This window comes from Bos indicus x Bos taurus, unplaced genomic scaffold (genome assembly GCF_003369695.1).
Source record: "Bos indicus x Bos taurus breed Angus x Brahman F1 hybrid unplaced genomic scaffold, Bos_hybrid_MaternalHap_v2.0 SuperScaffold_100136, whole genome shotgun sequence".
Classification (NCBI taxonomy): Eukaryota; Metazoa; Chordata; class Mammalia; order Artiodactyla; family Bovidae; genus Bos; species Bos indicus x Bos taurus.
Window position 1 is genome coordinate 1 of NW_020867068.1, and position 112,201 is coordinate 112,201.

The window sequence follows — 112,201 nt, forward strand, 5'->3', positions numbered from 1 at the left end:
AGACAAAAACCATACAAGTAGTTATAACAAGATAAATAATAGCACAATCTGTACCCTAATGATTTCAGTCCCAAACAAAAACAACCTTCTACTAAAGTATATAAAGAGCAGCTACTGCTGGGCAGTGGCGGGGGTGGGGATTCAAAAGCTTTACAGACAAGTAAAAACTAAGAGAATTCCACACCACCAAACCAGCTTTACAACAAATGCTAAACTAAAGGAACTTCTCTAGAGGGAGAGAGACCAGCAACTTAAACAATTTTGTGTTAATACATATATCAGATCAGATCAGATCAGTCACTCAGTCATGTCTGACTCTTTGCAAGCCCATGAATTGCAGCATACCAGGCCTCCCTGTCCATCACCAACTCCTGGAGTTCACTCAGACTCACGTCCATCGAGTCAGTGATGCCATCCAGCCATCTCATCCTCTGTCGTCACCTTCTCCTGCCCCCAATCCCTCCCAGCATCAGAGTCTTTCCAATGAGTCAACACTTCGCATGAGGTGGCCAAAGTACTGGAGTTTCAGCTTTAGCATCATTCCTTCCAAAGAAATCCCAGGGCTGATCTCCTTCAGAATGGACTGGTTGGATCTCCTTGCAGTCCAAGGGACTCTCAAGAATCTTCTCCAACACCACAGTTCAAAAGCATCAATTCTTCAGCGCTCAGCCTTCTTCACAGACCAACTCTCACATCCATACATGACCACTGGAAAAACCATGGCCTTGACTAGACGAACCTTTGTTGGTAAAGTAATGTCTCTGCTTTTGAATATGCTATCTAGGTTGGTCATAACTTTCCTTCCAAGGACTAAGCGTCTTTTATTTTATTTTTAATTAATTTATTTTAATTTTTAAACTTTACATAATTGTATTTTAATTTCATGGCTGCAGTCACAATCTGTAGTGATTTTGGAGCCCAGAAAAATAAAGTCTGACACTGTTTCCACTGTTTCCCCATCTATTTCCCATGAAGTGATAGGACTGGATGCCATGATCTTCATTTTCTGAATATTGAGCTTTAAGCCAACTTTTTCACTTTCATCAAGAGGCTTTTTAGATCCTCTTCACTTTCTGCCATAAGGGTGGTGTTATCTGCTATATCAAAACCTCATAAGAATAGCAAATATCAAAACCACAATATATAAACACACACAAAAAAAGAAAGAAGCAACTAAAATACAACACAAAAGCTGGTCATCAAACTACAAGAGAAAAAAGAGGAAGGGAATAAGAAAGACCAACAAAAAGAAACACAAAACAATTAAAAAATGTCAATAGGAAATACATATTGATAATTACCTTAAATGTGAATGAATTAAATACGCCAACCAAAAAACAAAGACTGGGTGAATGGATTAATAAACAGGACCCATATATATGCTGTCTACAAGAGACTCACTTCAGACCTAAGAACACTTATAGACTGAAAGTGAGGGGATGAAAAAAAAGAATAACCCATGCTACTAGAATCAGAAGAAGTTAGAAGTAGCAATAGTCATATCACATAAAATAGACTTTAAAAATAGACTGTTACAAGAGCAAGAAGAATACTACATAATGATTAACCAAAGAAGAAGATATATAATTGTAACATATATGCACCCAACATAGGAGTATCTCAATATTTAAGGCAAATGATAATAGCCATAAGAGGGGAAATCAACAGTAACACAAAAAATAATGGGAGACTTTTAAAATCCCTACTTATACCAATGGAAAAATCATCCAGACAGAAATTTAATAAAAGAAACACAAGTCTTTAATAATGACACCTTAGACGCAGAAGATATAATCAATTGTTGATACAACATTGCCTCCCGTAGTGTTGGTCATCTGATGTAACAGCTGACTCACTGGAAATAGTTCCTGATGCTGGGAGAGTGTGAGGGAGAAGGAGAGAAGGCATCAAGGATGAATGGCTGGATGGCATCATCGATGCAATGGACATGAACTTGGGCAAAACCTTTGGGAGATGGTGATGGACAGGGAAGCCTGGTGTGCTGAAGTCCATGGGGTCACAAAGAGTCGGACACAACTGGGTGATTGAACAACAACAAAGACATTCCATCTGAAAGCAACAGAATACATTTCTTCTCAAGTGCACATGGAACATTCTCCAGGATAGATCATATTTTGGGCCAGCAAATCAATCCCAGTAAACTTAAGAAAACTGAAATCCTATCAAGCATTTCTTTTTAAAACCACATTATGAAGATTATGTTAGAGGGAGGACTAGATTGGGAGTCTGGGACTGACATGTACACCAGTGCTATATTTAAAGTAGATAATCAACTAGGACCTACTAAATGGCATAAGGAACTCTAATCAATATTCTGCAATAACTTAAAAGGGAAAAGAATTTTAAAAAGAATAGATACATGTATACATGTTAATATATAACTGAATCACTTTGCTGTACACCTAAAATCACCACATCACTGTTAATCAACTATATTCTAATATAAAATAAAAAAATTTTAATAAATCAATTATAGGGAAAAAACTATAAAAGTCAACGAGCACATGGAGGCTAAAAAACATGCTACTGAGCAACCAATGGATCACTGATGAAAGCAAAGAAGTAATTTAAAAAATACTTAGAGACTAATGACAATGAAAACTCAGTGATTCCAAAACTTACAGAACTCAGCAAAAGCAATTTTAAGAAGGGAAGTTTATAGCAATACTATTGTACCTCAGGAAACAAGGGAAAAAAAAAAAAGTCTCAAACAATCTAACCGTACTACTAAAGCAACTAGAGAAAGAACAAATAAAACCTAAAATTAGTAGAGGAAAAGAAATCATAAGATCAGAGCTGACATAAGTGAAATAGAGATAGAGAAAATAAAAGCAAAAAATGATAAAACTAAAAGCTTTTTCTTTGAGGAGATAAAACAAAATTGATAAACCTTTAGGCAGACTCATCAAGAAAAAAAGGAGAGGACTCAAATCAATAAAATTAGAAATGAAAAAAAAAAGTGACAACTGTCACCATAGGAAATACAAAGGATCATAGGAGACTACTCCAAGCAACAATGTGCCAATTAAAATGAACAATCTGGCAGAAATAGACAAATTCTTAGAAAGCTACAACCTTCCAAGATTGAATCAGAAAGAAACAGCAAATATGGACAGGATTTCCCTGGTTGGTCCAGTGGTTATGAATCTGCTTGCCAATGCATGGGACACAGGTTTTATTCCTGGTGTGGAAGATCCCACATGCTGTGGGGCAACTAAAACCCATGCTCCACAACCACTGAGCTCTCACTTTAGAGCCCTCATGCCCAAGAGCCCATGCTCTGCACCAAGAGAAGCCATCACAATGAGAAGCCAGCCCCAGTGCAATATAAGAATAGCCCCAGGCTCATTGAAACTAGAGAAAGTCCCGCATGTAACAATGAAGACCCAGGACATCCAATAAATAAATAAATTTTTTAAAAAGAAAATATGGATAATCTGGTGGCAGACCTAAGATGGCAGAGGAATAGGATGGAGAAACCACTCCCCACCCCTATCCCCCCCCCCCCCACCACACACACACATTCATCGAAACATCGTTTGAGCGCTGAGCAAAATTCCAACAAAACAACTTCTGAATGCTGGCGGAGGAACTTCAGGCACCCCAGAAAGGCAGCCCATTCTCTTTGAAAGGAGTAGGACAAAATATAAAAGATAAAAATGGAGACAAAAGAGTTAGGGATGGAGACCTGTCCCAGGGAGGGAGTTCGTAAGGAGGAGAAGTTTCCAAACACCAGGGAACTGTTTCACCATTTGGTTTTGTGGGGAGTTTTGGAATCTTAGAGGGCAACATAACCTGGAGGAAAAAAAATTTAAAAACAAAGACTACACGCCTCACTGCAACTCCCATTGGAGAAGTAGCCTGGATGCTCATGTCTGCCAGCAGTGAGCGGGGGCTGAACAGGGAGGCGTGGGCTGCCTGCTTAGGGTAAGGACTGGGCCTGAATGCCCTGCAGACAATCTGAGGGAGCTGGACATGAGATAGCAACCCAAACTGTGGGATAGCCAGAGAGAGAGAAAAAAGAGAGAGAGAGAGAAAGAGAGACCTTTCCCACGAAAAGCTCTAAGGCACAACCTGACCTGCTCACAGAACAAAGGATTGACAGAATACCAGAGGAGAGCTAGCCGGCTGTGGATCTGCCCCTCCTTCCAAGGGAAGCAGAGAAGTAGGCAGGCGACAGCAAGAGCCAGAAGACCAGAGGCAATCTCGGCCCCAGAGATGGCATCCTCCACCAAACTGTGAGCAGGCTCCCAGTTGCTAAACAAGTCTTCCTGGGATCCTGGGCAGTTGATATCTGCCAGGAGGGTCGCAGTCAGAGATAAGCTCCCCAGAGGAGACACATGGCATACCTGAGATGGTTCTCTCTCTGCGCACCCAGGAAACCAAGCAGCTGGGACTGGGGAGGTGATAAGGTCCACGGTACACCTAGGAGAGCATGCTCACCAAGCACCTGGTTGCCTGAGCTGCTCGGACCAGGGAACGGCACAAAACACAGGCCCAACCAAGTCTGTGCCTTTGTGGAGTACCAGAGAACCTGAACTTGCGCGGCTTAGTCCTGGGAACTGCACACAACCAAGGGCCCGCTTTAGACAGTTCCCCTGCAGAGCAACCTAGAGCCTGAGCAGTGAAGACCAGGAAAGCACACACACGCTGTGAGTGGGGCAAACCCAGTGTGGCCCAGACACTGCGAGTACTCCCCACACATGCCAGTAATATTTGTTTGCAGTGTTCCTCCATCCTCACAGCACAACTGAACAATGAGCCTAAATAAGTGACCACCTTCGTCCCCTTGTGTCAGGGCAGAAAATAGACACTGAAGAAACTTGCAAACAGAGGAAGCCAAATAAACAAAGAAGAGGGAACCACTCTGGAAGTGACAGGTGCAACAGATTAAAACCCTGTGGTTAGCACTGACTACATTGGAAGAGGTCTGTAGATCTTGAGAAGAAATATAAGCTGGAACAAGGAACTATCTGAAACTGAGTTGACCCCCACATAGCCCTCAACAGCTCCAGAGAAATTTCTAGGTATATTTTACTATTATCATTTTTAATTTTGTAAATTTTTTTTTATTTTTAAGTTCTTTATTACTCCTTTAATTTTCATTTTTATAAACTACTATTACCTTGCCAAAAAAAACCCTATTTTTAAAGCTAATTTCATATTTTTTAAATAATTTTGGTGATTTTTTTTAATATTGTGTTTTTGAGAGTCTAACCTCTACTCTAGATTTTTTATCTTTGCATTTGGTATTTGTTATCAACTTTATACCTTTAAGAATCCAATTTTCAGTACCCATTTTTACTTATGAGTATGATTACTGGCTTGATTGCTCTCTCCCCCCTTTGACTCTACTTTTTCTCCCCCAAGTCACCTCTATCTTCTCCCTCCCCCTTCTCTTCTCTACCCAACTCTCTGAATCTCTTTGGGTGTTCCAGGCTGTGGAGAACACTTAGATAACTGATTACTGGCTAGATCTGTCTCTCTCTTTTTGATTCCCCCTCTTTGCCTCCTGGGCACCTCTATCTCCTTCTCCTTCTTCTCTTCTCTTCTCTATGTAACTCCATGAAACTCTCTGAGTGTTCCAGACTGTGGAGAGCACATAGGAAATTGATTACTGGCTAGATTGCTCTCTCTCCTTTTGATTACTCCTCTTCTCCTCCTGGTCACCTCTATCTCCCTCCTCCTTCTTCTCTTTCCATGTAACTCTGTAAACTTCTCTGGGTGTCCCTCACTGTGGAGAATCTTTTCAGCATTAACCTAGATGTTTCCTCAATAGTGCTGTAAGGATGAAGAAGTCTTGAAGCTACTATAAGAATCAGACTAAAAGTCAGAGGCAGGAGGCTTAAACCCAAAACTTGAGAACACCAGAAAACTGACTTCAGGGAATATTAATCAACTAGAGCTCATCCAAAAGCCTCCATCCTTACACTGAAACCAAGCTCCACCCAAAAGCCAACAAGTTTCAGAGGAAAACATACCAAGCTAATTCTCCAGTAATGCAGGAACATAATTCTGAGCATTAAAACACAGGCAGCCCAAAGTCACACCAAACCCATAGACACCTCAAAACTCACTACTGGACACTTCATTGCACTCCAGAGAGAAGAGATCCAGCTCCACCCACCAGAACACATATGCAAGCCTCCCTAACCAGGAAAACTTGACAAGACACTTGTCCAAACCCATCCACAGGGAGGAACCTCCATAATAAAGAGGAAACACAAACTTCCAGCATACAGAAAGGCCACCCCAAACAGAGCAATCTAAACAAAATGAAAAAACAGAGAAATACTCAGCAGGTAAAGGAACATGATAAATGCCCACCAAACCAAGCAAAAGAGGAGGAGATAGGGAGTCTACCTGAAAAAGAATTCAGAATAATGATAGTAAAGACAATCCAAAATCTTGAAAACAAAATGGAGTTACAGATAAATAGTCTAGAGACAAGGATTGAGAAGATGTAGAAATGTTTTACAAGGACCTTGAAGAATAAAAAAGAGTCAATCAATAATGAATAATGTAATAACTGAGGTCTAAAACACTCTGGAGGTAACCAACAGTATAATAACTGAGGCAGAAGATAGGATAAGTGAGGTGGAAGATAGAATGGTGGAAATAAATGAAGCAGAGAAGAAAAAAGAATTAAAAGAAATGAGGACAACCTCAGAGACCTCTTGGAAAATGTTAAACACCCCAACATTCAAAACATAGGAGCCCCAGAATAAGAAGACAAAGAAATACCATGAGAAAATACTTAAGGAGATAATAGTTGAAAACTTCACGAAAATGGGGAAGGAAATACCTACCCAAATCCAAGAAATCCAGAGTCCTAAACAGGATAAACCCAAGATGAAACACCCAAAGACATATATTAATCAAATTAGCAAAGATCAAACACAAAGAACAAATATTAAAAGCAGCAAGGGAAAAACAACAAATAACACACAAGGGGATTCCCATAAGGATAACAGCTCATCTTTCAATATAAAACCTTCAGGCCAAAAGGGAATGGCAGGACATACTTAAAGTGATGAAAGAGAAAATCCTACCATCCAGATTACTGTACCCAGCAAGGATCTCATTCAAATATGAAGGAGAAATCAAAACCTTTACAGACAAGCAAAAGCTGAGAGAATTCAGCACCACTGAAACAGAACTTCAACAAATGCTAAAGGTTCTTCTCTTGACAGGAAACACAGACAAGGTGTATAAACCTGAACCCAAAACAACAAAATAATTGGCAATGGCATTATCAGTTCAGTTCAGTCATTCAGTCGTGTCCGAATCTTTGCAACCCCATGAATTGTAGCATGCCAGGCCTCCCTGTCCATCACCAATTCCCAGAGTTTACTAAAACTCATGTCCATCAATTTGGTGATGACATCCAGCCATCCCATCCTCTGTCATCCCCTTCTCCTCCTGCCCCCAATCCCTCACAGCCTCAGAGCCTTTTCCAGTGAGTCAACACTTTGCATGAGGTGGCCAAAGTATTGGAGTTTCATCTTTAGCATCAGTCCTTCCAATGAACACCCAGGACTGATCTTTAGAATGGACTGGTTGGATCTCCTTACAGTCCAAGGGACTCTCAAGAGTCTTCTCCAACACCACAGTTTCAAAGTATCAATTCTTTGGCACTCAACTTTCTTCACAGTCCAACTCTCACATCCATACATGACCACTAGAAAAACCATAGCCTTGAATAGACAGACCTTTGTTGGCAAAGTAATGTCTTTGCTTTTGAATATGCTATCTAGGTTGGTCATAACTTTCCTTCCAAGGAGTAAACGTCTTTTAATTTCATGGCTGCAATCACCATCTGCAGTGATTTTGGAGCCCAAAAATATAAAGTCTGACACTATTTCCACTGTTTCCCCATCTATTTCCCATGAAGTGATGGGACCAGATGCCATGATCTTCGTTTTTCTGAATGTTGGGCTTTAGGCCAACATTTTCACTCTCTTCTTTCATTTTCATCAAGAGGCTCTTTAGCTTCGCTTCAATTTCTGCCATAAGGGTTGTGTCATCCGCATATCTAAGGTTATTGATATTTCTCCCAGCATTCTTGACTCCAGCTTGTGCTTCTTCCAGCCCAGCGGTTTTTGTGATGTACTTTGCATATAAGTTCAATAAGCAGGGTGACAATATACAGCCTTGATGTACTCCTTTTCCTATTTGGAACCAGTCTGTTGTTCCATGTACACTTCTAGCTGTTGCTTCCTGACCTGCATATAGGTTTATCAAGAGGCAGGTCAGGTGGTCTGGTATTCCCATCTCTTTCAGAATTTTCCACAGTTTATTGTGATCCACACAAAGGTTTTCACATAGTCAATAAAGCAGAAATAGATGTTTTTCTGGAACTCTCTTGCTTTTTAAATGATCCAGCAAATGTTGACAATTTGATTTCTGATCCCTCTGCCTTTTCTAAAACCAGCTTGAACATCTGGAAGTTCATGGTTCACATATTGCTGAAGCCTGGCTTAGAGAATTTTGAGCATTACTTTACTACTTATCAATAATTACCTAAAATGTAAATGGGTTGAATGCCCCAACCAAAAGACAAAGACTGGCTGACTGTATATAAAAACAAGCCTCCTATATATGCACTCTACCAGAGACCCACGTCAAAACAAGGGACACATATAGACTGAAAGTGAAAGTCCAGGAAAAGATACTTCACACAAATGGAGACCAAAAAAAAGCAGGAGTAGCAATACACATATCAGATAAAATAGACTTTAAAGTAAAGGCTGTGAAAAGAGACAAAAAAGGACATTACATAATGATCAAAGGAACAATCCAAGAAGAAGATGTAACAATTTTAAATATATATGCACACAACATAGGAGCACTGTGATATGTAAGGCAAATGCTAGCAGGTATGAAAGGGGAAATTATCAGTAACACAATAATAGTGAGAGACTTTAATACCCCCACTCACACCTATGGATAGACCAACTGAACAGAAAATTAGCAAGGAAACACAAACTTTAAATGATACAATGGACCAGTTAGACCTAATTGATAACTATAGGACTGATGCTGCTGCTGCTAAGTCACATCAGTTGTGTCCCCATGGTCACTTCACTTTGCAACCCCATGGACTGCAGCCTACCAGGCTCCTCCATCTATGGGATCTTCCAGGCAAGAGTACTGGAGTGGGGTGCCATTACCTTCTCCAATATATAGGACATTTCACCCCAAAAATGAATTTCACCTTTTTCTTGAGTGCACACGGAACCTTCTCCAAGATATATCACATCCTGGGCCATAAATCTTGCCTTGGTAAATTCAAAAAAATTGAAATCATTCCAAGCATCTTTTCCAATCACAATGCGTTAAGATTAGATGTCAACTACAGGGGAAAAAAGACTATTAAACATACATACATATGGAGGCTAAACAACACGCTTCTGAATAACCAACATATCACAGAAGAAATTAAAAAAAGAAATTAAAATATGCATAGAAACGAATGAAAATGAAACACAACAACCCAAAACCTATGGGATTCAGTAAAAGCAGTATTAAGCAGAATGTTCATAGCAATACAAGTTACCTCAAGAAACAAGGGACAAATCAAAGAAATAACCTAACTCTACACCTAAAGCAACTAAAAAAATGAGAAATTAAGAACCCCAGGTTTAGTAGAAGGAAAGAAATCACAAAAATCAGGACAGGAATAAATGAAAAAGAAACAAAGGAGACTGTATCAAAAATCAACAAAGCTAAAACCTGGTTCTTTGAGAAGATAAATAAAATAGACAAACCATGAGCCAGACTCATCAAAAAAAAAAATAAAGGGGGGGGTTAGAATTAAATCAACAAAATTAGACATGAAAATGGAAAAATACAACAGACAACACAGAAATATGAAGGATCATAAGAGACTGCTGTCAGCAGCAATATGCCAATAAAATGGACAACTTTGAAGAAATGGATAAATTCTTTAAAAAGTATAACTTTCCAAAAATGAACCAGGAAGAAACAGAAAATCTTAACAGACCCAACACAAACATGAAAATTGAAACTGTAATCAGAAATCTTCCAGCAAACAAAAGCCCAGGACCAAATGGCTGCATAGCTGAATTCTACCAAAAATTTAGAGAAGAGCTAACACCTATCCTGCTCAAACTCTTTCAGAAAATAACAGAGTAAGGTAAACTTCCAAACTCATTCTGTGCGGCCACCATGACCCTAATATCAAAACCAGACAAAGATGACACAATAAAAGAAAACTACAGGCCAATATCACTGGTGAACATAGATGCAAAAATCCTTAACAAGATTCTGGCAAACAGAATCCAACAACATATTTAGAAGATCATACATCATGACCAAATGGGCTTTATTCCAGGGATGCAAAGATTCTTCAATATTCACAAATCAATCAATGTGATATACAAATTGAAAGATAAAAACCATATGATTATCTCAATAGATGCAGAGAAAGCCTTTGACAAAATTCAACTTCCATTTATGATAAACATTCTCCAGAAATCAGGCATAGAAGGAACATACTTCAACATAATAAAAGCCATATATGATAAACTCACAGCAAACATTATCCACAATGGTGAAAACTGAAAGCATTTCCCCTAAAGTCAGGAACAAGACAAGGGTGCTCACTCTCACCACTACTATTCAACATAGTTTTGGGAGTTTTAGTCACAGCAATCAGAGAAGAAAAATAAATAAAAGGAATCCAGATTGGAAAAGAAGAAGTAAAACTCACTGTTTGCAGATGGCATGATCCTCTACATAGAAAACACTAGAGACACCACCAGAAAATTACTAATCAATGCATATAGTAAAGTTGCAGGATATAAAATTAAAACACAGAAATCCCTTGCATTCCTATACACTAACAATGAGAAAAAAGAAAGAGAAATTAAGGAAACAACTCCATTCATCATTGCAACAAAAAGAATAAAATACTTAGGAATAAATCTACCTAAAGAAACAAAAGACTTATATATCAGTTCAGTTCAGTCACTCAGTGGTGTCTGACTCTTTGAGACCCCATGAAATCGCAGCACGCCAGGCCTCCCTGTCCATCACCAACTCCCGGAGTTCACCCAAACTCATGTCCATCGAGGTGGTGATGCCATCCAGCCATCTCATCCTCTGTTGTCTCCTTCTCCTCCTGCCCCCAATCCCTCCCAGCATCAGGGTCTTTTCCAGTGACTCAACTCTTTGCACGAGGTGGCCAAAGTACTGGAGTTTCAGCTTTAGCATCATTACTTCCAAAGAACACCCAGAACTGATCTCCTTTAGGATGGACTGGTTGGATCTCCTTGCAGTCCAAGGGACTCTCAAGAGTCTTCTCCAACACCACAGTTCAAAAGCATCAATTCTTTGGCGCTCAGCTTTCTTCACAGTCCAACTCTCTCATCCATACATGACTACTCGAAAAACCATAGCCTTGACTAGATGGACTTTTGTTGGCAAAGTAATGTCTCTGCTTTTTAATATGCTATCTAGGTTGATCATAACTTTCCTTCCAAGGAGTAAGCCTCTTTTAATTTCATGGCTGCAATCACCATCTGCAGTGATTTTGGATCAATGCAACAAAATAGAGGAAAACAACAGAATGGGAAAGACCTATATATAGAAAACTATAAAAACTGATGAAAGAAATCAAAGATGACACAAATAGATGGAGAAATACACCATGTTAATAGATTGGAAGAATCAATATAGTGAAAATGAGTATACTACCCAAAGCAATCTAGATTCAATGCAGTCTCTATCAAGCTACCAACAGTATTTTTCAGAGCACTAACTAAAACAAATAATTTTATGATTTTTGTAGAAATACAACAAACCTCGAATAGCCAAAGCAATCTTCAGAAAGAGGAATGGAACTGGAGGAATCAACCTGCCTGACTTCAGACTATACAACAAAGCTACAGTCATCAAGACAGTATTATACTGGCACAAAGACAAAAATATAGATCAATAGAACAATATAGAAAGCCCAGATATAAATCACACACCTATGAACAACTTATCTTTGACAAATGAGGCAAGAATATACAATGGAGAAAAGATAATCTCTTTAACAAGTGGTGCTGGGAAAACTGGTCAACCACTTGTAAAAGAATGAAACTAGAACACTAACACCACACACAAAAATAAACTCAAAATGGATTAAAGATCTAAATGTAAGACTAGAAACTATAAAACTCCTAGAGGAAAACATAGGCAGAGCACTCTCTGATATAAATCACCCATCTCCCAGAGTAATGGAAATAAAAGCAAAAATAAACAAATGGGACCTAATTAAACTTAAAAGTTTTGCACAATGAAGGAAACTATAGCAAGGTTAAGAAACAGCCTTCAGAATGGGAGAAAATAATAGCACATGAAACAACTGACAAAGAATTAATCTCAAAAATATACAAGCAGCTCCTGTCTCTCAATTCCAGAAAAAAAAAGAACCAATCAAAAACTGGGCCAAAGAACTAAACAGACATTTCTCCAAAGAAGACATACAGACAGCTTACAAACATATGAAAAAATGCTCAACATCACACATTATCAGAGAAATTCAAATCAAAACCACAATGAGGTACCATCTCACACTGGTCAGAATGGCTTCTATCAAAAAGTCTACAAATAATAAATGCTGGAAAGGGTGTGGATAAAAGGGAACCCTCTTACACTGTTGGTGGGAATGCAAACTAATACAGCCACTATGGAAAACAGTGTGGAGAGTCCTTAAAAACTGGAAGTAGAACTGCCATACGACCCAGCAATCCCACTGCTGGGCATACAAACCAAGGAAACCAAAACTGAAAGAGACACGTGTACCCCAGTGTCCATCGCAGCACAGTTTACAATAGCCAGGACATGGAAGCAACCTAGATGTCCATTGGCAGACAAATGGATAAGAAAGCCATGGTACATATACACAATGAATATTACTCAGCTATTAAAAAGAATACATTTGAATCCATTTCAGTGAGGTGGATGAAACTGGAGACTATTATACAGAGTGAAGTAAGTCAGAAAGAAAACACCAATACAATATATTAATGCATATATTTGGAATTTAGGAAGATGGTAACAATGACCCTATATGCGAAACAGCAAAAGAGACACAGATGTAAAGAATAGACTTTTGGGCTCTGTGGGAGAAGGTGAGGGTGGGATAATTTGAGATAATATAATTGAAACATGTATATTATCATATGTGAAATAGATTGCCAGTCCAGGTTCAATGCAAGAGACAGGGTGCTCAGGGCTGGTGTACTGGGATGACCTTGAGAGATGGAATAGGGAGGTAGGTGGGAGGGGATTTCAGGATGGAGAACACATGTATACCCATGGCTGATTCATGTCAATGTATGGCAATAACCACTACAATATTGTAAAGTAATTAGCCTCCAATTAAAATATTTTTTTTAAAAAATAAAAATAAAAAGGGCCATAATTCAAATAAATAAATAAATACAGTTTATAAAAATGAGAAAGAAAATCTGGAAAGATTGACTACAAGTACTGAGTTAGTGATTTTAAAAGTTTCCAACAAACTGAAGTCCAGCACCAGATGACTTCACAGATGAACTCTATCAAACATTTAGAGAGGAGTTAACACCTATCCTTCTCTAATTATTCAAGAAATTGCAGAGGATGGAAAACTCCCAAGATCATTTTATGAGGCCACCATCACCCTGATACCTAAAACCAGACAAAGATACCATAAAAAAGAGGCAAAAATTAAAGGTTAATATCACTGGTGAACATGGATGCAAAAATCCTCAGCAAAACCAATACAATATTGTAAAGTAATTAGCCTCTAATTAAAATAAATAAATTTAAATTAAAAAAAATATTCAGCAAAATATTAGCAAATTGAGTCCAACAATTCATTAAAAGTGTTGCACAGCATGATCAATTAGGATTATCCCAGAGATGTAAAGATTTTTCAATATATGTAAATCAGTCAATGTGATACATAATATTAAGGATCTGAAAGATAAAAACTTATGGTCATCTCTATAGATGCAGAAAATGCTTTTGACAAAATTCAATACCAATTTATGATTAAAAAAGAAACATCTCTCGAAAGTGGGCATAAAGGAAATATATCTCAGCATAATAAAGGCCACATACAACAAACACATAGCAAACATCATTCTTAGCAGTGAAAAAATGAAAGCATTTCCTCAGAAGACCAGGAATAAGAAAAAGATGTCCACTCTTTCCAATTTCGTTCAACATAGTTTTGTAAATCCTAGTCATGACAATTAGAGAAAAAAGGAAATAAAAGGAATAAAAATTGAAAAAGTAAAGCTGTCACTGTTTGCTGATGACATGATCCTATACATAGAAAATCCTAAGATGCTATCAGAAAAGTACCAGCGCTCATCAATGAATTTGGTAAAGTTGCAGAATAAAAATTAATACATAGAATCCATGATCTTGGTTTTTGAAATGTTGAGTTTTAAGCCAGCTTTTTCACTCTCCTCTTTCACTTTTATCAAGAGGCTCTTTAGTTCTTCTTCATTTTCTGCCATAAGGGTGGTGTCATCTACATAGCTGAGGTCATTGATATTTCTCCTGCCAATCTTGATTCCAGCTTGTGCTTCTTCCAGCCCAGCGTTTCTCATGATGTACTCTGCATATAAGTTAAGCAAGCTGGGTGACAATATACAGTCTTGATGTACTCCTTTCTTGATTTGGAACCAGTCTGTTGTTCCATGTACAGTTCTAACTGTTGCCTCCTGACATGCATACAGATTTTTCAGGAGGCAGGTCAGGTGGTCTGGAATTCCCATCTCTTTCAGAATTTTCCAGAGTTTGTTGTGATCCACACAGTCAAAGGCTTTGGCATAGTCAATAAAGCAGAAGTATATGTGTTTCTGGAACTCTTTTGCTTTTTCAATGATCCAACGAATGTTGGCAATTTGATCTCTGGTTCCTCTGCCTTTTCTAAATCCAGCTTGAATATCTCGAATTTCAAGATGAAGCCTGGCTTGGAGAATTTTGAGCATTACTTTGCTAGTGTGTGCTGCTGCTGCTAAGTCGCTTCAGTCGTGTCCAACACTGTGCGACCCCATAGATGGCAGCCTACCAGGCTCCCCTGTCCCTGGGATTCTCCAGGCAGTAACACTGGAGTGGGTTGCCATTTCATGAACGTGAAAGTGAAGTCGCTCTGTCCTGTCTGTTAGTGACCCCATTGACTGCAGCCTATCAGGCTCCTCCGTCCAGGGGATTTTCCAGGAGAGAGTACTGGAGTGGGTTGCCATTGCCTTCTCTTGCTAGTCTGTGAGATGAGTGAAATTGCATGGTAGTTTGAACATTCTTTGGCATTGCCTTTCTTTGGGATTGAAATGAAACCTGACCTTTTCCAGTGCTGTGGCCACTGCTGAGCTTTCCAGATTTGCTGGCATATTGAGGCAGCACTTTCACAGCATCATCTTTTAGGATTTGAAACAGTTCAACTGGAATTCCATCACTTCCACTAGCTTTGTTCGTAGTGATGCTTCCTAAGGCCCACTTGACTTTGCATTCCTGGATGTCTGGCTCTAGGCAAGTGATCACACCATTGTGATTATCTGGGTTATGGAAATCTTTTTTTGTATAGTTCTTCTGTGTATTCTTGCCACCTCTTAATATATTCTGCTTCTGTTAGGTTCATAACATTTCTGAACCTTTATTGTGTCCATCTTTGCTTGAAATGTTCCCTTGGTATCTCTAATTTTCTTGAAGAAATCTCTAGTCTTTCCCATTGTATTGTTTCCCTATATTTCTTTGCATACTTAGTGAAGGCAAAGAACAATATTGCTTATATTTGGAATCTAAAAAAAAAAAAATTATACAAATGCACCTATTTTCAAAACAGAATTAGGGTAATTAATGTAGAAAACAAGCTTACAGTGACCAGGAGGGATAAACTGGGAGATTGTTATTGACATGCACACAGTACTATATACAAAATAGTTAACTAGTAAGAACCTACTGTTAGGGAACTCAGTACTCTCTAATGACCTGTATGGAAACAGAATCTAAAAATGAGTGGATATATGTATATATATTACTGATGCACTTTACTGTACAGCAGAAAATAACACAACATTGTAGATCAGCTATATTCCAATAAAAATTAATTCAAAAATTTTTAAAAATAGTAGCCACCGCTGCTATTTCTTGAGTCCTATGATCTATGTTTTCATTTCTAATCTGAGGCCCTTTCTAAGGGGCAGCTCATCACTGTTTCAAGATAAGAGAAACACCTGAAGTAACTTTAAATCTTGTTTTCCTTTTTTTTTTTTTTTTCCTAAATCCTGTATCATCTGAATGAATTGATCATCAACCATATTCAGAAGAAAATGACATTGTTCATCAACATAGGGGAAAGAATTTAAGTCATGTATTATAAGTCCTCTCTGAAGGGCTCAAAGGAGCAGTTTCTTAGGATTTAATAAAGACTTCAATATCAGAAACAAAGGGCTTACTGCATTAGAATCCAGTTGTATTTCTTTACAAGTAACAACATATCCCTTTCTATTCCCTTTGAGTTTTATTCTTAACAAGAAAAAAAAGGGAAAGAAAATAAGGTAACCAAAAAATCTTAAAGAGACAGCTCTGGTTTACTTTCTTCAATCTACTGGGGGTGGGGGGGAACTGAGGGAGGGATTTCCCTGATTGTCAGTGGCTAAGACTCCATGCTCCCAATGCAGGGGGCCCAGGTACAAGCCCTGGCCAGGGAACAAGATCCCATATGACACAACTAAGAGTTCACATGTCACAACTAAAGATTTATTTATAAATAAACTAACATTAGAAGAAAATTCATGGAATGGAAATACCAAAAGAGCAGACTAAGCTTTCAGGATGGGGAACATGTGTGCACCCTTGGCAGATTCATGTTGATGTATGGCAAAACCAATACAATATTGTAAAGTAACTAGCCTCCAATTAAAATAAATAAATTTATATTAAAAATAAAATAAAATGGGGAGGGAGGAGGGAGGAGGGTTCAGGATGGGGAACACGTGTATACCTGTGGCGGATTCATGTTGATATATGGCAAAACCAATACAATATTGTAAAGTTAAATAATAAAATTAAATGTAAAAATAAAAAAATAAAGACTCAATATATGACTCAGTAAAAAAAGATAAATAAAAATAAAATAAATTAAAAAAATAAAAACACTCAGCTTTTGCTTTAATTAAAAAAAAAAAAACCTATTAAATGTAAAAAAATGACTCTGTTTTACCATGATAAAGACATTGTTGATCTGTGCCAACCAGTGTGTTACAGTTATAAATATTGTTTTTGCCTGGAATCCCTCTTCAATTGAAAACATTTTCTTTGTGTCAATAGTATAAAGAGCTATTGGTTCAGAGTAACATCCAAAGAGGTTCTGAAATCCATTCCAGATGCTTTCAGATAAACAGCTACTCCTTAAATATAATCTCACCTTGGTGCTCTTTCTGGGGAACATATTTAACTACTTCAGATCCTGAGGACAAAAGGATGCATGCACTTCAGCTACCTGTTGTGTTTAAGAAAATTGTCTAGGAAGTGTTTTCATTTTTTGGCTTATTCCTGAAATTCTGAACACAAATTGAGGAGTCTCTTCTTAAGAATACAGTATTTATCTTTGAAAGTTCCCCCAGGACTCTAGGACTGATGGTCTATTTTACCACTCCCCTGCCTCTGGTTACTATGCAGGTCTTTTCTACTCTCCCATCTCCTGCAATTCTGATCTGCTCATAGTGGGATCAACAGTTACAGGATGAGTCTGGGAGAGAGAAACCACTCTGGAAGCTCGCTGCTGCTCCCAGGATCACAGGAGGCAGGCATCCAGGGAAGATGGTGTGGGCCTGATTCACTTGAGTGGGGAAGCTCAAAGAAACATCACTGGGCTCCTCCTCTTCAGAGTCTGCTCTCAGCTTCCGAGGTTCCCTAAATCAGGGTGTTGAGACAATCATCACTGCTTCCTACTCATTCATGGGTAAAAGGGAAGTAAACTTTATGCACTTAGACAAATAAGTTCAAGTAACCAAACCAACAGACTTTCTCCATCTCTGTAGTCAGCAAGACATTGTAAAGAGAAAAGGCTCTTGGCTGGGGAGGAGTGAGATTTTGAATATCTTCTCCTGATACTTAATAGCCCATGATATATGTAAATAAACCCATTTCTAAATTGATACAGTCCTTCAAATGAGGGACACAGCACTAGGAGAAATATATTCTGGCTTTGTTTTACATTTATTCACTTTTGTAATGGTCTGAGAATTCTTCTAAGTGGGATAGTAGAAAAAATGGGGAAAATTACCACAAGAACATCATTCAGTTCAACAAATATTTGTTCAAAAAATATTTGTTTGGAGTCAGAGAGTCCTAAGTCCTGATTCTATTGCTTATTAGCTATTTGACTCAGTTTAAGTTATTAATCTCCCCAAGACTCAATTCCCTTACTGGAAAATGGGGCCAATCTTGCGGAGCTGAGTGAGAATATAGAACAATTAAATTCCTGGTGTGATGCTAACATGGACCAGGAGCCCAGCCCAACAGGAGACAATGAGGGGTGGTGTTTGACAAACTGCAGGTACAGCCAGTGGATCAGGAAATAATTTTGTGCCTCATGACCATCATTTCCTATTTTATACAAACTAGAATAGAATGGATATAATAATCAGAATACAGAGTAAGAGTAATATTGTTTTTTGAAAATTTTGTTCCCTTGTATGTGTGTGAGTGTGTGTGTGTACATGAAATCATGATACAAAGCAAGTTCTACTGAGGATTACAAACAAGAGCGAGTTGAAGTCAAGTCCACAGCAGAGTGATTAGCTGCTTGGGCTCTGGAATCTCCCTACGTTAAATTTGAATCCTGGCTCTGCTGTATACTTGGTAAGAGAGTTAAGTTTCAGTGCGTCAGTTTTTAAAATTTGCCAAATAAGGATAACCATAGGATTGTTGTAAGGAGTAAGTGGGAGATGGCAGGAAAAGAGACTAAACAAGTTTAGGATTTCACGAATTTTAAGAATTATTATCAACACTTGTGTAACTTGTTAGGGCCTGCAACAAACACTGGAGCAACAGAAATGACAGACATGGGCCCTATCCTCAAGGAGAGGGAAAAAAAAAAAAGTGAGAATGTGGGGAAGGCTGAGAAAAAAGCCAGCGTTCTTTGTTGGGGACCTGGAAAGTATGAATGTGTACAGGGTTGTGGTCAGGAAAGAAGCTTGTGGGAGGGGAACCAGAAATCAAAAGAAAACAAAAAAAGTGATATTCTCTCCTTTTGTTCCTTACAGAAAAGATGTTAGATACATTCTTCTGTTTTGTCTTTCCCTAAAACTCCTATGTCCTAACTTTTTTCCCTTCACGTTTAAATTTATATAAACAATATAGTTTATGCTATAAGCAATAAATGTAAAAGAAAATCACCAAGGACCACAAAAATATAAAAACAAAGAGCAAAGTCCTTCTAGAATGAATTACTCTTTTTACTTAAGTAGAAATAATACCCAAAGGCCAGTGCCCTGATATTTAAGAATAATTTTACTACTGACTGAGTGTTCCTAAGAACTAGGCATGGTCCACAAACATTTTCTCACCCAGTTAAATCTTCACAACAAATCTGTGTGGCAGTAATTCCTAGACCTGTTTTTAAGGATGAAGACTATAAAGCTTGGTAGCTAAGTGACTTCATCAAGTTCTCACATTTGTTTGAGGTCGACCTCCTTTGGGGTGATGCTATGCACTATTTATAATAGCCAAGACATGAAAGCAACCTAAACATCCATGGTCAGATAAATGGATAAAGAAGATGTGGTATATACATACAATGGAAAACTACTCAGCCATAAAAAAAATGAAATACCATTTTCAGCAACAAGGAGGGACCTAGAGATTATCATACTAAGTGAAGAAAGTCAGGAAAAGAAATACAAATATAGTATTATATCACTTATGTGGAGTCTGAAATATGACACAAATGTACTTATTTAAAAAACAGAAACAGACTTAAAGATGTAGAGAACAGAACTATGATTGCCAAGGAGATGGGGCTGGGAAAGGAATGGGTTGGAAGTTTGGGACTAGCAAATGCAAATTATAAAATATAAAATGGATAAACAACAAATTCCTACTGTATAATAAAGGGAAGCATATTCAATATTCTATAATAAGCCATGTGGAAAAGAATATTAAAAAGTATATATATATATATATATATATAAATAACTGAATCACTTTGCTGCACATCAGAAACTAACACAACAATGTGAATCAACTATACTTTAATGAAAAATAAGCAACAACAACAACAACAAAAAAACCCTGGTATCTAATGAAAATATCTGTTAAAAAATATTCTCTATTGGGAGAAAAAGGATCAACTGTTCTATGCAATTTGAAAAATCAATCAAATTAAAAGCACTTAAACTTAGATGTCTTATAAAAAGAACACGTGATAATACTCCAACATGCATACCTGAGGTACAACAGAAATTTTCGTCCTTAAATCGTGAAGTCCAATTTCGTTTGTCCTGATTCCACTAATCCAAATACTACCTGTGGGTTCTGACAGTCTAAAAAGGGTAGAGATGAGGGAACTTTTTCCAGCTCCTGTTCTTCCCACAATACCAACCTAAACAGATTAAGAAGGAATTAAGAATTAACAATAAGCAACAAACCTAATAAGCAATAAGGTTAACCTAATAAACCTAACAAACAATAAGCAACAAAAATTCTGGTTGTTAAAGATGACTATACAGAGTATAATCTGAATGTTCCTAAATCATAGCACTGTTGAGCTTTTAGGCCAAACACTTCATTGCAGAGGGCAATTCATAGGCCTGCCCTGTATACTGTAGGATGTTTAGCTATATATCTAAATTCAACCTACGGGAGGGTAGAAACATCACTTACACTGTGGCAACCAGAACTGTCAGGCATTGACAAAAGTCCCCAGATTGAGACTCCCTTGTCCAAAAAAGAGCTGAAAATAACAACATCAATCTACAGGCAGCAAAAGCCAGCAGTCTCCTTAGTGGACCAAAAAAATTAAGCGTAAATTAACTTTATTACTAGGGATACAGACCTTGAGAAATTATGTCAATAATTTTACAGAGATGGTCAATAACTCATCAGAAGTGTTATACACAAATAACTATTAATTTTCCATGGGTTCTATTATTTAAAAGAATCATTCTTTAATAGAGAAAATGAAATCATTTCCTGATACTAAATATCTCAATTATGTTCTCTCTTGGAAAAAAATACCTTTAAATTTCAAAACACAACCAGTAGCCAGGCAGTATTTAAAAGTCAGAAAAATGGGCTTCTGGTTAAAGATGGCAGAGTAGAAGCATATGCATTCATCTCCTCCTGCGAGGGCATAAAAATTGCAACTTGTTATTGAGTAGCCAATGACAGAAGGACACTAGAATCCACAAAAAAAAAAAAAAAAAAGGATACCTCAATCAAAAGAAAAAGAAGAAACTGCAATGAGATGGTAGGAGACGCCCATTCAAGATAAAACCAAATCCCATACCCACCAGGTGGGCGATCCATAGACTGGAGAACAATAATAGCAAAGAAGTTCTCCCATTTTTGTGAAGGTTCTGAGCCTCACATTAGACTTCCCAGCCTGGGGATCCTACAAAGGGACTGGGAATCTGCAGGGAATCTGACTATGAAGGCCAGTGGGATTTGATTACAAGACTTTCACAGGATTAGGGGAAACAGACTCCAGTCTTGGAAGGCACAGACAAAATCTTACATGCACCAAGACCTAGAGGAAAGGAGCAGTGACCCCACAGAAGACTGAACCAGCCCTCCCTACTAGTGTTGGAGGGTCTCCTGTGGAGACATGGGTCAGCAGTGGGTCACTGATGGGATGGGGGCACTGGCAACAGCAGTCCTGGAAGGTCCCCCTTGGTGTAAGTCCTCTTGACGTCTCCACTAACTCTACCATAGAGCCCAAAGATCCCAGGGCTGGGTCAAGCTAAACAACTATCAGGGAGGGAGCCCAAACTCACCCATCAGTGGATAATTTGATTAAAGTTTTACTGAGCATGGCCCTGCCCACCAGAGCAAGACCCAGTTTTTCCTACCACCAGTTCCTCACATCAGGAAGCTTATACAAGCCTCTTAGCCTTCTCCATCAGAGGGCAGACAGAAGCAAGAACTACTGTAATCCCACAGTGGCTGGAACAAAAATCACATTATAGAAAGTTAATCAGGATGAAAAAGCAGAAAGTTTTGTCCCAAATGAAGGGACAAGATAAAATTCCAGTAAAACAACTAAATGAAGTGGAGATAGGCAACCTTCCAGAAAATGATTTCAGGATAATGATAGTGAAGATGATCCAGGATATCAGGAAAACAATGGAGAAGATGCAAGAAATGTTTACCGACCTAGACCTAGACCTAAAAGACCTATAAGAATGAAAGAACAAACAGAGATGAATAATACACTAGAAGGAATCAGTAGCAGAATAACTGATGCATAAGAATGGATAAATGACCTAGAAAACAGAATGGAGGAAATCACTGCCACAGAACAGAATATAGAAAAAGGAATGAAGGAAAAAAAAAAAAAAATGAAGACAGCCTAAGAGACTCTGCTGCTGCTGCTGCTGCTAAATCACTTCAGTCATGTCCGACTCTGTGTGACCCCATAGACCACAGCCCACCATGCTCCCCCGTCCCTGGGATTCTCCAGGTAAGATAACTGGAGTGAGTTGCCATCTCCCTCTCCAATGCACGAAAGTGAAAAGTGAAAGCAAAGTCGCTCAGTCGTGTCTGACTCCCAGTGACCCCATGGACTGCAGCCTACCAGACTCCCCCATCCATGGGATTCTCCAGGCAAGAGTTACTGGAGTGCTCTGGGACAACATTAAACACACCAAACTCACATTATAGCATTCTGAGGAGAAAAGAGAGAAAGGACCTGAAAAAAATATTTGAAGAAATAGTAGCTGAAAACTTCCCTAACATGGGAAAGGAAATAGTCAATGAAGTCCTAGAAGTACAGAGAGTCCCAGGCAGGATAAACCCAAGAAGGAACACACCAAGACACATAGTGAATCAAACTGACAAAAATTAAAGATAGAGATAAAATATTAAAAGCAACAAGGGAAAAATGGCAAATAACACATAAGGAAATTCCCATAAGGTTATCAGCTGATTTCTCAGTAGAAACTCTACAAGCCAGAATGGAATAGCATGATATATTTAAAGTGATGAAAGGGAAGAACCTAAAACCAAGAATACTCTATCCAGAAAGACTATTCTTCAGATTTGATGGAAAGATCAAACGCTTTACAGAAAAAAAAAAAAAGTTAAGTCACAACAATCCCAAAGAACTTCTTTAGGCAGAAAACACAAGAGAAGGAAAAGACCTACACAAAATAACCCAAAACAATTAAGAAAATGGTAATAAGATCATATGTATCAATAATTATGTTAACCATAAATGGATTAAATGTACCACCAAAATACATAGACTGGCTGGGCAGATGAGAATATGTGCATGTATGCACTTCCACTTACCACATCACACTACTTAACCCTCCAATTTGTATGTAATTATTTTATATTGTTAGGTTAATCATGTTCCCATTATGGTTTGTACTTGTAATTATCTTTTATTTTTTGTCTGGCTATTGATTGTGGAAACTGATAAACATCTTATAGTACTGTGATTTTTGCTTAATAATACAAATAATTGTATCGTGATTGGTCAACAGAAAAGAACAGAATTCTATATCACTAAAGCTATCATTTAATATAAAAACCTGCAATCACTTTTTAAAATCCACATGCATATCAGAATTACCTTGTAATTTTATGAAAAATACAAATGTCCAGATATTGCCTTTCTCCAAAGCTCAAGATGTGTTTCTAATGAGCAGCCATGTTCAAAAGCAACTGGAATATATGATGATGTTTTTACTTTTATCCAGTGTGTTTCTGTTTTTCTATTTCATATTCAGTAGTCATATTTCATTTAGTTTGTTTTCCAATTTCTTTATCTCTCTTTTTCTTTGTTTGATGTTCTTTCACAGGCTTTACCAAGTATAGTTGAAAAGATTTAGTTGTGTGTATATATATAGCGAGAGTATGCATAACATAATATATATATTTTAGAAAGCTCACAAATTTTTGCCTAGCTATAAAAATTATGACACTTTGATTCCACTTGTTTGACATAGTATGCTAGATTTCTAATTTATATTCACTCAAAACTGTGATATACTTCCATGTATTTTGGCATAAAGTATTACTACTAAAAGTCTAGAAAGTTTATTAGCTTAAATTATTTCAAAAAAGTTTTAATGAGGCTTTAAACTTCTAATCCAATTCTGAGAATATAAAGATGTACTATGTTGTAAATAAAAAACAACAACAACAGGAAATTAACATGTGATACAGTACTATTAGCCAAAGTACAGATTTTGTTCAAATCTCACAAAATTTTATGCTAGTATCCATTATTTGTTTTCACACTTTATTCCAGATTCCACATTGTATTTAATTGCATTGAGCAGCTTTAGCTATAAGTAGCAAATTCTGGTAAGTTCTCTTTTCATTTTTATTCTGTTACAAATATTTTCCAATTTTCCTAGTGACAGCATCTTAGATATACCCCTCATTTAAAAGCAGACATTTACCTTCCAAGTACATGGGATTTTTAAAGTATCGTTCATACTAATTTTTCATTTTTATATTACTTTCTCATTTAAATGTTTTCTTCTCTGCAATCACCTTCTGTTTTTTCAATCTTCTAACTTTATTGAGGTTTGCAATGGCTAAGTCAAAGATCTCTCTTGGTAAATGTCACACTGCACTTGAAAATTCTGATATTCATCTCTAACATAATTTCATAGTAATAAAAGAACAGACTCTGTATGATTTCAATACCTTTAGATCATGAAATTTCTACACCTGGTCTTATGTCTCTGGATGTTTCAGTGTCTCCTAGTTTACAGTCTATAGGAACTTGAATAGAAACCGTATCTTTCTGTTGTGTGAAAACTGTATAAATCTTAATTACGTTGAATTGGTTCATAATGCCTTTCAGGTCTACAATATTCTTCTACTTATCTCTACATTCATTCTATTAATTTCTGAGAGTTTGATATTGAAACTCCAACTAAAAATCTTAATTTATCTACTTAAACAATTGTAATATATTGTGCAACAATATGTAACTTTGGTCTGTATTTTCCTAGTCTCCTGTAAAGTGTGATCATATTTTCATAATTTAAAAAATAAAAATAATAAAGAGAAAAATACAGTTATATAACTAAAATGAAAAGACTGTCAAAGAAAAGAGGCAGTAGTCAGTAGACAAAATACACATAATGAGGTCAACAACAAAAACACAAAGAACACTTGCTATTTATATGGGACCATTCATCTGAGCACTTCAAAGGCATTTTACAAACCAATTAATATGTATAATTGCACCTTGGAAAGACACATGTCAAATATCAGTCTAGTTACTAAAACCAAAGCAGAGAGAAATTAAGTGTACCAACCATATGATCAGAGAATCAATATAATGCAGGTGAAATGCTGGTCATGAATTAAACTATATTACAGTAACTAGCTTTTAGTGGTGTGCATCAATCATGAATGCAGAAACTAGCCTTTTTTACCAATGAGCTTGCCCAACTGCAAATTCTCTGGTAGTAGCCTCCTTAGGGATGATTTCATCACCATTTAGACTTCTAAATAAAAGGAAATGAGGGGCATAAGATATGCTCTTAGTCATTTGTAAATTAATTCAGTAAATGAGGACTGATTATTTGGTGGGAACACTACATAGTTTCTCATTTGAACTCCTCCAAAGTTTCAAAGTTTAATATGTAAAATACATAATGGCATTTCAAAAAATAATTATCTTTATAGAGATTAAATGTAAGAAAAGTGGGTTGACTTTACCTACCTTTGTAGCCATATTGTACCTTATGGTAAATTCTAATTTGTATAATTTAGGTAAACCCTCACTGCATACAGGCAGGTTTTAGTGCATATATATGTGACTCACATGTTCTGTATACAAGCAGACTTTGAGGATATTGCAGATTTAGTTCCACACCACCTTAATAAAGTGAGTTATCACAAAATAAGGTGAGTCATACTAATATTTTTTCTCTTGCACATTAAAGTTATGTTTATATACTATATATAAACTATATACTATACTGTAGTCTACTATATCTACTACTACAGGCAGGAATCCCTTAGAAGAAATGGAGTAGCCATCATGGTTAACAAAAGAGTCCAAAATGCAGTACTTGGATGAAATCTCAAAAATGACAGAATGATCTCTGTTCGTTTCCAAGGCAAACCATTCAATATCACAGTAATCCAAGTCTATGTCCCAACCAGTAATGCTGAAGAAGCTGAAGTTGAATGGTTCTATGAAGAACTGAAGAACTGTTAGTTCTATGAAGAACTAACACCCAAAAAAGATGTCCTTTTCATTATAGGGGACTGGAATGCAAAAGTAGGAAGTCAAGAAACACCTGGAGTAACAGGCAAATTTGGCCTTGGAATACGGAATGAAGCAGGGCAAAGACTAATAGAGTTTTGCCAAGAAAATGCACTGGTCATTGCAAACACCCTCTTCCAACAACACAAGAGAAGGCTCTACACATGGGCATCACCAGATGGTCAACACCGAAATCAGAGTGATTATATTCTTTGCAGCCAAAGATGGAGAAGCTCTATACAGTCAACAAAAACAAGACCAGGAGCTGACTGTGGCTCAGATCATGAACTTCTTATTGCCAAATTCAGACTTAAATTGAAGAAAGTAGGGAAAACCACTAGACCATTCAGGTATGACCTAAATCAAATCCCTTATGATTATACAGTGGAAGTCAGAAATAGATTTAAGGGATTAGATCTGATAGACAGAGTGCCTGATGAACTATGGATGGAGGTTCATGACACTGTACAGTAGACAGGGATCAAGACCATGCCCATGGAAAAGAAATGCAAAAAAGCAAAATTGCTGTCTGGGGAAGCCTTACAAATGGCTGTGAAAAGAAGAGAAACCAAAAGCAAAGGAGAAAAGGAAAGATATAAGCATCTGAATGCAGAGTTCCAAAGAATAGCAAGAAGAGATAAGAAAGCCTTCCGCCATGATCAATGCAAAGAAATTGAGGAAAAGAACAGAATAGGAAAGACTAGAGATTGCTTCAAGAAAATTAGAGATACCAAGGGAACATTTCATGCAAAGATGGGTTCGATAACAGACAGAAATGCTATGGACCTAACAGAAGCAGAAGATATTAAGAAGAGGTGGCAAGAATACACAGAAGAACTGTACAAAAAAATATCTTCACGACCCAGATAATCACGATGGTGTGATCACTCACCTAGAGCCAGACATCCTGGAATGTGAAGTCAAGTGGGCCTTAGAAAGCATCACTATCAACAAAGCTAATGGAGGTGATGGAATTCCAGTTGAGCTATTTCATTTCCTGAAAGATGATGCTGTGAAAGTGCTGCACTCAATATGCCAGCAAATTTGGAAAATTCAGCAGTGGCCAAAGGACTGGGAAAAGTCAGTTTTCATTCCAATCCCAAAGAAAGGTGATGCCAAAGAATGCTCAATCTACCGCACAATTGCACTCATCTCACATGCTAGTAAGGTAATGCTCAAAATTCTCCAAGCCAGGCTTCAGCAATACGTGAACCGTGACCTTCCAGATGTTCAAGCTGGTTTTAGAAAAGGCAGAGGAACTAGAGATCAAATTGCCAACATCTGCTGGATCATGGAAAAAGCAAGAGAGTTCCAGAAAAACATCTATTTCTGCTTTATTGACTTGTCAAAGCCTTTGACTGTTTGGATCACAATAAACTGTGGGAAATTCTGAAAGAGATGGGAATACCAGACCACCTGACCTGCCTCTTGAGAAACCTATATGCAGGTCAGGAAGCAACAGTTAGAAGTGGACATGGAACAGACTGGTTCCAAATAGGAAAAGGAGTATGTCAAGGCTGTATATTTGCACCCTGCTTATTTAACTTATATGCAGAGTACATCATGAGAAACCCTGGGCTGGAAGAAGCACAAGCTGGAATCAAGATTGCTGGGAGAAATATCAATAATCTTATATATGCAGATGACACACACCACCCTTATGGCAGAAAGTGAAGAGGAACTAAAAATCCTCTTGATGAAGGTGAAAGTTCAGAGTGAAAAAGTTGGCTTAAAGCTCAACATGCAGAAAACGAAGATCATGGCATCTGGTCCCATCACTTCATGGGAAATAGATGGGGAAACAGTGGAAACAGTGGCAGACTTTATTTTGGGGGGCTCCAAAATCACTGCAGATGGTGACTGCAGCCATGAAATTAAAAGACGCTTACTCCTTGGAAGAAAAGTTATGACCAACCTAGATAGCATATTGAAAAGCAAAGACATTACTTTGCCAACAAAGGTCCGTCTAGTCAAGGCTATGGTTTTCCAGTAGTCATGTATGGATGTGAGAGTTGGACTGTAAAGAAAGCTGAGTGCCGAAGAATTGATGCTTTTGAACTGTGGTGTAGGAGAAGACTCTTGAGAGTCCCTTGGACTGCAAGGAGATCCAACCAGTCCATTTGAAGGAGATCAGCCCTGGGATTTCTTTGGAAGGAATGATGCTAAAGCTGAAACTCCAGTACTTTGGCCACCTCATGCAAAGAGTTGACTCATTGGAAAAGACTCTGATACTGGGAGGGATTGGGGCAGGACGAGAAGGGGACGACAGAGGATGAGATGGCTGGATGGCATCACTGACTCAATGGACGTGAGTCTGAGTGAACTCCGGGAGTTGGTGATGGACAGGGAGGCCTGGCATGCTGCAATTCATGGGGTCGCAAAGAATCAGACATGACTGAGCAACTGAACTGAACTGAACTGTAGTATACTAAGTTTATAAAAATATTATGTCCAAAAAAATATATATGTGCCTTAAATTTCAAATACTTTATTGCTAAAAAGTGCTAACCACCAGAGCCATTAGCAGACTGTAGTAACATTAAAGATCACTGGTGTCCATAACAAATAGTAATGAAAAATTATGAAATATTGGGAGAATTACCAAAATGTTACAAAGAGACACAAAGTGAGCAAATGCGGTAGGAAAAATGGTGCCAATGGACTTGGTTGATACAGGATTGTCACAAATGTTCAACTTGTAAAAAAAAATGTACTGTTTATGAAGCACAATAAAACCAGCTATGTCTAGGACTTCCCTGGTGGCTCAGTGGATTAGAATCCACCTGTCAATTTCAGGGACACAGGTTCGATTTCTGATCCAGGAAGATTCCACTAAGCTAGTACACTGCAACCACTGAGCCCTTGTGCTACAACTACTGAGCCTGAGTGCCTAGAGCCTGTGCTCTGAAACAAGAGAGGCCACAGCAATGAGAAGCCCGTGCACCACAAGAATAGCCCATTCTCACTGCGACTAGGGAAAGCATATGTAAACCAACAATAATAATAATAATGATAAAAAAATCCAGCACAGCCAAAAATAAATAAAACTTAAAAAAAAAAAAAAGTATGCCTGTACTTCTGGCTGTTCTCATATGTAAACTGACACACATCAGGACACAGGTGAGAACTGTGTCTGTGAGAGTGTGTGTATGTTCCCATACTATCAGCTCTACTGAAACTGATCCATCTGTGTAAACTGGAATATTTGCAAACCGGGTAAAAGGGCCACGATATACAGGGGCACCAAGAGCTGCTCTCAATCACAAGACTATGAGCTATAAACTTCAGTGAGGACATTATGAAGAAGACAAGTCAAAGAAAACCCAGCCCAGGCTATTCCTGCAAAGGAGTCATGAAAACTATAGTCTGTGTATTTCCTGGGTTGCAAATGGGTTTTACCAATTTCCTGTGGAGATTATCATGAGTATAAATAAATTTACATTCCTAACACCAAAATCTGGAGAAAATCTTAATTAAGCTGCTTTGTGACTACTATTTTCCATTTTTCCAAGAGCAGGGTTGGTCTCTGACAACCACATGAATTTAAGACATGTGAAGTTAGACATGATCAACTGGATCTCTCTTTAAACATCAAACTCAACATGATTGATACCCAGTGACCACACAAAACCACAAAACAGCCCCTTCCTCCAACTTCCCTAATTTACTCTCATTACTTCTTTGCCAAGCTGATAGACTCATGACAGCCACATTACTTCCAGTTTTCCCTGAGTCTGGAATGGTGCAACCCCTGAATATTCTACTGCAATGTTTCATGACTCAAACTCATTTTTATGCCTACATTCAATACCAGAATGCCAGGCTGCATCATCTTTTTAAAAATAAAATAAACTCTTTTCTTAATAATAATAAGTGCCAGTGCAAATGAACCTGAAAAGCTAATAAATACTACCCATTATCCCAGCACTCTGATAAAACCATTATTAAGATGTTGATATATATATATATATATTTTTTTTTTTTAATCAGGAAATTGTGATAACACATTTATAGGAGACTTGGAAAATATAGAACAAGGTTACATATGTTTCCACTATATAATTATTTTTTAAGTAAATAAATTAAGATTTTTAGCTGGAGTTTCAATATCAAACTCTCAAAAATTAATAGAATGAATATACAGAGAAGCAGAAAGATATAGCTATGGATATCCATAATAGAAGGAATACACAGAGAAACAGAAGGATATAGACCTGAAAAGCACTATGAACCAATTCAACATAATTAAGATTTAAACAGTTTTCACACAACAGTAGGATACAAATTCAAGTTCCCACAGACTGTAAGCTAGGAGACACAGGAGCATATCCAGAGACATAAATCAAGGTGCAAAAGTTTCATGTTCCAAAGGTATTGAAATCATACAGAGTCTGTTCTCTTTTTACTGTGGAATTATGTTAGAGATGAATATCAAAAGATATTTGAAAATAACCCACATATTTTCAAGTGCAGTATGACATTTACCAAGAGAGATCTTTGACTTAGTCATTGTAAACCTCAATAAAGTTGGACTGAAAAAAACACAGAGGGCTACTGCAGACAAGAAAGCATTTAAATGAGAAATCAGTATAAAGATACTATAAATTAAATCTCAAGTATTTGGAAATTAAATGTCCATTTTTAAATGAGTGCATCTAAGAAGCCATAAAAAGGACAATTAAAAAAAATATATTTGTAATAGAATAAAAATGAAAAGAGAATTTACCAGAATTTGTTGTGTGTGTCTAAAGCTGCTCAATGCAATTAAATACAATGTGCAATCTTGAATAAGGCATGAAAATAAATAATGGACAATGGCATAAAATTTTGTGAAAACTGAACAAAATCTTTACTTTAGTTAATAATATGGTATTACTTGTTAATTTTTGTTTTGTTTCATTTTTACAACATAGTATTTCTTTATATTCTCATAATTGGATTAGAAGTTTCAGGCCTCATTCAAAATGCTTTTTAAGTCACTAAGATAATAAATTTTCTAGATGTTTAGCAGTAATATTTTATGTCAAAATACATGGAAGTATATCAAAGTTTTGAGTGAATATAAATTAGAAATCCAGCATTCTATGCATACTAAGTAAAACAAGTGGAATCAAAAGGTCATAATTTTTTTCATCTGGGCAAAAATGCATAAATTTTCTAAAACACATATATTATAAATACTATACATATATGTATACAAAAGCTTTGCAACTATGCTTGAGAAAGAATAATAAAGAGATGGAAAAGTTGGAAATATGAACTAAATATAATGGAAACACTGAATAGAAAATAGAAAAAATGAAAGATACTAGATAAAAGTGAAAGATCATCATATAGTCCAGTTACTTTTAAACATGGCCACTCATTAGAAATACATCAGGAGCTTTGGAGAAAAATAGCAATACCTGGGCATTTGTACTTTTCAAAAAAATTCCAAGATAACCCTATTATGCATCTGGATTTTAAAAGGTGATTACAAGTTTTTCTATTAAATGGTAGCTTTAGTGATATAGAATTCTATGATTTTCTGTTGACGAATGATGATACAATGGTATTAAGTGAACAATAGTTATGTAATTACAATACTAAAATATGTTTATCAGTTTTCACATTGAATAGCTAGACCAAAAAAAAAAAAAAAAGATAATTACAATTGCAAGGCATAATGGAAACATTATTAACCCAACAATATACAATAATTACATACAAATTGGAGGGTTAAGTAGAGTGATGTAGTAAGTGGAAGTGCATACATGCACATATTCTCATTTGCCCAGCTAATCTATGTATTTTGGTTGGTGCATTTAATCCATTTACAGTTAAGGAAATTATCAATATGTATGATCATATTACCATTTTCTTAATTGTTTTGGATTTATTTTGTGTAGGTCTTTTCCTTCTCTTGTGTTTCCTGCCTCCAGAAGTTCCTTAAGCATTTTTTGTAAAGCAGGTTTGATGGTGCTGAATTCTCTCTTTTTTTTTTTTTTTCTGTAAAGCTTTTGATTTCTCCATCAAATCTGAAGGAGAGTCTTGCTGGATAGAGTATACTTGGTTTTAGGTCTTTCCCTTTCATCACTTTAAATATATCAGGCCATTCCATTCTGGCTTATAGAGTTTCTATTGAGAAATCAGCTGATGATTTTATGGGGATTTCCTTGTATGTTATTTATCATTTTTCCCTTATTGCTTTTAATATTTTATCTCTATCTTTAATTTTTGTCAGTTTGATTCACTATGTATCTTGGGTGTTCCTTCTTGGGTTTATCCTGCCTGGGACTCTGCACTTCTAGGACTTTGTTGACTTATTTCCTTTCCCACGTTAGAGAAGTTTTCAGCTATTATTTCTTCAAACTGGGTTTTGGTCTGGTGGGCAGGGCCATGCTCAGTCAACCTGTAATCCAATTATCCACTGATGGGCAGGGTTGGGCTTCCTCCCTGCTCCTTGTTTAGTCTGAGGCAACCAATCCTGTACTCCATGAGGACTTATGCCAAGGAACTCCTTCCAGGACTGCTGTTGCCAGTGCTCCCATCTCCATGGCAGACAATTGCCCACCCATACCTCCACAGGAAACCCTCCAACACTAGCAGGTAGGTCTGGTTCAGCCTGCTTTGGGGTTACTATTTCTTTTCCCTGGATCTTGATGCACACGAGATTTTGTTTGTGCCCCCCAAGAGTGGAGTCTCTGTTTCCCTACTCCTGTGTAAGTCCCACAGGTCCCACTGGTGTTTGAAGACTGATTCTCTGGGGATTTCCAGTCCCTCTGCTAGATCCCCAGGCTGGCAAGTCTGACATGAGGCTCAGAACCTTCACAACAGTGGGGGAACTTCTTTGGTATTATTGTTCTCCAGATTGTGTATTGCCCACCCAGCAGATATGGTATTTGATTTTATCATGTTTACACCCCTCCTACCATCTTTTTGCAGCTTCTTCTTTGACTTTGGACATGGTTATCTTGTTTTGGTGGGTTCCAGCATCCTCCTGCCAGTGGTTGTTCAACAGCTAGTTGAGATTTTGGTGTTCTTGCAGGAGATGAGCATACACCCTTCTACTCCACTATCCTGAACCAGACAAGATGTTGATACATTTTCTTTCTTGTGTGTGTGTGTTCTTTCTTTTTATTATTTTTTTATTTCTGTGTATGTGTTTTTAAAGATGTAAGTTCATATATTTAAACAAAATAAGTTTAATATGAGTATATTGTTATAATCTGTTTTCATTTAGTATTTCATAAAAATATTTATTTAATGGGTACATAATATTACAGTGTATTTTATCATTTATTTAGCAAATCTCATATTGGTGGATATTCAGTCTCTATATTTTATTACATATTATATATTATAGCATATATAATATATATTATTATAAATAACTGTTTATTATCCTTGAAGCTAAATCTTTGGAAACAACCTTCTTTCCTTAAGATAAATTCTTGGATGTAAAACTGCTGAGAATCAGGTATGAACATTTTCAGAAGACGCTGTTAAGTACTGCCAACCTACCCTCCAGAAATACAGTATCATTTTCTATTCTCATCCATTTTCCTGCACATTCACAAACCACATAATTTTGTTTTGATTGACATCAGTTTGATTCCAAAAATGGGAATCAGCTTCCTAGGCACAACAGCTCCTGGCTCCCTGCCCACCACATCTGTCTGCTCAGGTCCACATGCATTCACTTCTCAGATTAAACTACCGAAGGACATCTCTGTGCCTGGCACTCCACCTCAGGAAGTCTCTTCTACAAACCTGTCCCCACTAACTTCTCCATTCTTCCTCTCCATGAATCAGCTTCCTTGGGGTCACTAGGTAGTTATGAGGGTTGAATGTGAAAATGTGTGCTAAACACCTGGTAGTTCATTTCTCTAAATGCTTTGAGGTGCCTAATTCTTCATTCACTGAATCATGGCACAGGGCCTTTGTTTATGCTGATCTCACCTCCCCAAAATGTCTTTTGCATACATTTCTACCTGCTGAAACCCTATCCAAAGGTCACTAAGTGTCTCACATGCCTAATTCCTCAGAAATGCTCTCCCTTGTCCCTCCACATGGCCTTCTCCCAACCCTAACAGATGTTATATCATCTTTTTCTAAATTTCTATACAAATTGTGGCCACCTTCTATTTTATAAGCGCTTCCCCAGTGGCTCAGCAGTAAAGAATCTGCCTGCAATGCGGGAGATGCTGGAGACGTTGATTCAATACCTGAGTTGGGAAGATCCCCTGCAGTAGAGCATGGCAACCCACTCCAGTATTCTTGCCTGGAGAATCCCATGGACAGAGGAGCCTTGCAGGCTACAATCCATAGGTTGTACAGAGTCAGACACAACTGAAGCAACTTAGCACAAGCTATAAAGCTAATATAGCCATTTACTCATTTCTTCAACTGGACTATATATGTTGACAGCAGGATATTTATTGGATTTACCTTTATATTATTTGGATTATCTGTGGTGTTCTGTGCAAAAGAGGCATTCCATAGAGATCTGAGGTTTTTAACTGAAGCTGGAGAAATTTATGTAAAATTGATTACCATATTATTTAGGTATACGATAAGCTAGAAAGAGATACACACATAGCAGGTAAATCCTCTAGCCATAAATACACCTGAAAAGGCCAACCTCTCATTTTCACGGAAGAAACAATTTATACAGTATAAGTGATGAAGGTCATTTTATAGCTCATGAAAACGAAAAGTATCTGTGTTTAAGCATTTACTGTGGGCTGGCCTATATTCCAGGTGCTTTACATGTCTTATCTTGTTTAATTTGTATTAATCTGTGTGTTTGTAAAGTTGCTCATTTTTGTGTCTGACTCTGAAACCCCATGGACTGTAGCCTGCCAGGCTTCTCTCTCTGTGGGATTTTCCAGGCAATAATAGTGGAGTGGGAAGCCATTTCCTTCTCCAGGAGATCTTCCTGACTCAGGAATTGAACTCACGTCTTCTAAGTCCCCCACATTGGCAGGCAGGTTCTTTACCACTGCACCACCTGGGAAGCCCTAATTTATATTAATACAACAACCCTAACGGTTTGGTCCTATCACTTTCACTTTGCAAAAGTAAAGACTGAGGCTTTTAAGATTAGTCTGTCTGAAACAACAGAGCTCATAAGTCACAAGACAGGACTCAAACCCATGTGCACTGGCCTCTTTTCCACCTGCTGGTTTCCTCCTTATCTCCTGGATATCCTGGCACCTTATCATAGCCCTCTGGGTAGCTAGAACAGAGAAAGTGGGGAGAGGTGTAGCTGTAGTTAAAGGAGAAAGCCTACCATATAGATCCTATGGCCAGAGAGTTAAAGCATGACAATGGACATGTGTGTGTATAATGTGGTGGGTGTGTCAAAAAGGATGACATCTCTAAGCAGAGAGGGTACCCGTGGTCAGGTGGGCTGGCTGTCAGCAGGAAGAATCGGCACCCACAGCTGGGCTGGGAGAGAAACCTGCTGCTAAATGGGGCTCGTGGTCCCTGGGCAACAGGCCAAAGAGACCTTGTGCCCTGCTCAGGGCAGCAAGACATTTTTGATCCCATCAGGTAAAGAAAGAGCTGCACATACGCTGCTGCATGGGGTTGTCTCTGACTTCAGGTCCAGGCAGGACTGAATCTGTGGGAAATCCCTCCAGTCCCTACAGGAGGCTGGTGGTGGGGAAGGCGGGAACAGGATGAAAACTGCCTGTGATAAAAACAGACTCCACTAGAAAGGTACAAATAAATGCAATGGAATCACATAGAGTTGAATTATAATGTAAAAGTGCAATTTGTAGAACATAAAAGCAAATAAATCTGTAGGGTAAGTGGCACAGAACTTTCTATAGCCTCATGCTCAGTTACAACATGGGTTTGGTTGATTAACGAGCTCAATTTCAAACTGTCAAAGGACATTTCATGGAAATCATGGATTATCAGTCATGAAAAACTGTCTGTGGGATAGAAAGGGCTTTACTGGGAGTTTCCTGTTCAAATGTGATGCTGAGTCAAGAGGTCTGGGTGGACCTGAGACTACATTTCTAAGAAGCTCCCAGGTGATGTAGGTGCTGCTGGCCCTGGAAACACAGTCTGAGTCTCAGGAAATTAGAAAGCTGGGAGGGGAAGTGGGACAATCTGGAAGTAAGGACAGGGGTTATTGAAAAAATATTAGGTAAAAAATGAGAAAATGTAGGATAGTAATAATTTTCACATTATAACAAGGTCTAGTAAGCATCTGTAAAAATGTATTATCCGAGTAATAGCTTTGAGCAATAAAAAGAATAAATAAATAACAAACCAATCTACCTCTAGAGCTGGAAAATGTTTTACAATGGCCCAGAAAGTACCCTCGAAAATGATCAAATCAATCACAAAATCACCTAAACGAAAAACTTTTAGCCCATGTTAAGAATCTACCTGGAAAGCCTAGAGTGTTTTTTAATATCATTTTGGGTCTTTATTTTTACTTGCTGTTTATTTCATTAATTAGAAACATGCATGGTACCTACTACATTTTCCTGTTGACTCTTAACTTCTGAGAATCGGGACAGTAGAGGATATGATGGAAAGAGAATAGAACCCCACTTCTGCTGGGCTGGCTCATTACCACGTCCTTCCCTGAAGCAGCCTCTCTCAATCAAATCCAACACCAAAGGGGTGTCCCAAAAGGGAGGCAGAAGAGGTCTGTTCTGGTTTAGTCTCTTCTTTAAGACTGCCCTGGTCTCAGCCAAGGGCCTCAAGTTGCGTGTGAAAGGAACATCACCAACAGACCTGGAGGCTGGCAGGTCCAGGTCACAAACCTCTCTGCCATCTCCCACTTGTATCTTTATCTATTCCTTTGACTTTTCTTTCATTGAGTTTCATTGCTTTTATCCCAGGAGAGAAATACTGGGATGTACACAGGTGGAGTGAAATGGCTTCACTACTAGGCTGCCTGAGTATAATCTCCCAACACAGAAATTAAGCTAATGGTGATGCTGTGGTTGGACAATGACACATGTCAAAAGTCATGTTATTGCAATTATTAATTCAGTCTCCAGATTCAGTCTTCCCTCAAACATTTTAGAACCTCAGGTAACTCTATGATTTGAGGGTTTAAGATGATAGAATACAAATATGTTATGTTCCTAACATATACTGCAGAGTTTCTTAGATAATTCATATTTTTGGCTTTGTGGGAAATTTAAGATGAGTGCAAATTAACAGAAATAAATTTACAACCAAAAATATGGTAGAAACATTGCTGTTGTTGTTGTTCAGTTGTTAAGCAAACATCACCTACAGTGCTCTCAGGGACAAGACTGCATCAAAAGTGCAGTGAATGTTTTCCCAGCACAGGAGTCCTCACCTTTCCCCAGGTCGACAATAAAACTGGAAATAGATAAAAGGGAGCTTTTGCCCTGTGACTAACTGAAGCTGCTTCCTGGGTATCATTTGGGCACTAAATTAAATATTTATTCTCCCATGTCACAAGGGTTTCATTCATTAAATTATGGCTATAGTCCACTAGATGAGTCTGTAGTGGAGAGAGCAATTTTAAAGTATTAAACACGCTAGGTAATCAGTTGTTTATGGAATTATCGTCTGTGTGTTGGTTACTGGCTGCTCACACCTGTGTGTTACTCACTCACCCAGCCAGAAGTCCCTTAGCACCCTCTATGTGCTCTGTAGAATGTCACTTTCTGGGGAACAAATATGAAAATAAGATAATCCCTGACCTTAAGAAGCCTCAAGGTTCTGTGTGACACAGACCCAGATTTATAAGTCATGCCACAGGTGCTATCTTTTAAGTGGTAAAATTCACATAACAAAATTGACCAACTTGACAATTTTTAAGTGTACAGTTTAGTGTTAGGCATAGTCACATTGTTGTGCAACCAATCTTCAGAACATTCTATGCTTCATAAAACTGAAATTCTATACTCATTAAACAGTAACTCCTCATTTCCCCTCCCCAGTTCCAGGTGACCACCATTCTACTTTCTGTCTTTATGAATTTGATTACTCTAGGAACCTCATATAAGTGTAATCATACAGTATTTGTTGCGTTTATTTCTGGCTTATTTCATTTAACATAATGTCCTCATGGTTTATCTATAGGTTGGACTTTTCTTCCTTTTTAAAGCTGAACAATATTTCATTGTAAGGCTACACCACATTTGTTTATCCATTCATCTGTTGATGGAATTTGGATGCTTTCAAGTTTTGGCTACCATAATTAATTCTGTTGTGAACACAGATGTGCCATAAATGCTATCTTGAAAAGAATATATAAGATGCTGAAGAAGAATTGAAGGTCTCGCAGAGAAGATGCATTAGAATTAACTCAGAAAATGAAGACATTCATCAGCTAGATGATGGAGGGGACGGGTCTGTGAGGCAGAAGAGCTGTGTGTGCACACTGGAAGCTGGGAGAATGTGGTGCTTTGAGGGGAACCTACACACTACCTGAGTACAAAGAGGGTGTGTAAGTCAGGAGACATACTGGCTAGAGAGGTAGATGGGGGAAGAGCCTCCTACCACCTTGTCTGTTCTGGTTTAGTCTCTTTAAGACTCTGCCCTGGTCTCAGCCAAGAGCCTCAAGCTGAGTATGAAAGGAATATCAACAGACCTGTAGCCTGGCAAGTCCAGGTCACAAGCCTCTCTTATGTCTCCCATGTGGATCTTTCCCTGTTCCTGTGGCTCTGCTTCATTGACTCTGATCAAATTTCTGGACTCTGCCTTTAGCTGGGGCCTCTGGTTCCTTTGGAGAAGGCAATGGCACCCCACTCCAGTACTCTTGCCTGGAAAATCCCATGGACGGAGGAGCCTGGTAGGCTGCAGTCCATTGGGTCGCTAAGAGTCGGACACGACTGAGCGACTTCACTTTCACTTTCACTTTCTGGTTCCTTACACATGATTGAGTCATGATTCTGGGCCTGCTGGTATGGATTTGGGGTTGTGCTATGGTTCCAGCATCATCTTAACACAGACTGGTAAGTAGGGATCAGATCTGTGCTTCAGAAAGAAGCAGTCTGTGGGTGGGATGGGAAAGTGTGGGTTAGCAGAGAGCAAGTCTACAGAAAGAGTCGAGAGACAGAGGAGGAGGCTGCAACTGAAGGGCACCATGGGAGGAAGAGAAGATTTCAGAAGTACAGAAAAGAAAAAATGGAAAGGAATGAGATATTGGTGAGTTAGGGACAAGGAGCCAGGGCTGACTTCCAAGACCCTTCATGAATAATCAGGTGTCACATACAGTGTCCTGGATTAGGTAAAGTCCCGGTTACAGAGCCCAGAGCCCATCAACCACCATGAGGGAACTCAAGACACAGGGAAAGAAAGCCCAGGATCCCCATTCTGTGATCAGTTTCCAAGAAAGATTCACCCACAACATCACTGATCTAACCTGCATTCACAGAGGAAGAAAGAGTCCCCAGACACACTAACAAAGAATAACAGCAGCAGATACAGTGGTAAATCTTTAGCTGGATTTTAAAGAGGTAAACGGCTTAAACAAACCTTTTCTCCTGACTTAATGTCTGGTGACAGGTCCACAAGTACTGGAGGCCCATCTAAGCTGTATGTGAAGTTAATCCTGTCAAAGGTAATCCATCCATTATATGGCCAGCCTGGTGGTGGACGATATTCATATTCCCAGCGTGCTTCTTGCTTGAGGTTTGTATATTCAGTCACCCTTTCTACTGAAATCATCTGAAAGACATGATATCACATGAGTTAGGAACAGAGCATCTTACTTATAGATGCTCAGAAACTGTAAGTGAAATTTCTGCATTTGTATCTATATCTGCTTTTATAATTTTAAGGATGTCTCTGGTCTGCTGTTGCTGCTGCTGCTGCTAAGTCACTTCAGCCGTGTTCGACTCTGTGCCACCCCATAGATGGCAGCCCACCAGGCTCCCTCGTCCCTGGGATTCTCCAGGCAAGAACACTGGAGTGGGTTGCCATTTCTTTCTCCAATGCATGAAAGTGAAAAGTGAAAGTGAAGTCACTCAGTCACTGGTCTAAGCGACCCCAAAAGACAGAAGCAGGAGCTTGATGAAGCCTTTGATGATTTGCAGATTTATTGTCTTTTAACCCTTTCACTTACAGCGACTTCCTTAAACATGTTAAGATTTTACTGATCTACTTTTCACATATGAATCAAAAACAAGCGAATTTTGTCAAAGAAAAGAACACTTAAAGACCAAACAGCAATGTGTGGCTACAGAAGGGCCACCTGTGATAGACAAACATAACTGGATTGTCATCAAACCTCATTTCACATTGTACTCTATTAGGGGAATGAAATGGAAAATGTTTGTTTTTATTGTTTTTCTTCTTTTAGGAGAAGGTATAGATATTCAAAAGAGGAGACAATTTACATATTGACTAAGGCCTCCTAAACAACCATAACTTGATACCTCTGATAGCACATTCCAAGAGGAACACCAGCAAATTTAGATGTTCAACACATACAAGAATAAATGCTAAAATGGGGGGAGGGGAACGAGATCTGTTAACTAAACAAAAAACTCAAAATACTAAATTCTCCATTTACCAAGAATGAAGAGTTATCCATTAAGACACGAAAACAAACAAGCACCTAAGAAATTAGCTAATATCATCTTTAGGATTTCAGAACCTTCCTCCTACAGACATATTTATTACATGTGAAGTTGGCTTGTGATGAATGTAAAACCTGCTGCATACAGGTCTGAGAAAAAGATATATTTTTAATTTTTAATTTTACATTAATTTTAAATAGATGGAGGAACATATAAAAAATTGTTATCTATGATATAAAAATAACAGTTTTAATACATTACATAAGAAGAGATTTTATGCCATTTAATGGCAAGAAAACTTAAAAAGATAAAGAACATTAAGATAAACATCACCAGGTTCTCAACTTCAATGCTTTGCCTGATGCACCACTGGAACATCCCCATGAGTGTGAGGGCAAGAGACAGGACCAGGCCAACCTGCCCAGGAGTCAAATCTAAAAAAGGAAGAAGAAGGGGAATATAATCAATCCTGTTCTTAACCATGAGCCCAGCGCCTCTGTCAATTTACTAAAAAGACTCATTTATATATTTAAACCACTTGCATATAAAGATAATATTACACATAGTTTTACTATTTGTTGATTGAAACCATAATACAGTGAAAAAAAACCCACTAGAATTTAAAAAGACTACAAAATGAGTTTATTAATCCTAACAGGATTGACATTCACTGGACAGTATTATATAGGTGACAAATAATAACATTATTCACATTTCCATCATTATGGTTTCAAGAACATTTATATAATTTCACTTTGTATATCCAAGGCAGCTGCAGTTGAAACTATGGGGCGGGGGGGGTGGGGGGGTGGGGGCGGGGCAGGGAAGACAACTGGTTCTAACAGCCAGTGTTTTTAAATCTAAAATATTATTCTCATTGTCCCGTATTATAGATTTTGATTCAATGCTGTTACCATGGAATGGTTAGAGATGGTGAATTCATGGCATACATGCCAATACCTGCTCATCTGGTACCCACACAGCAGTGAGGACACTGTTCTTTCCTACAGAGAATCTTTCTCATCTCAGTGAACCAGGCACCTGCAACTAATCCAAGTAACCCTAAAACTAACTGGACAAAAGCTTAATGTAATAGTAAACTTGGTTTTCTCCTCCCAACTCATGACACTATCTGGAATGTTCAGAAGGGCAGCTTACCACAGCTCTATAGACCTCAACCCATTCAAAGATAAAGATAAAAGATCTCATTGAAACACAGATGATTTCATATAGTCCACACCATGGAATCATATGCTGAAAACACTTTAATACAATTCATTAGAACCAAACAGTACATATTAGACAAGATGGGAAGAGTTTAATACATGTAAATAAAACTATAAATTATAATGATATGACACATAATTACATTTATACTTACTTTCTGCCAGAATCAGGGACACAAAGGCAACAACAGTGACAAAGATGGCACAGATGACATCCAGATACACAGCGAGCCATCGGGACGTCGTCAAAAGCAGGAACAAGGTCTCTGGATTTTTGAACCATAATACATACAATAAAATGGTAGAAAAATCATGTTAACTGATTCTAATGAGGAAGAGCATTTTGCTCAGCTGAGCTATAGAAGATTTTACACAAGGTAGGACAGCAAAGTTACATATCCAAGTAACCTAAAGAAACCACAAGACAATGTGTGATACACATAGGAATCAATCCAAGGGCTCTGTGGGAAGCATACACTGAAAACTTAAATCCACAGGTTGTCAACAGAAAGATAGTTCTAAGAAAGAAGAGGGAAAATGGCCTCATTGGTGCATTTCCTGCAGTTAAGTTCAGTTCAGTTGCTCAGTTGTGTCCGACTCTTTGCGACCTCATGGATTGCAGTAAGCCAGGCTTCCCTGTCCATCACCAGCTCCTGGAGTTTACCCAAACTCATGTCCATTGAGTTGGTGATGCCATCCACTATTCCTGCAGAGCTGGGCCTCAACCTGAAGATCATCCTCTCAAAGGGTCAACTGTTCCCAGCTCTCTGACAGCAGACAGCACAGCTCACACTCTGATTCCAGCACCTTCTGCTCTCACTACAGGGCCCGGCACGTGTTTATTCTTCGGAGCCAATGTCTAAATGACCATCAGCTAACAGGATCTGCATGTGGCTTTCAAAATGCCATTTTATCTTCAAAATACAGTACAAATTGAAGATATGGGCCAGGATTTTATAGACTTAGAGTAAATTCTGAAATTTCTACCTAGAAAAAACTTCACTGATAGAAAGAATAATACACATCAAGCAGAAAGCAAATCTGATAATCAGGAAATTATTTTTCTCAGTCAGGTCTACCACTTTACATGCCCATGCTCTACAAAGAGAGTCAGCCACTACAGTCTGGGGGCCAAGAATGGCCACCACCTGGTTTTGTGAATAAAGTTTTATTGGAACACAGCCACATTTGCTGCCTGTCTTTGCTCTACAACAGGAAAGTTGAAAAATTACAATAGAGACAGTATAGCATACAAAGCCTACAATATTTTCTGTCTGGATCCTTGCAAAAAAAAAAAAAGTTTGTTGACTCCTACTCTAAAGGAACAGAAGACCAAAGGGCACAGTGATGGAAGCACAATGCAAGTCAATGAAGGTGAAAAAGCAGAAGTGTGACAGGAGAAGAGAGGAATACAGAAGGGATGTTGAGAGGAGGGGTGGGGGAGGCAGGTGTGCAGAGGGGGATGAGGGGTGGCACAGAGAGAGGTGCTGGCCAGCCAGGCCACCCGAGAGGGAGGTCAGGCCTCAGAAGGCAGCACATCCCATCCTTAGAAATCATCTCCAGAAACTTACAGACCTGAGTGCAAATCCTGGTATGCATCAAACAGTTCCTGAAATTTCTGTTCAGCTTTGTATGCCCGGATGGTCCAGAGTCCCCGGAGAGAAGATGTTAAGTGGGAAAACACTGGGCTCCGTGCTGGGGAAGCAGAGACAGACACACCACAGAGAAAGTCAGGGAGGTTGAATGCAAGGAAGCCAATGGTCTCCTGTGCTCTCTGGTCACAGGTTGGGCTAAATGGTATACTTAGGGCTTCCTGGCAGGCTGCCTGGAAGAGGAGGGACAACACCCCTTTAGGAGAGGATCCTCCATGTGACCTTCAAACTCCTGATAATACCAAGCTTCACTTTAACAACCTGGAAATTAAAGATTCTCTTGAACCCATTTTTACCAAATTCAAATTACAGCTAGATTTAGATAAAGAAATTCTTTATTAGCTCATTTATCAAGGTCCTTCTCAAATATGCCTCCCTCCAAATTCGTCCCTGGCATCTCTCCAGCTGGAAATCGTTCACTACTTTTTTCTTAATGTATTAAAATATGATTGATTTACGATAATGTGTTTCAGATACACAGCATAGTGATTCAGTTATTTTATTGATTATATTCCATTATAGATTATTACAAGATATTGAATAAAATTCCCTATGTTTTACAGTATATCCTTGTTTCTTACCAGTCTGATCTATAGTAGTGTATATTTGTTAATTCCATATTCCTCAGTTGCCTTTCCTTGCCTTTCTTTCCCTTATGGTAACTGTAAGTTTGTTTTCTATCTCCTAGTCTGTTTCTGCCTTATATATAGATTCATTTGTATTATTTTTTTTAGATTCTACATATAAGTGATATCATATTTGTCTTTCTCTGTCTGATTTCACTTACAATGTTGCTCTCTAGGTCCATCCATATTGCTGAAAATTGCCAACATTTCATTCTTTTTATGGCTAATTATTACTCACTAATTTTTGAGTCAGTAGCATTCCAAATTTTAATTCTCTGTGAAAGTCCTTACTACACTGAATTTTGATGAACTGCCTGTGTGTTAGATGAGTACCCTAAGGGCTGGGATAGAGTCAATACATCCCCCACACCGGACCAGAGGCAGACATCGGACAGGGGCGAGATGAATAATGTGAGCAGACAGTCTGCCATCTCACAGGGCCTCTCCCTGCACCTGTGCCAGGAGCCTCTGTGCGGGTCATGGAGAACCTGGTACTGCACCACCCTTGTGCCCACAGGACCCAGCAGATGAGGAGTCTTTGAATGGTCTTGATTTCCACTCCAGAGAACCTGATTGATGTTTTTATAACTTCCCTGCTAGAAACTTGAGGTATTTGGAGATCACTGTGGCATGTGACACTCACATCACCCTTTTAGAATCTGACAGTGGCCTTAGTGCCCATTCTCTTTTGAATGATTTCATGTGGGTTAGGGGTCTGGTGTCACATCACTGGTCATTCACTTCCTGCCATCTTCTCTAAGAGCACACTGACCATGAGCACCAGGGTCAGGCTCCTACCCATCAGGGAACAGGTGGGCTTCAGGCTGGGAGGAACAGGGCAGGGAGGACCCCTTTAGGTTCTCATTCCCCACCATGAACAAGGCTGTAACTTGCTGTTGTCAGGGGCATATAGTGAGTCTGTGACCTCTGTTTGGGATGAGTAATAACTTGTGCTATATCAGCAGGAAATACTGACATCACTTTGTTACCTGTGCATATCCTAGAGAAGACCTGTTAATAAAACTTAGAGGTTAAAGGGAAGGTAAGGTCACTTATCTTGTTGGAGGCTACAGAGACTTTAAAAGATGATGGGGAAAAAAATCAAGGGCGGTAAACTCCAAAGTATTTTCAGAATATTTCCATAGTCCAGCATTCAAATACCTGCCTGGGTAACAGTTCAGTCAATACTGAGGTGTACTGGGTGCTACAGGTGTGGATGGTGGGCAGGGTTGGTATACAAATGAGCAAAGACATAGGACTTCCTCTTCTGCGTGTGTCCCTGGTTCCATAAGGCAGGAGGAAGCAGGCTTCCTCCTGTGAGACACTGGGGCTCAGAGAGGGTGAGTTCTGGGCAGTGGGAGGACAGCCTCAGCTAAAGGCCAGCTAACCATCCACTGGGCCCTGGGGCTCTTTCCACCTGGGAAATCTGACCAGAAACCCTGTTTTTTGTTTGTTTGTTTGATTTAATATTGATGCAATATGTTTGTGCATTAATGAAATAAGCTCTGAATTATTTTATCCTCTATGATTACCTGTAAAAGAGAATTATTAATCATAAAATGTATTCCCCATCATTCTAAAGCTAGAAATTTGGATGGAATAATAGACTACATGCTTACTGAATGGAACCCCCACCTGTGTCCTTCAAAGGGGATTATTTTCAGCATCATTTATATGAACAGCCTTGGGAAGAATATACTTCAAACAGTGTGGTACCAACTCAAATACTGGGTGATGATAAAACGCAAACCTGAAAATTACAGGACTTATCTTTTCTAAACAATCCAACCACTCCATCCTAAGGGAAATCAGTCCTGAATATTCATTGGAAGGACTGATTTTAAAGTTGATACTCCAATATTTTGGCCACCTGTTGCAAAGAACTGACTCATTTGAAAAGATCCTGATGCTGGGAAAGGCGGGAGGAGAAGGGGATGACAGAGAATGAGATGGTTGGATGGCATCACCGACTCAATGGACATGAGTTTGAGCAGACTCTGGGAGTTGGTGATGGACAGGGAGGCCTGGCGTGCTGCAGGCCATGGGGTTGCAAAGAGTGGGACACAACTGAGTAACTGAACTGAACAACTGCAACTTAATTGCCATCTTTTAGATATGTGAAAGAATGTATTTTTCAAATGTACCACTTCTGACATATGAGTTTATTTCCTGAGGCTTCCTTTCCTTTTCCTAATATTTTTCTTTCCTTGTAATTTCCAGTAAATTACGGGTAAGAAAAACCCTCTATTTTTCTTCTAAATTAGTTCCAACAAGATGAAACATTTCATTTTTTAGAAAAACATTTATTGAGTGGCTGCTCTGTTAGGAAGTATGTCATGAGTAAGATAGAAACAGTCCCTGTCCTCATGGTGCTCACATTGTGCTCCTTGTGTTAAAGTGCAAAGCAGCAGCTAACCTGCCACCTTAAAGGGCCACAGTGACTCACAGGGGCCATAATATTCAGTCACCTAAGATTAACTTAGTGAGAAATTCCAGAAGACAGAGTCTTCAGAATTTCAGGGGTCTCGTTAATTGTGACATAACTGGAAGTCAGTCTGCATTACCCTCCCAAACCTGAGAGCCCCGGTACTCACTTGTGCATTCCAGGCGTTTCACATTTCGTGACGTCTCTAAGAAATATCGCCGGAGAGCAAAGACGATGATGCCAAGGGGAATCACAGGTATAGCAATCCAAGGAATCACAGCCACCATCACACCCACCACACCAACCACAAGTAGAACTGTCTGAAATAGTGAAAATAAATAAGAGGCCACTTTTTCAAGGAGATTTTTCAAAGAAAAACTACCATTTTGGTTTTTTTAGGTTTAAACTCCTTCCTCGAAAGACATGTAGGAATGGTAGGGAATGTTTTCCTATCCAAAGAAATAAAATAATTGGTAGTCCACATGGTATTTATTGTGTGTGTCAAACACTATAAGAACTTTGTAGGTATCAGCTCTTGTGATACACTCAGTAGCCCTATGAGGCAGGCATTACTACTTTTAACAAATGAGAATATTGAGACTCAGAAAAGGACTTTAATCTCAAACTATCAGGAGATAACATCTGAGTAAGATAGAAACAGTCCCTGTCCTCATGGTGCTCACATTGTGCTCCTTGTGTTAAAATGCAAAGCAGCAGCTAACCTGCCACCTTAAAGGGCCACAGTGACTCACAGGGGCCATAATATTCAGTCACCTAAGATTAACTTAGTGAGAAATTCCAGAAGACAGAGTTACTAGAGATGAGCGAGCAGGTATCACAGGTGAAGATTCCAGAAGCCTCAGCTATACATGTAGGGATAAAGAAATGGTTAATTACACATTCAGTGTCCAGAAAAGTAGGGAAAAAATTCAAATGTTGACCTTTGGATGTAGGAATTCCTCTTTCTTAGTTTTCTATCCATAGTTAACATTTACTGAGTGCTGTGTATAGAGTCACACATTCAATATTTCTTAGGTATTAATTTATTATTCCTCACAATAACCCTATTAAGTAATATTATTATCTCATTTTACAGATGCAAATACTGAGACACAGGGAGAGGAAAAGCAACTTGATTGAGACTGCAAGGCATAAGACCTGGAGAGCCCATGTCATGAGCCATTATGACATTTTATATGTCACAAAAAATACAACCACAACACACAACCAACTTTCCACCATTATGCTAAGTATGTAAAATGTCCATTTCAAAGATTAATCATTATAACAGCAGATACCATTTACCAGATGTTTACTCTATATGCAAGGAACAGTGCTAAGAATTCCATGAACAATTCATTTAATCATCATCTTACCCCATAATGTAATTTTAACTTGGGAAATGACTTTGGTTGAAAATGATAGCTGAAAGAATAGAAACTGAACATTAGATGATGCTGACTTAAGTATACATATTTATTAGGAAAATTATGATATCATGATGTACAGCTTCAGGCAATAGGAATGCAATCAACACTTAGTGTCAGCCTGCTATGAAAAGGAGTCAAATAGGAGGGACATGCAGATCCATACAGTCTGGGCAAAGGCCTCCAAAGTTTAAAATCTCAGTTGGATACACATCCATAGAGATCTGCACAAGGCACAGAGTCCTGGGGAGACACAGGGAAGAATATATGAACACTTTTTTGAGAATTCCAAGAAGAGACTGATAACTGAATTTCATAGGCTAGTTTAACAGAGTGGCATGAATAATTTGCAGGCAGTAAGCACGTTGATAGAAATTATGACCCAAAGGGAACTGGGATGAAAGTGTTGAGATGCCTGTCTGAGTTAACACTGGTTTTCCTGTGGCCTCTCAGCACCAGCACCTGTATCCCATGCTCGCCAGCCCAGGGCCTCCCCACCTTATCACACAGGGCAGCTGGCCCAGGCACATCTCCAAGAGATGGGTTAGGAGGGTAGTGCCTATATCACAGAGACTCGGGTTATCATTTCACAGCTCTTCCAGATCAGGTGGTGAGTGAGCAGATATCACAGGCAAGGATATCTGTGGAAACCTTTCTCAGAGAATCCTCACAACCACCTTGTGAATGAGAAAAGTAAGAGCTATCATTTCTATTTTCAGTTAAGGCATGAGGCTGGGAGAGCAAGTGGTGTCCTAAGTTTTCCCAAGAAGGTATTGTATGTCATGGAGAAAGCCAGAGATGGTTTGTACTCTTGGAATTCCAGAACCATAGCTGCAGGAAGAGGAGCCTGGAAGGAGGAGGAAACTTCCAGGACTGTGACTCTGTGGCCAGGAGCCCTGGTGAACCAAGTTGTATTATCTGGAGGGAGACCCATGTGCTTTTCCTATTTCTCTCATCTGTGCCATGGTATCAATATAAAACTCAGAATGAAGAAGATGGAATTCTGAAAGAATAAATTATAATCATAAATGGGGAAAAATAGGGCTGTCTTATCTCTCTCCTATTAGACCTACAGATGAACAATTTCTTACAACCACTGGTTTAACTGTGCAACCTGCCCTATTACAACCTTCATGTTCATGGGGAGGGGTCCTTCCAGCTCCTTCCATGTCTGGTCTTAAGTAAAGTCACTAGGAGTGTTATCAGTGGTTATCAGGGGGAAAAAAAAAAAAAAACTGCTGAAATGTAATTAGGAAAAAATCCAAATTACACTTTAGCAGATTCACATTATTTGATTGGACAATATTCACCAGTTTCAATAATTTGTTTCTATACAATTAAAAACTAACCCAGCCTGGCAGATAACCTGAGAAACAGAAGTAAGATCAAAATGAAGGGAGTTGTGCCAGTGCTCTTTCCTTGAATACCAATTAAAAATTGGTAATTTGTTCTCAAAAGCTTTCTAGGTTAGGTTAGGTCCTTCAAATCTCATGCCCCTAAATTCTGAAGCAATTCAAATAGACTTTGTCTAAGAGTTTTCTTTCTACATAGGTCATACTATAACCAGTCTCATAGAGGATCAAATATTATATTATGTAAACATATGTATAAAATGTATAGGTTTACATCTATATGTATATTATATACATATGTATATATATGTATATTATATACATACACACACACATTTGTGAATCTTTTAATTATTGCCAGCTCTCTCAAACTCTTTACAAAAGTTGGTAGAAGGCACAAAAAGTCAACACTCTTGAATAGGGAAACAGAAGATTTCATGGGTGCAATAAGCCCATTTCATTTCTTCTTTCCACATTTCTAGGAATTCCAAGGAGCCTAATCCTAGCTACACACACAATTCTCCCCATCTGATTGGATTCCAAGCCCATCTGACGGCTCACCTCACCATGGCCAGTGCTTCTGCACCTCTGTCTCACTATGGCACAGAGACAATGATGTGTATACAAGAAACATGTTGACCAAGAATCAAGTGACTCAAGTCCTTATGCCCCAAGAAATAAGGGGAATCATTATTTTGACATGCTTATAACCAATTTGGAGCACACCATTTGAGAATTCTAGCCAAAGTCTATTATTCTATACGAATAAATGCAAAAATTCTAAAATAAAGCCACTTGAGAGTACACAGTGATTTTCATCAGTCAGAATAATTCTTTAGTTTGCAGAGAATGACAACCTACACCTAGAGCATAAATCCCCATTAGCCAAATATTGCAGTGTCTGAGACAGGGTTTAGGGCTCACTCTCTCAAAAATTAACAAGGATGGTAAGACCCTATACCTACTCTTAATCTTAGGAAAGACTAGAATATACCAACACTTTAAAAGGCTTGTGGTGAGAATTAAATGAGATCATGTATATAAAGTGCTTACCAGTCTATGCATGACAAATAGAATAGAAACTCTAAGTTTGTTATTACCAGGAGTGGATAGGTGATGTATTAATAGATTTAAGGCCCAAAGAACCTTAAGAATCCCATGAACTTGGACTCTTAGAGGCCATTCATGCTAATCACTGGAACAGCCTAGTACTATCCAAGGATGTACCAGAGCAGGTGCTGTTTTTTTTTTTAAATGTGGTGATGATGTCACATGTACCAAAGAGACTGTGGCTTTTCTCTGGTCACAAAGAAAATGGACTCTGAGGTCTATGCTGTTTGAAGATGTACTTTTAAAAACACTATGACCAATAAACTTCATGCCTACTACAGTTTTTGTCCTCTCTGTATTTTCTTCTCAATTCTAGGCCTTCCAAAGACTGATAATCTTAGGAATATGGCAGCAAGTCAACATTTTTTGAGATGCTTATTTTCTCATTCCATATTCTCTGTTTCAAGTTCTGCTTCTTGGTGAGGACTTACTGTTACGAATGTTGAGCATTTGTGGGAGACTAATGAAGAGTGGTGGACCTTTGAATTAACTAAACCAAACAAGATTACTCAATGTTTCTAAAGATACAATTAATTTGACCTTTCCTATTTCATGCACAGTGAACTGGTATATTGATACCAATGGAAGCACAAGAGCTGGGAAGCTGGGATTGGAAATCAGTGAAACCAAAGTTTTCTCTCCTCATTACTGAGAATGTTTTATCCTGAATTCAGACAGCATCTATCCCTGTCCCTCTATAAGTCATGCAGAAATATGCAATTTAAAAAATAAATTAAAAATATGCAATTGATTCTGATTATAAGGGCTAATTAACCATGTGCTAAGCACACAGTGGGCCAGCCAACTTTGGAAAACCAGCCTTGGCCTAGCTTGTAATAGCACAGGAACAGAACTTTTCACAAAATCTTTTCAAAGTAATTAGCAATCACTATCAAGACATGACACTGCTTTACTGAAAGAGTGCTTCTGGGGATAAGTAGCATAGCTAAACCCAACAGGACACCTTAATAAAATAAGCTTGCAGGAAAAAAAAAAAAAAAAAAACAGATTTATCTTTGCAGTAAAAGTACTCTGCCTCTGAGACTCAGCTTACTTCTCACTGGTAACAGTGGAAGCCTTTGCCTATAGGCTGCACTGTGCAGATATTCATTGCTGCATTTCTATGTGTAGCTTTTGATAAATGCATTTCATTTCTAAAATGAACACGTGGAAAGTTGCCACAGCTTGAATGACTGAAAAGCAGACAGAACACAACAAAAAGTGTATTCCAAATGAGCATTCTGAATGAGGAGATGAGAGCCAAGAGGACCCAACACCATTCTTTAGAATCTCAAGTTCACAGACAAAACAACAGCTAGATAGAAAGTATGTATGTGGTATTTCTATCTTTTGTTTTAAAGACACTTTGAAACAGAGCAATTACCACTTGAAAAGAAATACCACTTACAAAAATAGAGACATTTTCTGAGATAACTTTGATACCTTACTCGAATTTCTGGCTTAAAGACTTTGTATCCTCAATCAGATCAGATCAGATCAGATCAGTCGCTCAGTTGTGTCCGACTCTTTGCGACCCCATGAATCGCAGCATGCCAGCCCTCCCTGTCCATCACCAACTCCCGGAGTTCACTCAGACTCACGTCCATCGAGTCAGCAATGCCATCCAGCCATCTCATCCTCTGTCGTCACCTTCTCCTCCTGCCCCCAATCCCTCCCAGCATCAGAGACTTTTCCAATGAGTCAACTCTTTGCACGAGGTGGCCAAAGTACTGGAGTTTCAGCTTTAGCATCATTCCTTCCAAAGTAATCCCAGGGCTGATCTCCTTCAGAATGGACTGGTTAGATCTCCTTGCAGTCCAAGGGACTCTCAAGAATCTTCTCCAACACCACAGTTCAAAAGCATCAATTCTTCGGCGCTCAGCCTTCTTCACAGTCCAACTCTCACATCCATACATGACCACTGGAAAAACCATAGCCTTGACTAGACGGACCTTTGTTGGCAAAAGAATGTCTCTGCTTTTGAATATGCTATCTAGGTTGGTCATAACTTTCCTTCCAAGGAGTAAGCGTCTTTTAATTTCATGGCTGCAGTCACCATCTGTAGTGATTTTGGAGCCCAGAAAAATAAAGTCTGACACTGTTTCCACTGTTTCCCCATCTATCTCCCATGAAGTGGTGGGACCGGATGCCATGATCTTTGTTTTCTGAATGTTGAGCTTTAAGCCAACTTTTTCACTCTCCACTTTCACTTTCATCAAGAGGCTTTTGAGTTCCTCTTCACTTTCTGCCATAAGAGTGGTGTCATCTGCATATCTGAGGTTATTGATATTTCTCCCGGCAATCTTAACTGCTTGTTATTGTCCTTGTTCAACTATTACTTTTCACCTTGTTATTTATTAATCTTTTCTTTGTAAGTAACCACACCTGGCCTTATTAAAAAAAAAATGCAACAAATACTTGTCTTCTGTGGTAATGGGCTTCCCTGGTGGCTCACAAGAAGATCCCCTGGAGAAATAATGGGTAAAAGAAAGCTGAGTGCCAAAGAATTGATGCTTTTGAACTGTGGTATTGGAGAAGACTCTTGAGAGTCTCTTGGACTGCAAGGAGATCCAACCAGTCCATCCTAAAGGAGATCAGTTCTGAATACTCATTGGAAAGTCTGATGCTAAAGTTGAAGCTCCAATGCTTTGGCCACCTGGTGCAAAGAACTGACTCACAGGAAAAGACCCTGATGCTAGGAAAGACTAAAGGCAAGAGGAGAAGGGGATGACCGAGGATGACATGGTTGGATGGCATCACCAACTCCATGGACATGAGTTTGAGCAAGCTCCCGGAGGGGTGATCCACAGGGAAGTCTGGCGTGCTGCAGTCCATGGGGTCACAAAGAGTCAGACACGACTGAGTGACTGAACTGAACTGAACCCACCCTAGTCTTCTTACGTGGAGAATTCCATGGACAGTGGACCCTGGCTGGCTCCAGTTCATGGGGTCTCAAAGAATTAAACACAACAGAAATTAACACTTTCTCTTTTTTTTTTTTGTGGTAATATAACATATAATTTAGTTCCTCTAGGCTATCTTTCCAGAGAAGGCAATGGCACCCCACTCCAGTACTCATGCTTGGAAAATCCCATGGAGGGAGGAGCCTGTTGGGCTGCAGTTCATGGGATCGCTAAGAGTCAGACACCACTGAGCGACTTCACTTTCACTTTTCACTTTCATGTGTTGGAGAAGGAAATGGCAACCCACTTCAGTGTTCTTGCCCAGAGTATCCCAGGGACGGGGGAGCCTGGTGGGCTGCCGTCTATGGGGTTGCACAGAGTCAGACACGACTGAAGTGGCTTAGCAGCAGGCTATCTTTCTGTGAGAGGTGACTATTTCTATATCATGAAACGTGCTCACAGTAAAGGGAATCCATGCTAGACACCTGGAAGGCAGAGGGAGAATCACTTACCCCGCATGTCGCTGCTTCAGACCAACCTTGACATGACTGTGTAGATGAGACACTCCTGTGCCAGGTATTACTCATGCTAACTCAGCCTCCCAATCACTGCCACATCTTTCTCTTATAAACATAATATTTCATTTAAGATAACAGGACACATTGCCTGTCTGAAAGGATCACCATCAGCCCCTAAGAAAAGGCCTTAAGAACAAATAATTTCACAATTTGTATGGAAATACAAAAAACCTTGAATAGCCAAAGCAATCTTGAGAAAGAAGAATGGAACTGGAGAAATCAACCTGCCTGACTTCAGGCTCTACTACAAAGCCACAGTCATCAAGACAGTATGGTACTGGCACAAAGACAGAAAGATAGATCAATGGAACAAAATACAAAGCCCAGAGATAAAGCCATGCACCTATCGACACCTTATCTTTGACAGAGGAGGCAAGAACATGCAATGGAGAAAAGACAATCTCTTTAACAAGTGGTGCTGGGAAAACCGGTCAACCCCTTGTAAAAGAATGAAACTAGAACATTTTCTAACACCATACACAAAAATAAACTCAAAATGGATTAAAGATCTAAACATAAGACCAGAAACTATAAAACTCTTAGAGGATAACATAGGCAAAACACTCTCTGACATAAATCACAGCAGGATCCTCTATGATCCACTTCCCAGGATATTGGAAATAAAAGCAAAAATAAACAAATGGGACCTAAATAAATTAAAAGCTTCTGAACAACAAAAGAAACTATAAGCAAGGTGAAAAGACAGCCTTCAGAATGAGAGAAAAAAATAGCAAATGAAGTAACTGACAAACAACTAATCTCAAAAATATACAAGCAACTCCTACAGCTCAATTCCAGAAAAATAAATGACCCAATCAAAAAATGGGCCAAAGAACTAAATAGACATTTCTCCAAAGAAGACATACAGATGGCTAACAAACACATGAAAAGATGCTCAACATCACTCATTATCAGAGAAATGCAAATCAAAACCACAATGAGGTACCATTTCACGCCAGTCAGAATGGCTGCAATCCAAAAGTCTACAAGCAATAAATGCTGGAAAGGGTGTGGAGAAAAGGGAACCCTCTTACACTGTTGGTGGGAATGCAAACTAGTACAGCCACTATGGAGAACAGTGTGGAAATTCCTTAAAATACTGGAAATAGAACTGCCTTATGACCCAGCAATCCCACTGCTGGGCATACACACCGAGGAAACCAGAATTGAAAGAGACACATGTACCCCAGTGTTCATCGCAGCACTCTTTATAATAGCCAGGACATGGAATCAACTTAGATGTCCATCAGCAGACGAATGGATAAGAAACCTGGGGTATATATACACAATGGAGTATTACTCAGCCATTAAAAAGAATACATTTGAATCAGTTCTAATGAGGTGGATGAAACTGGAGCCTATTATACAGACTGAAGTAAGCCAGAAAGAGAGGGAGAGGGTGGGATGATTTGGGCGAATGGCATTGAAACATGTATAATATCATATGAGAAACGAATCATCAGTCCAGGTTCAATGCAGGATACAGGATGCTTGGGGCTAGTGCACTGGGATGACCCAGAGGGATGGTATGGGGAGGGAGGTGGGAGGGGTTTCAGGATTGGGAACACATGTACACCTGTGGTGGATGCACATTGATGTATGGCAAAACCAATACAATATTGTAAAGTAATTAGCCTCCAATTAAAATAAATAAATTTAAAAAAACTAATTAAAAAAGAAAGAAAGAAACAGACTCTGTGCTCTTCCTGTGAGAACTCTAACAGGACTGTTGTTACCTGGATGAAATCAAGAAATGTCATGGGAAGCAAGTCATCCATATGCCCAGTGTCTTTGGAGAAACGATTCAAAATCCTTCCTGCAAGAACAGGACATGAGAAATTATTTATTCCCCCAGACAAGCCCTTTAAGAGAAACAATTCATGAACAAACCAAAACAATATTTTTTTAAAATTTTATTTTATTTTTAAACTTTACATAATTGTATTAGTTTTGCCAAACATCAAAATGAATCCACCACAGGCATACATGTGTTCCCCATCCTGAACCCTCTTCCCTCCTCCCTCCCCATACCATCCCTCTGGGTCGTCCCAGTGCACTAGCCCCAAGCATCCAGTATCGTGCATCGAACCTGGACTGGCAACTCGTTTCATACATGATATTTTACATGTTTCAGTGCCATTCTCCCAAATCTTCCCACCCTCTCCCTCTCCCACAGAGTCCATAAGATTGTTCTATACATCAGTGTCTCTTTTGCTGTCTTATACACAGGGTTATTGTTACCATCTTTCTAAATTCCATATATATATGTGTTAGTATACTGTATTGGTATTTTTCCTTCTGGCTTACTTCACTCTGTATAATAGGCTCCAGTTTCATCCACCTCATTAGAACTGATTCAAATGTATTCTTTTTAATGGCTGAGTAATACTCCATTGTGTATATGTACCATAGCTTTCTTATCCATTCATCTGCTGATGGATATTTTTAAACTATATGTATTTAATATATTATAGATTCATATGAAATAAGCTAATGTCAATGGTAAAGAAAGAAAATAGGATGATATCTAAAGAGAAACAAAGTTACACCAAATGGCAGTGGGTGGGGTGTGAAATTGAGCTCTGATTTTTAAATGAATGGTGGAAAATCTTGTGGCAGCATCAAGAAGACTTGGTGGATTTGAGAATGTTCTCTATTATTAGATCCATCCTATCTAAAGCTCATTTCAAGTGCTAAGTCAGAAAATAAACACTTGCAAAATACTTCAGTTAATCCCAATTGCTATACTAATTTTGCTTTAGTTATCAAAATTACTTTTGATAAGTGATACTTTTAAAATAAACATTATTATAATCTCTCTGCAATTTTTTCCCAGAAAAAGGTTCACAGCAACTCACATTTTGGAAAACTGTAGATTCCTGTCATTTTCACATTGAGTCTGTAATGGTTATGTCATTATTTTCACAGGTGTACCAGGTGTGACAAGCAGAGACTCATGCTTAAGCATCCAAGATCAGAGGGATGTAGGCAGGAAAATGGCAATATTGTGTAATGACTAAAGATCACTTATCATTATTGATTTTATTCCCCTTCTCAAAATCCACAAAAACAGTATATCCTAAGGGCTGCAAGACTGGAAGATTAGAACTAATTTCTAATGAATATCTTGTCCTTTAATGATCAAATTTAAAGAAATTGAAGCTACACACACTCACACACACACACACGACTTTGGTATAGCAACTCCTGTTACCTAGACCCCTGAATTTCTTTTATAACTGAGACTTTAGGAAGCCAGCCTGCAGTTGAGACATGGGAACCTGACCTGCTCTTCCTGACCTCTGTCAGAGATGATTTCCTCCAGAAGCCTGCACAGCAAGCCATAGCAAGACCGTGAATGAGCAGCAGCTGAGGGCTGAATTTCTGTGGCCTGAATGTGGCTCTTCTGTCCTCCACAGGGCACCTGGCTGCACAGGGTGTGCCCACGCCAAGAGCTGGAGCTGCTGGAATATTTCACCCTTGGTCAGGCCATCACAGCCTGTGTCTCAATTTTCCTGTCTCAGGCCTAGGAAATACAGACTCCAGAAACCGTCTCTCAGTGACACTTTTGCAGGCCCAATGACAACTTCTCTGAGCCTCTAGGAATGCCTGCCCTAGAGGACGAGTCTCGACTAAATGGGCTCATGCAGGTGAAAGAACTCAGTCACGATGCCATGTTAGTTACCAGGTGCTCAACCACCAATGAGATGATGACTCTGAGCCCCAGGTTTTGCAGCATCACGTCCCCTGGGAAAATCCACCAGGAGCTGCGGGAGGGTCTACTTGGTAAAATGCAGATTCTGATTCAGGAGTGCTGGGGGAGCCAGAGAGTTTGCATTCCTCCAAGCTGTCAGGCGATGCCCTATTTCCCAGACCATTTTCCGAGGGGCAAGAAATTGGGTTATTATTTAATTAGTTCTGCTTCAGGAACATTAAAATCAGATGGGAAATTTTTGCACATATTCTTATGAATGTTGTGACCTCTCTGGTCATTTTTAAACTTCTCAAAGTAGCAATTTTGAATAAAGAAAATATATGTCAAAAATGTTAAAGATGTGGTTTAAATGCTTGTAATTTGTTTGAAAATGCAACTTTTAACATTGACAAGATTCGTAAACACTACAAGTATGATTCGGCTTAGAAAGTGTTAAAGCCAGTATTGAAAAATTTTTAAGATGAAGTGAACAGTATGTAAAATCTACCCCTTTACTTTTCACCAGGTGTGTGAACCTTAAAGTCTGAGAGACTAAGGGTTGGCAAAGAGTGCAAAATACAAGAATAAAAACAATGAGGAAAACCATCTCCCCACACAGTGACTACACAAATTGAACCTAATATCATCAAAAACTAAGCACTTATTCATCAATGAGCTAAGTGTAAAAAATGTGAGATGAGAAAATTCAACAGTTTCTTCCTATTCTAAGAAACATTAAGAGAACACACGGTGTTTGCAGAATATTTCCTCTGGCTTTGGGATAGAGTGGGCTTCCTAAGTGGCTCAGTAGCAAAGAATCTGCCTGCCAGTGCAGGGAGAAGCAGGAGACAAGGGTTCAATCCCTGGTTTGGGAAGATCCCCTGGAGGAGTAAATAGCAACCCACTCCAGTATTCTCACCTGAAAAATCCCATGGACAGAGGAGCTTGGTGAGCTACATTCCATGGGGTGGCAAATAGGAGGACACAGCTGAGCGACTGAGCACATTTTAACTGCAGCTGTGATTTCAAGCCCACAGCCTGTAGTAATAAAGTTTTCTCAGAAGTCTCCAAATGAAATATTAAATCCTTATCATGAATTCCCTTCACACACATACCACGACTCTCATCCAAATGACATGAAGCCCCTGATGGAAGATCTCCAGAGATGTAGAGGGAAGAGGGATTCAAATTAACAGGGGAAACCCAACCAATTTTCAGACTGTTCTGTAGACAAGGCTTTCTCACTTTAAACTGAATCTTGTCTTCCTGGAAGACTCACTCTGCCCTTATAACCACACAAGGTGAATCTAATTTCTCTTGATATGACAGCCTTTCAAATACTTGAATGAAATGAATCATATCCTTTCTAGCAACTATTCCTTGATGCCTCAATGATCCTTCATAAGGCATGGTCCTATATTGTCTGCAGTCTCTTGACCAGACCCAGACAGCCAGTCTCAGTTAATGCCTTGTGCCCAAGTCTTGATTACTTTAGGGTAAAGTGGTATCACTGCCTACCCTCATCCTGCATAGCCAGTCACAAAGCTACAACCACAGTAAATTCTAGAGGCCGGATCATGTTTTGGACACATCACTTTCATCTGTACTGAACAGGTAGATTTTGGAGAACAATTGAGCAATATGTGTAAACCCCTCTAAGAGTTCATCCCTTCTGACCCAGAAAGTCCATGTCTGGGATTACATCCCCAGGAGTCGGTAAGTGTATCAATCTGTTGAATGTGGCATACTTATAAAGTCACTAGTAAAAAATAACCCGAACAAGTCTGAAACAAGTCTATAATGTATTAAGCACAATTTTAATTTTTTCTGTCCATTCTTATTTCCCTACACTGTGTATTACTTGTGTAAAAATGTAAAGTAGAGAGGGGAGGAGGGGGAGGAGAAAGAAAGGGGTGATAGGGAGGAGCAGGGGAAGCGAAGAGAGAAAGGCAAAGACAAATGAGAGTAGAGAGGTAACCCCCCTTGAAGACCATGATATCAAAGAACCAATCAGGGTCCTCCTAACTGCTCTGGTTCACAGTTTTCTGTCTTGTCCACAAGACAGAATATCACAAAAGATGCCATTGAATTTGTCAAAATACAAATTCATAGTGATTGTATTTTAAGAACTGAGTCAATACTCTAAGCTGGACTCAGTCACCTCTAGAATTCTGACACCTGACCCACAACTAGGATGCCTCAGCTTACTTATAACCAAATTGAAATTTAAAACTTTGAAGTTTCTACATCCGGTCTTGGTTCCATTTTTTTAAGCAACAGAAATTATATATTTATATATCATAAAATATCAAGGTACATTTTTACTGAGGTATATTTTACATTTCATAAAATTCCCCCTTTTCAGGTGTACAATTCAATGAATTTTAGTAACTTTACTGAGTGAAGCAATCATCACCAAAAATCAGTTATAAGACATTTTTATGCCCCTAATACATAATGGACCATTATGCCATTTACAGTGACTCCCGATTCCCCCTTCCAGCCCCAGGCAACCACTAATCTACTTTCTTTCTCTATAAATTTGCCTCTCCAGGACATAACATCCAAATGGGATTGTACAATATAGAGTCTCTGGGTCTGGCTTCTTTCATTCAGCCTAAGGTGCCTAAGGTTTCTGTAGCTCACCAATGACATAGCATGTGTCTTTTTGGGTGCCATTTTTTTTTTTTTACCAAAGAACTAGTCTTAGTCTCAGCAAAAAAGACTATATCAGGTCACACCACACCTGACCTTGTGAGTAAGAGCAGATGTGTTCTGTGACTCTTCAATATTGCAAACTTCTTTATATATGCCCATGGTTAGCTTCATTAATGGTTCCTGAACCTAACTCTTTTGAAAAGAATCAGCCATTGGTTTGACAGCCCTGCAGAAAGTCAGATACCAGGAGTGCAGTGCCAAGGCCAGGCCTTGAGTCCAATGGAGTGTAGAGGGGCAGGGTGGGGAGAACAATAAAAGACCTACTGTCCTGGTGAGAAGTGGGATCTACATCCATGCAACATATTGGAAAAGAAGCACAGTCTCTCCAAAGAGGCATACCAAACATGCCATGCAAGGGGATGGAGCAAAACTGGTCCAAAGGAAAGTAGAACCTAGAGATGTTCACCAGGCTGAAAAGGATCCCTGTGTATATGAGAGAGCCACTAAGGGAGGTGGCCCAGCATAGACGGCCTGCATCATTCTACATAAACTAATTCAGCTTGGGTGAGCCTGAGAACAGGAGCTCAAGCTATAGAAGTCTGAGAGCTTCATGTTTGCTTTGTTTTTGCTAGAATTAACAAAACTTTATTGCTGTTAGAATAGGTCATCAATATGGTGGCTGCTCAAAGAAGGTTATGAAACTAAAAGAGCAACAGAAATATTAATAGGAAACCACCAGTGGAAAACCATCAAGTAATGGTCCTCCTCTGGCCTTCAGCAGCAAGAGGCCTTTAGGCAATTCATTCAACCTCCACTGAGAGGCAAATCCCTTACCTGTAAAACGGAGATGATAACTTTCACAGGATAAAAGATCATGAAGATAGAAGAGATTATGCATACACAGGTACCATCTAAATGATGAAGCAGCACATGCGAAAGGTGTTATTCTTATTATCCTTTTGGGATTTTAGAGCTTTGAGGTGCATGAAAGATAACCAGGCCTATTCATCCCAAGCTTTATCCTGGGAAGCATCTGAGATTCAACAGAGATGCCTTGGAGAATGAAGCAGAAGAAGTGGAGGAAAAGACACCCCATATGTCTCCTTTATTGCCCATCTCCTCTAAATAGAGCCCTGTACGTTCATCTGGATGTTCACTTAGAGATGGCATTTCAAGAAGGGGTTCTGCAGCAAACAGAAATATTCAAATCCTTTTGTAGACCAAGCTACTGATGATGGAGGAGACAAGGTCCCACCTTGCTCAGGATGATGCAATAGTATTAAGCATACAATATTTTATCATGAGGTGGGTGCTACTGCCAAGCCATCCTGGGATTTCCACCGAGCAGAAAGAGGAGACAAGGAACCTCCCTTCTCAGGGCAATTTCCTGCAATATCATTCATTGCCTCTTATTGTCTCTAGGGATAATGTCCACCTAACCTCCCATCACTCTTGGTTGTATATCCTTATTCTGATGAAAGACTCTTTTCACTCCTCTGTTTACCCACGAAGAAGGTCCTCAGTTCCCACCCACTCTGTCCAGATCTCAACCTTAGCCCTTTCTCCTCCTGAGACTCTTGCTGACAAACATAGCTCCCAGGAATCTGCCACTCACTTGAACTCCTTTATCTTTATTGGACAGGCTTGGAATAACTGCTTTTCTCTCAGGAAACCTCTACAGCCTTGGTCACAGCTAATGGACCAAAGTACCAGTGGTCCTAACCCATGACTAGCCACCAAGTCATTCTGATTTCCCCTCCTGAGAACTATAAGGCCAGGAAAGAAGCAGGAAAGTGGAGCAGAGTCATCACATCCAGCAAAGATAAGAAAACAGGGGTCTTGGGAACAGGCAAGCATCCTGTGACAATGGCTCCAATATCCATGAGGACCCCAGTTCCTAGCTTCAGGAAAGTAAGCATTGCTCCAGCTCCATGAGACACCCATTTCCTTTCCATCAAACCCTCTGCCTTTGAACTAACCTGGGTAGATTCTGGCACTAGCAACCCCAAAGCCTTGACTAGAACAGTCACCACAGGTACAACAAAAGACTGTGTGCTAAAATTAGTTGGGGAAATGAAACATTTGTATAAAGTTAAATTTTATTACTACTTAGAAAGAAACTTTTAATGAGAACCTTTTATGAGGACTACAGAGTTTTGTTACCTTAAAAGCTAGCAGAAATACATCTTTTCTTGAAACTCAGATCTAATATTTTGAGCATCAATGGTCTCATTGTTTGTTTGTTTGTTTTTTTTTCTTTTCCCCGCTTTGGTCTGATTTAACTGTTTTTAAACATGGCAATGTCCTGTGGGGTTACTACTGGTTACCTAAAATGCACTCCAACCCCCACCTAACTACTATTTCCTAAAAATAACTTTATAATACTGTCCTTTCAGCTGATACATTTTGCTGTTGCCAGTATCTGCCTCCACCCTCCATCTTTATGTTTAGAGCTGAGGACTGAGGAGAACTTGCAACAAAGTAGGACCTAAAAAAAGACTCCACAGGCTCTCAGCAAAGCCATAGCAACTCTCATGTTTAAAGACATAGTTTTTCTGACATTGATGAGAAACTGTTTCAGCATCCTTCCAGATTCCACCAGAAGCCTGGGTCTATTCTCAGAACATATCATGGTATAATCTATTTAGTTCTTTAACTACTATCCATGTGTACTAGCCTTGAATTCACATCTAGATTATACACCTTTTGTTAATACGGACCACATTTCACACCAATCTATAACAAAATGCAAACTGCCAGGTGTTAGTGGTCAGATGGCATTTACTAACAATACACCATAAACCCAGTGGCTTTCCAGCCATTTTTGGTCTAAGATGGGAAGCCTTCTGTGCTTACACAAAAATAAAAAACAAATAAGTAAAATTACTATTTTAAAAGTGGCTCTTACTGAAGTGAGACTGTAAGACATGTAACCGACTTAGTGACCATCTTGGTACATGTCAATATGTGGAAAAGTTGGAAAGATTAATTCTGATCACTATGGAGTCTACCAATGCTCTAGTCTTCCCTAGATCTCCCAGGGGTCTGCTTAAAATGTAAATTCTCAAGAGCACGTGTGAAATCTGAGATTCTGGATTGCTAACAACTCTAGGGTGATGCTGATGTTGCTGGTCTAGGCACCACACTTTGAAAAGCAAAGAAGAAACTGAACATTTCTGATAATGTTCCTTTGTCACCCATACCCACCCCTGGGAGCTAAATGATCTTTGTCTTAATTTACCTCTGTGTTTGTTTCCAACACATCTAGTATTTGACAGAGATGTTTTGCAGCTGTGCTTTGAGAGATAGCCAGTGGTCAGCTTCCCTGAACCGGCTCTGACTTGACCACAGGAATGAATGTTCGTGCACAGATGAGACTGAAACTGTCTGAAAGTTAAATTTGTTTCATTATCAGGTTAAGATTTCTACCCAAGGTGGGAATTTTTTCTGAAAGAGATCGGAATACCAGACCACCTGATGTGCCTCTTGAGAAATTTGTATGCAGGTCAGGAAGCAACAGTTAGAACTGGACAGGGAACAACAGACTGGTTCCAAACAGGAAAAGGAGTACGTCAAGGCTGTATATTGTCACCCTGCTTATTTAACTTATATGCAGAGTACATCATGAGAAACACTGGACTGGAAGAAGCACAAGCTGGAATCAAGATTGCCGGGAGAAATATCAATAACCTCAGATATGCAGATGACACCACCCTTATGGCAGAAAGTGAAGAGGAACTAAAAAGCCTCTTGATGAAAGTGAAATTGGAGAGTGAAAAAGTTGGCTTAAAGCTCAACATTCAAAAAATGAAGATCATGGCATCCGGTCCCATCACTTCATGGGAAATAGATGGGGAAACAGTGGAAACAGTGTCAGACTTCATTTTTTGGGGCCCCAAAATCACTGCAGATGGTGACTGCAGCCATGAAATTAAAAGACGCTTACTCCTTGGAAGAAAAGTTATGACCAACCTAGATAGCATATTGAAAAGCAGAGACATTACTTTGCCAACAAAGGTTCGCCTAGTCAAGGCTATGGTTTTTCCTGTGGTCATGTATGGATGTGAGAGTTGGACTGTGAAGAAGGCTGAGCACCGAAGAATTGATGCTTTTGAACTGTGGTGTTGGAGAAGACTCTTGAGAGTCCCTTGGACTGCAAGGAGATCCAACCAGTCCATTGTGAAGGAGATCAGCCCTGGGATTTCTTTGGAAGGAATGATGCTAGAGCTGAAATTCCAGTACTTTGGCCACCTCATGCGAAGAGTTGACTCATTGGAAAAGACTTTGATGCTGGGAGGGATTGGGGGCAGGAGGAGGAGAAAGGGACAACAGAGGATGAGATGGCTGGATGGCATCACTGACTCGATGGACGTGAGTCTGGGTGAACTCCGGGAGTTGGTGATGGACAGGGAGGCCTGGCGTGCTTCAATTCATGGGGTCACACAGAGTCAGACACGACTGAGCAACTGAACTGAACTGAACTGAGGCACAATTCTTGCCATATGCAAAGGAGTGTGGAAGACTGCCCATGTTCCAGATAACCTGGCTGTTCCCAGAAATCTCTGCCCCTTTCCTAGACCCCAGTGACATACCTGCCTCTTATCCCTTAAAGTTCCTCTACTGCCCCCTCCCGTTGGGGAGAAGGTGTGTTTCGAGCAAGAGTTCTCCCTTTATTCCTTAAACAATGAATAAAGTTTCTGTTCTACTATACACAACCAGGTTTCAAAAGTGGCATTTGTGACTCCAGGCAAAGAACCCATTCAGGAGTCACTGACCCAATGGGAATCAGCTATACTCTCTGTCTCAAGAACATTTAAATTGATCTTGTCTTATCTACATGTATAACTATTGCCCTTTTAAATTCCATTCTTTCCTTCCAGGAGCTAACAACCACTTGTCTTCTTTTTATTCACACAAATTAGAATATGGAGAAGGGGCCAACAGAGGATGAGATTATTGGATGGCATCACCAACTCAATGGACATGAGTTTGAGTAAACTTTGGGAGATGGTGAAGGATAGGGAAGGAATGATGCTAAAGCTGAAACTCCAGTACTTTGGCCAGCTCATGCGAAGAGTTGACTCATTGGAAAAGACTTGATGCTGGGAGGGATTGGGGGCAGGAGGAGAAGGGGACGACAGAGGATGAGATGGCTGGATGGCATCACTGACTCGATGGATGTGAGTCTGGGTGAACTCCAGGAGTTGGTGATGGACAGGGAGGCCTGGCGTGCTACGATTCATGGGGTCGCAAAGAGTCGGACACGACTGAGCAACTGAACTGAATTGAACTGAAGGATAGGGAACCCTGGTGTCCTGCAGTTGATGGGGTTGCAAAGAGTCGGACATGACTTAGCAACTAACAATAACAACAATGGACATTGCTAGAACAGAGATTTTGTCTATTTTATTCACTCCTGTTACCCCAGTGCCTGGATGGATGCCTCACTGGAACACGTCAAATAGAAGGCACTTGAGTATTCTGAATGAATCAATAAAACAAGCTCTTCTGCTATAAATAAATCATTTGTCCTCAACTTCTAATTTCTATTGATATTTTGAACAATCTTTCTTTTTTAGCTGGGGGAAAAAAATCTCTTTTTTTTTTCCCCAACTTGGGGAAATTCGTTTCAAAGTAAAGTGTCTGGTTTATCATATTGTCATCAACAAAGCTCATTAATGATTCTCATGAAATAAAGATAGAATCTGGGAAATAGGATAAAGTCTAACCATTTTTTCCCTTTGTGTTTGAGTTTCACATGCTCACAGGATACCATGTGCAGAAACCTTGCACCTGACTCTTCAAACCAGAGTCCCTAGTGGGAAATGGCTTTAAGATGGTGGTGGGGGGCATGTGTAATGACAAGAAATCTGTAAAGCACCCTTGCTTAGGGCTACTTTTAGGGAAGAGAACAAGTACTTTAGAGTGTAAGCTCTTACCTCTCCATTCTTTGACCAAAGAATAAAGATTTCTGCCGGGAGCCGGCATATTGCATATTGAGTGCATATTGCACATTGAGTGCAGCACTTTCCACAGCATCATCTTTCAGGATCTGGAATGGCTCACCTGGAATTCTATCACTGCCGGTAGCCAGTGTGAGGAGCTCCGCCCATGACAAAGGTCATGAGGAAGGAGGCTCGGCACACGCAAAGGCGGGATCGAGCCTCAGGAGTCCCCCTGGAAATTCTCGAGCATTTACCCCCAAAACCAGAGTCTGCCTACTTTCTGCTTTGTGCTTTCACCTACACCTCTGACTTTACGGGGGGCTGTCCCCCACTACCTCTCTCTGAAAAAAGAGTTAGCTTACAGCTCCAGTTAATAATTCCTGGGTGCGACAGTGTTTCAACCTACAAACTCCTTTGGAAGTCTTCTAGCCTGCCTGAATAGGTTTTTTCCGGCCACATGTGATTGTTCAGAGCCTCCCAACTGTGAGAGGCAGGAGATGTTCTAAATTGTCTAAACACAGATTCTTTTGAGTAGTTAAAAGATTGATTAGAAATTGTATTGGTGAAGGGATTTTCACTTATTGGGCCAATGTTTGCTGCTAAGTTTCCATATCCCTTACCTGCTGTGTCCCTGGCAGTGTATTGATTAATATAATTGGTGTAAGTAGTAGCTTTAATGTTTGTAACCTGGGACCCTTGAGTTAATTCTTTTTCTTGTTATAGCCCACCACACCTTTGCTCTGTAGGAATGCAACTTTATCTAATGCTTTTGGAGGGTGGCTCCTGACCAATCACCTTTAGAGAAAAATAAGTTTTCTGAAGAAAGGGTCTTAAAATGTTAACAGGCCTCCGGGCCAGAAGATGATGTAAATCACCTAAGCTTTTGCATATGATAAGTTTGCAGGAAGAAAGCCTGGCTTGCTGCCTGACTCTACCCCTTCCCCCATTATCCTCTATGCATAACTTAAGGTATAAAAACTACTTTGGAAAATAAAGTGCGGGCCTTGTTCACCGAAACTTGGTCTCACCATGTCGTTTCTTTCTCTTACCTTCTGGCTGAATTATTCAGCCTCTTTTCTCCACTGAATTTCCTCACTGAGCTATCCTTATTTCAGCCTCTTTTCTTCACTGAATTTTACTGAGCTATCCTCATTCTATTACTCTTTATATCCTTAATTAACATTTAATTAAGCAATTGTTTCCTGATCTTCGCCTACGCCATCTCTCCTTCGAATACCCTGGATCAGCCGGGGCTGGTCCCCGGCAGATTTCCTCTACTTCTGAACTGAATTCAGGCTCTTTCTTTTGGCACAAACAACACCAGGTCGGGGACTGATTCACCCAGGTTATAAAAACTCAAAATTCATATCAACACATCTACGATACACAGCTATTTTACTAGACACACTGGAAACCTCTATTAAATATCTACTAATAAAGATAAGCCAAGAACATCACAGGCAGGGCTGGTGTTAAGTTGATATGAACAGTGATGGCCAACCAGCCATTGACAGCCTGGGCCCTTCTGATTCGCTACTGCCTGCTCCACTGGATGCTGAATACTTTAAATAGTAAAAGAGTTAGAAAAGTTCCAGGAATTCTCTCTTAGCAAACCATAATTATAGCAAAACATTTAAAGTAACTCCATCTCAAAATTATATTACACAAATTACTGAAGGTTGAATGAACTGATTAACAAATGAACAAATAACTGAAAGAATGAATAGATGGTCTAAAAAAATGCATAATTGACTAGGAGAGTCCAAGGCTTGAGAGCCCCCTCATCCCTGGTCTTTCTCTGTCCTGTAAGAAGGCAAGTCACATTGCCTGTTCCTAAATATGGTAGGAGACTGACCTTGAAGGAGTAGGCACACCTCACACATGACCCCAGGAAACCCCTCTGCTACAGCCACCATAAATGCTTTGTCACGGTGTGTAATTGATATTTTACTTTTCCTAAGTATTGGGTAGGGGTGGGACTGGGAAACTAAACCAAATTAGTTCCTTTACCCGTGGATCACATGCATATGTCACACACGCTATCATATAGGAGTTTGGCTAACAGCTCACTCACTGTCAGGAATGGACAGTGGAGAAATTAACAGGCAGAAAAATCTCTAAGACAGTGTCTCTTAAACACTGCACATCTGATGAAAGCTATGGAGCATGTCTGCTAGAAAATGCTCATGGACTCAGCTTCATGATTTCTGAGGATTCTTAAACCTGAACTACAGGAAGTGGGGTGGCCTCAGAGAGATGTGGGCCAGGTAATAATTGCTGATTCTGAGGGAACAAGACACCACCTGTCACAGGCTCCTCCTGCCCAAGAATGCACAACTATCTCCAAGAAGGGCATTTTTCCTGGCCCAGTGCACCTCAACTATCTTTTAAGGCAAAATGCACAGTCTCCATCTCATATCTCTGGGAAAATTGTAACTGCCAACAGATGAAACCTCTGTCAAACAGCAGAACTCCGAGACATTAGACAGTGTACAGAAACTACTATCACAAAAATCCTCTGAAGTCCTTACAACCTATTTTGACTTTCTTTTTCACTAAATTATTTCTAAGTAAGTTCTGCAGGATGACAGAATCACTGGATTTCAGAGCATCAGGCCTCTCAGATACGACTGAGGTCAAATGTCAAGACTCACTCCCTGCCTGCCTAAAACAGCTACCAGCGGCCAGGTGTTAATGAAGTAAGTGCTCTCTGTCCCCACTCAGGACTCTTGACCAAGAGCTATGCATTTCTTCCTCTCCTTCAATGCCACTATATAACCCAGCCAGCAATTTATTGCATTTAAATGATTCATTTATTAATGCTAATTGGGCAGTATTTATAGGAGAGTTGTATTTGTTCTGTTGTATTCATTATGCCTTCAACAGCTTTAAAAATATAATCTACAGTTGATAAGAACTAACCAAGAATCCTATTTTTGTTCCAGGCTGTTTTAACCATATTTTACCAATGGAGAAGTGCTGAAGTATCAGAATGCCCATCTAATAGAACTGTAGAAGAACTACCTGAAATTAACTGGAGTGAACAAGCACAAAATGTCTCTAAAAATATTTTGTAAATAACACTTGAAGGCTTGACAATCTAAAATTACTTTAGGTCAACTTCAACTTTCACTTGTGAAATTTGCCATTTTTCATGCTATTTGAAAAAGGTGAATACATACAAGCTCTCCATTTTGACCAGTAAAGAATTTTCTAAAATATAGGAAGTTACCACTACTCCTAAGAAGCACATCCACATCCCTGGAATAATTACAATGTTCCATTTAAACAGAACTAACTTTATAAAATTTCCCATGGTCTTTCCTTCATTACATAATAGACTTCTGTAATAAACTTCAGCCATATCATATTCAAAAACAAGTAAACCAGATGTTCAGTGCTTATACACAAAATTAGGCTCTCCTTGTGAAACCAAATTAAAACGAGCTCAGAAATGAAGTTAAGCCCTGATGAAAACAAAAGCAAGCAAATAACAAACATTCTGCAGATTTTGTTTTGTGGCTTGTTAGTCTTACTCATTTATCTATTTTTCTCTTGCATCTGAGAAAACACATATCCTTCCCCATTCCCAACCTTTTTATCAAGTTATCATATTCATTAAGATTTTGTAGGAAAAAAAGAGATTTTTAAAAATCTCTAAAATTTAATCAGGTCCCTTAGTCCAATAAACAATTTAAGTCAACTATTTGCCAGGCATTGCCTTAGGTGCTTTACATACATTAATTCTCACACACACAAAAACATTGGGATTATTATTGTACTTTCATCCCTATTGTACAAGAGTTGAGGCAGAGAGAGGTTAAATTGCTTGACAAAGGTCTATCTGTCAGCATCTGGGCTGGGACTCACATTCAGGAGAGCTGACATCAACGTCTATTTTCCTGACCACAGGGCACCACAGATCCCAAATTACAAGTGGTTCAAAACCACTATTGAAAAATAAAAGAAAACCATTCAATTTACTCTGGGTAAAGTCAATGATCACTTTTTTGTTGTTGGGCAATTTTCAAACTTTAAATTACACATCTCTTTAATGGAATCTAATAATATGGACCTTATACTGGTGTGATGATCTAACACAGAAGAGGTCTCCAAACACACACACACACACATACACACACACACACATACACACACAGATATCCCACATCAATGCTGCTTAAGATAACTGTGCTTTAATCAAGATCTTGATTGTGCCAGTGAAGTGACTGGCACAGTTATTCAGAAGCTCTGTTTCAGCAGAATTAAGACATCACAACATCTCCACCTATATCCCAACTCCCTGTCCATTAATAGTTTAAAACTGTCTACTGATGACAAAGTTCTCTCTCTTCTCTTATATCAAACAAAAAATGGACATAAAAACTAAGGGGAGAGAAAATAAAGCTATATATTTTTTAAATATGCAGTGTTTATCCAAAATATATAAGGTATTCATTGTTTTATCTAAATTTTCAAACCTTAATCTCATCTTAAAAAATTTAGTAACTTGGATATATCAGGAACCAAGAGATGAAACAGGAAGATTAGCTCAATTAGGCATGAAACTCCTATAATGTCTCCTTTATGAAAGGAGATGTGAGTGGTTAGAAGATTTGGCACCAAGTGAAATTAAACTCTCTTCATTAGAGTTTTAGAATTCCCTAATGTAGGAGTGAAATCTACTAACTTGGTCTAAAGACTTAACAATTTCTTAATAAACAAGAGCTCATCTGATTGCATTTTATCTGATAAATCACTGACTAACTGTATTACACAGTTGCTATCTTTTATTTCCTTATGTCTGTCAATAAACATCTATTTAATTTGAATCAAGGAAGAACAATTTTCTAATAACACAAATTTTTCATCATCTTTAAATCAGTGTCTATTTTCCTTCCATTGATAGAACTATGCCAAGACTAACATTTAAAAGTTTATACCAATAATAAATATTTCTGCCTACAGTATCACCCTTTGGTGGAATTAATTAAGCCATATTTGATAATCTTTTCATTTTTATGTCAAATAAAAAGGAGAATATAAGGAAGATTTATGCTATTATAAGGCATAATTTTAAAATGTTATTGACAGTATCATTTTATTCTCTAAAAATAAAGAATAATAAATTTATAGTTCTTCCAAAAGAAGAACATTTTATGAGCCCAGGCAGTTTGACACCAACAAGAGAAAAAAAAGAACATTCTAAAAATAATGACTATATATAAGAAAGAAATTAAACTTCTTTCTTTTAAATTTTTTTTATTGAAGGATAATTGCCTTATATAATTTTGTGGTTTTCTGTCACACATCAACAAGAATCAGCCAGAGGTACAACCATGTCCCCTCCCTCCCAAACCTCCCTCCCATCTCCCTCCCCTTCCCACCCTTCAGCCTGTCACAGAGCCTCTGTTTGAGTTTCCAGAGTCATACAACAAATTTCCACTGGCTATCTATTTTATGTATGGTACTGTAAATTTCCATGTTACTCTCTCCATACATCTCCCCTTCACCCTCTTCCCCTCCCCCCATGTCCATAGGTCTGTTCTCTATGTCTCTTTCTCCTTAATTTCTTTCTAAATATTTAAAGGTAATGAAAAAAATTAATCCATGATTCTGAGAACTTCTCAAAGCTAAATCTATGAAATTATTTATTGTGAGAAAACACATATAAGGACAAATTCAGTTGCACTTTGGTATCTGTTCAAACATCTTTGTGTAGAAGAGAAAGAAATTGATATCTTGTTTTTCTTACAACACCCTCCAAAAAATCTCTATGCATTTTCATTACATGCTTCAATCAGAGTGAAGGATAAGATCAGTCACTGAATCTAAAGAACACTTCTAGAAACATCCATTTGAAGCTCAAAGAGAAATCACTAACTAATTATTGACTTAGCCCAAAATTAGGGACTTGGGCTGAAAATCACACAAGGCTGATACTCTGGTTTCTGTTGTTGTTGTTGTTCAGTTGCCAAGTCCTGTCTGACTCTTTGTGATCCCATGGACGGCAGGACGCCAGCCTTCCCTGTCCCTTATTATCTCTTGGAATTTTCCCAAGTTCATGTCCATTGAATCGGTGATGCCATCCAACCATTTCATCCTCTGTTGCCCTCTTCTTCTGCTGATGTAGTAACAACATGCCACTCTGTAGCACTACTTTCTCCCAACAGTAGACCCAGAGCAGGATTTTCCAATCATGGGGAGCATGGCTAACAAGTTTAAAATAGATTTTACAGGTGTTCAAGAGGTTGAACTAGTTCCCCACATGATACAATCTATTAAAATGCAAATGAAAAAAAGAAATGAAGCGAAAATATTTCCAGAACAGAGAACTTGATTTCATGATAGCTTTCCTCATAATTACAGTATTTTTATAAATTTCCACTCAAAGTGTACTTTGAAGCTTGTCATCTTTTTTCTAGATACTAGAGTTTTCCCCAATAAGGGAGAAATTTCTAACAGATTAATCCTGGTTACCAAGAATGAAAAGAACACTCAACAGATCATAATTGATTTCATTACTTACAGAGAAAAAGTCATTGCTTATGTTTCACCTACTGTCAAAACATTTATAAAACACTTCAAAAAAGCCTGAAGAGAAGTATATGTAGATATTTGTAAAGAGCACCATTAGAAGTGCTGGCTTCCCTCTTCTTTCCCTAACAAATATTTAGAAATAAGCTCCAGCAACTAGACAGTCCCTGATGTGTCAGAACATTTTAGAAATTGGGATGAATTTGCTGTAAGCTTAGAGATTTAGAGATGATGATCTTAAATAATCACGTACTTTATTTCCTAAATTCCTCCTACTCCCACTGATGTGATTTCATTTTGAAAACAATTCATGTCAAAGTTCCAGGAAAACAGTTTTTGTAAATTTTCTGAAACCAAGGGCAACCTTTACAAAACTGAAAAAGATCTACATCATAGGGCTATGCTTGTCAATGTGCATGTGGTATGTATACATGAATTGAGATCTCCAATTGACAGCTATATTAAAATGTGAATCTGTATCTTTTCTATATGGAATCACAGAATATTGACACCATTTGTTTTAAACAAACAGTCCACTGCCAGCAATTATTTATGTTTGTAAATGCCTGGAAAGACAGGGACTGCCAGAGTTTCAGTCAAGATAGCAGAGTAGGATGCGCACTCATCTCTTCCTGCAAGAGCACAAAAATCACAACTAGCTGTTGAACAGCCATTGACAAAAGGATGCTGGAACCCACCAAAAAAAAAAAAAAAATATATATATATATATATATATATACCCCTACATCCAAAGACAAAGAAGCTTCAGCAGGACAGCAGGAGGGGAGTAATCACAAATCAAATCCCATATCAGTGGGGTGGGTGACCCACAAACTGGAGAATGATAATACCAAAGAAGTTTTCCCACTGTGTGAAAGTTCTTTCTGAACCCCACATCAGGTTTCCCAGCCTGGGAATCCAACAAAGGGACTGGGATTTCCCAGGGGATCTGACCTTGAAGACCAACAGGACTTGATTATAAAACTTTCACAAGACTGGGGGAACCAGAGACTCCAGTCTTAGAGAACACAAGCTAACCCTTGTGCATACCAAGACCCAGAGGAAAGGAGCAGTGAGCCCACAGGAGAGTGAACCAAAACTACCTGATAGTGTTGGAGGGTCTCCTAAGGAGATGTGGGCTCACCACAGGGAAGGGGACACTAGCAGCAGCAGTATGGGAAGGTCTCCCTTAGCATAAGCTCTCTTTGAGGCACCATTAACCCTACCAAAGACTCAAGGACTGGGTCGCCTCAGACCAAACTAACAGGGAGGGAACACAACTCCACCCATCAGCAGATAATTGGATTAAAGCTTTACTGAGTAAGGCCCTGCCCACCAAAGCAAGACACAATTTTTCCTACCACCAATCCTTTCCATCAGGAAGCATACACAAGCTTCTTAGTCTATCCATCAGAGGGGCAGACAGAAGAAGCAAAAAGAACCACAGTCCCACAGTGGCTAAAACAAAAACCACATTACAGAAAGTCAATCAGGATGAAAAAGCAGAAAGTTATGTCCCAGATGAAGGGACAAGATAAAACCCCAGAAAAACAAGTAAATGAAGCGGAGATAGGCAACCTTCCAGAAAAAGAATTCAGAATAATGATACTGAAGACAATTCAGGATCTCAGGAAAAGAATGAAGGCAAAGGTTGAGAAGATGCAAGAAATGTTTACCAAAGGCCAAGAAGAACTAAAGAACAAACAAGCAGAGAGGAATAATATACTAGAAGGAATCAAAAGCAGAATAACTGAGGACAAAGAACAGATAATTGACCTGGAGGACAGAATGGTGGAAATCACTGTCACAGAACAGAATATAGAAAATAGAATGAAAGAAATGAAGACAGCCTAAGAGAATATTAAATGTTGTCTGGAACAACATTAAACATACAAACATTTGCCTTATCGGGGTCCCAGAAGGAGAAGAGAGAGAGAGAGAAAGGACCTGAAAATAATATTTGAAGAGATAATAGCTGAAGACTCCTCTAACATGGAAAATGTAATAGTCAATTAAATCCAGGAAGCACAGAGAGTCACACATGGGATAAACCCAAAGAGGAACAAACCAAGACACAGAGTAAACAAACAAACAAAAATTAAAGACAAAAATAAAATATTAAAAGCAACAAGGCAAAAATGACAAATTACATAGAAGTGAACTCCCATCAGTCTATCAGCTGATTTCTCAACAGAAACTCTACAAGGGAATGGTATGATATATTTAAAGCGATGAAAGTGAAGAAACTAAAATCAAGAATACTCCACCCAGCAAGACTCTTGTTTAAGACTTGATGGAGAAATCAAAAGCTATCCAGACAAGCAAAAGTTCAGAGAATTCAGCACCACCAAACCAGCTTCACAATAAATGTTAAAGGAACTTCTGCAGCCAGGAAATTCAAGAGAAGGAAAAGACTTTCACAAAATAAATCCAAAGCAATTAAGACAATGGTAATAGGATCATACATATCAGTAATTACCTTAAATATAAATGGATTAAATGCAGCAATCAAAAGACAAAGACTGGCTGAGCAGGTGAGAACACATGCATGAATGCATTTCCACTTTACCACATCACTCTGTTTGATCCCCCCAAATTGTATGTGATTATTTTATATTGTTAAGTTAATCATGTTCCCTTTATGACTTGCAATTTTAATTATCTTTATTTTTTGTCTGACTATAGATTTATTTGATAAACATCTTTTATTATTGTGATTATGTAACCATTACTCACTTAATACCATTGCATCATGATTCATCAACAAAAAAATAATAGAAATCTGTTATCATGAAAACTACTATTTAATAGAAAAACCTGTAATAACCTTTTAAAATCCAAATGCATATCAGAATTATCTTGGAATTTTTTGAAATATATAAATACCCAGGTATTGCTTTTTTTTCCCCCAGAACTCCAGATGTTTCTAATAAGCAGCTATACTTAAAAACAACTGGACTATATGGTGATCTTTTACTTTTACCTAGCTTGTTTCACTTTTCTACTTCATATTCAGTAAGATCATGGCATCTGGTCCCATCACTTTATGGGAAATAGATGGGGAAACAGAGGAAACAGTGTCAGACTTTATTTTTTCGGGCTCCAAAATCACTGCAGATGGTGACTGCAGCCATGAAATTAAAAGATGCTTACTCCTTGGAAGGAAAGTTATAACCAACCTTTAATTTGCTTTAGCATATTAAAAAGCAGAGACATTACTTTGCCAACAAAGGTCCATCTAGTTAAGGCTATGGTTTTTCCAGTAGTCAGGTATGGATGTGAGAGTTGGACTGTGAAGAAACCTGAGTGCCGAAGAATTGATGCTTTTGAACTGTGGTGTTGGAGAAGACTCTTGAGAGTCCCTTGGACTGCAAGGAGATCCAACCAGTCCATCCTAAAGGAGATCAGTCCTGGGTGTTCATTGGAAGGACTGATGTTGAAGCTGAAACTCCAATACTTTGGCTACCTCATGAGAAGAGCTGACTCATTGGAAAAGACCCTGATGCTAGGAAGGATTGGGGGCAGGAGAAGGGGATGACAGAGGATGAGATGGCTGGATGGCATCACCAACTTGATGGACATGAGTTTGAATAAACTCCTGGAGTTGGTGATGGACAGGGAGGCCTGGCGTGCTGTGGTTCATGGGATCACAAAGAGTCGGACACAACTGAGCAACTGAACTGAACTGAACTGAACTCCATTTCATTTACTTTGTTTTCCATTTCTCCATCTTTTCTTTTTATGTTCTTTCTCAACCCCTTTCATTTACTTTGTTTTCCATTTCTCCATCTTTTCTTTTTATGTTCTTTCTCAACCCCTTATCAAGCACAGTAGAAAAGCTTACGTGTGTGTATATATATATATAAACAATATGTATAATATATGTATTTTAGAAAACTTACAAATTTTTGCCTAACTAAAAAATTTATGACTTTTTGATTCCACTTGTTTGACTTAGTATGAATAGAATGCTAGATTTCTAATTTAAAAAATGCAACAAGTAACAGAGATTTACTGTAGGGCACAGGCAACTATAGTTAATATCCTGCAATAACCTATAATGGAAAATAATTTCAAAAATAATATATATGTATATGTATAACTGAATCACCTTGCTGTGCACCTGAAACATTGTAAGTCAACAATGTTTCAGCAAATATATATATATATATTAAGAAAAAATTAAAAAATAAACACTTCAAAAAATGAAAGAGTTCCAACAGTCTAACACCACAGTATTTGACAATGACATCACACTTGCATGGGTGTCAGGTATTGGGAAATGATCTTACATAATTTTTCCTAATCACTTGCTTTCAGATGGTCTTTTGCAAATTTTTTTCAGCCCAGCAAATTGATATCACTACTTCCTTGTTTCCAAGTTTAACAATGAAATCTTTCTCCCTCTCATTTAGACACATTAACTTTATTTGGGAAAAAATAGTTTTCTAAAGATCTACTTAACAATGGGCCAATCACAATAACCTTTGCATATGATGACTTTAATTGGGGGTACTTTTTTTTTTTTTTTTGCATGCAGCAGAACTAAGGATTTATTTGAAATACCTTATATTATAAACTGAAATAAACTTGGAAAACTACAAAAAAAAATCAATAAGAAGAAATACAGGGATGGTTTGTCCCAATGCTGGGGACCACAGCTTACAACCAGTAGATGATCAGTAAATGCTTGATGAGTGAAAAGGCCCCCTCTTCTCACCTGTTAGAACCTGAGGCCAAGAGAAGTGGCTGGAACAGCTCTTCCAAAGTTCTGTTCCAGCAGAAGCAAGACATCAAACATCTCCACTTACATTCCAACTCCCTTCACAATAATAGTTTTAAAATGTCTACTTATGTTTAAAAATGGCTGAATTCCTCATCATTACTTCTTAATGACCTTTAGTTTGTAAGACAAAACTATTAGGTACCAAATATTTAACCCATAGAAGCACCACCACGATTTGCCTTCAATGCTCATCTAAACCCCAGGGAAATGTATTAGGTGTCTGACAGTTTCATCTCTTTGATTGACAGACACAGAACTTGGAAGCTTGGATAGTCTAATTCTATGAACCACAGCTTCCAAAGTATGAATATATGTCCTTTTCTCTTCTTGTGATCACAAACCAGAAATAAAGTCCACCATAAATAATCTACTGTAAATTTTTACTTTTGACAATAAACTATAGGAAAGAGTTCAACTGAATATACCACTGAAGGAGAAAATAATTGATAGCCCTGAAGCCTTTTGGGCAAAGCAGACCTATCTTTGCAGTATAATATTTATTTGGGCTTCTATTTTCTTGAAGGAATGAGCTCCTGCTAAGAGATAGAGCAAAGGAAGGCAAGACAAGCACCAGTGTGCCAACTGTTCTAAGATTAGTGACTTTGAAGATTTAAACTTGGTCCCAAATCCTTGAATAATAAATAAATCAGCATCTGGAGAAGCCCTTGGGTCTTGAACATGAAGAACCTGGTTAACTGTGGTCAAGAGCACCCAGAGGCTGAAATAACAGAAATCCAGTCCCAATTAATGCTCCCAACTTGATAACTATAGTTTTTACATTAACTGACAAAGTGGAGCAACTTCACAGCCATAATAGTATGGATTCCTCCAAATACTTCCTCACTCCAGCTTCATAATAAGATGAGATCTTTATGGTCCCCTGTAGTTAACCATTCTGTGCTTGCCTCACTGCCTGGACCAAACAATATGTATTGAATACATCTGCACAAGATGCTTCCCTGAATAGTTTGCCTTAATCCTCACAAGATTGTGAAACAGGAAGGGCATGTGCAATTATTCCCATTTCACAAGAGAAGAAGTTCCAAGATAGCATTTCCTTATCATCAGTAAGGTTCACTAGGCACGGACCATGAGCTAAGTGTTATGAATATATTAATCAGCTTAATTCTAACACAGTCAAAAAATGTATCAATAGCATCCCCATTTAGAGATGAGAAAACTGATACAGAGAAATTAAGTAACCAGCACATAAGAATTATATCAATATAACTACAACCTGCTATTACCATTTGTAACTAGCACCAGGACTGAACCCAGGCAGCTGACTTCAGGCAGAGCCACACTTTTAAACCAAGACAGACCACATCCTGCCTTGAGATTTGCCTGCCCAATAGGATCCCTCTGCTTTGGCCTTGGTCACATGGTGAGTTGATGGCCAGGCCAAGACTACTCCTGTCCTCCCTCCAGTCCACATACCTGCCTCAACAAGCCGTGTCAATCATCGCCTACAAAACAAAGCTACCCTGGGCCTCAGAACAAGTCCTACCAACTAAACAGAGTGGAATGTACACTGATGAATTAACTCTTCAGAGAAACCCAGGTCAGGAGGCTCCTTCAGAAGCAAGAGAAGTCAAAGGCCTCAAAGTGGAAGAAACAACCACTGGGAAACCTCCAGAGACACTCATACCAAGAAACTTACTACTGAGAATCCTTGTGCTATGTACCACAAAGGGTCTTATACGTTACCAAGTGTCCACTGTAAAACTATAAAGTTAGTTTCTTTGAAGAAGATGCTTACATTTTATCAATTTTGTATTTAAATGATTTTATTACTATTTTTATATAAACCTCAGTACATGGGCATACGTCAGAGCTCTGTGATCCCAGAAATGGATGGGAAAAGAAAGAAACACAGTCTGTCTCTTGCAGATTCATTGTAAGAAGGTCCTACCTAGACAACAACCTAGCTTAACACATATAACACAGCCAGCTTTTAGAAACTGGTCAACAATATTAAAATATATTTGCATCTAACATATGATATTTTATATGCCACACAACAAACAGGTTCTGAAATCATTCTGCAAAGTGAACATTTATCTTTACATACACAAAAAAATTGGAATAAAAACTTATATGCCCCTATATTCAGATTTTCTCTCATAAGAGAAAAATATCCGTAAAGCTTTTTGTAGAAAATGGATCAATATGCACAGGGATTTTCTTCTAAGTATCTCATCCATTTTCAAATATTAAATGTAATCAGGAACTAAATGCATTAATAAGGCATACTTACTGAGAAACTTGGTGTCTGACTTACCTATTGGATTTCTATCAAAGAACAGCATTGGAGCTCTGAAAATGGACTCCAACATTTTGTTGTGTAAAGTTTGTGAAGAATTAACAAGGACGTAGAATATCAACGTAGATCTTGTGATGCCGAAAAGGATTGTACCTACAGTTAGAACTGAAATAAAGTAACATCACTCAGCACAAGATCTCTGCCTTTCCTTCAATTATGTGAAAGCATGGCAGACAGTTTACAAAGATGTTATATGTTTTATTCTATAAATATGATTTATATATAAATTCACATATAGACTATAGAATAAAAATAAATATAATGAATTTTATAAGAGCTTAATATATTTACTAGATACATTTATAAAAAAGAATATACAAACAAGTATGTTCTCTTATTAGTAGAAACAACATGGGAAAAAAATTAGGTGTAAAATACAATTTCAGATTTCCCTAATCCAATTATAAGTACTAAAAAAACTCAGAAGAAAGAAAATGATAAAGAGTAGTATCTTCCTTTCTTCATATTTTGAATCTGATTATTTACAACATGTCCCAGAATCTAAAATTGAGAAATGCTTTGATAGCACAATGAATTAAAAGGGAATAGGAGAAATGACTTACCATTTCCTTATAAATGGTAAATGTATATGGAAATTTACTTCCATGTAAAGTAACTATTTCCATGCCCAAGCAGCTTTAAAGAGTATGAAAAGACCATATTAAGTTGCAAATGGACAACCTCTTAAATAATTGAATTGCAAGAAAACATGTACTATATTTTAACATGAGATAATTAGTCGAAATGAGCGAGTAATCTCTCACTGTTTTATAAAACAAAGCATTTGGAAATGAACATAATAACCTAAATTTATATTTTATTAATGACATAAATGAGCACCTGCTATGCATGCAAAAATGAAAAGAGCCCTCCTAACATCTCTTGAATTCACAATGCTAAAGAGAGTAGAGAAACCTCTGTAATAAACATTCCATCAAATATTTTGTTTTCCTCTTTAGCTGACACATCACTGTTATTTCAGCTTTGAAAGCCATTCCAATTCCTGAATTCCATCAATAGGCATTTGCCTTAGCCTACTGGGCTTCCTTGGTGCCTGAGACAGTAATGAATCTGCCTGTAATGCATGAGACCTTGGTTCAATCCCTGGGTCGGGAAGATCTCCTGGAGTAGGAAATGGCAACCTACTCCAGTATTCTTGCCTGGAAAATTCCATGGACAGAGGAGCCTGGCAGGCTACAGGCCATGGGGTCACAAAAAGTCAGCCATGACTGAGCTACTAACACACCATCCTTTATGAATATATAACATAAGTCCTTCTTTTTTTCTTTATGTTCCCAAAGTTCATCAATTCAGAAGGTAAACAACTAATGGATTTACATTTCTTAGTAAGTGATCAACGTAATAAATACCAAATTTCTGACAAAGATAACACATTCTACCTCTGTAGAAAGCTTTTCTTTACCCACAGGGTTTCCTGTTGGAATATATAATATTTTAGGTGAGGATTTCCTTTAAAAAATATCTAATGCTAAATATATTCTAAGCATTCCTGTGAAAACAGAGATCTGTGTTAGTATTAGCCAGGCAAGCCAGATGTTAATCAAATAGTTGAGGACACAATAATACTGTGATCTCAAGGTAAGAAAGAGAAGGATTTCTAATTTCTAGACACTGCGTTTCTCCCTGCTTAACTTCTCTCTTAAGCAGTAAAACCCAAGAGATGAGGAGTGTGGTGAAGAGGAGTTTGCATACCTGTGAGGGAATAACACTTTTACTTGGGACACTTGCTGCCAGAGGATTTCATTCAGGATCAATAAAAGCCACAATTTATTCAGAAAGAATTGGAACAATCCAAACAACAGGATGGGAATCCATTTCTAATCCCCTTGCCCATTCATATAATGATGTAAGTTTTAGCTAAAACAACATATTATAACAGACAGTAGCACATATTTCCAGTGGCTGATTTTCTCAATATGCAATTCTGGTTTAACTACCAAAATCCAGTACAGAGCAAATTAAGAATCTTCATGCACTAGAAGAAAGAGTTCTCCTAGTAGATTTTCAAAATCATCATTCTAATTAATTCACGGAGTAAATGCGATTCAGACTCTTCATCTGTTAGGACATTACTGAATTACTCCTGGGAGCTCTAGCTGCTCATACAGGCTCCTAAATACCTCAGACTCTCATGTAACAGACCAGATGATTTACCTGAGTGAACTGTTAAGTACCAATCAGGATCAGGTATCTCAATTACCCTTCCTTTTCCATATTCCATGACATATAGGGTACTCTGTCCATTTGCCCTAAGGAACAGGGAAGAAAAAGAAAAAATATTATGCTCTAGATAGAATTTAGGTAAATAGCAAAAAACCTAATTTTGATTTAGGACATGTGTTTTACAGTGTAAAATGGTTCCCAGCTCACTGGGCCATGAGCCCATGTACCTTATAAAAATTCCATTTAAATCACAACTTTCAGCTCTCAAGATTGTGAGCAACCTGCTAAGGGTGAAATATGGGGAGAGTCTCACTCCACCAGCCAGAACTTTACTTCTTTTTCAGAGAAACTATGTGAGAGTCAGAAGAAGAATCTGAACAAGCCCCACCTATCCCCCCTGCTGTGGGAAAGTGAGGCTTCCTGTAGATTTCACAGCCCTTTGTGTCAGAGGAGTAATCACTCACCAGTATGCAAGCCACCAGTCCTGCAGGACATAGGCAACCTGGAGCAGGAAACAACAGTTACTCACACACTGACATCACTGAGCCTTCACACCCAGCTCACTAGGATGGGAGATAGAAAGGCTCCAGAACATGGAGACTGTCCTTCCCACTCAGGTCTGTACCAAGTCCATACCCTAGATGACCCACAGGTCAGGAGAGGGCAAGCTACATTTTAATATCTTTACAAGACATTCTTTTTCTTCCTAGAATCTCTCTGTTATATATAAACAACACCAGTAAGCCTCACTTATTTTCCTCACAGATTCATTCAATGCAAACCAAAATGGACTGCAAAGCATAATAACAACAGTGTAAAAGTCAGAATTTTTCAAAGAAAAAAGTTTGATAGGAACTGTGATGATCAAGTTTCTGTGTCAGCTTGACCAAGCCAGTCTCTAGTGGTTCAAACAAACACTTGTCTAGATGTTGCTGTGAAGGTGTTTTATGGATGTGGGTTCACGTCATCCTCAGAACTGAAGTAGAGGAGATCACCCTCAACACTGTGGTGGCCCTGTCCAGTCAGTCAAAGGCCTGAAGAGCAAAACCTGAGGCTTCCTGGAGGAGGAAGACACTGCCTCAAGACGGCAGGGTCAACTCCTGTCTGAGATTCCAGCCTGCAGACCTGCCTTTCTGATTTCACATTCACCAGCTAGATCCCACACCCTCATGAGCCAGTTCTCTGAAATAAATCTCTTAATATACATATTAAAATGATAATATTAATAAACAAAATAAATACAGTATCAACAATATATAAATACCAAGAAGAGGGGACAAACCAAAATAAATGTTCTTATTTACCTGAGCTGTGATGTTCACTAGAATAAGGAAAATGATGATAAACCAGTGAGTACCAGCTGTGAAATAATTCTCATAGGTCTTAAAACCAACTCTTCCAACTGAACGGTCCTCCAGTGGTAATGTAACTTGTATATTTTCAGTCTGGGAGGGAAAATAGCAGTGAAAACAAAATTTTAAGTAAGGAATCCCCAAATGTCAAAAGCTTACAATGCCCTCCACTATAAAGCTGTGGGGAAACAGACACATCTCATACACTCGTAGGAGTGCAGGATGGTCCGTTTCCTACAGAACAGGGTATGGGAATGTCTAGCCAAACCACATATGCATTTACCCTTGGGCCCAGCCATCCTACTCTCAGTAATCTATTAGAAATATCATATATGAAACGAGTCGCCAGTTCAGGTTCAATGCATGATACTGGATGCTTGGGGCTGGTGCACGGGACGACCCAGAGGAATGGTACGGGGATGGAAGAGGGAGGAGGGTTCAGAATGGGGAACACGTGTATACCTGTGGCGGATTCATGTTGATGTATGGCAAAACCAATACAATATTTTAAAGTTAAAAATAATAATAATAATAAAATAATAAAAAATAAAATAAAAAAATAGATGAACAACAAAGATGTACTATATAGCCCTGGGAACTCTGCTTAATATTTTTAATAACCTATATGGGAAAAGAACCTGTAATAAAATACATATAAATATATATAATTAAATATATATATGGAAAAAAAAGAAATAAGGACATCATTTGCATGAAATTATTCACTGTTGGGTGGCTTTGCAAAGTCGATCATGACTCTCAGCACAAGCAAAACTACCTGATTCAAGTACAAATGCAGGAGCTTCTTCCAAAATAATATACAAAATAATATGGCACTAACAGATCCCTCTAAATGACATGTATCACTTCCAATGATAAAAACATAAAACATACTTGATGCTCAAAATCCTAGACAAACACAGTAAAATGTGTTCACACAGGAAGTTGAAATAATGTGAGTCTGGACAGCACAGGACAGCATATGACCCAAATCTATTTAGTTCCTGAATTTCAGGGAGTGATTCCTGAGTGTAGAAGGCGAGCAACTAATCTGAATATTTATCGGAATCATCCAGATTCCTGGATATTGTGGGCTTGGATACCAAGGATTACCCGTGTATGTTTTTAAGAGAGAGCTAGTGCTTTTCTTCATTTCTGTCTGTAGGACCTAGAATGCATTATAGAGTCACATGAACCAAAGATGTACTCAACTCTATGCTGAGCACTAGGCATTCAAGGTGAATACGATGTGGCTCTAGGTCTCAAAGGGTAATAAAAAAGGAAGACAAGAACTAACTCTAAAGAGTCTGGCCTACAACAAACGATCTGACAAAGGGGCAAAATATTACTATCAGTCACCTGCAGTGCCAGAATATTCCAACATATAGGAAAAGTAGCTGATTTAATGTGGTCACAGAAAAACTCAATATAAGGGGGTCTTCACATTAAACCTCTGGATGCATAAGAGAAGTCAGGAGCCACCAGAGCAAGTAGGATGTAACTATGCTAAACTGATGAGTTCTCATATCAGTGTGAGCCACAAACAGCTGGAAATTCATAGCAGTGCACCCAAAACTGAGCTCCATAAGATTCTCCATCCCACACCCAAAGGAGAACACCAAGCAGGCTTGCTTCCTTCATGCTCTTCTAATTCTACCAATTCCATGGAATGAGGCTTGGAATCTTAGGATCTTCTTTGGGATAAACAAAGATGTCATGAGAGAAGCAGACTGAAGGTCCATGAGGCCACCAAGAGCAGACAAACCAAAGCAGGTTGCAGGATGAGAAACTTACATCTTGGTCCCCTGGAGCCGCATCTTTCAAGGAGTGTCTGGGAGACAATTGAGACTGAACTGAAGACTCGGAGATCAGAGTGGGAATTCCTGAACCTGGAGATGGTTCAGCCTCCTCATTCTCCTTCTTTAAAAGAATATCTTCAAAATCTATCCCAGGCTTTGGAAACTCAGCAAAAGTCCCCTTTTGCATAATTTTGCCCTAAAATAAAGAATTTGAGAGCAGTTCATTTGCATTTGATAATATTAATCCAATCTACATACTAAATAAGAAGAGTTAACCAGTCTTAAATTATTATTTTCTTAAGAAAATTATCTCTAGGTTTGGAATTCTAGTGAACAAATCTAATTCAGTTCAGTTCAGTCGCTCAGTCATGTCCGACTCTTTGCGATCCCATGGACTACAACATGCTGGGCCTTCCTGTCCACCACCAACTCCCGGAGCTTGCTCAAACTCATGTCTATCAAGTCAGTGATGCTATCCAACCATCTCATCCTCTGTCGTCTCCTTGTCCTGCCTTCAATCTTTTCCAGCATCAGGGTCTTTTCCAATGAGTCAGTTCTTCACATCAGGTGGCCAAAGTATTGGAGTTTCAGCTTCAGCATCAGTCCTTCCAATGAATATTCAGGACTGATTTCCTTCAGGATTGACTGGTTTGATCTCATTGCAGTCCAAGGGACTCTCAAGAGTCTTCTCCAGCACCACAGTTCAAAAGCATCAATTCTTCAGCACTCAGCTTTCCTTATGGTTCAACTCTCACATCCATATATGACTACTGGAAAAACCATAGTTTTGACTAGTTGGACCTTTGTCAGCAAAGTAATGTCTCTGCTTTTTAATATGCTGTCTAGATTGGTCATAGTTTTTCTTCCAAGTTGCGAAATGAGCATGGTGTTCACTGTCAAGCCCTATGCTAGGTGCTGGGGGATATGAAAGGAATGTGTGTTCATGTTTTAAAAATGGAGGCCATTGACATAACTACCATGGGAACTCAAGGAAGCTAAAATTACAGATGTGGGTAGAAGTATCAGAACAGTATTTTTTGACAACACAGAAATTGAGAGAAGCATCATGTAAAAATGCAAACAAACAGTTAATTGAGGAAGATATTCCAGGAAAGAAACTTAAGGCTGACACAGATGTGGCCACAGCACATCTCCAGAGGTAACAGTCTTTTATCAAATCTTCACAGACCATTGTTATAGTATCATGTGCCCCACTGGGAGAAAGACATGTAGGAACCAGCCCTAGACAGAGACCCCATGAGCTTTATCTTCCTGGTCTTTACCACTTCTCCACAAATGCAGGAAGTTCCCAACTGAAAATTCAATATTCCACCTGCCAAAGTATTTAAATAAAGAGGCCATGAGACTGAGGTGGCTCTAAATCCTTGACCTCCTATGCCAGCAAACCAACACCTAAGAACCAATGCACTCATATCTAACAACAACAACAACAAAAAGCAAAAACAAAACTTAAGAACAACCAGTCACAAGCAGTCAACCAGGTATCCTCTACTCAGGCAACTGTTGAAGTTACAGTCAATCTAATCATTTTCTTTGAACACATGTGACGCATCATTGCAGTTTTCCTCCCTTTGTTATTGTTGTTCCGTTGCTCAGTCATGTCCAGTTCTTTGTGACCCCATGGACTGCAGTACACCAGGCTTCCCTGTTCTTCACTTATCTCCCTGAGTTTGCTCAAATTCATGTCCATTGAGTTGATGATGCCATCCAACCATCTCATCCTCATCCCTCTCTTACAAAGTCATATAAAATAATGTGCAGATGTCTTCACTATATTCTGACCCCAGGAAATAAGACTCAGCTCTTTCACTCAGTGTCAAACAAAATATAAGGGAAAAAAATCACTGGATGCAAAACTAAATAGAGGAGGGCATCTCTGGTTAAGGCAGGTCAGATGGAAGAAGGTGCCCCAGGAGCCTAGCTGGGACCTCTCTCACCCTATCTCCTGAGGTGGTCCATTGTGAGCAACTCAATGAACCATTTGGGTACCGTCTATTCTACAGAGTTAGAAAATTATTCAGGATATACTGTGCCTTGTTCCACTTGGGAGGCAAAATTCAAGGGCTTTATTTAATTAAATTATCATTTTCTACATAGTACTTATAAGACACACAAGGAAACAAGTAGTGGTATAAGGATAGCAATTTCACTGAGCAGCCAAGCAGACACTCTGAGAGGTTGAGAGGGCAACCATTCCCTTTCTGCTGTTAGAGAGGAACCAGACAAAGAGTAAGGATGGACCCCAACTGATCCAGGGGTGCTCACATGTGGACAAATAGTTGTTCTGATAGCACTAAAATGGGGGTAGTGTCCTCAAAAGAAGCAATAAGGGACCCTGGTATGGACCTAACAAAAGCAGAAGATATTAAGAAGAAGTGGCAAATACACAGAAGAACTATACAAAAAACATCTTCACAACCAAGATAATCACAATGGTGTGATCACTCACCTAGAGCCAGACATCCTGGAATGTGAAGTCAAGTGGGCCTTAGGAAGCATCTCTATGAACAAAGCTAGTGGAGGTGATGGAATTCCAGTTGAGCTATTTCAAATCCTAAAAGATGATGCTGTGAAAGTGTTGCACTCAATATGTCAGCAAATTTGGAAAACTCAGCAGTGGCCACAGGACTGGAAAAGGTCAGTTTTCATTCCAATCTCAAAGAAAGGCAATGCCAAAGAATGCTCAAACTAGGTACTCATCTCACACACTAGTAAAGTAATGCTCAAAATTCTCCAAGCCAGGCTTCAGCAATATGTGAACCATGAACTTCCAGATGTTCAAGCTGGTTTTAGAAAAGGCAGAGGAACCAGAGATCAAATTGCCAATATCTGCTGGACCATCGAAAAAGCAAGAGAGTTCCAGAAAAACATCCATTTCTGCTTTATTGACTATGCCAAAGCCTTTGACTGTGTGGATCACAATAAACTGTGGAAAATTCTGAAAAAGATGGGAATACCAGACCACCTGACCTGCCTTTTGAGAAACCTATATGCAGTTCAGGAAACAACAGTTAGAAGTGGACATGGAACAACAGACTGGTTCCAAATAGGAAAAGGGGTACGTCAAGGCTATATATGGTCACCCTGCTTATTTAACTTATATGCAGAGTACATCATGAGAAACGCTGGGCTGGAGGAGGCACAAGCTGGAATCAAGATTGCCGGGAGAAATATTAATAACCTCAGATATGCAGATGACACCACCATCATGGCAGAAAGTGAAGAGGAACTCAAAAGCCTCTTGATGAAAGTGAAAGTGAAGAGTGAAAAAGTTGGCTTAAAACTCAACATTCAGAAAACTAAGATCATGGCATCTGGTCCCATCACTTCATGGGAAATAGATGGGGAAACAGTGGAAACAGTGTCAGACTTTATTTTTGGGTGCTCCAAAATCACTGAAGATAGTGATTGCAGCCATGAAATTAAAAGACACTTACTCCTTGGAAGGAAAGTTATGACCGACCTAGATAGCATATTCAAAAGCAGAGACATTACTTTGCCAACAAAGGTCCATCTAGTCAAGGCTATGGTTTTTCCAGTAGTCATGTATGGATGTGAGAGTTGGACTGTGAAGAAAGCTGAGTGCCGAAGAATTGATGCTTTTGAACTGTGGTGTTGCAGAAGACTCTTGAGAGTCCCTTGGACTGCAAGGAGATTCAACCAGTCCATCCTAAGGAGATCAGTCCTGGATGTTCATTGGAAGGACTGATGCTGAAACTCCAATACTTTGGCCACCTGATACCAACTGACTCATTGGAAAAGACCCTGATGCTGGGAAAGATTGAAGGCAGGAGGAGAAGGGGACAACAGAGGATGAGATGGCTGGATGGCATCACCGACTCAATGGACATGAGTTTGGGTGGACTCCAGGAGTTGGTGATGGACAGGGAGGCCTGGCTTGCTGCAGTCCATGGGGTCACAAGGAGTCAGACACAACTGAGCAACTGAACTGACTGACCAAGGGCCTGTAGAACAGACAAGGGGTAATGATGGAGGTGATGATGCCCAGAGACAAAAAAGACAATGTCTGAAGCATCAAACAACCAGTAAGCCTGAAATATTCTCACTAATCTCCACCCCATCCCCAGCCATGCTCGGAGTTGGGGTTGATTGGTAGCCCTCCAAAAAGTAAGTTCAAGCCCTAAACATGATGCCTGTGAACATGATCTTATTTGCATTCAGTGTCTTTGTAGATGTAATGAAGATGTAATGAAGTTAAGATGATGTCACATTGGAACAGGGTGACCTTAGATCTTATGTGACTGTCCTTATAAAAAGAGACTCAGGGGGATAATGGCCATGTGACATCATAGGCAGAGACCACAGTGCTGCAGCTGGAAGCCAAGGAACCCAAGGAAGGCTGGTGAACACCCCAGGCTGGAAGGAAGTATTCTGCCCTGCAGCTTTCAGGGAGAGCACGGCCCTGCCAGCGCCTGGATTTGGGACTTGCAGCCTTCAGAACAGGGAGACAATAAACTCCTGCTGTTTTAAGTCACCCAGTTTGCGGTGCTTTGTTACGGCAGCTATAGAAACTGGTACTCTAGCCTGAGCCCACACTTCTGTCTCCTCAACTTTACTAAGACTCCTAACTGCCTCTGCTATCGCCCCTCCAGTGACCATTGGAGGAATCTCTTAACTCCAACATCACATCACTCTGTTCTGAACCATCCAAGGCTTCCATCCCACTTCCAGTCCCCTGCCCACTGCTCGGAGACCAGCTCCCTCCATGTCCCCCTGCTCATTCTCCTCAGCCATGTTGGGCTTCCTGTCGTTCCTCCAACCTGGCAGGTCAGCTCCTTCCTTAGGACCCCTGCCTCAGACCCCCTCCCCCAAGTGTTGCATGGCCCCCACCTTCATGTCACTGAGATCCCATGAGGCACCAGCTCCTCAAGGAGACAGCCAGGATGTCACCCTCTTTGTCACATCCATCCCCATAAGAACAGGAGCTCCATGAAGGCAGGGCCTTGTCCTCCTGCTGCACAGGCTCCCATACATATTGGGCACATAGAGGCCTGGGCAGGGAGACAGCAACTGGCCATACCCACAGAGTGGGCGTCTCTGACTCAGGTGCTTGGCTACCCAACTTTGCTTCTAGTGTTAATGCAAGATCCTCGTTAGGTAAATTGTGCTTGACAATCACATGGATACAAACAGATCTCAGCAGCTCTAATTTCCAAGTTAAAAACTTTGACTTAAGTTGTAGAAGGGGAAAACAGAAGTTATAAATAAAATAGCATCATTATCCTTGACAAATTTCACTAGAACAGTAATATTTCAGTAGTCCTGTGGTAGCACTCCTATATGCTTTAGTGTTTATGTGGCTTCGAGTTTAATAGTGACACTTTACAGGTCTTTGGATTGATCTTCAAAGACATAAATAATATCAGCTCTGAGAAGAAGAGGGAGTTAAATTGAGGTAGAAGAGGACATTTACCATGAATCCAAGGAGAGTGACCTGCTGGGAGGTCTGGCCTTCAACATGCCTGAGTGCTAGCAATTTCACAGGCTTCTAGAAACTACTTACATCTTTCAGTATCAGAATCTGACTTGCATCCTTTAGGTACTGCAGCTGATGAGTCACTAAGATTGTGATCTTCTCCTTCAAGGCCTGATGAATACACCTACAAATGTAAAAGGTACAGTATGAAAATGCACATTAGTGGGGGTGCTCCAAACTGAAAACACATATTCTGAAAACATAATGAGACAAAAACAACACAGCAAAGGTCTACAGTTTAAATAAAAAGTAAACAATACAAATTAAATACAAATATGTCAATGATCCTGAGTAGGTCCTCAAATTTATCAGCAACAAATGTGAACCCAACTCCACTAAAAAAAATTCTAAAAAACAGTCCAGTGAAGGAGGCACTTGCTATATTTTTTTCTAAAAACTCAGCTTAACAATAATTTACATTTCATAATGAAAAATAATTGAGCAATACTGAGATTCCAAAACTTGACTGAACTTAATATTTTATCATTATGTGGGAATGGGAAAAGAGGCATCTATGTTGCATAAAAACGTGTGCATTTTCCTTAGACAATTTTCTAGGGGATTATTTATGATTTATGATATACACATTAACAACAAAAAATTAATAGAATCTTGGTAACATTTGCTAGAGTGCGTTTTCTAGATACTTCTTCCCACATAATATTAAACAGAAAATGAATGCCAATGTGACCTCCATCAGGCTCTACAACAGTCCCAGTCCCATGCAGGAAGCCAGTCTTCCTTCATAAGGATTGAACACCTTCCAAATATGAAAATGAAAGACAGAATTCAGATGGCCCAAATCACAATGGAAATCATCCAACGGCCAAAAGACACACCAGTTCTCTTACCTAAGACCCTTGTATGATCAGGCCACCCAAATGGCTCTTCTCTTACTCTCTATACATCCCCTGCTCTACCAGTGTCTGCTTCACCTACACCTACTTACATGACTGACCTTCCTATATGCTTGTCCCAGGGCCCAGATAATGATGGCTCTAGCTTCAGATCACAACCCTCCACGATGCTTGTCAAAGGGGCAAAAGGGACATGACCCTCTGCTGGTTTTCATGGTAACCAATGGCCCAACCTGACATCAACTTCCCCTATAACAGGTAATCTACCCCCTCCCCTTCCCCCTTCCCCTGGGAGTGAAGACTACCACCATGTCCTGTTCCAATGTGGGCCCCAAACAATAGGATGTCCTTCCAGGATTTCCTTTGCATATGTAAGTCAGCCCTAATCATTAAACCATATGTGTGTCTGTCACTGATTCTGGGCTCTTTCTTAAGTCTAACCTAGGCAAGTAGAGGCCTGGCAGGCCTGAAAGGCCAACAACCTCCCTCAGTATCCAACCTTCAGTGTGTTTTTACAGTAACTTCTCCAACTGCTTCACATTTAATGCAGACCCCTAGGAACTCAGCCCCAGTCTCATCCCACAAGGTCCACAACCCCTCCAGGGAAGCAAGTAGCTGGATTTGGGGCCCTGGTGACCATAGTCAGGGCTGCAAGCAGGTACTCTGGGTGCCCAAGTCCCTCACAGAGCAAATCTCAGGAACCTGGGCCAGAGCTCAGCCAGTGAGTGAGTCAGATGGAGAGTGTGAAGGCAGAAGACTGCAGCTCAGTCCCTCTCATGAGCCTGATGTTGGATGAGTGACAAAACCTCAGTTTCTTCATCTCAAAACAAGGCCAAGGACAACTCACCCACCGGTTCAAACCACCAATCCACTCAGTAAATGTCAGCCCCCTTCTCCACTCCTCCCTAACCATGAGCAGTCATGTGCTTTGGACTCATGACAGAAAAGTCCTAAGGGGACACTCTGAACACTGGGTCTGTGATCAGAAGCAAAACCCCAGGATGTAGATACATACACCATTGCTTCATTAAGTCCAAAAGGGTTCATTTTTCCCTTTGACATGTCTTATTTCAGCATTTGTATCTAAGATTCCTGAGTAAACCTCTTCAGACTTAGTATTAAAGCTTTTAATGGAATTATTTCTCCTTAATTCATAATACTTGCCAACAGTCACTGAAGGCAAGTGTTAATCAAATCTGATGTGTTTCTATGTCCAAGATGGAGCAACCCAAAAATGGTAAAATGTTTGCTTCCTAACATTCCATCAGAGATGAAGTAATATAAATAATTGCAACAAAGTGGCCAATTAATGACTTTGAATTTTTCCTAAATAATGCTTTTTATCCATCTCTAAGAAGATAGTCTATTTTTCAAGTTTCAGAGTAAAGATTTCCAACTTATGTCATAAATATGAGTGATTCAGAAACAAGTTAACTGTTAATTCTATATAAGGGCTGTGTTAATTCTATTTATTGGGTTGGCCACAAAGTTCTTTTGAGTTTTTCCATAACATCTTATGGGAAAACCCAACTATATAGGGGCTGTGTTAAGAGGAGACACATTCCATGGTACAAGGGATACAAATAATTCAGAATCCAGACCTTCATCCATTCAATCAGCAGAGGTTTACTGAGGTGCCACTCCCTTGACTTACATTGCAGGTCAAGAAACCAGACATTACTTTGCACCATGTAGAAAGGGGATACACTAAATGAGTATAGGAAAAGTACTATCAGGCCATGATGTGTGCTCTGAAGAAAAAGCAAGGGGGCTGCTGTCTTAGATGGGAAGACATGGGAGCCCTGAGACTCTCTGGGGAAATATCCCTGGAAGAAGGCACAGCAGGTGCAGGGGTCTGGGACAGAACATGCTGGGCTGAGGCACCTTCCTGCAATCACAGCTTCTAGGGGTGGGTAGATTCATAAATGGTCAAGTGCACCCACTGAGAGCTGTGGGAAAACAGAAGGCACCAGCACCCCCTGGAGGAGGGGGAGTGAATGGCAGGTCCTGTCTTCCATCTTCTTTCTGTGTCCTGGCACACTGCTCCCTGGCTCTGGGACAGACGGGCCAGTATGTATAGACAGCGGTGAGAAAGGACCCCCACAAAGCCAACACAGTGGAATACTGAATAGGTGTGGGGAAGAGCTGGAAAGGCTGATGGGGGCAGATGGCAAAGAAGCCTTTTCTCTGAGGACCTGGAGTTGCTTCCTGAACATGGAGGGTATGGGAGGGGAGAGCAGGGGAAGGTCTATGAAGGGCTGGAGCAGGAAGGTGAGCTGTATAGACAGCAGCATGGGAGTCTGATCAGGACAGACCTGAAAAGCTGATGACGCAGGTGGCAGGGGTCTGGTGATGTGGGGCTGAACCAGGAGAGGTTCCATGGCTGAACCCAAGTGAGACTGTATCAGTTCATCTAAGGACTCTCACCTTCTATAGGTAATAGAACCCACTTAATCATCACAAAATATAGTTATAAAAATCACAAACATTAGTAACCTGGTATATATTAATATATTCATGACTAAAGGAAGCTGATAATAGCAAGTAGAAGTGTGATTCATTCACTTTTTATAGAAAATATTCACCACGACTAAGCTTCAACACAACCACAGTCTCTCATAGCATATTGTTCCGTCCAATTGCCTAACTCATTGAGAACATTCTCAGTCGCTGTTGAGTGATTTCCTAAATTGCCTTTGTGATCCCTGTCCTAAGTTTCCCCAGAGAATGTGGTTCTGATTAGTATACAAGCCTTAACAAGCTTGCTTCTATAAAGTGTACATACAAGGTCATTAAACCCAAAGGTTGGAGAGGACTTTAGAAACATATTATAAACACCTCACCTTTATAAACACCTGAGAGAGTTTTTGTGTTCAGCACACTGATACATGGAAATCAATAAACTTTCCCTTCCCCTGCCTGTGACACAGACACAAGAGCCAGCAGAAACTGCTCTTGCAGTGATGGGGAACTTGTGCAGATGCACACAAGACAGGGTAGCAGACACTTGCAAGTTCAGGGTGGAGCACTGGGAACAGGGAGGCTGAGCTACTTATGATGCCACAAGAGTGGGGGTTGGAAATGCCTATCTCAATACTAGTGTCCCATCACTGAACTCATGACAAGCCACAAGTCACTTCCTAAGGGAAAAGTCATCAGTGAAAGTGTTGGTCACTCAGTTGTGTCTGACTCTTTGCAACCCCATGGCCTATAGCCCGCCAGGACCTTCTGTCCATGAGGATTCTCCAGGCAAGAATAGTGCCATGCCCTCCTCCAGGGGATCTTCTTGAACCAGGGATTGAACCCAGGTCTCCTGCATTGCAGGCAGATTCTTTACCATCTGAGCCACTAGGTGCTTTAAATAAGAGAAAATTTATCAAATGACAATCAAAAGAGAATGGGAAAGGGGGCGGGGGGTCAGATCAGAGAGTGGGAGGCCATGCCATGTGTCAGCTGCCCTGCTGTCTTTTGTTCTGAAAGACTCAATGCTAACGTGTAATTTTTGTGAGTGGTAAAATATACATAACATGAAATTTACATTTTCACTATTTTTTGTGCATACAGCTCAATGGCATTAAGTACATTCACATCATTGTGTAACCATCACCACCATCCATCTCCAGAGCTCTTTCATCACCCCAACACTAAGCACCTTTCACATACAGCCTTCAGTGGTACCTGCCTCATGACCCCTGCTTAATGGATGTGGAATCCCAACTCCTCATATCCAGAGCTCAGAGCTCCTCACATATCTCTCTCACTCACTCCACTGATCTGCTTAAGTCTCTTTACTTTGCTATTTAGGACTTGCTGTGAATGAATTCTGTCCCCCCAAAAATTCATATGATGGCTCATTGACCACCAGAACCTTAGAATCTGGTGACAGAACCTTTAAAGAGGTAACTGTTACCCTTAATTAGAGTGGGCCTAATCCAATCTGACCGGTGTCCTTAGAAGAGGACACTAAGACATAAGGACAGAAACACAGGGATGTGCATGAAAAGAAGGAGGACCATGTCCGAGGACACAGCAAGGAAGATGTCATCGGAAGATAAGGAAAAGGTCTAAGGAGAAACCAAACTGCCCACACCTTGATCATGAGAGTTTAGCCTTTAGAACTGTGAGAAAATGAATCTCTATTATTTACACACTGCTCCCCCAACGCTGTCATCTCTGACAGCCTGCTGTGACTGAATGTTTGTGTCCTCAAAATACATACATTGAAACCCAATCCCCACTGTGAAAGTACTGGAGATGGGGCCATTGGGAGGTGACAGGTCATGAGGGTGGAGTCTACCTGAATGGGACTAGTGCCTTTATAAAAGGGACCCACACAGCTCCCTCACCCCTTCCACCATATGAGGACACAGCAATTGGGTCCTCACCAGACACCAAATTTGCCAACACCCTCACCTTTGACTTGCTCGGGTTCTGGTCTCTGTGAGAGCAGCCTGGACAGACACAGCCCCAGCAAACTAACACAGGACCTGACAGCGAGAATTCCCAAACAGCTTCTCTCTGCTGTACAACCCGCCTCCTCCAGGCAAGGACGTGCCTTCTGTTCTCACAGCCTCGCTTCCTGTGCTTCTACTCTTCCTTCAGCAAAGAGAACTGGGTCATCTTCTCAACCTCCACATATATACCCAGCCTGCACGCCCCCAGGGCACTTCCTGCCCAGCTCGGAGCACAGGGAGCTTTCCAACATCCACTTCCATTCAGCACTTACTATCCTGTATAGCAACCCCTAAACCCTGTCTCAGCTGACTTTTGCCAGGCATCTGTCTTAACAAGCTCCACATTGAGACAGGTTCCTAAGAGGCTGAAATGAGAGCTGGGCATCCTAAGTCTCCCTTATGCTGCCCAGTGTGGGTCCTTCCCCTCTCCTGGCTCTCCGTCCTCCTTGTAAACTAAGAGGTTTCCTGCAGTAGCATCTGCAAGGGCATTGATCCCAGTGCACACAGCAGGGCATTAATAAGTGCAGCTGGAAGGCTTGTTGACCTTAACAAGGTGGACAACAGCAAGGTACGCAACCATGGGGTAGATGTGGATGCTGTTGTAGCAAAAGCAAGCTCATGCAGCTTTCAAAAAGGCCAGTCTAGACTCCATCAGAGGCTTCAGTCAGCGTGTATTAGGACACATTATTCACAAAAAAAGCATAAGAGTTGTTATACTTCAGTCATTCTGTGGCCAGGCAAGAGCAATTTGTACTCCAGAAACACAAAAATGAGAGTCAAGATTTCCACCAGATTCTACATCTCTAGTTCCACATTCAAGCTAACCCTACGTCATGGGTCTAAGTATTAATTCAAGTAAGCATCCATGAAGCAATGCTAAACCATTAAATTCATGCTTAGATGTGGAATAAGTTAGTCTTAATTCTAGGCCTTATTAAGAATTTCCAAACCTACAGAATAATAAGCATAAACCAACAGAGCCTTTCTATAGAAGCCCTGTGTCAGTACCGAAAATTTTGCTTCTAATGTGCCTTAAACACATGATAGAGAAAAGGGACTGACACTAAGTACTAGATTCCTGGGTCCAACTCTGTGATTTAAAAACCATTCATCATCTTTCTTATTTCAAGGCTCTGGACCCATCACAGTGTCTGATTATCAAGTGCAGGTCACAGGGAAATCTCTCACCTATTCCTCACTCCCTAAAGCACAGACCCCACTGTCCTTCACACATTGGAAGCACCTTCTGTATTTTCCTGTCCTGACCTCATCATGATGCAAAATTTCTCTACAATGGATCTTCTGTGGAGGGAAGGGAGGGAAGAGAGAGACACAAGGGCAGAGCAAGCTGAGTCTCCTGAAGCACAAAGGCTTTCCTGAGCTCTCTTACCCAATCTCTACAGGGTTCCTGGAAAGCAGAGATGATAGAAAATAGAAGCAAACTCACTGTTCGAACAAGTGCCTGCTGATTCCTGCATCCACTGTGCTCAGTGGATCATCCAGGAGGTAGACGTCTGCATCCTGATACACAGCTCTAGAAAACAGAGAGAGACATCAGGAGAGGACACGTCACACTCCCTGGGTCCCATCTCTGAATCATGATGGTGTCCAACAACTCCAGGTTCCTTCCATGAGCCCAGGGAAAGAGGCAAGACCCTGCTTTACACAGGCCCACCCAGTGAGCGGGTTCTGTGTGCTCACGTCCACTAGGAGCCGCAGGGGAGGAGGGGCAGGATGGCAACTGAAACCCCATTTACCTGGCGAGGCTGACCCGGGCTTTCTGTCCTGCACTCAGAGGGGTTCCCCGGTCTCCTATCTCAGTTAGATCATTTTCCTTCAAAAGCTGTAAATCCTACACGGAGATAGAAAAGGAGAAAAAAAAAAAAAAGATCTAAAATATGTTCTCCTCCTGCCATCCTAACTTTTTAGCATCAGTTCTCCCCACAGTGTTTGATCAACAATGATGAGTATATTTCATAGTGGCTAAACCATAACAGTGAACAATTTAAAAAATCCTCAGGGTTATTTTTTGTTTTTATTCTGTAGTTTTTCACAACATTTATGCATCTGACCATTCTAAGAGATATTCATTGTGGATCAATATACACCAGGCATTGTTCTGGTCACAATGAATTCAGCCATGAGGAAACAAAGCCCCTAGAGTTTCTCTCCACAGTGGGAGATGGTCAATAAGGAAAATTAACTTTAGTGCAAGTACTGAGGATGAGAAGGAAAAGGAAGCCGGCTCAGGGGGTGGGGTGGGGGAGGGGAGGGTGGTGGAGAATGAAGGAGGGAAGTGAGTCCACACTGGGGTGTGAGGGCTCTGCTCAGAGGGGGTTGAGCAGATCTGGGGAGGGGGAGGGGCTCAGGCAGACCTGGAGAGGCTGCTCCACACAGAGGAATGGGCGAGTACAGGGGCCATGGGGAGATGTCCAAGGGGTTCAGGACAAGCAAGGAGGCAGGAGAGCAGAGCTGAGTAAGAATGTGGGGAGTGAGGGCAGAGACAGAGCAGGAGGAGCCTGGGGTCACTCCCAGTAACAGGGAGAGAAGGAGAAGGGATGACTGACCTGGTCTGAGATTTCTACAGACTCATTCCTGTGCTTTGCAGAAAACAAGAAGTAAGGGAGAATGAGTGAGGGTGGATACAAGTAAGGAGGCTACTGGAATAATGTAAGTGAGAGACGATGGTGGCCAGGACCACAGTGGGAGCAGCAGGGATGGAGAGATGGAGCACACTCCAGACACATTCTGAAGGTAGAGTCTGTAAGACCTGCTGATGGGATGGGTGTGGGTTGTAAGAAGAGCACCATGGTGTTTGGAGCATGAGGAAGAACAGGGTCACCGTTTACTGAGTTGTTACTGATGAAAGTCAAAGTGAAAGTTGCTTAGTTGTGTCTGACTCTTTGTGACTCCATGGAATTCTCCAGGCCAGAATACTGGAGTGGGTAGGCGTTCCCTTATCCAGGTGATCTTCCCAACCCAGGAATCAAACCCAGGTCTCCCACACTGCAGGCAGATTCTTTATCAACTGAGCTATAAGGGAAGCTCTGCTACTGATGACTGATGCCTATTTTCTCATTAATCCAACAGGGGGACTCCATTCACAGTGTGAATCACAACATGCAAAGCTTGTGACCATGAGGATAAGAAAGAGAGTGTCTCCATCATAACCCTCCCTGACAGCCACAAAGACACACAGACACACACAGGTCCCCTGTTTTCTGGACCTCCATTTCACTGTTGACAGTCCTTGCAAACTGTTATTAGTTTTTATCCTTTAATTTTATTAATGTATTTTTCTGGCTTCCTTCCCCAAATAGCATCGCATTATAGCACAGCAATCGCAACATGCTCTAGAAAAGGCACTGAAGTTCACTCTTTCCCTTAGCTCAGTTCAAGCATAAGAAACAGGCTCTCTTCAACTCTGGTGGTAGGACTTTGAGTGTGTTGTTGACTTTACAAATTATTAATAGATAAGTCCCAGATGGGAAGAATATTTTAAAGGATTTGAGGTAAAATCCAAGTCAGGCTAATTTCCCAGCCAGGATTTTCTGATTAGGTTAAAGAGAAAAGCCTGACTTGAGCATATATTACAATTCTTCCCACTGACAGGAAAGTGTTCTTATTCATGTTATTTTCCTCTAAGTTAAATTTAAACAATTTTCACTGAACAGCAGATACACAAATTAGAGGCAAACTAGGAAATGAAGAAGCTGGTTTGATACCATCTACCAGAAACATACCAAGGACCCTTCAGCAATGGTGGAGACTTAACAGTAAAAATGCTATGGAGCAGACTGTTAAAACAGTTGATGAGTGCCCTAGCAGAGGAGGGCGGGATTCTGGAGTCAAACAATGGAACCTCCCTTTACTGCTTGTCTTCCATTTGGAATTGCCCCTCCTCTCATGGCCTGTCAATATCCTGCCCATCCTTCCAGGCTCAGCCTAAACACACTCTCCCATGAAATCATCCTGGACTCACTCTCTTCCTGCTGGGTTCCTAAGGCTTTGCATACATTTCTTCTGAAGGACCTGTCCTATTCTGCTCAATAATTTCTATGTGTGCACATAGCTTCTCTCAGCTCCTGGTGGGTAAGATCTGTGAACCAAGCACTGTGCTGCACCCTGATACTGATTATCTCTAATCTTTGAAACAAGCTACATGGTAAGTACTGACCCCATTTCCCAGATGAGGAAACTGAGACTAAGTGAGGTCACATCGCTGTTCTGAGAGTCAGTTCAGTTCAGTTGCTCAGCCGTGTCTGACTCTTTGTGACCCCATTAACTGCAGCAGGTCAGGCCTTCCTGTCCATCGCCCATTCCCAGAGTTTACTCAAACTCATGTCCATTGAGTCAGTGATACCATCCAACCATCTCATCCTCTGTCGTCCCCTTTTCCTCTGTCGTCTTCAATCTTTCCCAGTATCAGGGTCTTCTCTAATGAGTCAGTTCTTCGTATCAGGTAGCCAAAGTATTGGAGTTTCAGCTTCAGCAACAGTCCATCCAAGGAACATTCAGGACTGATTTTATTTAGAATGGACTGGTTGGATCTCCTTGCAGTCCAAGGGACCCTCAAGAGTCTTCTCCAACACCACAGTTCAAGAGCATCAATTCTTCGGTGCTCACCTTTCTTTATAGTCCAACTTTCATATCCAAAGATGACTACTGAAAAAACCATAGCTTTCACTAGATGGACCTTTCTTGGCAAGCAATGTCTCTGCTTTTGAATATGCTGTCTAGGTGGGTCATAACTTTCCTTCCAAGGAGTAACTGTCTTTAAATTTCATGGCTTCAATCACCAACTGCAGTGATTTTGGAGCTCAAAAAAATAAAGTCTGTCACTGTTTCTACTGTTCCCACCTATTTCCCATGAAGTTATGGGACTGGATGCCATGATCTTCACTTTCTGAATGTTGAGCTTTAAGCCAACTTTTTCACTCTCCTCTTTCACTTTCATCAAGAGGCTTTTTAGTTCTTCTTCACTTTCTGCGATAAGGGTGGTATCATCTGCATATCTGAGGTTTTCGATATTTCTCCTGGCAATCTTGATTCTAGCTTGTGCTTCATCCAGCCCAGCATTTCTCATGATGTATTCTTCATATAATTTAAATAAGCATGGTGACAATATATAGCCTTGATGTACCCCTTTCCCTATTTGGAACCAGTCTGTTGTTCCATGCCCAGTTCTAACTGTTGCTTCCTGACTTGCATACAGATTTCTCAAGAGGCAGGTCAGGTGGTCTGGTACTCCCACCTCTTGAAGAATTTTCCAGAGTTTGCTGTGGTCCACACTGTCAAAGTTTTGGCATAGTCAATAAAATAGAAATAGATGTTTTTCTGGAACTCTCTTTCTTTTTTGATGATCCAGCATATGTTGGCAATTTGATCTCTGGTTCCTCTGCCTTTTCTAAAACCAGCTTGAACATCTGGAATTTCAAAGTTCATGTACTGCAGAAGCCAAGCTTGGAGAATTTTGAGCATTACTTTACTAGCATTTGAGATGAGTGCAACTGTGTGGTTTTGAGCATTCTTTGGCATTGCCTTTCTTTGGGATTGGAATGAAAACTGACCTTTTCCAGTCCTGTGGCCACTGCCGAGTTTTCCAAATTTGCTGACATATTGAGTGTAGCACTTTCACAGCATCATCTTTTAGGATTTGAAATAGCTCAACTGGAATTCCATAATCTTCACTAGCTTTTTTCGTATTGATACTTCCTAAGGCCCACTTGAGTTCACATTCCAGGATGTCTGGCTCTAGGTGAGTGATCACACCATCATGATTTTCTGGGTGGTGAAGATCTTTTTTGTATAATCCTTCTGTGTATTATTACCACCTCTTCTTAATATCTTCTGCTTCTGTTAGGTCCACACCATTTCTGTCCTTTATTGTGCCCATCTTTGCATGAAATATTCCTTTGGTATCTCTAATTTTCTTGAAGAGATCTCTAGCCTTTCCCATTCTGTTGTTTTCCTCTATTTCTTTGCACTGATCATTGAGGAAGGCTTTCTTATCTCTCCTTGCTATTCTTTGGAACTCTTCATTCAAATAGATATATCTTTCCTTTTCAAATAGGTATATCTTTCCTTTTCAGCTATTGAACAAAAGAGCTAGAATCTGACCCAGCTCATGTCAGTTCAGAGACTTCTGCTCCTTCACATCAAACTGCCTCTAGTTTCCATGCTTATCCATGGTGTTGTGCTGCTTCTCAATTGAGGAAGTTTAGAAGTAAGAATTTCTTAAAAAGTGAGCAATGGATGAAAGTGTAAAGGGACATGTAAAGAGAGACCCTAACCAGGGTGTGTCTCTTTCTTCATCAGAAAAGTAAGGTCATGAAAGAAACAGGCACACCCTGGCTGGGTCTCAGGAATTTGATCTGGGTGTCAGGAGCTGGATGTGATTAAGGTAAAGAGAAAATGCCTGAAATCTGTTTACTCCACACCCCACCTTCCATGGAATCTAGGCTTATGCAGAAACAGATCTGAACTTGAGCTGTAAAGGCAGAGATGAGCTGTGTCATCCCTCAAGTATCAGTTCCTCCTACTATAAAATGAAGACAGGAACATCAAGGACATTCATAAAGAATTAATAAATCATGTGACCGTGCAGAAGCCCGCTGGCTGCAAAGGACCGTGCAGAAGCATGGCTGAGAGGAGCTACCCCTCGCCCAAGGTAAGGGGCAACAACCGAGAGTGCCAGACTGCGATGGCGCAGGAGCGGCCAAGAAGAGCTACCCCACGTCCGAGGTGAGGGACGGCTGCGGAGAGGAGCTACCACATGCCCGAGGTTAGGGGCGGCAGCCAGGAAGAGCAACCCCATGTCCAAGGAACAGTGGCTGCAAGGGCGCAGGAGGGCCGAGAGGAGCTATTCCACGTTCAAGGTCAGGAGGGGCGGCCGTGAGGAGATACCCTTTATCCAAGGTAAGGAGCAGCAGTTGCACTTTGCTGGAGCAGCCATGAAGAGATACCCCATGACAAAGGTAAGAGAAACACAAGTAAGACAATAGGGTTGCGAGAGGGCATCAGAGGGCAGATGCACTGAAATCATGAGCACAGAAAACTAGCCAATCTGATCACACAGAACACAGCCTTGAATAACTCAATGAAACTAAGCCATGCCACGTGGGACCATGCAAGATAGATTGGTCATGGTGGAGAGGTCTGACAGAATGTGGTCCACTGGAGAAGGGAATGGCAAACCATTTCAGTATTCTTGCCTTGAGAACCCCATGAACAGTACGAAAAGGCAAAATGATAGGTTACTGAAAGAGGAACTCCCCATGTTGGTAAGTGCCCAATATGCTACTGGAGATCAGTGGAGAAATAACTCCAGAAAGAATAAAGGGATGGAGCCAAAGAAAAACAATACCCTATTGTGGATGTGACTGGTGATAGAAGCAAGATACGATGCTATAAAGAGCAATATTGCATAGATACCCAGAATGTTAGGTCCATGAATCAAGGCAAATTGGAAGTGGTCAAACAGGAGATGGCAAGAGTGAACATTGACATTCTAGGAATCAGAGAACTCAAATGGACTGGAATGGGTGAATTTAACTCAGATGATCCTTATATCTACTACTGTGGGCAGGAATCCCTTAGAAGAAATGGAGTAGCCATCATGCTCAACAAAAGAGTCTGAAATGCAGTACTTGGATGCAATCTCAAAAACGAGAGAATGCTCTCTGTTCATTTCCAAGGCAAACTATTCAATATCATGGTAATCCAAGCCTATTTACCAACCAGCTGAAGAAGCTGAAGTTGAACGGTTCTATGAAGACCTAGGAGACCTTTTAGAACTAACACCAAAAAAGATGTCCTTTTCATTATAGGGGACTGGAATGCAAAAGTAAGAACTCAAGAAACACCTGGAATAACAGGCAAATTTGGCCTTGGAGTAAGAGTTTCACCAAGAGAACACACTGGTCATAACAAACACCCTCTTCCAACAACACAAGAGAAGACTCTATACATGGACATCACCAGATGGTCAACACCGAAATCAGATTGATTATATTCTTTGCAGCCAAAGATGGAGAAGCTCAATACAGTCAACAAAAACAAGACCGGGAGCTGACTGTGGCTCAGATCATGAACCCCTTATTGCCAAATTCAGACTTAAATTGAAGAAAGTAGGGAAAACCACTAGACCATCCAGGTATGACCTAAATCAAATCCCTTATGATTATACAGTGGAAGTGAGAAATAGATGTAAGGGCCTAGATCTGATAGATAGAGTGCCTAATGAACTATGGATGGAAGTTCGTGACATTGTACAGGAGACAGGGATCAAGACCATCCCCATGAAAAAGAAATGCAAAAAAGCAAAATGGCTGTCTGAGGAGGCCTCACAAATAGCTGTGAAAAGAAAAGTGAAAATCAAAGGAGAAAAGGAAAGATATAAGCATCTGAATGCAGAGTTCCAAAGAATAGCAAGGAGAGATAAGAAAGCCTTCTTCAGTGATAAATGCAAAGAAATAGAGGAAAACAACAGAATGGGAAAGACTAGAGATCTCTTCAAGAAAATTAGAGATACCAAGGGAACATTTCATGCAAACATGGGCTCGATAAAGGACAGAAATGGTATGGACCCAACAGAAGCAGAAGATATTAAGAAGAGGTAGCAAGAATACACAGAAGAACTGCACAAAAAAGATCTTCATGACAAAGAAAATCACGATGGTGTGATCACTCACCTAGAGCCAGACATCCTGGAATGTGAACTCAAGTGGGCCTTAGGAAGTATCAATACGAACAAAGCTAGTGAAGATTATGGAATTCCAGTTGAGCTATTTCAAATCCTAAAAGATGATGCTGTGAAAGTGATGCACTGAATATGCCAGCAAATTTGGAAAACTCAACAGTGGCCACAGGACTGGAAAAGGTCAGTTTTCATTCCAATCCCAAAGAAAGGTAATGCCAAAGAATGTTCAAACTACCACACAATTGCACTCATCTCACACGCTAGTAAAGTAATGCTTAAAATTCTCCAAGTCAGGCTTCAGCAATATGTGAACCGTGAACTTCCAGATGTTCAAGCTGGTTTTAGAAAAGGCAGAGGAACTAGAGATCAAATTGCCAATATCTGCTGGATGAAAGAAAAACCAAGAGAGTTCCAGAAAAACATCTATTTCTGCTTTATTGACTATGCCAAAGCCTTTGACTGTGTGGATCACAATAAACTGTGGAAAATCCTGAAAGGGATGGGAATACCAGACCACCTGACCTGCCTCTTGAGAAACCTATATGCAGGTCAGGAAGCAACAGTTAGAACTGGACATGGAACAACAGACTGGTTCCAAATAGGGAAAGGAGTACGTCAAGGCTGTATACTGTCACCCTGCTTATTTAACTTATATGCAGAGTACATCATGAGAAACGCTGTGCTGGGAGAAGCACAAGCTGGAATCAAGATTGCTGGGAGAAATATCAATAACCTCAGATATGCAGATGACACCACCCTTATGGCAGAATATGAAGAGGAATTAAAAGCCTCTTGATGAAAATGAAAGAGGAGAGTGAAAAAGTTGGCCTAAAGCTCAACATTCAGAATACTAAGATTATGGCATCTGGTCCCATCATTCATGGCAAATAGATGGGGAAACAGTGGAAACAGTGTCAGACTTTATTTTGGAGGGGCTCCAAAATCACTGCAGTTGGTGATTGCAGCCATGAAATTAAAAGACACTTACTCCTTGGAAAGAAAGTTATGACCAACCTAGATAGCTTATTCAAAAGCAGAGACATTACTTTGCCAACAAAGGGTCTGTCTAGTCAAGGCTATGGTTTTTCCAGTAGTCATGTATGGATGTGAAAGTCGGACTGTGTAGAAAGCTGAGTGCTGAAGAATTGATGCTTTTGAACTGTGGTATTGAAGAACATTCTTGAGAGTCCCTTGGACTGCAAGGAGATCCAACCAGTCCATTCTAAAGAAGATCAGTCCTGGGTGTTCCTTGGAAGGACTGATGCTAAAGCTGAGACTCCAATACTTTGGCCACCTCATGCAAAGTGTTGACTCATTGGAAAGACTCTGAAGCTGGGAGGGATTGGGGCAGGAGGAGAAGGGAATGACAGAGGATGAGATGGCTGGATGGCATCACTGACTCGATGGACATGAGTTTGAGTAAACTCCGGGAGTTGGTGAATGACAGGGAGGCCTGGCGTGCTGCAAATCATGGGGTTGCAAAGAGTTGGACATGGCTGTGCGACTGAACTGAACTGAACTGTTTCCTGTTTATGTGTGTGCATGCACACGTGTGAGACAGATACAAAAATGTTTTGCACATGAACTCTGAATAAACAGGAGCTATTGTCTCACTGTTTCACATTTGTTTCCCCTCTTCTTTTCTTACACAGTCTATGTACCATTTAACAAAAATCTAGTTCATTCCTCCTAACTTCACATCATTTCTGCAAAAGCACAATCTCCCATTAACATGAGCCAAAGAGAAAAAAATAGCAGCCATTAAATGAATAATTCTGTTCTGTCCACATTATCATAAAATGCTGCTCTCCTGATACAATCTATGGTGTTCAAACCATTGTTCAAGCAGAATTACTATTTCCTCACAAAAAGAGTTTGCAGCCTTTAACACCAAACCTTTGATAGTCTGTCCCAGCTTTTTCCTCACTGTATAAATGTATAGTCAGATGTCCAAATTGCCCTGAACAGACCAAGGGGAGACCTTTAAAACTGTTTTTCACTGATGTTTATAACCCAAGAGAATAACAAACTATTTATTGGTATTTACACTTTTCTTTTTTTCTGCCAAATTATATTCTATCAGATAACTTTAGTTTTCCTCATTCATTCACTAATTTAATCTAAATCCTAATATAGTGTTAAACATTTCACTTTGCCATTTTCTGTGAAAACTGATGCCCTTTCTGAAAACAATCTCTTCTACAACAAAATGATGCAGTATTAAGAAGAAACATAAGTATTCTATTTTCTTTAAATAATAAATTATAAATCAAAAAATGAAGTAAAGAGGGAAACCTATAGACTGAAAGGTATCGAGGAAGCAACAACTAAGCACAATGGACAGACCTTATGTGAAATCTGATTCCAACAACAATGAACAAGATTTCTCAGTGAGATGTCTCACAACATGTAAACTCAGATTAGAAGGTTGATGACATTCAGGAATTTGGGTTATTTTCAGGTGAAAAATATGGTGATTATTTTTCAGGTGAAAAATGTGGTGATTTTTTTCCAAAGAGAAAAGATTTTTTTTCTCTTAGACGAAACTAATGAAATGTAGACAGATGAACTAATATGATGTCTAGGATCTGCTCCAGAATAATCTAGGTTGGGGGTGGGGCAGGCAGAGCACAGGGGGTAGCGATGCAGCAAGACAGGCCACCAGGTGATCCTGGCTGAAGCTGGGAGTGGTACATGAGGATTCATTACACTGTGCTTGCTATTTTAGAAATTTCTATAATTGTTAAAAGTGAATGAAAACTTCATAGAATGGACTGATCCCCTCAAGGGGAAAAAAAAAAAGGCATTCCTGTGAGTGTTATCACATCAGGATTAAAACAGCAATGTATATACCTGCATATTTACCCAGAAGGACCAGTTTCAAATAATCAGCAACAATCAAAGATTTTTAAAATTAAAAAATAAATAAATAAAAACTCTCAACAAATCTTGTAGGGTTAAAACCAATATTATCATTATTTAATATTCAAGTATATCCAACTTAGGAGTCATTACTCACCTCTTTCAAAGCACAAGCCTTTATTACTTTTTCATATCGTTCTTCTTCATATTTTCTTCCCAAAATAAAATGTTATTCCTCACAGTTCCCGAGAACACCCAAGGCTGCTGAGAAACATACACGATCCTCCCATGCACACTGACCTGTCCCTGGCTCGGGGGCAGCTCCCCCAGCAGAGCACGTAACAGTGATGACTGAAACAGATTGGCAAACACACACATGTGAACAGGGCAGCACTCAGGACGGAATATGCCCTGCAGCACAGCCGACCCCCACCCTGGTGCTTGATGTATGATAGAACGCTTATGTTTAGAACAGGATAAAGTATAGTTCTGGCGATTTGCAACCAAAAAAGGTGAAAATAACCTGTTGGTCCAATGCTAAACCCACAGTTGACAAGAAATACTAATAAAATGCTATAACAAACTACTGTGCCCAAGAAATTTCCCCCAAATGAAGCGCTATACTCAACAAAGACTAAATAAGAATGTTTAACATTCTTAACTAACAGAGCAGCCCAGCAGGATGTGTATTTCTTGCATCTGATGCTTATGCAGCTGTTCCTAATATCTGCGGTATACTTCACTTGTACAAATATTTGTGCTTAAAAAGCTACACATGAAAAGCTATATCAAAGATGATTATTAAAAAACTCTGAAGTGTGTTGTGTCCAAAGAGCAAAAGTCCATCACAGAAGAAATCATTAACCTCTCATGTACACAACTTATGTTTCAGAATTTCTGTATTTTTGTTGTACAGAACACAAGAGATAAATGCATGTACACATGTCCTTCAAATCTTGTTACACCACACGATGTGGTGTGGTCTGTGTCCCCACATCACAGTGCTAGCACACTGGGCTAAAATAATCTGCCTGCATATCTGTCTTACCCCAGAACCTGGTTGTCTCTGGAGGGAAGGAGGTGTCAGGGTCTCGCTCACATCTGTTTCTTTAGCTCTAGCACATGGCTGCACATTCACTACATGTGCACTGAGAGGATCAAGTCAAGTCATGTGAGAAAATGCTCAAAGCTTCCTGGAAGAGCCTTCACAACCTCCAGACTTCCTGGAGGGATGACCATCACAAAAAGAAGTCCCCACTGTCTCATTCTGTCCTGAATAGATGTCACATAAATAATGTCCTTCACTGAGATGTCCAAACATCCAACAAGCAGTTCCCAACTGTGCAATATGAAGCACCAAGAAGAAAAACACAGTGCGTTTATCCAGATTTATGTGGCCATGAAACCTTCTTGCAAAACGAATGTCCCATGGAACACACCTAGAGGAAAGCGATTCTAGATTTGCCCAGTTCAAACTGTGTTATACACAGCTTTAGGCTCAAACCCTTAAGAATTTTTTAAAATATTTATTTATTTATTTTTGGCTGTGTTGGGTCATAGTTGCAATACTTAAGATCTTTCATTGCAGCACACAGGCTTAGTTGTCCCAAGGCATGTGGGATCTTAGTTCCCCGACAAGGGATCCAACCCGTGTCTCCTGCATTGGAGGGCAGATTCTTAACCATTGGACCACCAGGGAAGTTCCTCAACTCTGAGAATTTAACAGGGGCTGTGGCATTGCAGCAAGCCGAGCAAGGTATCATGGCTTACCTTTCCTGCTCCCACAGGTCCAACCACAACTAACAGTTCACCAGGTCTGACAGTAAACGAAAGGCCTTGTAGGGTTGGGGTTTCTGATTCCTGCAAATTAAAGCTTATGAAAATCTGCCCATTTCAATAAAGTAACACACATTACTTCAGAAAGTGGAGGAGAAAATACAAAATAGTCATTGATATGCTAAACATAGCCCACATTTTTCTCCTTCCTATTTTAAGATAATGTGTGCTACAGGACTTTTCATCCAATCTTTCTCTTCCAGGGTCTGAAACAACTTCAGTCGCCTCTAGGAAGACTCCTTTTACCAGCTATCCATGTGGACACTGTATTAGATAGCCACAGAATTTAGCAGTTGAAATGACAAGCTGAAATTTGAAATGCAAATTTTATGATGTATACTAAACATATTTATAACTTATTAAAATAATATACTTAATAGAATAGTCAATGTAGGAAGTTTTTAATCATTTATGTTTTCATTATGACCCTTGGTTTTAACTATTTCATTAATCTCCACGATGTGGGAGCTTAAGTACATGATGAGCCTGGCCCTCGACTAATAAATTGAAACCTCCACTACCTCTCCATTTTCATTTGATAAAGAATGAATCTCAGTAATGCTAAGGAAGCAGGTCACTTTGTATGATGAAGTCTTTCTTGGCAAAGTAACTTATAAATACCCGTCAAAGCTCTAACTTCACAAGAGCTCTAATTTAACACCAACAATGACAACAACAAAAAATAGGGAATTAAGAAACTAATTATGACTTTGTGGGTCAGAGCGATAAGACCTCAATTTTAATATCTGTTACATGCGTTGGGGCCATAAAGTACTTCTGCTGTAAGAAAGAAAAAAATATGGAGGTACATGCAACATCACACAATCCAATGTGGGAGAAGTCATGCCAATTACAGGTCATATTCCTGAGAGACTTAAGGATGTTTGTATGCCTTTACATGTTCTTAGTGTTAAGAAAATTGTCAGTAACTGATAATTTTTGTTTTTTAAAGAGAGGTTACAGTTCATCAGTAAAATGCCAAAAAAACTAAAAGTACAAAGTCTGGACAAACTATTGCGATAATCTTCAAAATGAAAAAAATTTCTCTGGGAAGAACTAAATTATAAAAAACATTTTTTTTTTTCTTTTTTTTCCTTTTTTAGAATTTTTTTGCCACGGATTTACATGTGTCCCCCATCCTGAAACCCGCTCCAACCTCCCTCCCCATCCCATCCTTCTGGGTTGTCCCATTACACCTGCTTTGAATGCCCTGTTTCATGCATCAAACTTTGACTGGCCATCTATTTCACATATGGTAATATATATGTTTCAATACTATTCTCTCAAAGCATCCCATCCTCACCCTCTCCCACAGAGTCCAAAAGTCTGTTCTTTATATCTGTGTCTCTTTTGCTATCTTGCATATAAAGTTGTCATAACCATCTTTCTAAATTTCACGTATATGCGTTAATATACTGTATTGGTATTTTTCTTTCTGACTTACTTCACTCTGTAATAGGCTCCAGTTTCATCTGCCTCATTAGAACTGATTCAAATGTGTTCTTTTTAATAGCTGAATAATATTCCATTGTGTATATGTACCACAACTTCTTTATCATGGATATCTAGGTTGCTTCCATGTCCTACCTATTGTAAACAGTGCTGCAGTGAACAATGGGATACATGTATCATTTTCAATTTTGGTTTCTCAGGGTATATGCCTCAGAGTGGGATATCTGGGTCATATGGCCAGTACTCTTGCCTGGAAAACTCCCATGGACGGAGGAGCCTGGTAGGCTGCAGTCCATGGGGTTGCAACGATGGGGCACAACTGAGCGACTTCACTTTCACTTTTCACTCTCATGCATTGGAGAAGGAAATGGCAACCCACTCCAGTGTTCTTGCCTGGAGAATCCCAGGGATGGGGAGCCTGGTGGGCTGCCATCTATGGGGTCGCACAGAGTTGCACACGACTAGAGCGACTTAGCAGCAGCAGCAGCAGCATGGTGGTTTTATTCCTGGCTTTTTAAGGAATCTACATACCATCTTCCATAGTGGCTGTATCAATTTACATTCCCACCAACAGTACAAGAGTGTTCCCTTTTCTACACATCCTCTCCAGCATTTATTGTTTGTAGACTTCTTGATGATGGCCATTCTGATCAGTGTGAGGTGATATCTCATTGTCATTTTGATTTGCATTTCTCTAATAATGAGTTATGTTGAGCATGTTTTCATGTGTTTGTGAGCCATCTGCATGTCTTCTTTGGAGAAATGTCTGTTTAGGTTTTTCCCACTCTTTGATTGGGTTGTTTGTTTTTCTGGCATTGAGTTGTATGAGCTGTTCATATATTTTTGAAAGTAATCCCTTGTCAGTTGTTTCATTTGCTATTATTTTCTCCCATTCTGAAGATTGTTTTAAATCTTTCTTATAGTTTCCTTTGAA

At 39.7% G+C, this 112,201-nt stretch overlaps 1 protein-coding gene across 1 annotated transcript; it reads right to left on the reverse strand.

Moving 5' to 3' along the window:
* Positions 1-20,334: 20,334 nt before the first annotated feature.
* LOC113888449 (multidrug resistance-associated protein 4-like) lies at positions 20,335-109,872 on the reverse strand (the record flags this gene model as incomplete). Its single annotated transcript, XM_027535576.1, is given in 18 exon segments — positions 20,335-20,638; positions 39,965-40,156; positions 41,344-41,444; positions 42,392-42,502; positions 43,812-43,931; positions 47,109-47,259; positions 56,046-56,125; positions 80,211-80,357; positions 82,428-82,522; positions 82,901-82,938; positions 83,741-83,881; positions 85,583-85,783; positions 91,133-91,229; positions 97,864-97,950; positions 98,174-98,268; positions 108,137-108,196; positions 108,199-108,330; positions 109,750-109,872. Coding segments are annotated over 18 exon segments (2,166 nt in total), but the record flags the coding sequence as incomplete, so codon positions are not given.
* Positions 109,873-112,201: the final 2,329 nt, after the last annotated feature.